Genomic DNA, 144,179 nt, shown 5'->3' with positions numbered 1-144,179 from the left:
CAAATTTTGTCTCTCTTGAAACAAATTTTGTCTCCCTTGAGACATTTTCTTTTAGAATTAAGTTTCGTCTCTCTTGAGACAGTTTCTCTTGAAACATAAACATTGAAACATTTTCCCTTGAAATGAATTTTGTCTCTCTTAAGATAGTTTCTCTTGAAACAAAATCTTTGAATATGTTTCCCTTGAAACAAATTTCGTATCCCTTGAGACATTCTCTTTTGGAACTAAGTTTTGTCTCTCTTGAGATAGTTTCTCTTGAAACATAAACATTAAAACATTTCCCTGAAATGAATTTGTCTCTCTTGCATAGGTTCCATTGAAACAAATTTGTCTCCCTTGAGACAGTTCTCTTGAAACATAAACATTTCCCTTGAAATGAATTTTGTCACTCATGAGATAGTTTCCCTTGAAAAACTTTGTCTCCCTTGAGACAGTTTCTCTTGAAGCATAAACTTTGAAAACAGTTTCCTTTGAAACAAAATCTTTGAATATGTTTTACGTTAAACAAATCTCGTCTCCCTTGAGACAGTTTCTTTTGGAAGTTTTTGTCTCTCTTGAAACAAATTTTGTCTCTCTTGAGACAGTTTCCCTTGAAACTTCAATCTTTGAATGCAGTTTCTCTTGAAACACAAAAAACCTTTGAAATTGTTTCTCTTGAAACACAAAAAAAAACCTTTGAAAATGTTTCTCTTGAAACACCAAACCCTCGAGTTCGATTACACTCAGCTTTAAGGGCACATCATTTACAGCCTAACTCAAGGCTAGAAGGGTTATCTATCACCAAAAGACCTTCGAGTTCGACTATGCTCAGCTCTAAGGCACATTATTTATAGCATAGCTCAAGGCAATAAGGGTTATCTATCAATAAAATTATCGAGTTCGATTCCATTCAGCTCGATGACACCTCAATCACACTATTGTCCGGCTGCAATCGAGGTTTTTCAAGCCGAGAAGAAGGTCTGGGTTAGCCGTGCCTCAGTAGCAAGAAGCCTTTTTTCCGTTAGCATAGCTTAAGTCGAAAAAAGCTATCTGTCAGCGAAGACTTTTCGAGTTCGGTTTCATTCAGCTCGAGGGCATATCAACCACATTATAGAGTCAACAGATTACTTTCCAGTCGAATTTTTAGCCAAGGTCTTTAAACCGAGAAAAAGACCAAAGTGGACTACAATGAAAAGCCACATTCTGATTCAAATCATTTCAAGATGGACTCGACTTCGCGACGGAGGAGCCATCCGTAATTCAATTCGACAGGGAGTTATTTTTCAACTCCACTGAATGAAAATTTGTGTCTTTTTATCTTTGTCCTATTTTTCGTTCCACAAAAAAGGACAAAAAGGGGCAGCTGTAGACACCCATTTTCTTAAAAGATATAACTAGTAAGAGTTCCTCTCCTAGTAGAACTCTTCCACCACCATATCTTGTAAAGCAAGAACCACACCAACAAACGTGCAATAACCGAGCAAGGAGTCTAGTTGCATTAGGATTCTATTGTTAATAGGATTCTAAAAATAGTTAGTTTTTTTCACTATAAATACATGTAATCCTCCCCATTTGTAACACAGGATTTACATACAAAATACAGAGGAAAAAACTGAAAATACAAAGGCAAAGCTATTGTAAACGATTCGAAAAGGAAATAAAAGTAGCATTTTTTTACTTTTGATTCGTTCCCTTACATTTACGTTTTAATTATTATTATTTTTATTTAATTTTATTTATACGCACATTTCCCTTGTTACTCATTTTATTTAATTGTTTTGTTATTTTTCTTTTTTTCATGTAATATTTTTTTTACATTTTATGCATTTTCTTTTTTTCTTTAGTATGTATATATTTTTTTAGATTACACATATATATATGTTAATTTTCATTATTTGTTTTATTAATTTATATATATATTTACTATTTTTTTATATTTTTATTTATTATATATATATATATTATCATTTCGTTTATCTTATATCTATTTTATTTATTTAATTTAATTTTATATTTTTTCCCTCTTACATTTATTTATTTATTTACTATGTATATATTATTTACACTATTATTTTCTAGTATTTTATTTATTTCGTTTGCTTTTATGGATTTTTTATATTTTTTTATGTCTTTTCTTTTATTTATTTATTTATTTATTTTTCTTTTCTTTTTGTTTCTTTATTTTTATTTAATTTACTATTATTCTTTTCTTTGTCTTTCTTTTATTTTATCTTATCCACTTCATCATTTTTTTATTTTGTTAGTTTTTATTACCTTTTTTTCTAACATGTTGACTTTTCTAAGAGTACGCTTTCAAATCAATCAATTGTAAGTAATTTGAATCGGGTCTGTTAAATTTTAATTTTAATTTCGAATTTTCGCAACTAAGACAACCGGAAATTTAATTGGTACCAAAAGAGCGGTTCAAGGATGCTAATATTTCCTTAATCGTAACCGACTCCCGAACCCGACACATTTCTGGTAAAAACGCAGATCATGTAAGATGGTGTCCGATCCACCTAAATTCGTTTTAAAGTGGTCGGTGACGACTCCCAACCCAATTATTTCAAGTCGAAGCCCAATTCTGGTGTCCAACCGAAAAACAGTTAACAAATATTGATATTGAACGATTGCATGATAATTGATGGACTAATCCTTGACATGTGTCTATAGTAGACCACGTGAAAACATCAAAATGAAGTTGGGAGTACGTACTTTAATCAAAGAATGCCTTGGGAAGAGTGACCTCTCTATCTTGGGGAGGGTGGCAACAACCAGCATAGTTTTCCTTTATCTACTTTGAAGAGTGGGATAGGCTCAACCGACTCGATCGATCCTTCCCAACTCTTTATAGCCAGAAACATCTAGATTTTCTAATTCCATTTAAAACCGATCTAATGTCTATATGGGATCAAGAGTTAAAGTTTGACAAACTATAGAGGCATGTTCGGAGATCTGTATGGGTCATGGATAGGACTCTCTCACTATATGCTGCACCACCTTATATCCTTCTTTGACGAGAGTGCAAAACTTTACCGTCAAACCAAAGACATTCCTTATGAAAAGCCTTCAGGAAATGGCATTCAAAGATTAAATAAAATTATTATTTATTAATTTAAAATTATGGCATTAAAAGATCAAATATTATATTATTTATTTATTTAATATTAGGTAATTCTCTTTTAAGAGAAAGAGATTATCTAGGATAATGATTATGTTATAGTCAAATAAAAAATTACTACCATGCGTGTAGTTTATCCACATGTAGCATTATCAATCTCTTTAATTTGTCCTTTTTTTACCAAATGGCTAATTGAATGGAAATGCTGCTCATGGACTTTTGTTGCTTAACCGCCAAAGGACAGAAAGTTAAAAAAAAATTGTAGTCAAGTGGTGCCAATTCTATCCTCGTGAAAAAAAGGGAAAAAAACACATTTCTAAGTGAGAAGAAAACTCAAGTGGGACCTTCACCACTGCATTTAGCCTTTCACTTGCTTACTTCTTTCGATGGCTGCTTTACAATAAGGACGGGGCAGTTGGCATGGTGTGCACAATAGTCACTCACGCTGCCTAAGAAAGCTCTGCAACCAAACTCACCATTACCACATCATCAAATCACATGATTCCATTGATAAACATTAAAATGGCTCGTTTAAATACGAGACCCGTCGATACAATGATACACTAGCATGAAATATCATGATCCAATCATATATGATATATTTATGTTACTAAAATTTATCGGTAGGTGATTGATAATTTACGATTCACCTCTTCTGATTTAGTAGAAAAAAATCACAAATCACAATTGATGAAACTCGAATGTGAATCAGGGTTAATTTGTGTAAAGAAAGGGATGGAATAAACAGTGTAAGTGAGAGAGTGGAAGAAAAAAGAGCATCTTTCTATCATGTGTTTTGATGAATTTTTAAAGGTTGGCGTCAGATCTAGAGTCAGCATGTCTGTTAGTAAACTAGCATACTATTGAAATATAGATGTCAATTATCAAATTTAACTTTATCAAAAATAGCGTCCAATACTGAAGATATAGAGATATAATTTTTAAAATAATGTAATGTCTCTAAGAAAATTATGAAAAATCTACCCAAAGAGTGGAGTCTTTGGAAATCTCTATTGACGTTGATAAAAGTATTCTCTGAAAATATAATATCATTTAAAAAAGTTTGTCGACAATTAAAGATACCAATGGTTATGCCAAAAGAAAATGGAAAAATGAATCACCTCTTAATCTTTCCGAGGTTCCGGTTGCCTACCACAAGATGATCCACATGCATTTCTTGGGTTGCTCGGCATATCTTTTCCTTGGGGTCCCCTTCAAATATCAAAGTCTCCACTGCAGCATTCTGCACCCAAAATTATATGCATCTAATGCATGTAATTTTACTTTTATTAATGAAAACCGTATATGCGAGCAGTTCAATACCGGTCTATCTTTGCACAGATAGGATGCACGGGAGAGTAATGCTTTGGAAATCTGTTCTTGACCTTTCTTTATTGATTCCTCAACGGAAGCTGGTATGTAATACGCTGTTGAAACTTGAAAAACACAATAATTATATATATATGTGTGTGTGTGTGTGTGTGTGTGTTAAGGAGAGGAGGGGTGTTAGATACCTGTACCTCCTGGTCCAGCAGGAACATAGAGTCGGTGGAAACCCTGGTGAACATGAACTAGGCTGAGAGTTATGAGCCGCAAACCATCCTGGTTAGCTGCAGCAGTGCCAGTGATCCGACCACAAAGGTGGTCGAGGGTCCATTGGAGCGCATGGAAACTCTCATCACTTTCGTCAATACCCACCATTACTCTCATCTCTTTAACCCCTTCTTCTCCCAACTGCGCCGGCGACTTTCCTTTCGTTGTTTCCATCATCACCGAAATTGCCCTTTTCTAATTCCTTCATATTGATTAATATAATACCCATGGCAGGGTGGATCTTGCGATGCTGCTATCCCATGAAAATCGGGTATGATTAATCGAAATTAGACGTGGAAGTTCTGCAACCGCGTCGACGGTGAAAGGAGGAAACGTGGCAGCCATGCAATACATGGAGGACAATTATCCAAATTGCTCTCGTAAGCAAAACAAATGGACATTTGTCGGTATTGAGAATCTGAGCTTTGTTACTCGGTGGTGTTTTGGCCATACATGGCTTTTGTTTTTCTATTAAATATTAAAATTTATTTACTTTTAAATCCTAATCTAATTAACAATATTATTACCATAGCGTATATAAAAATATCAATTCAAATATTGTATATTAAAATCTTATCTTATAAATAAAATAGACATCCACATAAATAATTATTTATAATACTTGTGATATCCGTACATTAGCGAGGACCTTCACTTTCTATGTTGAAAAAGTTGTGATAAATTGAGAACTTTGAGGCATATTTTATAACGGTAAAAATAGAGATTCGAGTAATGAATTTATTGATTCATACTATACTTCATAATATCTTTATAACGATATCTTATATGTTCAAAATGATTAAGTGATGAATAATAAATTGATGCTTAAAGTAAAGTACATATGAATTATCTTGTGTAGGGAAAATAGAAAATTTTAGATCCCATATTGATGGGATAATAAGCATGAGAATTGTTTATATAGACCAACCCATTTATTAATCTTTGAATGGCATGGGTTGATATTGTACCTTTTGAATAGGTGTAGTGATGTACAAATTTAAGCTCATAGTAGAATCCATTGAGGTTGAGGGTGCGCTTGCTTTTAACGTGGGCAACATAAATAACTAGATCAGGCCGACTTTGGGGGGGGGGGGGTTACGGATGTTTTACTCTCATTATAAATTAAATATTTTTTCTTAAATGTGAGAATATCTTTCTAAATGTTCTGAATTAAAAAGGATAATATATGATTTTCTTAAATCTGAATATTAATATGTATATTTGTAGTTCACGAAAATATTTTATTAAATGCGATATTAATTGGTTACTTCCAAATTCATTCGGATACTCATTAATGACTTTGTTTTTCATAATATATATATTTTTAATTCTTCTCCTATAAGAAACTCTATAATTATCGTGTAAACCTACAAGGTTAAACATAACTCAAAAATTCTTTTCAATTTCTCTAGTTTTCGGTGATGGCCTCATGCAAGTTATAGTTCGTGATCTCTACAGTTGTGCTATTGTACGCTGATCATCTCATTGTTGTATCCTGGGAGACAGACGACCAAAGTTCTCAAGCACAAAAGAGTGGTCGAACATCTATCTTAAGGAAACTGTTTAGCTACAGACTTCAACTAGTTTCCAGATCTCTTTTTTGTCAACATTCGGGTTTTTATTATAAATTGTACTCTTTATTTATTAATACAAAAAATCTATTTTTTCGTCTCGAATTGTTATACTTGTAACAATCTTAAGACATATTCTATCTTCTACCTTTTTGAAATCATCCAAGGTGATTCGAAAATCTTGAGAAAATTGTGAAAAACAAATTAGTTTGTTTTCATGATTTATATTGTCATTTTAACGGGTTTGCTTAAAATGGACAAATATGTGTTAACAAAAATTATCGTTGAAGTAACATTGGTTACTAATTTTGTTGATTCTGTTCGTTAACAAAATTACAAATAAATGAGAATTAAATTTTTGTTTATTGGAATTATTACTAATTCTGGCTCCATTTGTTTTACATAAAAATGGATACAACAAACTTCAACAGGTTACCTAGCATGGATACCAAAAATAATGATTCTAGTTCAGAATTCAAATATGAATATAAATCAATCGACAATGACAGTTAACCACAACGAGAGATCGATAAAATTTTGGGTGGAATTTTAAGACATGGCTGCAAAAGATGTGTTCTATATGACCATAGTGAACTATGCTTAGTTATTGAAGGAAGATCGTCATGTGTTTAAAGAGGGAAAATGAGAAGGAGAGGTTGAAAAGATTACCGCCTTCAATATGATTAAAGCTTGGAAATATTCAGACTTCATATGTCGAAACTATATCCTAAATAGTTTATTACAGGACTCATTGTATCTAGTGTACTTTGGTTATCAAACTACAAAGAAATTGTGGGAGACATTGAACCACAAATATCAATCTGAAGATGCAAGAGTTAAAAAGTTTTTAGTTGTCAAATTCTTAATGTATACTACGGTTGATTCCAAACTAGTAGTAAATCAAGTGGAGTAACTCCAAGTAATTGTTAATGGAAATCTTGCTAAAAAATGGTCATAAGTGAATCATTCCAGGTGACAAATATTATTGAAAAACTACCTCTCGGATGTAATGACTTCAAGAATTACCTGAAGTATAAAATGAAGGAAATGGTTGTGGAGGAACTGATTGAAACATCCCAAATTCTGGGTTAGGAGTTTTGGGTACATTCGATTTAGACCTCAGGATGATCTCCTTTAACCCATGAAGCTTTAGACCCAAATAGATTTGAGTTGGGCTTCAGATGAGCCCAACAAGCTTTAGAAAGGGTGTTTTAATTTTGACCCAAATGTTGAGAGAGTATGTGAGCAATTATCCCAATTTTTGAACCAAATGTTGAATTCCATTAATTTGGGATGATCCCACGTCTGTTTATGATATCTCCTTTTACCACATCTGAACAACTTCCCAGTGGGTCACCCATCCTTGGATTTCCATGGTCCAAGCTCGCTTAACTACAGAGTTCTGAAGCGAATGATCACCATTCCTTCTTAAAACCAATTGGTGATACGTAGGTGGGCCATTTTAACCTCATATCTTTGTAGTGGGTGATCACTAGGTTCCCCCAAGCCAAGGTGGATTCTTGTGGGGCACCCCCCACAGTTCACCACGGCATTGCAGAGCCCTGCATCTATAGCGTGTTGCGGGTGGGCCTAGGGGCTTTGCAAGACACACGTTGGGCCTCGGCAGGTTGGACAGTCAAGTACCGATATCGCGCCCATACACGATAAAATCCCTAAGAGTGATCGTTGGATCCCATAACCCAACAATCACCCCCAGTGACACCTAGGGGATTCGAACCTGTAACTTGCTCTGATACCAATTGTAGGATCGAGTCATTCATTTTTAAACGACTTCCCAGTGGGTCACCCATCCCTAGATTTCTCTGGTCCAAGCATGCTTAAATACAGAGTTCTGAAGAGAATGATCACCATTCCTTCTTAAAACAAATTAGTGATAAGTAGGTAAACCATTTTAACCTCATATCTTTGTAGTGGGTGATCACTGGGTTTCCCCAAGCCAAGGTGGATTCTTGTGGGGCACCCCCCACAGTTCACCACGGCATTGCAAAGCCCCGCATCTATAGCGTGCTGTGGGCGGGCCTAGGGGCTTCGCAAGGCACACGTGGGCCTCGGTAGGTTGGACAGTCACGTACTGATATCACGCTCATATACGATAAAATTCCTAAGGGTGATCGTTGGACCCCATAACCCAACAGCTTATCTTCTTCTTTTCTACTCTCTATCTTATTTCCTATTCAAGAGCCAAGCAAAAGTTGGAAACTTCAAGAGTTTTAAGCTTCAATTAGAAATTTCAAGGTAAGATTTACAATCTTCATCTTCCAAGCTTTATTCAAGTCCCCATTTGTAATATTTGGCTTAGTTTTTCCAAGATGTGTTTTAGTGGGGTTTATGAACTGTAAGTTTCTAATCCGTTTATAAGAGAGCTTTGAGTTGTAAGATTGTTTTTAACACCTTTCTAAGTTCCAAAATGAGTTAATAACTCGTTTCTATGGTTTTGATTAGTGCAAGAGAATGGTGAGAGCTCTAAGGCAAGGGGAGAGCAGAAGCTAACTCTTGGGTGATTCAATGACGTTTTTCAGTCACCTAGCTTCAAGGTAACACGATTCTAACTTTACCATACCACATGCAGGTCATGATATGTGCATTTATGGTTTGTTTAGTTCATGAAGCATACTAGAGTAAATTTCATGGAAAGATTCGTATTTATTGTTTGTAAGCATAAAAAATGGTACTTTTGACCTCTAAGACATCAAATAAGACTTTAAAAACTTTAGAAAATCTTAGAGGAGCGAATAGGTGAGTTTTGGGTGTGATTTTGTGCTCAAAACAAAACACTTGGGTCTATCAGTATTGGTATTGAAAGAACAGTACCGATACTGTACTTCGTGAAAGGTAAAAATAAGACAATTTATAAAGGTAATATCGATACTCAGGGTCTAGTATCAATACTCAGAGGGTAGTATCGATATGGGTGGTAAGTTTAGGATTCTAAAATACAATTTTGGTATCGATACTCATGAGAGTATCGATACCAATGTTAGAGTATCGATACTCCCCACATGAGTATCGATACTGAGGTATTTTTGAAAACATCAAAGATAATTTTGGTATCGAAACTACCCTGAGTATAAATAACCATAGGTTAGTATCGATACTATTGGTACAATATCGATACCCTTGGTGATTTTCATGTAATTCTAGTTTAATCTATTTGGGTATTCAGGCTTGGGTGTTTCGGGTTCCTAGAAGCTTCAAGTATTTTATTCAAGTGAAAACAATCAATTTAACTAAATTATCACATAAAAATTAAGCAAGTTAGGATGACATAAGATTTTTCTTTGTATGATGCTCGGGAAATAGTCAAGACACCTGAGTTACTCTAGCATTATGTTCTTACCCTAAAGCTATCACATTTAGATAGGTTGGTATGTTGTTCGAGATGCACGTAAATACCTCCGACCATATTATCGGGCCTATCTCATGTTTGTCTGTTTATCATGCATGTTACGACTATACGCACCGATATGTTCATATAATATATGCATGTAATATTGCAGAGTTTTTTTGTGGCATTGAGCTTGTGATATCAGCTTATTGAATGTGTTTCTATGCATAGGTTAGTAGGGATCGTTGAGGAGCCTATCGCATCAGTACATTCTAGACCAAACGCTTTGCAGAGTATGTCTTGAATACACTTAGAGGGTATGTATTTTATATGTACCTTGTGTTATTTAAGTTAAAACTCTATTTTGTTTTAAACTCATAATTCCTATTTGTATATATTTGGAAGACTCCTATATTTTTCTAAACTATGAATATGATTCCACTTATGCTACGATGAATTTTTTGAAGTACAATCATTTTGAAAAGAAATTTTTGGGTTGACCATTTCGGTTGTCCCATGTGGCATTGTAATCCATGGATTTGGGTTGGACTAGATTAGGGTATTACCTTTAGTGGAATCAACATCCAAGTTTAGTCGTTCCTAGGACCCACTAGTTCGATTAAGTAAGTGTCTATGTGAGTATATGCCCCTAGAGTGTCAAGAATACATAAGATTCTGGAATGGTGATAGTGACCTCTCTTTACTTTTTAATTTTAGGATTCGATCATGGTTGACGATATGATTCCTAGTCACGAAGGTAGGAGGAGAGTCGTGCCTCCTTGAAAAATGATTTTGGTGATGAGTACGCCCTAGAATTTGAGCACGAGATACCCTGAAGGCACAGGTGTCAACGAGGTAATCTTTTTCGATGTCGACTATATCGAATCTGTCTTCTTGCCACCTCCCCACTTGTACCCCAATTTCAGCCTGTTGTGGAATTTCACGAGTCCTCTATCGAAAGGCTCTGTAAGTAGAAGATAACTGACTTTTATGGATCCAAGGATGACAACCCCATCTCTATAGACCACGAATTTGAGAGACTCTTTGTACCATTCGTCAGTTACACCTCACTTTCGAGGGTAAGTTAGAGTGTGTCACTGCCTTTCTAAAGGGTGATGCGATGGATTGGTGGAAGACCGTTGAGTTAGCAATGGAGCCAGAGAGACCCACATGAGATCTCTACCTGATAAATTTCAAGGAGAAATATATCTAAGAGGCCCACATTGATGATTTGTGCGACCAGTTTCTATATCCGACTCAGGGTAACAGGATCGTACTTAAGTATGAGAAGAAGTTTCTCAAGCTAAACAAGTATACGCAAAAGCTCATTTCGATTGAGGCTCACTGTTGCAGGAGGTTCAGGGAGGGCCTTCACTTGGATATTTAGACTCATTTGGTAGTCGATCCCCATCATATTTTTATGGAACTGATCCATCAGGTAAAAACGATCGACCAAACTTTATACAAAAGGCTCGGGTTACAAACGACTTAGTGAGATAGAGCCAGATGGCTCTATAGACTGCTAAGTCATCTCAGTCATCGAAGAAGTGTGGAAAGGGCCCTCATAGTTCAAGTAGACCATCATCAGGGTCATCTAAGAGTACAACACATAGTTTAAATCGTTGAAGAAGGTTTGGCTCCCGTAGAATACCTTTTTCTTCAAATGGTGTTTCGAGTGTTAGTATGTCCGAGTAGGCACCGATCCACCCAGTGTTCCCAACTTGAGGGTGTAGACACCCTAAAAAGTGTTATCGAGTGATAAGAAAGTGCTTCAACTGTGGGTCTTTAGACCATTTTTTTCTTGGACTATCTCATAGCTCAGAGTTCGGCCCTCGCATTATCACAAAGACCTTCTCTATCTGTTCAGCCAGGTTGAGGGTCTTTGAGGGGTAGCAGAGCGACTTCAGGGGAGTACTACAGGGGTACCACTAGATATGAAACCATCTAGGAACCCATAATAGCCTCACACCAGTATGTCCTACGAGCCCAAAAGGAGTGTGATACTATTGATATGATATCATTAAAATCATGTCAATTCCTATTATTGTATTAGTAGATCTGGATTCCATCCACTCCTATGTATGCTATGACATTTTCTGAGAGAAGAATATCCCAGTCAAGGATTTATAGATAGGGATTAGAGTGACTAGTCCCTTAGGATTAGACATTTTGGTTGACAAGGTTCACCTTTGTTGCCCGTAGAACTTCAGAGTGAGGGATTCTTAGCCGACTTGACGGAGCTACTGTTTCGAGAGTTTGATGTGATCTTAGGCTTGGATTGGCTTTCCCAGCATCATGCACGTTTAAGGTGCAAGGGGAAATGGATTAAATTTTGCAATGATGATCATACTAAGGTAGTAATGACCGATGAGAGATCAGGTTGTACTAACAAGGTAATATCTGCAATAAGGGCTCAAAGATTGTTGAGTTACGGTGCAAAGCCTTTTTGGCTCATATTGTGGATACAAGAGTTTCTCCACTAATGCTTCAAGACATTCATACCTAGTGAAAGTTCTCTTATGTTTTTCAGGAAGATTTACCAGGTTACTACTTGATCGTGAGGCTAAGTTCAGCATAGAGGTTTTGCTAGGCTCAGCTCTAGTGTCCATCACACCCTATCACATGGCACAAACAGAATTAAAAGAGCTAAAAGACCATATTCAAGAGTTGTTTGAAAGGGGATTCATCCAACCGTGTGTTTTACCCTAGGGAGAACTGGTCGTTTTTTGTTAGGATGAATGATGGGTAGATGAGGTTGTGCATCAATTATCGATAGCTAAATAAGTTGACCATCAAGAACTGTTACCCTCTCCATAGGATAGATGATATGTTTTACTAAATCAAGGGAGTATGTGTGTTTTTCAAGATAGAATTGAGGTCAGTGTATTACCAATTGAAAGTTAAAGATGTCAACATTTCAAGATAGTTTTTAGGATGAGATATGGCGATTACGAGTTTCTCGTGATGCTATTCAGACTCATCAATGCCCCGATAACATTCATAGATTTGATGAACTGTGTCTTCTATCCCTATCTGGATCAGTTCGTGGTGGTCTTCATCGATGACATTTTTGCGTACTCTCATTCTGAAGAAGAACATGATAAGCACCTGTGCATTGTTTTATAGATGTTTTAAGAACGCCAGTTATATACCAAGTTTGGGAAGTGCCAATTTTGGTTGACCGAAGTTGTATTTTTAGATCATGTTGTAGTAGCCGATGGCATTCGAGTAGACCACCAGAATATTAAGGCAGTGTTAAAGTGTGAACCACCTAATAATTTTACCTAGGTGTGCAATTTCTTAGGCCTATCAGTGTATTACTGCTATTTCATCAAGTGTTTCTCCATAATTGTGGCACAATTGACCAAGTTACTTCATTAAGGAATTTCTTTTGTATGGAACGAGAAACGCCAATAGAGCTTTGATCCGTTGAAAGAAATCTTCATGTAAGTCCCTATTCTAACACAACCAGAATAGGCTAAAGACTTCACCATGTTTAGTGATACGTCACTAAAAGGCTTGGGATGCGTCTTGATGCAATAAGGAAAAGTTGTGACCTATGCCTCCCATCAGTTAAAACCTTACGAGTGAAACTATCCTACCCATGATTTGGAACTTATCGCAGTGGTTTTTGCATTAAAGATTTGGAGACACTATTTACTTGGGGAGACATGTCACATCTTTTGAAAGACTTAAGTATCTGATCACTCTAAAAGAGCTGAACTTGAGGTAACGAAGATGGGTAGAACTTTTGAAGGACTACGATTGTGTGATCGACTATCATTCAGGTAAGTAAAATGTTGTCGTAGATGCCTTAAGTAAGAAGCCTGTGTTAGAGTTACAAGCTTCACTAGTGCGTCTGAGTTTGATAGACTTGAGTGGTTTGTTAACCAAGCTGAGGGTTGAACCTGAGTTGTGAACAAAGTTAAGAGGCTGTAGAGTTCGGATACTCAATTAAAAGCTTGAGTAGAATAAGTTCACCGAGGAGATACCCCAGGTTATGAGATATATGATAGGAGTGTATCCTTCATTAAGTGCATTTTATCCCCCTTTCTGTTAACCAGTAGCAACAAGATGTACCAAGAGCTTCAACCATTGTATTGGTGACCAGGCATGAAAATGAAAGTGTCCGAGTTTGTTGTTAAGTGCTTGGCATGCCAACAAGTCAAGGCAGAATATCAAGTTTCCTTGGGATTACTAAAGTCGATCTAGATTCCACAGTTGAAATGGGAGAGAGTGACGATGGACTTCGTGAATAGTCTTATGATGACAAGATTATGACATGATGCAGTATGTGTTATAATGGATCGATTGACCAAACCCAATCATTTTCTTTCAGTTCGTATGGATTTCACGCTATAAAGATTAGAAAATTTGTATATATGTGAGATTGTAAGGTTGTAAAGAGTCCCTATCTCAATCATATCCAATAGAGATCTGCGTTTCACCTCTCAATTATGGAAAGCACTATATAGAACTTTGTAAACCAATCTTTATTTTTGTACCGCCTTCCATCCTCAGACAAACAGGCAGTTCGAGCGAGTTATTCAAATCTTAGAGGATATACTTCGATGCATTGTTTTGGATTTTAAGGGTAGTTGGGAAGATCACTTTCCCTTAGTGGAGTTCATATACAATAATAGTTAGTAGAAAAGTATTTAGATGGCTCTTTATGAAGCATTGTATGGGTCCGAGTGTAGAACTTTATTGTGTTGGACATAACTCAGTGAGGGTAAGTTAATGGGTCCTGACTTGATCTGAAAACAAAAGAAAAAGTTCAGTTGATTTAGAGTCGACTAAAAGATGCTTATAATAAATAGAGGTCGTATGCCGACCTGAAGCGCGAGGATATAAAGTTCGTACTAAAAGATAATTTTTTTCTCAAAGTCTCACTTTGGAAAAAAGATACTTCAATTTGGACGTAAAGGTAAGTTAAACCCACGATTTATCGGACAATACGAGATTTTAGAGAGAGTTGGATTAGTGGCATATCGTTTAGTGTTACCACTAAATCTTGAGCGCATTAACAATGCGTTTCACATATCCATTTTTCGAAGATATCGATCCAATCTATCCCACGTCATACCCCTTGGGAAAGTTTAAGTGAGGCAAGACTTGAATTATGAGGAAGAACCGATCAAAATCTTTGCCAAAAAGTCAAGGAATTGAAGAATAAGAGGATATTGTTAGTGAAGGTTTTGTGGAGGAGCCATGGCGTAGATAAGGTGATATGGGAACTCGAAGAAGATATTCAGGTAAAATTTGAGGATAAAATTTATTCTTAGGAGGAAAGAGTTGTAACGCTCCAAATTTTGATTTTGGAGTTTCAGGTACATTCAATTTAGACCTCAGGATAATTTCCTTTGACCAATAAAGATTTGGACCCAAATAGATTTGATTTTGGCTTGAGATGGACCAAACAAGATTTAAAAATAGTGAGTTTTGTGTGTGCTCAAAACAGAGCACTCATGTCCTTTGGTATGGGTACTTGGAATAGTATTGATATTATTCTTTGTGAAAGGAAAAAACAAGACAATTTATAAAGGTTGTATCGATTCTCTATCAAAGGGCATCAATACTTGGGGTCTAGTATCGATACTTAGAGGGTAGTCTTGATACCGTTGATAAGTTTAGGATTCCATAATAAAATTTTTGTAACCAAGGGTAGAGTATCGATATTTCCCATAAGAGTATGAGTATCGATACTGAGGCATCTTTGAAAACATCGAAGTTATTTTTTGTATCAATACTCCCCTGAGTATCGATACCTAAGGGTATTGATATTGTTGGCATAGTGTCGATACCCTTGGTGATTTTCGGGTAATTATAGTTTGATCAGTTTGGGTATTTGGGCTTGGACGTTTCGGGCTCGTAGAAGCCTCAAATATTCGATACAAGTGAATTCAATCAAGTTAACTAAATTCTCACCTAGAAATCAAGCAAGTTAAGATGACATAAGATTTACCTTTGTATAATACTCGAGAAACGATTAGGACACCCGAGTTACTCTAGTATTATAACGATCGTCATTTGTTGTGAAATATCCTGATATTGTCTAGTTGGTACGCATATGATCCACGTAAAATTCTAGATCGTATCGGTATGAAACCCGATGCACCTAAAATTTCGGGATCGCACCCTATGCTTGAATAGATTAGGGATATGAGTTTTCGATGCACGAAAATTTTGGACCTCACTTCGATCTCTTGAATATCTGAGATAGACTAAAGGCTATAAGTTTCAATGCAAGTAAATTTCGGCTCTTAACCCCGAAGCTATCACATTTAGATAGGTCAGTATGATGTCTGAGATGAACGTAAATTCCTCCGACCACATTATCGGGCCTATCTCATGTTTTTCTATTTACCATGCATGTTATGACTATACGCACTGGCATATTCATATAATGGATGCATATAGTATTGCATAGTTATTTTTGTAGCATTGAGCTTGTGAGCTCAGCGTATGGAATGTGTTTTCGTATGTAGGTTAATAGAGGATCGTTGAGGACCCTATCGTATCAGTACATTCCATACCAGACGAATTGCAGAGTATGTCTTGAGTATATTTAGAGGGCATGTATTTTATATGGACCTTGTATTATTCGAGTCATAACTCTATTTTTTAAAACATATTGGACGTGTCTGTACATATTTGGGAGACTCCAATATTTTTTTAAACTCTGAATATGATTCCATTTATGCTACGATGAATATTTTGAAGTATAATCATTTTGAAAAAGAAATTTTCAGGTTGACCATTTCGGTGGTCCCGTGTGGCATTGTAATCGATAGATATTTGGGTCGGACTGGATTAGGGTGTTACACTGATTGTCAGACTTTGAATATAAGAGAACAATAAAATGAATACCAAAAAGATCAACAAAGAAACCTTCAAGGAGGGTAAGCCTAACGTAGTAGAAGTTAAGGACTTCAAGAAGGGAAAATAACTCAATAATAGGTCAAATATGAGACCTAAATGTCGAATTTTCAAGAAGGAAAAGTTTTAGGGAAAATTCTACAAAGATGAAAAGATGAGGCACAAGTCTATTGAATATAGACATCCAAAAAAAGTTAAAACTCACAATGAAAATGTTTTGGAAAGAATTGTCAATAACATGGAGGACTTGGATCTAAGTGTTATGATCTTTAAAGTCAACCTAGTTTAATCTAACCAGGAGAATTGTGACTTGATACTTGAGCCACATGTTATATTTGTTGCAACAAGTGTTCCTTTTATGAGTTGATACGTTGCGAAAATAGGGAAAACTCTACATGGGTAATTATGCGACTTCGAAGATTAAGGGAATGGTATTGAGTTCTTAAAGATGACTTCTAGAAAAGAACTTAAGTTGCAGAATGTGTTGTATGTTCCTGACGTACAAAAAAATCTTGTTTCTAGTACACTCTTAAGTGTTCATGACTTTAGGATGGTGTTTGAATCTCAAAGTTGATTTTGTCCAAGGGGGAATATTTATGGTTAAAGGATATGTACTGAATGATATGTGGAAACTCAATGCTATCTTTTCAAAATCCAAAAGCATGAATAAGAATATCATTTCTTCTTCTATTTATATGTTTGAGTCATTTAATTTATGGCATGGTAGACTTGGACATGTTAATTATGATACTTTGCGCTTGTTAAATAAATTATAGCACATTCCTTGGAGAATTAAGCCACTAAGTTCAAAATCGATTTTCAAAATGAAAAATGAAAGAGGATGGAACAATTGATAAGTATAAGTCTAAATTGGTTATAAATCGTTATCGATAAAAGAAAGACCTTGATTATCTTGATACATACTTACTTGTATCAAGAATAGCATCCATAAGAATGATACTTGAAATTGATATGTTACAAAATCCAGAAGTACATCAAATAGATGTTAAAATAACTTTCCTAAATGGAGAACTTGATTTAAGAAATATACATGGAACAACTTGATATTCATGTAGTTTCAAGTCTTTGTATAGAATTAAATAAGCACCAAAATAATGGCATGAGAAGTTTAATAGTGTCATGATAACAAACATCTTCAAGATAAATGAGTGTGACAATATGTATATGTCAAAACCTCAAACATTAGATATGTGATTTTATGTTTGTATGTCGATGACATACTCATAGTTGGAAGTGACAATGAAATGGTAAAACATACAAAAGGCATGTTAAATTCAAGATTTGACAAGAAAGATATTGGATTGGCTGATATAATTTTGGGCATCCAAATTAGAAGATCATCTGAATGCCTCATACTTACTCAGTCACATTATATGGACAAGATTCTTGAGAAATTTAACAAGAATGATTCTAGTATAGCCATAACTTCAATAGATTCATGCTCACATTTATCTAAAAACCATTGTGAAAATGTTCACCAATTGGAATATGAAAGGGTCATATGTAGCCTAATATATCTCATGAGTTTTACTAGATCGATCATTTATTTTACTGTGAGTAATCTAAGTAGAATTACAAGCAATCCATGGAAAACAACTGGAAAGTAATAACAAGGATAATGATATATCTCATATATACTCGAGATTATGGATTGCATTATTCTAGAGATCTTGCTATCCTAGAAAGATACTCCGATGTCAGTTGAATATTTCATATTCTTGATACCAAAGGTACAAGTGAATATGTATTCACTTTGGGTGGATGATTTATGTCATGAAAATTCTCAAGACAAACGATTATAACTTGATCCACAATGGAATTTGATTTTTTAGCTTTAAAAAATCTGGAGAAGAAGTAGAGTGGCTTCGATATTTTCTTGATGCTATACTTGAATGGCCAAAACATGTGCCCACAGTATGTGACAAACAAGTAACAACTGCTAGAGCACAGAATTTCATGTATAACAGTAAATCAAGACATATGATTCTTTGACATAATTTTGTTATATAATTAATCTCAAATGTGTTATTTCTATTGATTTTGTAAGATTAAAGGATAAAATTGTAGACTTGCTAACCAAAGTGTTAAATCGAGATCAAGTTGAAAAATATATATAAAGGAATGAGACTAAAGCCCATGAAAATTAAAAGTGTTATATGAAGGAAATCCTACCTTATTGACAGGAGATCTCTAAATATAGGTTCAAAGGGATAACCTAATTACATAAATCATGTACAATCATTGTGGGGGTTCTAATCCCAAGTCTGTTCATTGATGTAAACAGTGATTAAAGTGGTATAGGTTAAGCAAGGTTTTTAAGGACCATTATGTGTTTTGGTAACCGAATAACATAAGTCACCTATGTGAGAGTGAAGTGGGGTCGCTTCAAGAAGAGTATAGGACATAGTTCTTTCAACCTCTTATAGAACCAGACGATATTCATGGCTATATGGACATACCCATGAGAACTAATATGCTTGTTAAAAAGATAGTTGTATGAAGTATATCATCGTTTACAAAAATGGAAGAATAGTTCAAGGACATCACATCTACTGTTAGCTTGTAAAGTAAATATAGTAGGGAAAGTTTAAAGAATGACGCCTACCTATCCTATGAAACCATCGTCTGTAGGGTCTTTCACTACATCGAGTTAAAATGTTTTGATAAAATCATCAATTTCATTTATGGGGAGGATTGTTTGAAAAGTTGTGTAAATTAGGAACTTTGAGGCATGTTTTCTAATATTAAGGTGGAGATTCGAATAAAGAATGTACTAATTCATTTTCTACTTCATGAGATCTTTATAATGATATCTTATATGCTCAAAATGGTTGAGTGGTGAATGAGAGCTTGATGATCAAAGTAGGGTACATGTGAATTGTGTTGTGTAAAGAAAATGAGAAAACTCATATCCCACATTGGTGGGATAACAAGCATAGGAATGATTTATATATATCAAATCACTTGGTAGTCATTGAATAACTTAGTTTCAGTCTCTACTCGTGCGTAGGCGAGGGGTGCTAATCCAAGCTCGTTGAACCCATCGGGGTTGAAGGTACACCCGTATGATTTAGGCAACGAGAATGTTAGAAATGGTCAGGCCATCTAGGGGCCTGTAATTATTTTAGCCACCACAAATTAAATATCTTTCTCATTGTTGTATCCTAGGAGATAGATAACAAAAAATCTCGAGCACCAATAAGTGGCTGAAAATTTATCTTAAGGAAACTGTACAGCTACAATCCTCAACTAGTTTCTATATCGTTATTCTGTCAGATTCGAGTTTATTATTCTAAACTATACCATTTATTTATTAATAAAATTTTATATTTTTATCTCGTACTTTTATACTTGTAACACTCTTATTTCGGTTTTTAGCCATAATTTGTAATAGAGCGACACATGTAAAGGAGACAAATTAATTTAATCACTTTACTGATTGTTTTCAATTTTCTCCTATGAGAAACACTATAAGTACCGTGTAAAACTACTAGGTTTCAGAACTCAAAAACTCTTTTCTTTTTCTCTAGTTTTTGGTGATAGCCTCAGGCAAGATATAGTTTGTGATCTCTGTAGTTGTGCTTTTGTACGCTAATCATCTCATTGTTGTATCCTAGGACACAGACAAACAAAGATCTCCAGCACCAAGGAGTGACGGAAAATTTGTCTTTAAGAAATTATGCAACTACAAACCTCAACTAGTTTTTAGATCATTATTCTGTTAAATTCGAGTTTATTACTCTAAACTATACTCTTTATTTATTAATAAAAAAGTTATTTTTCATCTCAGATTGTTATACTTGTAACATTCTGTTCCTTTTGATTCTGTGTCAGGATTTGTAATATAGAGGCACATGTAAAGGCGAGGAAATGATTTAATCACTTAACTGATTGTTTTTTAGTTGAAGAAGCTCTGATCATCGTTTGATTTATAACTGTAAATGATAGATGATTTATCGATCCACCATAGTCTTTTTGGATCATCTTGATTGAGGATTCACTTCTTCATTGCTACTATGCATGTCCTTATCTTTTCTTCTATCATGATCCTTCATTGATTACTCTTTCCTACAAGCTAGTTAGTTGTGTTATTTGCGTGTGTATTCCCCTTTTGATTTTTTATTGTATTGTTACTGTAATTTTATTTACAAAAAATTGTATGTTGTTTTATTTCTTTGTCTAATAAAATACAATCGACTTTTAATAAAAAAAATATTCATAACATTCTCCATTGAATGTCTATGAAAATAATATGCCTCGTTAAAGTCTTAGTAAGATAAAAATGATGTAAGAAAAAAATTTAGTAAAGGAAAGAGTACATATATATTTAATAAGTATAATATGATGCCTCATTAAAAATCTTATCGATAAAACTCAATAAGAAAAAAATCTTGATAAAGAGAAAAAAGTACAACGCGTATTTACTCTCCTTATATATGTATCGCTGAAGATCATTGAAATGACACAATCCAATGTTGGTAACTAATCTTGCAAGTATAGTAGTAGGAAGTGTCTTAGTAAACAAGTCGGTCAAATTTTCACTTGATCTAATTTTTTTAACATCAATATAGATTATGAGTGAAGAAAAATTTCGATAAGATAAATTTTGTTGTGTTATCTTGTATGTATCTTACAACTACAAAATCAACTAATTATATTTTGGATAAATTAAAAAAAATAATTGCATGTCTTTCTTACCTTGAAAGTAACGAAATATGTGCTTCATCCAATATATACGATAATCATAGGAGTTCCAATGATATTTAAATTACAATATATACAATAATTGTAATGGATTTCCATCTTGATGACTTTATTAAGATACATGATCAACTTGGATCATCTTTAGAACCTTCAACAAATAATTATTGAGTTGGGTATACCACATACACTCATAGTTCATTCCATCTAAAATTTTAATTAAATATATTTATACAAATTTCCAAGAAAATTCTAAATATTTTAAATTTTTTAGGGATATTTTTCACTATATAAGGATCCACCACAAGTCATCATACAAATTATAAAATTTTTAATAACTATTAGAGTACTATAGCAATTGCATTCACCACAAAGTAATTTAAAAATATTCATAATTCAAGTCATATTTAAAAATATTCAAAAACTTTACATTTTGGAAGTTATTTTTAACTTCACTTGAATATTGTGTTTCCATTTTTGTCAATCATTCTATATTTATATTTCTTGACAAATTTAAATTCAAATTACTCATTTTATATATTTGCATCTATAGATATATTGTTTACAAAATTGTTGTTAATAATTTTTTGGTAAACTACACTAATGACCACTAAACTATGATAAAAATCACTTTGACCACCGAAGTTACAATTTGATCAAACAGACCACTCAACTATTGAAATGGTTCATTCAAGCACACCTGTTGTTAAAATTTAACGGAGATAATGACGTGTCAGTTAAATATTTTGGTATAATTACATATTTAATCCTTATTACTTACACAAAAAGACCATTTAATCCTAATTTTAATTAAATTCAATAAATTTAATCATGTAATTACATTGTGACATGTATTAGTCTATAATTGAATGATTATATTTATTTATAATTTATTTAATTTATTTTACTCCAATATGAGGGTGACACGTGTCATCCTCTATTAGCAAAAAAAATGAAAAACGTTGGCACTGATAGGATTTAAACCATGCCCTCATTTAACATTAAAACAAGCAACACTGAGGCAAAGTTAGGATTAAATGGTCATTTTGCGTAAGTAATTACATTGTGACATGTGTTAGTCTATGATTGGATGATTATTATTTATAATTCATTTTCTTCCAACAATAGGGTGACAAGTGTCACCCTCGGTTTGAAAAAAAAACAAATGAAAAAAGTTGGCAATATGGGATTTGAACCAAGGGCACCTCATTTAACTTTTAAACAAGCAACACTGAGGTAAAGGCATTAGATAATTTATGTTTTACAACACTTGATACATATCTTGTATACTTAATGTTTAGAATTTAATTCAAATTCATATTATTTTATAGATCTACTTAAATTTATGTCATAACTTTAAAAAATATTTATTTATTTTTTATTCAACTTATTAAATACATTTTAATTTTATTTTAACTCAAAATATATTTTATTCTAATTCAAAATATATTTTATTCTTATTTTAACTTTTTTTTAATACAGTGGGAAAGAAAATAGCTTGTCGCATAAGAGTAGCCATATCTTCATTCAAAGGAACAGCAGTAGGAGGATGGGGTAACCAAACTGATGCATCCTGTAAGGGAAAGTCCAAGAGAGCTTGGCCATGGAGTATGCGACTTTATTTCCTTCACGGAGAACATACAACGGCCGAACCTGGCAACATCGAGTGAGGATCTCAATTAAATGAGGAACCATATGAGAGCCACCATTCATTGCATCACCTTGTTGAAGGAGATCAAAAGCTTCTTTACAATCTATTTAAACCACTACTCTACGTAATCCAATTTCCCATGTCAGCTTCAAACTTTCATAAATACCCCATAACTCAGCATCCAATATCGAGCAGCAACCTACTGACTTTGCAAAACCCATAATCCAATCGCCATTTGAATTCCGAATATAGCCACCACAAGCCGATAATCCAGTCAAAGGGTTACGAGCTCTATCTGCGTTGAGCTTCACCCATCCCGCCGGTGGCAACTTCTAGCAAACAGTTTCTCGCTGAAGATTGTTTGAATGAGTCTGAAACAATTCCTTATGTTCTAAAGCATGAACGGCCTCCCTCATAAGGCGCATACCTATAGTGACTATGCTTCCTCCTTCTAAATAATCTCGCTCAAAAATAGTCTCATTCCTTCTCGTATAAAGACCCCAAATGATAGAACCAAAAATCATCAAATAGCATAGGTTTGATAAGAGTCAACCAGGCTGAAATTGATGCAACACTGTTATAGTTTTATTATAGTGATCGATAATCACTGGAAAGAACAAACTGAAGAAGCAAGAAAGAAGTAAGAAGCAAGATTACTGAACTTCATTGCATTTCATTGATTGTGTCTTTCTCAATCATAGAGAGATGCATTTATACAATTGATAAGAACAACTCTAAAAGCTTTAACAGTTTTAACAGTTTACTGTCTTAACCAACTCTAACAAACTAACCATGAGAAGCCAGCTAAGCAAGTAACTTATTCCAGGTCATATTCACCAATATTCCCCCTACTGCAAACACCACTTTGTTTAAACACCAACTTCTGTTCAACACACGTGAAAGCGGGGTGCATGCAAAGCCATGCACCAACATTCTCTCTACTGCAAACTCCGCCTTGTTTAAAAAAAAAACTTATTTGACTCATTCCTCAAACCTCGAAATCAAAGACTTGTCTAGAATTTGAATTACAAGCAACTGTTGTCTATTTTTAAGAAACATAGGAGCAGATAATGGCTTAGTTAGGCCATCAGTAACTGCTCAGGTAGGAACCTCCTGAACAGAGAGTTTTCCAGCAGCCACCGTCTCCCTAACAAATAACATATCAAGCTCAACATGCTTGAACTTGGAATGAAGAATTGGATTCGCACAGACTGCGACAACACTGGAATTATCACACCACAAGAAAGATTTTCCATGAACAGTCACAAGCAATTCATTTTGAAGTGATTCAAGCCATGCCAACTCAGCAGCAGCACACGCAACACTCCAATATTCAACCTCTGTTGTAGAGCGAGCAACTACCTACAGTTTACGAGAGCCCCAGGAAACCAGATTCCCAGCAAAATAGATACAATAACCCGAGGTCGAACGTCTGTCATCTGCATCCGATCCCTAGTTTGCATCAGCAAACCCTTTTAAGGATCAGTAAGAAGATGCTGAAAATCGAAGACCAAAATCGATAGTGGCCTGCAAGTATCTCAATATTCGCTTTACTGCCTGAAGATGGACATCACATGGAGATTGCATAAACTGACACACCCTATTCACTACAAAGGCAATGTCTGGACGTGTTATAACAATAAACTGCAAAGCACCAACAATGCTTCTATACTAAGCAGCATCCTCAATCGGTGTCCCAGTGTCTACCGTCAACTTGCAACTAGTGGCCATAGGTGTGGGAAGTCCTTTAGCATCTTCCAGACCACTATTGCACAAGAGATCACGTATGTACTTTTGCTGACTCGAGATAATCTCATCACCTGATCGACACACCTCAATTCCCAAAAAAATTAAACACCCAAGATCCTTTAGGGCAAACTGACTATTAAGTTTGTTAATCATACTCTAAACTTCTTTTTCACTGCTTCCAGTCATAATGATATCATCAACATACACGAGTAAATATATGATATTGTCAACAATTTCCCTAACAAAGAGCGAGGCATCTTATCTTGATAACACAAACCTCTAAACCATAAAATACTCCTTAAGTTTCTCAAACCGCACTCGAGGGGTCTGCTTCAACTCATAAATGGCTTTGTTAAGTTTACAGACCAAGCCTCCATCACTCCGAACTCTTAATGGGTTCTCGAATTGTCCTTGGTTCTTTATCTGAGCAAGCCACTTGAAATACTTTTGGTTTCCAAATCCCATTCTTGCTTCGAGTCACCATAGGATGAACGTTGCATTGTTCTACAATACATTGTTCTTCAGCAGGCCGTGATTCTACACATAACCCTAACTTATTTTTCATAACATTACCACCTAAAATAGTTGGTACATGTGGATCATGCTCACTTGGAGAAGCTTTCTCAGCATATGTCATAGCAAGTGTTATTAAATCATTACCTGCATATGCATTTTCCTCCATAGGGACTATTGTTTGCGATGAACCAGGCAGACATGTGCTAGGATTCTGACCACAATCATAGACTAGACTTGGTTCTTCTCTGACAGGTCTATCAGGCTGACCTAACACTCTAGTTGATTGTATTATAGGTAAGACATTGACCGAGGAATCAGTGCCACTATGACTTCGATCATCTATTTTTTCTAGAATAATGAAAAACTTCTTCATTGAACACAACATGTCACGAAATAAAATTCCTCCCATTCTCATCTAAACGCTTGTACCCAAGAAATATGCACTGTTTTGACTTGAAATCTAGCTTGTGCTGATTAAATGGTCTCAAAAGAGGAAAACAAGCACACCAAAGACTTTGAGCATAGAATAATCAGGAATTTGCTGGTAAAGAACCTTAAATGGTGATTTGCTACTTAACACTTCAACTGGCAATCGATTTATCAAGTATACTGCTGATACAAAAACATGAGTCCAGAATTTCAATGGTAGTGTGGCCTTAGCTAGTAAAGCTAAACCCATTTCAACAATGTGTTTGTGTTTCCTTTCTACTTTTCCATTCTGTTCAGATATACTTGGGCACGAGATTCTTTGTTGAACACCATTTGCAAGAAACCAACCTTTAAGAGCTTGATACTCTCCACCTCCATCAGTCTGAAGAATTTTAATTTTAAAACCAAATTAAACTTCAACCATCTTGTAGAAGTTAAGAAAACACTGCATAACCTCAGACTTTCTTTTAAGCAGATAGATCCAAGTATGCCTACTGTAAACATCTATGAAAGAGACATAGTATGAAAAACCATCAGCAGAAATAATTGGTGTTGGACCACATACATTTGAGACAACCAACTGAAACGGTTCCTTATATTCAGTTAAGGATTTACAAAACAATAGTGCATGAGCTTTGCTTTGAAAGCGTGCTATATAAACATGAGACAACACATTTTCACTAGAAACAATTTTACATGCCTTCATTACAGCTCGAACAGTAGCCATCGAAGAATGAAAAAGACGTTTATGCCACAAGTCTAGTGAACTCAATACTTTGTAGTGTGTGGCAGTAACTGATATAATCCATCATGTGTGAGCCTCCCTTTCAACAAAATCTCCTGAGTCTTTGTGTCCTTCACAAAGCATTCAAACGGGTGAAATTCTATAAACACCTTTTTGTCACGAGTGAACTGTGACACAAACAACAGATTCTTCTTTATATTTGGCACATGAAGCATATTTTGTAATAACAAGGGCTTCGAGTTACTCAATAGACAAGACTGTCCTATATGGAAGATCTTAATACCCTCTCCATTTCCCATAAGTAGTGTATTATTACCTATGTAAACAGCACCAGAGTTAAACACAGACAGATCATTGGTGACATGATGTGTTGCTCTTGTATCTGGATACCAGACAATGTCAACAGCTTTGGTTGAGGCATTGACAGAAGGCATTGTGGAAACAAAGGTTGTTGGTGAGGAAGACATTGAATGACCAAAAGGATTCTTCCCAACACTAGAACTAAACAACGAATCACCAGAAGCTTTATTAATAGGAAACATTACATTGGATACGGGACCTGAGGAGTGAACAAGCGACCACCCTGATAATAAGGTACTAAATCAAACGAATGCATACCCGAAAAAGCTGAGTTAGCAATAGGATGATAGAAGAACACAAGATATTTACCAAAACCATGACTCATTGAGTGACCATATGCCTGCATGCTAGCAGCAGTCTGCTGCTTATCACCCGAGATACTGCGAGACTGCTTCAACCAGTCATTAACTGACAGAAAAGAGTCATCCACCCCAGAATACTCACGATCAAACCTGTGATAGCACTTCTGAACAACATGGCCAAATTTTCCACACAGCTGACACTGAGGTCGATTAGAAATATTAAAGCGACTAGGACTTCTACCACAAAAGTTATCACCTTGTTGATTCCTTGCTGAGTTTGACTGAGGCTGGGATGAAGCATTGCTAGCAGTGGATCTCAATTCTTGACAATCTTTGTCACCAGAATGAGCTATCATATTAACATAAGCACTTTCACACAATAAAAGTTTTTGTCGAGCTTCACAATCAATAAGCATTTCAGTTAAAACATCTAACGACAAGGAATCACGAGAAGCTATAGCAATTATGGACTCAAATTCCATGGATAACCCAGCCAAAAGAACACTAACATGTTCTTGTTCAATTACTAAACTTCCTGCAGCATTCAACATATCATAAATAGACTTCACCTTTTCCAGATATTCACTTACTGTCAAACCAGCCTTCCTTTGTGAATGAAGACTATGTCTAAGAGCAGATACTTTTGCACTAGACCTCGCACCAAAAAGTCTTGAAATAGAACTCCAAATGGTGAGTGTGGATGTCATACCAGTGAGGTGAGGAACAACTTCTGTACTCACAGTGGTTAGGAGCCTAGATGCCAACAGTTTATCTTGATGCCTATAAACCACAAACGCAGGATTCTCTTCCTCTTGCCCTGATTCATTCATAACAGACTCACTAGGAGTAGAAGTATCATTAGAAACATATTTCAACAATCCATATCCATCAATGATTAACATTACTTGATGGTTCCACAAAAGATAAGTGCTCTCAGACAATTTCACAATGTCATGCTTAGGAATATGTTGAAGTGTCAAACTAACTGAAGAGGAAGTCATATATGAAGTAACGAACAAATAAACCAACAAGAAGCTGAGTAGAAACCTCCTTACCACCTACTTACAAAACTTCAAGAACTGCAACTACCTTCATCAAACTACGCAACCAACAATTGAAGCTATTGAGAAAGAACGAGCTTCCATGCATTGTGTAAAAGAAACCTTAAGAAAGAACGAGCAGCGGATAGCAAGATACTCCAGGTCTTGGCGAATGATACTATGTTATAGTTTTACTATAATGATCGATAATCACTGGAAAGAACAAACTGAAAAAGCAAGAAATAAGTAAGAAGCAAGATTACTTAACTTCATTGCATTTCATTGATTGTGTCTCTCTCAATCATAGAGAGGTGCATTTATACAACTGATAAGAACAACTCTAGAAGCTTTAACCGTTTTAACAGCTTACAACAAACTTAACCAACTCTAACAAACTAATCGTGAGAAGCCAGCTAAGCAAGTAACTTATTCCAGGTCATACACACCAACAAACACATCCTCGAAAAAGGTGTAAAAGATTTTCTACGGTTGCCCTACATATCACGCACGAGGAGTTATCTGAGAGATGACGATGAACTCGCTCCTCATTCGTTAACAATATGTTATTGCATATCAACCATAAAATCATTCTAACATGCGAAAGGCCCCTGTAAAGTGCCAGGAAACTCCATACATCAGGATTTACAACATTCAGTTTCTTATGTCGGCAGTCATACGCTGGTGAACCGCCGATTCTTATCCCAGTTCCACCCCGGATTGTCCTCACCCCTAAAGAGCAAAGGTGGCTTAATTGAAGCAATGGATAAAAGAATAGTATCTAGTAGGAATTGTTTAATTTTGGTCCAATTCCCATTACCATCCGCCATTGAGCTAATAGGCACAAACCAATCCGTGCATGGGCGATTAGCTACACAATACTCGATCAACGGTCCTGTCTCACTAATCCAATCATCCTTCCAGAACTTGACCATCATTTCATTATCCATATTCCACACGATACCATTCTGAACTTTAGGCCAGACAGCTATAATTCCATGCCAAATATGTGAACAACCAGGCCAATGAAGATCAATAGGTATTGCATCACTCATCTTATACTTTGAGCGAAAGACCTTGACCCAAAGTTGTCCTTTGTTTGAGATAAGGCAAAAAGCGAGCTTCATGAGGAAAATTTCGTTATGCGCCACCATTTTCCTTACCCCTAGTCCCTCATGAGTAGTGGGATGGCATAGTTCCCAATTAACCAAGTTAACTCGTTTCTTAGTATCAGAATGACCCAAATAATTTTACATGTTAACTTTTCAATCTCAGCACAAACACTTTTAAGAAGATAAATGGTTTGCATCACATAAGACGGAATGATATTCAGAACAGATTTGGCAAGAGTTACACGTCCAGCAAACGCAGTGTTTTAGCTTTCCATCCGGCAAGTTGATCGCGAACTCTCTAAACAACATAATTATAAGTATCCTTCGTTACCCGCCTATGGAGGAGGGGAACCCCAAGATATTTGCCCAAATCTTCAACTTGCGTGAACTGAAATCCTCTACTAATCTCTTGAAAAAGATTACCATCCATATTTTTAGAGAAGAACATAGTGGTTTCACCTTATTAATCCTGTGGACAGAACTAAAACAAAAATCCTGAAATACTCTTTGAATAACTTCCAATTGAGACAGAAAAGCTTTGGCAAAGAGAACGAAATAGTCTGCAAAGAATAAATGGGCCCATTCCGAGTTAGTTTAATCGGAATCCAAGTGCCATTATCAACCTCTTTCTGAATCGCCTGAGCTAGTCACTCCGTACACAACACAAATAGACAGGCAATAAAGGATCGCCCTGACGAATCCCCGAGTTGGAGTGAACGCCTCCGTTAAAGATCAATTCCATTGTACTTGCGTGGTCACCGTCGAGTCGCAACTCATAATGAGTTGTCTATGATCATTGGGGCAAGCCATCTCCCAAAGAGTGTTTTCAATAAACGACCACTCAAGGCGGTCATAGGCCTTTTCCAAATCCACCTTGATGGCCATCCACCCCTTACGCCCTTTGTCCGCCACATAGAATGAATAACCTCTTGTGCGTTAATGATATTGTCTGTTATGTTTCGTCCTGGGACAAAACTAGTTTGGCTCTCCGAGATTAGTCGTGGGAGTATAGGCTTTAACCGGTTGACGATAACTTTAGTAACCACTTTATAATGCAATATACAGAGACTTATCGGTCGAAATTGTGAAATAGTTTCCGAAACTTCTGTTTTGGGAATGAGGGCAAGGATGGTTCGATTCATATCTGTTGTGACGACCTTATTCTGGAAATAATCACGAACAAGTCGGTACACCCCAGTCCCAAGAACGTCCCAATTCTGTTGGAAGAAGAAAGCTTGAAAACCATCAATTCTATGGGCTTTCGACGGCTCCATACTAAAAACAACATGTCGAATCTCCTCATCTAAAACCGAATAAGCTAGACTTGATAAAGCGTGGCTCGACAGCATGGGAAAACAATGTCGAGAATTGTAATTATAGCCATGCACCCCTACACTAGTAAGGAGAGCAGAAAAGAACTCAGTTGCAAGACTACAGATTTCAGCCTGGTCCGTACACCACGAACCCGTCAGACCTCTGAAGCGTGAGAATGGTATTCTGTTTTCGTCTATACTTGGCATAAGAATGGTAAAATTTTGTATTCCGATCACCATGAATCATCCAATTGCAAGGAGATTTTTAAGCCTAGATACTCTCTTCCTGTTCAATCAACTGATCGAGTTCCGACTTTAGATCAGATTCTATATTCAAGAGATACTTAGAATGTTGATTTTGAAGCGCATGGTCAATACCCCACAAACGAGCCAAAAGCCTCATTTTACGCACACCAATATATTCGAATACTCAAACATTCTAATCTACAAGCATCGATTGCACAGGAGTAAGATTAGTGGCCAAACTTCTATTGTTCGACCAAGGTTCACGAAGCTTATTCTTGAAATCAGGATGGTTTTTCCAAGAAAAATGAATTTAAAGGACTTAAAAGTAGGCGCCAACTGCATATGCTTCAAACGCAGCAACAAAAGCCGGTGATCTGATCTAAGATGATCCAAGTGAAAAATAGTGGATTTCCGATAAGAAGAGAGCTAGCAAGATTCATTAAACACCGATCAAGTCTCAGGTGAAGAGTACCCCTCTTCCACGTGAACGATAATCCCTAAAACCCACCATCTAGAAGAGCAGTCATTCACAAAGTTGACAAAACCACGACTAACGCTCACCCTTACAACGACACCACCTTTCCTATTATCACGTCGAAGAATTACATTAAAATCCCCACCCAAAAGCCAACGACAATCTTCACTCGGGTTAAGGAGCTCAAAATGTCCCATAAATACCTTCTATCGGAGATATGAGGACTACCATACACCTCTATGAGATACACGACTGAAAGAGACTCTGGACGTGAAACCGGCAATGAACAAATAGATTAGAAATCTTCAAAACCTCCACCTGTAAATCTCATTGCCATAAAACCCAAATACCACCAGTGAACCCTCTAGCATCAACACGAAAAGAATTCAGAAAGCTGAATTTTGCAAGTGTATTGTCTGCGTTAGAACCACTGATTCTCATTTCCATCAAAGCAACAAAATTAGTCTTGTGCTCACATATCAACTGTTTGAAAAACCTACGAAAAGAGGGACTTGCGGCCCCTTGACAATTCCAAAACAAACAATTTAACATAGAAAATCATTGAGTGTGTTTGGTTTGGGGAATATGAGATTTCCAGGTAATGAAATCTATATTTTCCGTTTGGTTGGTCTCGAATATCATTCTCGGTAATCTTACATTACCAATAGTTGATTTTTCAAGTATATTACCGGGAATATCATTACCTCCATTTCTTTAGGTATTGTGAGATTCTCGGTATTTTAGACTAAAATGCCCTTAAATTTTTTTTTCTTTCAAAAATATACTTATTCTGTCATTGAATAATAAAAATTATACGAATGTTAAATTAAATTACAAATTTATCCTTAAACTACTTTAGATTTACAAAAAAAATCTATAATTAAAATTTTATATGAAGTTTAAGAGTTAAAATAAAATTTTACCCTTTCATTAAACCTTTTTATATTTTCAATTTTGTAAAAAAATTATATAAATTTTATGAATTTAAATTTTTTAAAGAAAATATATAAATATTTTCTAACTTGTTAAAAAAACAAATATATAATAAGGAAAATTTGATCAAATATACATTCCAATAATCATTTATTTCTTTAACCAAACACGGTAATCTTACATTTTTGCTAAACCAACCAAACACAAAATACAACGTTCCTAGTATTCATATTCACTGGTAATCTTTTATTCCCACTGATAATCTTATATTCCGTGAACCAAATACACATTGAGGATTTGAGGATATATCACCCACGTAGCCGAACCACCTGCCATGTCCTCAATATTCAAGTGATTTTGATTTTCCTTGCCTGAAGCTCTAATTTCGCCAGCTCCTGTGACAGCTTTCTTAGCCGCAGCATCAATTTGGGAAACAGCAGCTTGGACCCACTCAAAAAGAACGGTCGTAGAAGGTGACTTGTGGTGAAGATTTTTCTTCAGTCGTAAGCTTTTAGAAGCTGTGCCACCCGCAAAGCCAAGACTAGTTGTAGGTAGCTTGTCCTTGGTGCGTTCCAAAATAGTTACAGCAGATTGAGAACCCGTGCTAATTTTGTGGTCTCGAAAAACTACCTGAGGCTCCGGACCAGATTGGATCGGTTGTACCTGTGGCTTCTCCACCCCATTAAATGGCTTCTCAATGCGATCCTGCGTCACTTCAACAACTCCAAGAGCTCCCATTGAGCTACCAAGAACAGGCACATTATACTTTGATCCAACTAGCTTTCTCAGATGTCATTTTATTAGCATTCCTTATCGCCTGTTTGCCCTTATTTTTTTGGGTAGTCTCCCTTACACAAGGAATGGAAGTGCTGGGGTCCGATACAATATTGACCTGAGCGGATTCGCAAACATTTTCTGGCATGGTATCGAGGATAACAAAGCCGGAACTAGTCATAGAAGGCTTTGTTGTTTTATCACGTGGTATACGTTTACGACTTGAAGCTAGCATCCAAGGGCCATAAAGATCACTACACATAGAGGTCCCGCATGCAACAGTAACTTCTTGATTTCCCACAATATTCTCCTCAGTTCTCGACTCATCCGTCACCTTATGATCACATGTGTCCTGAACGTGCCCATAAACACCATATCGGAAGCAAACGTTTTGCAGCCCTCTCATACTCCAACCTTTACAACAAAACCATCAATTCCAATACACGGAAGCAAAGTTTTATTGAGGTTCACAACCACTATCAGTCGAGCAAATTTGCCTCGTTCACCCATCATCATATTATAATCGATTTTAATAATTTTTCCAATCTCTGCTGCAAGGAGGCGAAACATAGATTTGGTGTAATACCGGTATGGGTGACCGGGTAGCCGAACCCAGAAAACAACCTGAGAGGGACGCCCATCTGCAGGGGAGAAAGAGCGGCTCCAAGGCTGAACTGTGAGATAACAGCCAAACACCATCTAGGGACCCTCTGAAAGAACCTTGTTATAATCCTCAATCCTGCCAAAACGCATCAAAAAATAATCGTTATCCAAATCCACCAGTTGAAGTTTACCCAGTGGCTGCCATAGTTGTTTAATTTTGTTGCATAACGCTCGATTAATTTGCAAAAAGTAGCCGGACGATAATTGTCCTTATATTTCGATCAACAGAGTCATGGACCCGATCCGAAAAATGGATCATATCTTAACTTTAAAAATATTTCTTTATTTATTAACTTAAGATAATAATAAAATTGATCTTTTAAGTTAATAAAAGAATAAAATATATATTTGAAGTTAATATAATAACAAAATATAATTTTAAATTAATAAAAAAATAAAATATATTATTTGAACATAAATTAATAACAAAATATATTTTTTAAATATATTTTATTATTATTCTTTTATTAACTTAAAAATATATATTTTGTTACTATCTTAACTTCAAATTATATTATTCTTTTATTAACTTAAAAGATGTATTTTATTATTACCTTAAGTTAATAATATGAAATTAAATTATATTTTAAACATTAAGTATACAAGATATATATTATATATTGAAAAACGTACAAAATCTAATACCCTTGGTTCAATGGTTATTCGGTCGTGTGTTAAATCAGGTGCCATTAGTTCAAATCCTCCAACACTGATATCTTTAATTTATTTTCTTGCAAACAGAGGGTGGCACTCATATTGGAGAGAATAAATTTAATGAATTAAATAAATATAATCATCCAAATATAGATTAACACATGTCACAATCTAATTAGATCAATAAATTTATTGAATTTATTTAAAGTTAGGATTAAATTGTCATTTTATGTAAGTAATAGCGATCAAATGTTTAATTATATAGAAATGTTTAACTGGCACTTCATTATCTCCGTTAAATTTTAATAGCATGTGACTTGATTGAATCATTTAAATAGTTAGGTAGTTTGTTTGATCAAATTGAAACGTTAGTGGTCAAAGTGGTTTTTTGACCATATTTTAGTGACACCTGGTAGTTTACTCATTATTTCTTTTATTTTTGATTATATTATTTTCTCGTAATGACATAACTTATCGATATTTTTATTTTTCAGGGATCTAAAACTCTTATTGAGTTGTATTATTAATTATGTATTATGTCTATTTAAAGAACTCATCTCCGCTATATGATCATTTTATACTATTTTTATTTATGAGAATTGTGACTACTAGAACCAATTTAGTAATCATGCTTAAGTTATGATTTACATTTATTTTCTCTAACATGTTATTTTTATGAGATTTCAATAAATTTAGAACATTTCTAACTGGTATATGAGACTTGATTACTCTCACTATGTTAGTAAATATTTTTGACAGTTGACTTGTGATGAATTATCTTATAAACTTTTGGTTCATATCATTATATCATCAATTAAATACATGTGAAAATAACAAATCAATAATATGTGTTGATCGTTAGTCAATTAACGTTGTTAGGTTAAAATGCTCCCAAAAAATAGATATGGGATAAAGTGATCATTTGAGCAAATGTTGTGTGCTTATTTTGTCATTATGACAACTTATAAATTAATATTTTTAATCATTTAACTTTCAAAAGTTATAAATTAAGCATTAAATTTTATATTTCTTAAAAATATAATATTTGATCATTAGGTGACGTCAGATTCTCAATTAATAAAAAGTATTTTATTTGATTCTTCAATTGTGATTAAAGTTTTATTTTAATATTTTTCCAATAATTTTAAGTAATAATTTTAAAAGAAAAAATGAAAAACATTTTTAAAAAATATATTTGTCGGAACCGTCTTTCGGGTGGACTTCGAATTGGGCTTCGACTTGGATTAAAATAGATTGGAGTCACCACCGATCATTTATTTTATTAAAAATGGGTTGATCGGATACGTTACCTTTATCTGATCTCTTACTAGTGATATGTCGGATCGGGAGTCGGTTACAGTCAAGGAAGGGTTAGCACCCTTGAGCTCCTTTCGGTACTACGTAATTTCCAGTTTTCTTCAATTAAGAAAATCGTAATTTAAATTAAAAGGTAAAAAATGACGATCCAAACTACTTACCTTTGATAGTTTGTGGAAATACCCTTAGGGTGCGTTTGGTTCACGGAATATAAGATTACCAGTGGGAATGTAAGATTACCAAGGAATAACATTACTGGGAATGTTGTATTTTGTGTTTGGTTGGCTTAGCAGGAATGTAAGATTACGTGTTTGGTTAAAGGAATAAAAGATTATTAGAATGTATATTTGACCAAATTATCCTAATTATATATTGTGTAATATTACAAGTTGGAAAATATTATATATTTTCTTAAAAAAATTAAATTCATAATATTTTATATTTTTTACAAAATTAAAATAAAAAAAAGTTTAATGAAAGGGTTAAATTTTATTTAAACCTTGAACTTTATATAAAATTTTAATTTAGATTTTTTTTGTAATCTAAATAATTTAAGGATAAATTTGTAATTTAACATTCGTAAAATTTTTATTATTCGATGACAGAATAAATATATTTTTGAAAAAAAATAAAAATTTAAGGGCATTTTAGTCCAAAACGCCGGTAATCCAACAATACCTAAGGAAAGGGAGGTAATGACATTCCCGGTAATATACCCCAAAAAATCCACTATTGGTAATCTTACATTACCGGGAATAGGATTCCCGGGCTAACCAAACGGGGGAATGTGGATTCCATTCCCATGGGAATCCCACATTCCCCAATCCAAACACCCCCTTAAAAAGTCGTGAAAAGAACATTAGGGGAAATGGTGAGGAAAACAAATAAAAATAAAGAAAATAAAATAAAATAAAGAAGGAAAACGAAACGAATAATCAAGAGAAAGATTAAAGATAAAAAAATAAATGGCATAATTAAAATGAATACAACAAAAAATGAAAGAAATAAAAAAAGGCAAATATATAATAAAATAAAATAATATAAATAAAGAGAGAGGAAAAATATAAAAAGTAAAAGGATAAATAAATAAAATTCAATGGAATAAATAATGAATGAATGAAACGAGAATATATATATTAAAGTATTACAAAGGAAAAATATTAATAATAGGTAAAATGAATATATATATATATATACATACATAAATACATAAAAAAAATATAATAAAATATAATTATAGATAAAATAAATAAGAGTGGTAAATAATAAGAAAAAAATACATATATAATATATAAAATTATAAGATGTAGTTAGATAAAGAAATAACAAAAAAGTTAATTAAAAATAATATATATGTATTAATAATAGGTATATAGATAAAATATATAAAAAATACGTATATATATATAAAATTACATAATATGAAATAAATAAAAGGATCAATATAAGTATTAAATTGAATTAAAAATAAGTTGGGTGGCTAAATTAAAAGAAAATCAGAATTAGAGATCGATTTACAATGAAATTAGGGCCAAAATAGAAGTTTCCAAAAAGATGGGGACCAAAACAGAATTTCCCCATTTTCACGTAAAAAACTCGGATCTATTAAGCAATGGGTCGGGTCGGTTGGCTTCACGAGTCGCATATTTAAGCTAATGTTTTGGCTTTATTTTCATTTCCTTCCTTCTCCACACCGAACCCCTCTCTTCTCTCTTCTTCTCTCCCCTTTCTCTAGTTTGTTCTTGAGATTCAAAAACGGCGCCGGCCGCCGTCAACGGCGACGAAAATGAAAAAATTTTTATTTTTTTTTGAAAGATATTCTTGCGTAGATTAAAAAAATCCAACTAGTTTTTTAAAACGAGCCTCGGGGGCTAGATCTAACGCCAATGATCTCGACTAGCCCCCATGTTCATCGGCATAAATGCTCCTTTTGGATTTTTACAACTCGAAATCAAAGAACAAGGAAGAAACTACATGCAACCCGCGGAAAAAACGAATCCAAAAGGTAAAAAACAATACCTTTATTTTACTTTGAAACTGTTACAAGATGATACGAACACTTTTGCGATTTGCTTTGTGATCTCGTGATTCCCAGTATGTAATCGTGCCTATTTCCTATGGAATCCGTGTGTGATTGAGTGTGATTACATTGGATATTTATAGCTTATGATTTTGGTGTTTGATTCATATTAGAACTCTAACTTCGTGGTGTTTGTTGGTGATGGGTGCCTTAATCCTCGGTGAATGGTTGCCTTGGAGCTATGCTCGCCGGAAAAAACGGTGATGCGAGAGAGGCGTACGAGATGAGGACTCTTCGGTCAAGGGATCTTGCGGCGCTGGGGAGTGAAGGCTTGCTAGGGTTTCTCGAGTCCCTACGTGTTTGGGCTCACATGCAGCTGGGCCTCGTGTAACAGGCCTGCAAATGTAACAGATATATATATATGTGTAAATATGTATGCACCATATGTAAAAAAAAAGTGAATAATATATTATATAATAAATTATAATGTAAATATATTATATAATATTAAAGGATAAAATTTGGTGTCTTCAATATTGAATTTCATAATTTTTTTGAAATTATAAATATATCTTTACAATTATATTTAAACTTATTAAATAAGAATTAAATAATTGAATCACAATATTTAATAAAAAAATTAACTTCATTTTCTGATAATTGAAATTATTAAATCTCAAAAATTATAATTTTACATATTTAATCATAACTAAATAAAAAATATTTATAAAATAATTTGATTAATTAACAATTAATTAATTTATAATTTTAAAAAATATTTTATAATTTTAAAAAGGAATTGTGAATTCAATATTTTTTTTAAAAAAATAGTTTTTAAAATTATTACCTAGAAATATAGAATAATTGGAAAAAATAAAATTTTAGTTATAATTGATGTGTCAAGTAATTTTTTATTAATTTAATATATCATTTCACTATTTAATAGCAGTTAAAGATGCAATAACTATTTTTATAAAAAAAATTAAAATTTAATATCCAATATAATTTTTAAAATCCGAAAAGATTATTTTAACATAATTTAACGATCTTTTAAAAGTTTTACCCTATAAAACCAATGGTGTATGTTTAACCTCCATTTTTTATTAATCTAAACGTGAATACAAAGTAGTATTTATAAAAGATTCCTAACTCATTTGATAATAAACGTTTAAACATCCTTAACCTACGCTATTTCTTTAATCAATGAGATAACTTAGTATAGTTTGATCTCCATTATAGAATTTCCTTGTTGCACACAAAAAAAATCATTTTGGAAATTATAAAAAAGTATTTTTACTATTAAAAAATATTTTTAGCTTCAAAAATAAAAAAAAAGCGACTAAAATGAATGAAGTAAAAATTAATTTTTGAGTAAATTATGCGTTTAGTTTCCTTATTGCAAACCAAAAAAAATTCATTTTGGAAATTATAAAAAAGTATTTTTACTATTAAAAATATTTTTAGCTTCCAAATTAAAAAAAAGTGACTAAAAAGAATTAACTAAAAAATAATTTTTGAGTAAATTATACGTTTAGTATTTAAATAATTATTTTTTTGTTTTAGTACCTAAACTTTTACTTTTTTCAAAATTATACCTAAGTTTAGTTTTTATTTTATTTTAGTATCTCGTCGTTAAAAATTTAACGCACTTCATTTTTATGGATAAATTACATCATTCATCACTCAATTATCTTCATAATCTTATTTTGGTACTAAAGTTTAAGAATTTTCAATTTAGCTACTTAACTTTCAAATTACTCATATTTTAATCACCATAATTTATTTATTAATAATTTTTGTTACAAGATATTTTGTATTATTATTTTATTAATACATAATTAAAAATTAAAAATAAATTTGAAAGTAGAGTGATTAAATTATGAGTGATTTGAAAGTTAGGTAATTAAATTCAAAAAATTAAACTTTAGTAACCATAATTGGAGTGAGAAAATAGTTGAATGACGAATAATATAATTTACCCATAAAAATGTGTCATGTGCAAATCACCGTTTTAACGGTGATGTACTAAAATAAAACAGAAAATAAATATTAGGTATGATGTTGAAAAAATTAAAAGTATTGGTAGTAAAATAGACAAACTTATATACGTAATTTACCCATAATTTTTTATAGTTAGATGGACAAAAAAACAGTGAAAATGTTGTGACTAAATATGCAATTTACTCATTTAAAAAAACTGCAGTGAACTGCGATATCTCAAAGCAAAACTGCAAAACCCTAATGATGTGGCCAACAAAAGCCAATGTAAGTCCTGAGAAGTATAACAGAATTCCTAAACAATGCTAAGTTATAGCAAAAGTTGTCTGTCTCAAACAATCAAAAGAAAAACTAAGAACAAAACCAAAACCAAACTGAAAACCTACAGAAATGTTTCTAGAAAACAAGATTTCATCGCTAAAAACCCACATCATGAACATAATGAAGAAGAAGGATTCAACCTTAAATCCTTAGCCCCTTCACATTCTCATGGGGTTCAGCCTTTGGGAAACCTTTACTTCAACCCAGGCTCTATAAACTCGTGAAACTCCGGCTTAGTTAATCTCCAAATCCTATTTGATGAGCTTGTTCTTGAAATTTTAGGATTTTTTTGAAGGAACCCATTTAGGTATGTTAGCTACTATTAGCAATTCTTTTATGTTTTCACTGTTGGTTTTTTGGTAAATTTTGAATCTCACGTTGGTTTTGTATAAGGAGGGGAGAAATTCTTTTGTTATAAATAGAGTCCTCATCCTCCTTAGTTTAGCATCCCACAAATATAAGTCTTTTTCTATATTAAAGGTTATTTGTACTCTTTCTCTCTCTTTGTAATATTTTCTTTATTAGTGAAATATTATTTTAGTAGTGTTCGAGGACTTAGGCATAATTTTGGTCTAACCTCGCTAAATTTTGGTGTTCTCTTTTATGTCTATTTAATAGTTATTGTCGGGTATAGTTGTTATTAATTATTGTCCTATTAAAATTACTTGTCTTGGTAGTTCTGTTTAAGGAGAGTGTGTTTTAAGAATGACCATTGTGACCCCTCCAATCTTTCTTGAGAATCTATCTTGGGGTGATTTTTAGTACAATCATTTTTACACTAGTCACCTAGATAATAGTTTTCAAAGTGAATTTATTATTGTTGGTAAAAATTAACCCGAATTCCACAACATTCACTAGCCATGAGCCGCTTTGGAGGAGTAAATGGACGATTTTTGTATGATCGATCATGGAAAGTTACTTACGTATCTACATTTTATCCTTAATTTGATGTTTCAGGGAGCACCCGTTTTTTTGGGTATGAGAGTAAGGGACTTCTATTCCGATTATTTGTTTCAGAGTTGGTTATGTGCTAATCTTGAAATAAAACCTGAACGGCTTGAAAGAGATAATATAATTTGAAAAAGAGGGATTAGTGTAGATGATTTCGTGACGAACTTCGAATAACCCAATAAGCCGGTTTTGTTGAAGGGTGTATGGATAATTGGGACGCATTGGGAAAGTGGGATAGAGATTTGGTTAATTTATGGGGATGTTCAGTTTGCAGTTGGACGGTGAAGATGAGGATAGAGGATTAGTTTAGTTATTCAGATCAGGTGAAAGAAGAGAGGCCACTGTACTTGTTTGATCCTAAATTTGCGGAAAAAGTTCCGACCTTTGGTTCAGAGTACGAAGTTTCAGTGTACTTCAGAGAGGATTTGTTTAGTGTTTTGGGTAATGAAAGGCCGGATTATAGGTGGATTATTATGGACCAGCTGGGTCTGGTTCATCCTTCCATGTTGATCCCAATTCAACACCTGCCTGATATGCGGTGATTAGAGGATTTAAGAAGTGGGTTTTATTCCGTCCTGATGTGGTTCCACCAGGGGTGCACCCGAGCCCAGATGGAGCAGAAGTGGCATGTCCTGTTTCGATAATTGAGTGGTTCATGAACTTTTATGGTGCAACAAAGGATTTGAAAAAGAAACCTATTGAGTGTATTTGTAAGGCTGGACAAGTGATCTTTGTTCCAAATGGATGATGGCATCTCCTGATTAACCTTGAAGAATCTGTTGCCATTACGCAGAACTATGTTAGCAGGTAGTGCACCCTCCCCCCTTTCTGTTTGCTTTTATTTCACAGTTTATGAAGACTCTCCAATTAGTCTCTGAGTTTAGGGTTGATATTAATAGAAAAAAAATCAGATCTGTTTAGACCTTTTTGAAGGCCATTTGGATAGACTTTAGGATTTAATGGCCTAACTGAAGAAATACTTGTAGAATCTAGAAACAGTCGTAATCATAATTTGGCATTTCCTCAACATTTAAAATAGCATGTTGAATAGGTTCTAAACTCTCTTACGAGTATTTGCACTTTAGTATGTCAAACCTGTGTTGGCACGACAGGCTGTTAACACAAAATATGTTTTTGACTTGCCACTGCAGATATCAATGATTCTTCACACTAATAAAAACATCCTAGGAAGGGAGGATCACATGGAGGAAGATTGCTAGGGAAATCTTGTAGCACATTGTTGTTGATGCAGAGTTAGGCTTCTTAGCTTTTGCAGCATGATAGCTTTATACGAAAATATGTCTTCAGAGAGAGAGAGAGAGAGGAATGCCTGTGGCTAAAATGAAGAAGAGGTGGGTCTATAATATATATATATATATTCTCTTATTTTAATCAGTTACAAAATTTTCAGGCGTACAATCCATGCGTTAAGTGCTTAACCAAACAATTAAATCTTAATCTAACCGGAAAGATAAGAGTGTATTTGGACCTTTCTATATCTTTGGCTCTTGCTTGATGTATAAAGTCCAATTCAGTTATAGGGTTTAAGGGTAATAAAGCAAAAATATTTTAACTAATTAAAACTCGAAAGATATTTAACGAAAAAAATTATTGCTTTTTTGGGTCAAGGATAGTAGAAATTAATTTTTTTACTCATGGAAGTTGTTAATATATTTTTCTTGATTTTTAATTAACATATCCATTAAAATTTGAGCAAATAACGAGTCTGATCTTTGATATTCGTACTCGAGTCCATGTAACATTAGTTATAGACTGAGTTAAATTTTAAAGTTAGGCTTTTGAATGTTGTTATAGTGATTGATATTTTGTGATAAAGAGAAGGTAATTTTAACCTGTTCTAGGTAAGTACATATTACAGTAGAGTTATTGAGTTATTATTGAAGAAACTGAATTTTATCTTAATTGCTGTATTAGCACATTTTGATAGAATCAAAGAGCTTAGACGAAAATACTAGTTTCATTTATGTAGTTCTTGATACTTACAACACCCATAGCTCACTATTACTTGTTATGGCTTCTTAGCTATAAATAACACACATTTTGCTCCCACGGCTGTTCGTCTTAGCAAGGGTATCTGCATGAGTTGCCTTACTACCTGGACCTACAGATTCATGAGGCATCTGCATTCATCATACAAAAATAATGAGTTTTAAAGTACAAGAATTCAACAGATGCAGTATTATTGTAAAAAATGGAGTGAATCACTCATATTTCATAGGAAGGTTATACGTTTATATATACAACAGTAGGCTTATCTTCGGAAACTCTTGTGCTAGGAAGTAGCTTATTCTAGGGAAGAATTAAATCCCTTAAAGTTAGGATTGAAGACTATTTACAAGATCCTAGTTAATCACATACTCTTCCTAAATTAGGAATCTATTTCTGACACTCTCCCTCAAGCTGAGAATGGATATTTTCCATTTTCAGCTTGCTGTCAGTTTATGAAAATACTTTCGATGTAACCCTTTGGTAAGCATATCTCTATTTGATCTTCAGTAGACATAGGGTGTACAAATTAGGCCACTGTCTAGTTTTTCCTTTATGAATGTTTGTCCACTTCAATGTGCTTCGTCCTATCATGTTGAACTGGGTTATGCGCTATGTTGATGGCTGATTTATTATCAAAAATATAGTTTCATTGGACCTTCCCACTTGACCTTCAAGTATTCAAAGATAATTTTCAGCCATAATAACTCACAAATCCCAAGTGCCATTACCCTAAACTCAACTTCTGTACTTGATCTAGCCACAACATTTTGTTTTTTGCTCAATACAGTTTCATTGGACCTTCCCACTTGACCTTCAAGTCTTCAAAGATAATTTTCAGCCATAATAACTCACAATCCCAAGTGCCATTACCCTAAACTCAACTTTTGTACTTGATCTAGCCACAACGTTCTATTTTTTGCTCCTCCAAATCACAAGATTTCCTCCCAAAAGGTGTAATACCCTGAGGTTGATCTTCTGTCCACTATGGACCCTGCATAGTCAAAATCAGTATAGCTTCTAGAATTAAAGTTCCCTCTTTCTTTAAAAAGAATTCCTTTGCCTGGTGTGCCTTTTAAGTACTGTAGGATTTGAATAACATCCTTCAAGTTGAGTCTTTAGGATTGTGCATGAATTGGCTCACAATTCCCAACTTCATAGGCAATATATGGTTTGTGTGTGACAATATATAATTTTCCTACCACCTTTGATAGGAGCCTCTGTCAACTGCTATACCCTCTGTATCACCAAGTTTATGGTTAGCTTTTATTGGTGTCTCTGCTGGTTTGCATCCCAATTTGCCGTTTCTTCCAACAATCTAGGGTATAATTTTACTGAGATATGAAGATTCCTTGCTAGAAGTGCCACTTCATACCAAGGAGGTATTTTAATCTGTCGAGCTCATTGACCTCGAATTCCTTCACCAAACACTTCTTTAAGTCATCCATTCCTTTCAAGTCATCCCCTATGACTATGATATCATCTACATAGATTAATGGACAATTACTCCCTTGAATTTGAATGTTTCACAAATAAGGTATGATCACCTTGACTTTGCTTATAGCCCAGCTTTAGCATTACTTTGGTAAACCTACCAAACCAATCTCTTGGGGACTGTTTTAGCCCATACAATGCCTTTTTTTAACTTTCACACTACTTGCTTAGTGCTTGGACTGAATCCTGGTGGAACAACCATTTATACTTCCTCTTTAAGATCTCCATGTAAAAGGTGTTTTTATTGTCAAATTGTTGTAGCTTCCACACTTGGTTAGCAGCTAAAGAAAATAGAATTCTCATAGTGTTCATCTTGGCAACTAGAGCAAACGTCTCGATAGTCTATACCATACATTTGAGAGTACCTCTTGGCTTCCAACCTTACTTTGTACCTCTCTGTAGAACCATCTGATTTGTACTTCACTGTAAATACCTATACACCCCACTGTCTTTTTCCCTTCTGGCAATGTTATCAAGTCCCATGTCATGTTCTTCTCAAAAGCTTCCATCTCAACATGCATGACATTATTCCAATTCTCATCTTATAATGTCTCGGATACATCTTTAAGAATGTAATGTTGTTTAGGATAGTAAAGAAGGTCTTGTGGTTATGAGATAAGTTATTGTAACATGAATAGGTACCTAGGGTTTTTTATGCAAGCTTTTTTCCCTTTTCTAATTGCAATAGGAAAGTCAAAATCCCTTTAATCAATAGGTTCATCAGAACTTTCAGTGACAGTACTTTGATCAATATAGATTTAGTAGTTTACCTCAGTTTGTATAGGAGAAGAGGATGATTGAACCTACATTAGTGCATTCCTCCTTGAGTATCATTAAAGGAAGTGTATATCCTGAGCCCTTTGATGAGGTTTTTAGGATTAGTTTCTGTAGATTTTGTGGAGTTTTTGTGGGATTATGTTGGGATAAATCAGATCTGGCTGGTAAGCAAGCAACTAGCTATTAGGAGTGGCTGAAGGAAAATCAAGAAGTGGTTGGACAAGAAACAGATCTTTGTTCTTATCTTCTTTGAATGAAATCTCCCCATGAAGATAAGGACGATGAAGTAATTTTCCTGTTCTACAAAGGTAACATTTACAGAAACAAAATGTTTTCTTATAGGTGGATGAGAGTGTTTGTACCCCTTTTGGGTGGAAGAATAGCCTACAAAAACACATTTTAATGCTCTTGGATGAAGTTTTCCCCTATTTGAGAGTGAATGAACAAAGGAAACACAATCGAATATCTTGGGCTTAAGATTAATTGAGGCATTAAAGTTTGGAAAGAACTTTGGTTAAGATTTGAATGGGTCTTTTGAAATCAAGGACTTTTGTAAGTAATCTATTTATCATATAGGTAGCAGTTAACAAAGCTTCCTCCCAATACTGTTTAGGAACATTTTTTTTAACAAGGGCTTTAGTGATGGCAAGGATATGGCCATTTTTTCTCTTAACTACTCCGTTCTATTGGGGTGTATTAACACAGGAAGACTCATATATAATATTTTTTCTTGAAAATAAGGTGATAGGATTTGGTTGAAGTAATCACTAGCATTGTCTGATCGGAATATTTTAGCCCTAAATTGGGTTTTGATCATGATATAAAAAGTCTTAAAGACGAACTTACCTCTAACTTATGTTTTAGGAGAAAGATCCAAGAAACTCGGGTACAATCATCATGAAGGATACAAACCAACGAGCTACATATATATTTGAAACTGTAGATGCCCCCCAAACATCACTATGGATGAGAGTAAAAAGGTTGGGGTTTTTTTTGTTACTTACTAGAAAGGAAAAGCGTTTATTTTCGCTAGTTCACAGATATCACAATGGAATTCTTTAACATTTAATTTTTTGAAATAAGCTTTATAACTTAAAAGACGGATGACTAAGGTGAAGATGATGAAGCTATATTTAGTATTTATTGGTTGGGATTCTGACAGAAGGGACAATGGTGAAGAACTCAAGGCACTAACTGGTTCACCGGGTTCTTCAAGATAGTATGGGCCATTGGCTTTTTTGGTACATTCAATCATCCTCCGTGTTTTTTGTTCATGGAAAATACATTGGTGGGGATGGAAGAACATAATAATTTGTGTCTTTGGTGATTTTCTGGATCGAAATAAGGTTAGTGAATAACTTAGGAACGTGATGAACATTTTTTAGTGTAGGGTTTTACTTATAACAATATCCCCTTTACCAACCACTATTATAGTGTGTCATTTGCCATTGTTATTTTCTTATTGTTAGGACATGGTGTATAAGTGACAAATCTAAGTGATGAATTAGTCATATGGTATATAGCCCTTGAGTCAATTACACATGAGCTTTGGGTAAGTGTACCAGAGAATTTAGAGTTTTGAGAAGAGGATATACCTGAGAAACCATACTACAAGTACTTGTTTGAGGAGGGTTTTTCCAGAGACCCTAGCAGGTTCTTAAGTTTTTCAATCTCTTCTCTATAGAACTCAGTGGCAATTTTATATAATCTTCAGCAAGTTGTTTTGTTGCATATACATGTCCTTGCCCCTTTTCTAAAATATTTCTATTTGTTGTTTGAGTTTCCAATAAAGTTTCCAACGCTTCTCTCTTGTGCAACAAGGTTTCTTACAATAGGTGCACCATAGAGAGTCCTAATTTGCTGCTTTTGTCAACTATGTTCGCCTATTATCCATTAATTAATTGTGTTATATATTTCCTTTCAGTTACCGTCCTTATGACCAGGGATGAACTCTCCACTTTTTTTTTCGATCACTTCTCTTTTTCCTTCCTCAGCACGTATGATTGCAATCACTTCATTTAATGAGGGCAGATTTTCATTTCCAAGAATTTGGACTCTTACTCATCAAAATCAATATTCAGTCCAGCAAGAAAATCATACATTCGATCTTTTTCTACAAACCTTTTTAGGATGGGCATCTTCGCTGCACCTCATTTGGATACATTATAATGATCCATCTGTTGCCACAAGTTCTATAGTAGGTTGGAGTATTTTGTGATTGATCTACTGTCTTGTTTGGTAGATGAAATTTTAGTCTTGATTTCATAGATCTGAGCTGCATCTCGAACCTTTGAATAAGTTTGTTTCACTGCCTCCCATATTTCTTGGGTTGTGTTTAGGAATATGCACGTATCGTTGATTTCTTGAGCTATGGAATCCCATAATCAGGACATTACCAGTGAGTCCTATTCATCCTAAGCGTCGAACCTAGGGTCTTATTTTTTAGGTTCATACCCAAGTAAATGGCTTAACTTTCCTCACCCCTTTAGGAACATACGAACTAGTTGAGACCACTTAAGGTAATTCTTTCCATTCAACCTATAGATGTTTGTATGTTCTGCAGTCCCCCGTTGAAGTAGAATAATTACCTTCATTCACTGTGACTCTTGAGCAGTTTCAGAACTGTTAGTGTCGACTACTTCAACCATGTTTCTCTTGAGTCAATATTATGCACTTAAAGAATAATTTTGGGAAAAACAAGGAACTGTTATAAAAGGAATAACAAAGTCTAGAAATGAGCTACACATGCTCTGATACCATTGTTAAAATGTTAATTCACTTGTATTTTTATAGAAATGTTACACGTTATATATACAAATAGTATGTTTATATTAGAAAACTCATATGCTAAGAAAGTAGCTTATTCTAGGGAATAATTAATCTCTTAAAGTTAGGGATTGTAAGACTATTTACAAGATCATAGTTAATTACATAATCTTCCTAAATTAGAAATCTATTTTCTAATATTTATGCCTAATCCTTTGGAAAATCCAACCAATCTTCCCCTGTGATCATATGCGAGGCTATACCATGTTTAATTGATTCATCTATGTTTAGTACGAGTTAGTCAATGTTAGAAACATTATTATATTGTAATTTCGAGTTCTCTATTTTTTTCCACTTTGTTGTCTTAGTTAAAAGTTAACATGCATACTATCGGCTAAAAAAATAGGTGACTGATATATATATATATATATATATATATATATATATACATATATATTCCCTTCATATTGCAGAAGAAATTTGTTAAATGTTCTCAATTTTCTTAAGAAGTGGAATGCGAGTGAGGTTATTTCAGGGCTGAAACAGAATAAACTTGCATGAAAAGTTTAAGAATTCTATAGAGGCTTCTTTCCCTGGAATAATTGATGCACTGAGTCTGAAAGCAGAGCAGGAAAAGGCTCAGTAGAAAAAGCTTATTTTTGGGATTCAGTAATTGATTCCAAGGTGAGTTCTTTCAAGTTCTCTTTCAATTGACATGATCGTATGAGATGGCGATCCAACCCCTCTTTCTATTGGCATTTGTGTCATTATACTGTGGAAAGTCATTCTTGAAAGAGTATTATGATCCCAGGAACATATGATGTACACGCCACTTCTTCAGCTCCTCAATCGATGCGTGAGTCATCACCGACAATCCCGAGCCACCGATGTCATCAACAGAAGCCCTACAGTGACAGATCAGTCAACAACAACACCCAAATCAGAGCAAATCAGAGAAAAAAAAAAAATACAAATCTAAACCCGAAAATCAGGATTTTCCATCAACTCAAATGAAATCACATTCCCCTATTGCTAGATATCATCATGCCATCAACCAAGGGAGGATTATAAGCAAAACACAGAAAAAGAAAGAGGGGATTCGGGGAAACCATTCAAAGAAAGAGAAAGAAAAAAACATATTCGAAGGAAAAAACAAAAACAAATATCAAAACAAAATAAACCATTCGACAGAGAAATAGAGCTTACCCTTTTTCGACCACTGTCGCTACTTCATTGGACCAGAAACTGTTCGTTTTCGAAGGTAAATGTTTGTTTCTTTATGTGATGGTGGGTGGGTAACTCGTTTCTTAGGTTTATTTTAGAGGGAAAAAGAGGAAGAGAGGAGAAAAGGGGTCTTAGGGGTTTCAGTTACCCCGCTGTCGCCTTCGATATACGGCGATCGGGTTGTGTTGTCCTTCCTCACGGCGGGAAGCGAAGAGGCAGAAGAAGAATGGAGAGAGTTATTTTATCTCTCTCAGGCTGAAACATAACAAAAGATGGAAATGGAGTTGAATGGTCGGTTGGAGTGAAATTTTGGGTATTTATCTGACCTGCAATTCGACGTCGTTTAACATGGGAATGGTTCAACGTGTTTTGGGTTAGGGGATAATGGCAATTTTGGTCCTCGTATCTTTGTAATCTCAGCCTGCGTATTCTGATCTTTTGGGGAAAATTGTGTTTAAGCCCCTCTACGTTTGTAAATAATCATTTTTAGTCATTAATGAATCTTTGTGTTATCTTGTTTTAAGCCTCTATTTTTCCAGCATTTACATTTAAGTTACCATCATATTTATTATGCAATGTTTGTTGATATTCAAATCTGGCCATGTGTTTTCTGATTCTTTTGTTTTAGTCACTATTTAATGTAAATATATTTAGGTATAATTATTATCTACTCCCTTATGTTTTTGGTTTGTTTCATTCCAATCCTTAATGTTACTTATGGGTTATTTTAGTTTCCTGCGCCTGTATTATTTAATTTATATGATATTGGTTTTGTTTTTTATAATTACTGTGTAGCCTTTCAAGTTTTTGCTAATGCTATTTTGGTCCCTTATTTATGTGCATTGTTTTTGAAAATATGAAAAATCAGAAAATTTCATGGTGAGGGTAATCTACAAAGATATTTCCCAACTACAAGGGAAAATATCTTTTCTAGGATTATTCGCACAAAGGTTTTATTTGATAATTTTCTCTGCTTAAAGTTTACTTGTTTTAATTATTTTTTACCTCTTTTCATTTTTATTTTATTTTATTTATTTTTGAAAAATATGAAATAACATCATTTTGTGAGGGGAATCTATGAAAAATTCTCCTAACTATAAAGGAAGTGCATTTTCAAGGATTGTTCGTACAAAAATGACGCATTTTCTCTTATAAAATAATTATAATATTTTTATTCTACACAAATATTTTGGGCTATTTAATCTTTTTAATCTATTGCAGTCCTTATTTTTTTTTTTTTAAATTAACACTTATTTAAGTAAACTTTAATAAATAGAAGGATCATAATGTAAATATATTTTCGAAGTTTGTAATTCTCAATATTAAAACAACATATAATCGTTTAGGTACCAAAATTTTGGGCATCGTGGGGGTGCTCATTCTTTCACACACGTAATCGACTCTCGAACTCTTAAATATGAATCTTTGGTAAAACGCATATCATTTTTTTTATTTAAGGTTCCCAACCTACCTAACTTAGAGGTTGGTGGCGACTCCAAAATCAAATTATTTTCAAAATTATATTTCATCGCCTTTCCTCAAAAACCCATTTTTTTTAAGTCTAACGGGTCCCTCGGAGAGATGTTATGACAAAAAAACATTATGATTTTTAGATTATTTTTAACTTTTTACATTTTTTACGAATTTTTTTGAAGTTTTCAAACTTTACAAATATTATGTATCATGTAAAATGTTCTTAGAATATCTTTTCTTTTCTTTTTTGTAACGAAGAAATTGGTTGAAATTTCTTTGTCATGCACTACAAAAAGTTTCTCTATATTAAACCTTTAATAACAGAATTAATATTTTTTAAATATTAAAGTGATAATAAATATAATTCTGACGTCAAAATGACCTATAATAATGAATATTGCCTCACAAATTCTCCTTCTAGTGACAGAATATTAACCCATTAATGAAGGCAATAAATGAAAAAGTAGTCGATGCTATTTACTGACAAAAGATTTTGGATAAACTACACCCGTAGCCACTTAATTACGAGGGGATTTTAATTTGTTTTATGAATGTTTTGGCTGGTATACATTTTGCATGAATAGAAAATCCTAATCCAAAATAAATAAATCGGTTTCTATTGTCAATCAATTCAGTGATTAATGTGCCGCTCCAAATTCTAGTTGTATCGTCTCTATCAGGTTTGAGGGATCACATATTTCCTTGTTTCAATTGAGTATGAGATGATCAGCGAGAGTGAATGACATTGGTTTATATCAAAATTCATATTACCTAGAAATTTTCTCATTTTCTTAATTACATTGCAGTTATATTGTATCATACCTGATATTTGGTATTATTACGTACTGCTGATCCTTTGAACGGCACAAAGTGGAACTCTTTTCTCAACTTCATTCTCGTGGTCTCCCAAGAAATAGGATGAAAACTCCATAGACAATTGGATAAAAAATGGAAATGCATGACTTGGAGAGCAAGAAACCTTGATACATGGTATGTAAAATAATAATGATAACATGTTTAAGTTGAAGAAAGAAGAGTATAGTTATGGCTTCATATGTTGATGTTCCGAATCAGTGTCGGGTGCCCGCCGGAGTTCCCCCAAACACTTCAGTAGGCGACCAGATTACCCCGGTGAAGTGATCGAGGGAACTCCAGAGGACAGCCGGCTCTCTCTGTCTTCCTTGTGGTTAGATGCTTAGGAATAGAAGGGCAACCTCCCTATTTATAAGTGCAGGTGGCCCTTGAGGAAATAGGACTGGGATTAGATATGAAATCCACGTATGGCAAGTTTCTAGAATCTAGTCATAAATATGGCGTTTGGGGGATTAGAGATGATGAGATAGAGCAAATTGTTGAGCTTTCCCCACACCTCTTCGTCACTCGTATCGTTTTCATAGTTCAAAAGGTTCTACATGCATTGGCCTTAGTAACTTAGGAGTGTATGTATGCTTTTGACAAGACATTAAATAAAAGGTAAAGGATACAAATGGTCCATCGACTGCGTTGCTTTGTTGGCTCATCCGATTATTAAAAGTTATAAAATAGTCCTTTCGACTACTGAGACACTATTTTGTTGAGTCCTCCGACTATTTAAAGTTATAAAATGATCAATCGACTATTTATATGTTCCAAACTCATCCTTTTTCGTTAAAAATATATTGACATTGACCTTGATGTTAACCTGCTTACTAGGATATGATAAAATTATATTTTAATGATGTCTACTGGAATCGTTGTTGCTTTCAAGTACTAACTCGACGACATAATGTTTAAAGCATTGACTCAATGGAACAATGTAAACAGAGACTCGATCTACAAAATACAACTCAAACGGTTATGGGGTTAGATTTTATCATATCCTAGTGAGCAGGTTAACGTTCAATTCAGTCGGCCACTAATATTTTAACAAAAATGGATGAGTTTAAAACATATAAACAGTCGGGTGACTATTTTTGTAATTTTTAATAGTCAGTGGACTCAACAAAGTATCGTTTTATAGTATGAGAATCATTTTATAACTTTTAATAGTTTGAGTATTCAACAAAAGAATAACATATAGTCGGGGACCATTTGTATACTTTACCCTTAAATAAAAAGGTTCCATTAAAATACTAGATTTCAATCAACGGCTTCTATGATTCTATGAAAATGCTAGTTAGAGAATTGATGTATATGGCCAAATTTCATGCAACTTTAAACCACAAAATCTTTCATACTATTAACAACAAATGAGATAAGCAAACATCAATAATTATCCATGTATTTCAAGATTCATTAATAAACTGCTTTACCTCTATGAAAACATGGTATGACAATTCTCGGGCAAGTGAAGATAGACGCAACTATGGGACAATTGAGAGGTAAAGAATCCAAGTGGTGTCTATACAATCTTCTTTTGTCAAATATCGATTTTGCCGGCTCGAATCCTAACAAGAATCTGAAGTATTGCAGATGCTAAAGAGATTTCACTTGAAAAAGGTTGCCAAGTATACAAAACTGTGTTATTATTCCCTTTATACTTGTGAAAGGTGAAAAGAAAAAGGTTATAAAGACAGACCCTTTATTTCATACCCTTTCTTCTCCCTCAAATATGGGCCGGTTCATTTCGAATAACATGAAAGCTATGAAATTCAAAACATGTCAATACCTAAACTTAGTGTACCCTTGCCTATTTATACAGCGAACCCTGTGCATAAATACACCGGGAAACCATAGCATGGGCAAGAGATGTTAGTTAGGGATCGACTGAAGGTAGGTGGAAGCAAATTCTCCTATATTTTAGATTTTTTTAAATATTTTATATTGATAATCTACTTTTATCCCCTAAAACTTTATAAGTTCGCCCCCTCTAACATAAAGTTTTATGTCTATCCCTAATGTCAGTCGTTCCCTCGAGTTTCCCTGGCCACTTCATTGGGTCTAATTTAAGACCCTTAACTAAGGAAATTTTGTGTCACCGAAGTGTTTTGGGAAACTCTAGGAAGGAGTTGACGCTGGATAACATCAGTGGTGGATTCAAAAATTTATAAATGAGGGTCCAAAATTTTTAATTTTCTTTTCTTAAAAATAATAGGATGTAAAAATTTGTATTTTTTTCATTTTTCTTTAACATATTAAACTAAATTTTACTTTTTTCTTAAATAATGGGGATGCACTTGACCCCTAGGGGATTAGTGCATCCGCCCCTAGATAACACCACATTGTTTACATGTCTAGGCAAGCATTCATGATACCATGTAAAGTTATTTAACCATTATTTTACGCATTCCGATGTTGTTTGATGAAATCATGTCTTCCACACATGTTCAACAATCATAGATTTACAAATATTCTAATGAACGGAAAAGAGAACATAAAATTTCACTTCCCCCTCTAATTTGACATCTCATTACTCAGAAGTAGCGGAGGAGAAGCAAAAGCAGTACATGTGATTTTTACGATCATGTGAGGCCTTAGTGGTGAAATCTCTACAGATATTTAAGATCACTTGCATATATTTATACTCGATTCGATGCTAGATGAGACTGGGATGATATATATATATATATATATATATTATTGCTTTGCAGGCTAATAATAATGGTAGTTCATACCTATACTCTTAGTTGCGAATTAAGAAAAACACGAGACTTATATTAATGATGATAGGTATGACATACCTTTAATTTTGAACAAGCATATACCTGTTGCTCATCGTATATTCTACTTGTTGGGACCGTCGGCGCACCCCATGGCGCAGCGGAAACAAAACTCGACGGTCTCACCAGCGATCCAAGTACGAAAAACTGAAATCGGGAGGAAGAGATGCAAATACTTACAGTGGGTTCCTTGAAAAACAGCAAGGACAACAGTGAACTGGGGTGTAGATCGTTTCGAATCTTAAGCCTCCACGAAATCACGTCTCGGCCTCTACTCAGTTCACCCGATTGAGAGCAATCTTTGTTTTCCCCAAAACTCTTTTGAGAGAAAACGGCTGAAAGTTTTTAAGTGTGTTGTTCAATGGCGGCTAGACCTAACACACTCTTTATAGCCAAGTTACCCTAATCATATTAGGGTTTTATTATTTCAAATTAATTAAATCTATTTAATTAATTGGAATTTAATAATCCTCTTATATCTAAGTTACCCTAATCATATTAGGGATTTTATTATTTCAAATTAATTAAATCTATATTTAATTAATTGAAATTAAATATTTGGGATTATTAAAACTTATATTTAATTAACTATAGATATATATTTTAGTAACGTACAACAATTGTACATCTTTGCTCGTTTCAATCCTAGGGTGTGACCTTGTAGGTTCTTGTAACGTTAGCAGGTAATTATTAGAACAATTCTAATATTACATACAATGAGTGACATCTAGCAATATATCATTGTCACCTAAGTTACAAGAAAATATGATTCGACATATCATCTTGGTGATTACTCTTTTATGTATTACATCCTTATGTCCTTTATATCTAGAATAGGCACAAGTCTTGGAATAGTCACACTTGTATAGCTCATCTATTGTTTCTTGATATCTAGAGTAGACTTTAATTAACGAATAGTTTATGATATCTCATATCAACTTATTCGAGCATGGCCATGCGTTTCTAGTCTTACTCAATCAAGTGGCCTGTGATATATTTCCTATTATGTAGGAAGGACAAATCCTATCTTAATCATACACACCCACTACATATATTGAGATATATTCAATAACAGTCTTTATAGAGCAACCAGTTACGGAGCTTGTTTAGGTGCATCAAAACATACAACAATATATGTTGGGATAGTATTAATCTCAAGTCTGAGGATCATACATATAGTCATCATCATGAGCAATGTTATGACTGTCACATAATAATCCAAGGCATATGCTCATGGTCGGTCAATCCAATACATTGTTATCTAACAATATAATCATGTATCAATTCTGACATCTCTATGTCAATGACAACTCATTGTCATCAATCAAAAAATTGTTAGTCTTAAGTGTATTATTATTGTCCATGCCCATAATAATACTTGACTATGGATCTTTTAATAATAACAATTATGTCATTATATGGACTTTATTATCTTTCAGTTTATGTTAAACACATATATATAAATGAAAATAATAGCGACAATGCCTTTATTCAATAAAATCGGTAAATAAAAGTATTATTACAATCATCATATGATTGGTCTTTGGGCATACTCTAATACTACTAGTATGTTTATATGTATAATATTCATGATTCATACATACTACTAGTATGTTTATATGTATAATATTCATGATTCATAGTATATTAACGATATATTATTGAGCTTGTGAAGCTCATCATTCATATATTTTCGATCATAGGTTAATGGATATGATTTATTTGTGGAGCACTATCGTCACAGTATTCTTTTAAATCATACTTTTATACTTTTTATATACCAAAAATTAATATTTTTAAATAAATTTTAAGATTTTTTATTCGATTTTTAAGATTATATTTGATTCAATCGTTCAAATATATAAATTATTTTAAGGTCAAAACTCCATTTTTACTCCTTACTTTATTGAAATTCAAGTCATATACTGGAAATAATTTTCAAACATTTTTACAAAGGGTTTCGGATTTTAATTCGAGTCAAAAATTAATTTTAACCTTGTACTACCAATACTTCAAGAACAATATTGATATTGTTCATATGGTATTGATACCAGTATCGCTACAATGACCTAAAATGTGAAGTAGTAATGATACTTCTAAGAGAAATACTGATACTCCCCATATAAGTGTCAATACTTGAAATGAAAGTATCGATACTCTCTTTACATTTTTTACAAATGCAAATTCCAGTATACCATTTTAGTGTCGATACTCTTATTAGTATAGATACTCTCTTGGTGAGTATTGATACTCACCTTCATGAGTACCATACTCCCTCTCCCCAATGGCTATAATTTTTGTATTTAATGCAGACAGTATAAATACTCTTAGTACGAGTATCGATACTCTCCATAACAAAAATCCAAGTCGTGTGTGAAGACAATAAATCAAAGAGAGAGCCAAAACAATCATATTGAGCCAAAATCAAAATCAAGTCAACATTCTTCAATATTCCTTTTGCTTTCAAAGAACACTTTTGTACTCATTTATTTTATTTGAAAAGTGTTCTTATTTGTTCTTGAATTGTGTATACAATTTCCTTGTGATGTTTTTCCTAGTTTACAAATTTGTAATTTTCTCTTTGTGAGTGTCTCAAGAATTTGAGGTATAATTCTTACGGGAGTTGTAGGGTTACAACTTCTCCTCAAAGGTTGATACAAATTAGTGAATTTGTGAAAAATCCTTAGTGTGGATAGCTAAGGTAGTGGATGTATACTTTGGTTTAGAAAGTCGAACAAATCTAAATTTTTTTGTTCATTTTTCAATTTCCGTTAAGCTTCCACCAAAATTGTTATTTCTCAATTCACTCCCTCTTGGTTATTTCATCTTCTTTATTAACTCAACATATTCTATCATTTGTATATCTAAGTACATTAGTAGACATATGTATCCATAGATCACTTGTATTGATTTGTAACTTTATTTATGATTAGCGTTATTTTGTAAACTTATTTTAAATGCTCTTAAATTTGATGGTTGGATTTTTCATGATTTAGCTTTTATGTGAAAAATAACTTTTTGAGGTGAAATTACATTTCTTATCCTCAATTATTCAACTTTAATTGGTTGTGAAACTAATGCATATACATGCAACTTATCTATTGGATGTGTTCTTATTCATTAATGTTCATATTGATTGTTAGATATAAATTAACATAATTTAAAGATTTATATATATAATTATCTAAATATTTTTATTGAATATAAAGTAATATAATTTTATAATAATTATGTTGAGTATATAATTATTTATTTTAAATTTGTTTCAAATTTATTATGAACATATAATTGCTATAATATTTAAAATATAAAAATAAAAGTTTACAAATAATTCATTCTTAATGAAAAAAGAACTACAGGTATAAATAAGTATTGATAAATTGTTGGGACCACATATGATGCTAGTATAGTTTATAGTCCAAAACATATTAATTACTTAGAAATATTTAGACTTATTCACTGATATAAAAAATGTATGTACTTTAGAGATTAATTTTCATTTAAACTAATAATGTATATTTAAAATTTATATTTTATATATCAAAATATAAATAATGAGTTGCCATTATTTTTATATTCTTATTATAATTTAAATTGATTTACATCGTATACTATAATGTTAGAGAATTTGTACATTACTTAACTTATTTTAAATTTATAATACTGTTTCTAAAAGGATGATTCTTTTACGCTCAACGAGCAGCGATGAGCACCACTAATGAAGAGTACCATTAATTTAATTCATAAAAATTTAAATTCTAAAAGACTTAACGTATAATTATAAATTAGTTAAAAATTTAAAGATAAATTATTTAAAATAAAGGATAAACTATATCGGTGGTCACCTAACTGTTTTCCCTTTTATTTTGACCAAAATTTTGAAATTTTGTCAATCAGGTCACTCAACTATTTAAATACATTCAATTAAGTCACTTGTCGTTAATATTTAACAGAGAAGTTGATGTGGTAGTTAAAATATTTGGTCTAATTAAACATTTGGTCATTGTTACTTCTATATTCTATCAATTTCATCCTAATTTTAATAAATTAAAATAAATTTAACCCTCAAATCAAATGGTATCATGTATAATGACCTAAAATTCAACTTTAAACTATAGTCTCAATCCCTAGATAAACCCTAAAGCTCATGGTTTGGCCTCAGCTCAAGCTCAACATTATCTTATATGTGTAATTAAAAACAATTACGTGAAATAATCTAATTATTAAATAAAGTTTCAAATATTTTTAAAAATAAACTACATAAAAAGTTATTCAAGTATGAGTAAATATTCTTTAAGGGGGAGAGTTATTATGAACCTGGGCATGGTCGAGACTGTTCCCACGGTCCTAGAGGTGGAAATCGAGGTAATACAATAAGCAATGTGTCTAGCCCTCAATCGAAGATCATGGGCACTTGTCCAAATAATGCCAAGTAAAATAAACTTAACCCTCAAATTTTAATTTATTAAAAGTGGGACAAAATTAATAGAATATATAATTAACAATAATAAAATGTGTAGTTATATCAAATATTTTAACTGCCACATCAGCTTCTTCATTAAATATTAACGGTAAGTAGCTTAATTGAATGCATTTAAATAGTTAAGTGACTTGATTGACAAAAATTCAAAAATATTAGTCAAAATGAAATGGGACAATAGTTAGATGGTCACTCTTATAGTTTATCCTTTATTTTAAATAGTTTATCCTTAAATTTTTCACTAATTTGTAATTATACGTTGAGTCTATAAATTAAATAAATGGTGTTCATCGCTGCTCATCGAGATCCGTAAATTTTCCTATCTAAAATAAACATTTTACCTTTTCAAAAATATTATTTATAAAAATACCAACTATTAAAATCTTAATTCAACTTTTAAAAATCACTCATAGCATCATCTAAAAGAAGTTTTTAAAGTCAATGTCAAATTGAATGCTTGCTTTAATAATTTGGACATTCATATTTTATCTATTTGATTTAATTTTTATTTTTAATCAAACTCCCCCATAATTAGCTTAATTGCTTTTTACAAAAAAAATATCTATTATTTTATAATTTATTCTAATATAATATTCTTTTTGTCTAGCTAAATTTCTTCTTTTCGAATTTTAAATTGTCTCATTTAAAATGTCTTATTAGAAAATTAAAAAAATTGTCTCATTTAAAATGTCCTATTAAAAAAATTCAATAAATAACAACACTTATATTTCCTCTTTTACCCTTATTCTTTTACCCATCAAAATGAATCTACAAAATTTATCAATCACTTTTAGGAAGATAATTTTATCATTTCTCTTATTTTATACATGATCAAATTTATCTCCTAAAACTACATGTTTGGCCAATATTAGACACAATTAATTGGAAGCATGGAGTATATTTTAATTTGAAGGTTTAAATTTTATAAATAATTATTATAAGTTATTAGTATTATTATATTATTTATTTATTTATAATATATTCTATGATAGCATGTACTTTTTCTATCTTAACAAAATTATTTTTTATTGACTGTTTGATAATCAACTTTTTAAACTATAACTATAATTATTTTAAATAAATTAAATTTTATAAAATATATATTTAAAAACAACTTAATTGAATATTTATAAAATATAATTTCACATTTTTATTACTAATAAATTTTAAATAATAAGAAATTAAAATTTAAAATGACCGAATAAGAAACAACTTTAATAAAACAAAAGGATACTACAATATGCTCAAGAGACAAGGCACGTGAGTTAAATTCGATTCCTCTAAAATACAAAATGAAACTATATGATTTGGTTATGGCATTAAACAAACATATGAACATATGTCCGAGTTGGGGTGATTATCGAGTAAATGGATCGTGAGTTGTACAGTTTTTAATTTGTGTTCGTTAAAAAAATTTATTGTTCGACTCGAGTCATTACTCGTTAACCTCATTAAAATTTTGCTCAACTCATACTCGTTAAAATAATTTATTGCTTGACTCGTTGCTCATTAAGCACAATGCTCGTCTCGTTGCTTGTTAAGTTCATCGAAATTTTTATTTTTAATTATAAGTAAAACCGTCTAATACCATATAAAACTTCATATAAACATAAATTAATAAATTTAACCAAAAAATTATCAAAAGAGTATATGAAACAAATTCAAAATTTAAATCAAAATAACAATCCATAAATATATTAAAAAAATAATCAAGGTTTGATTTTTAGGTGTAGTAAAATAATAATTATTAACTAATAATTTAACATTTTTAATTATTTATTATAAAATTAATTATTTAATAATTTATCGTCTTTTTTATTATTTGTTAATAAATTAGTAATTTTTTGAATGAAATAATTTTTTAAGATTACTAAAAAATTATAAATAAATAAAAAGTCACGAGTTACTCGCGAACTTATTGAGCTGGACTTTACTCGACTAAGCTTGTTAAGGTCTCGAGTCGAGTCAATCCGAATCGAGCTTTTACAGAGTTTTAATCAAGTCGAGTTCGAGTTGCTCAACTCGTTATGCACTCCTATACCCGAGCCCTTCAAGCTGGGACAAGTAGCCCCTCCCTTAACAGTAATGACATGGCAAACAAATTCATAAATTATGTCGATCAAAATCAGAATATACAAAGTGCAAGCTACAATCAAGGAACTCAAGCATCAGTAACAAAATGTAGCTCTCTCTACATATCATCCTGCGTATTTAAGCCTCATTACAGGTTAGATAGAGCAGGTCGCAGTATATGAACAGTACCTGTTCCGGTAGTTCAGGCCCTTCGGTAAACCCAAAAGCAAAGTTCCCAGAGTCCAGGCTATTTCTTCTTAACTCCAATAACTGTTACTTCACCATTGTAATCAGCAAAACCAGACCAGGCAATACCGAAGCATCAATAACAAAATATAGTTTACTCGAGATTACGAGTGATGAAATGTCATACAGGTGAGAGGGACGCTGTATAAGATCCGTTGCAATAGTTCAAGCCCTTCAGTAGACCTGAATGTAAATAAGGAGAAATAATCGTTTCAGGAATACCAAATTCATCGGCTACTTCTTGCGAGTCCTCGCTGACTGTGGCATCACTATCAGCTATCTGGGAAACCACCCCGAGAGCAACATTTAAGCCAACTGAAGTATGCTCCGTTGTAAAGCTGAAAACCAACCACATAAAATCAGACAAATAGGCAGGTAATCAGACCAGTTTTTGTTTTCCATCTTTCCCTATATATAGAGGTATGATCCACTTACACTAAAAAACTCGTTAGTTTTACAATGATTTAGGATCATTGGACGAATGTACATCAATGGTTATAAAAAACTGTGTATTTACATTATCCACCTCCTGATTTTTACCTGTGTATCTCGGTCATTGATTTACATTCATCAATGATCCTAAATCAGTGTAAAATTAATGAGTTTTATATAGATTTACATTCATCAATGATCCTAAATCAGTGTAAAACTAAAGAGTTTTATATAATGTAACTAGATCTTACCTCGTTTGTATGTGTATATATTACGTTTATGCTTTTTACATTCAAATTTAGGAATTCAGCAGTCATCACGACTGATGATTCTAAAAAGGAGAGATTTGGCAATATATTACAGTATCATTTGTGTCTTTAAATATCTTGACCATTCTGATAACGGCATTGCATTAGGAACTTGAATTTAAGGACAAAAAATTTTAAATTGTTCAACGAGGTTTAATTATTGATTAACTTCACAGATGAGGATCCATTAATGATACACCTAAATGACCCTATAATACAGGATAAGAAATCTGATAGAAAAAATCCAAGGAAAAGAAGGTATAATATATACCTCGCTTCAAAGCTTTGTCCTTTAGATGCCATTAGAGAACATATGTTGCTGATGATCCAAGGGGGAATATGTGAATCTTTGATTTCAACACTGAAACAAAGGCCAGCAGATGAAATTGGCATTGGATGACCTTCATTCAAGGTGAATCCTTGGGGAAGAGTAGTACCATGATCAGCTCTTTTAATCTCCATGCATATAACCTGAAAATTCAATTGACATAGAAAGTTAGAAACATGTAAACCAGGTATTGCAACTAGTGGAAATATACTGTGATCAAGTCTAATCTGCCAATCCTTGTAACAAAATATTGATGTTACATCAAACAAAACCTAGCAGCAATTAGAATGTACGGTGAAGGAAGCTAGATAGAAACAGATCTTGTTTCTGGCAACGTCACTCACCTCTGGAGCAGAAAGAGCAGCATGTTGAAATGGTGCAGGAGAATATAATACGGGAACATCAACAGCATTCAAAAAGGTCAAGAAAGATCTAATGACATAAGGAAAATAAGTCAGGCAAGAGACATTGCATATAATAGGTAAGTACCATCTATTACAACCATCTCAAATGAAACACTGAAACCATATAACTAAATTTAGTGAACGAATTGTCTTTTAAATTTATAAACAAAAGGAACTCACCTATAATTTAACAAAATCTCATACAAACCATGTACATTCTGATTTCCGCTGAAAGCCAACAGAGACTGTGGAGTGTTATCAACATCAGAGAAGGAATTCATGTGTCGAGTCTGCAGAATTTGTACAATGAAGAATTTAGCACAAGAATGTGAAAATACCATAAACGGTGAAAAGGGGACATTGTAGTGGTTACACCAAAGTATTCTTTCTGTTTACAATCCTCATTACGTATTCAATCACTAAGCAAAGCATGGGACCTCTACCTTTAGGTTTTGGACCTCTAAAATTGTTCAGTGGCCCCTGGAAATATTTCTAAATTTATGTTTTAATTTTATCACAAGTTCGAATAATACTGATTTAAACTTGAAACTAGGGATAACAACTCAGCGGCATGAGGGCCTCAAAAGGGGAACTAAAACAAAATTTGAAGAAGACACGAGAAAAACAGCACACTCAGATCAAAACATTCAAAAGGTATCTCATGGTCCAACCAGAGGCATAAATTCTGCCAAAACCCAAATCAAGAAAACTATCATAAAAAACATACAAACCTGGCCCAAATTATGCTTCTCCATTTCTGAAAGCTCTACAAGATCTTCAATAGTCACTTGTTCTACTTGAGAACGGCAAAGAGGCATAGAAAAAGAAACATCCTACGAAACACAAGATATCAATAAAGCATGAAAATAAGTCATAAATGTATTTAATCTGCTGATTGTTGCAACATTGATAAATTCCTGAAAAAGAACTAAATAGATGACAAAGGCAGTATCTGATTTCTCATTTGTCAGTCACGAGATTGGTTGGCAACAGCCTATATCAGTTTCGGTCTTTAGAAATACTAAAACCAGATACTTGTTGTGTCTGTGTGTTTTACTAAAGCATGCAATAAACTGGACTAGCAACCACATAACCAGAGCTGCAAACATGTTTGTAAAGTAAGAAATCAGCAATAGGTTCTTTACAGTGCTGACATTAGCAAAACTTGCTTTAATGTAATGTTATAGCTTTCAATCAGTCTGCCAATTTATCTATAAAGCTGAATGAAACCAGTAAGCCAAGCAAAATAAAGGTTCTCTACCTCGGCACCAAAACGCACTTGGCTAGTGAATTGGTTTAGAGTATCATTAGGATGAAGCATTTATAGACTAGAATAATCACTTTCATAAAGGAAATGCTAACAAGTTATATATAAGAAAACCCTCGCCAACCTTTTAGTTATTATCATATGGCAGTAAGTATCACATGAACATGGTAACTTCACAGAAAAAATGTCTAAGAAACCATTTTCGAAACAGTTTTCATTGAATATGGTTTTCCGCATGATTTTATTGTAATTGTTAAGTACCCAACATAAAGCCAATTAATAGCATGTCAAGAGATCCAACATGAATATAAGACCAAAAGAAATCCAAGAATTACTAAATGTGGGATAACACCATGTTAAGCATCCAACCTATAACTAAGTGGTAATAGGTGGAGGGGCCTAACAAAAAATAAAACCACAAGAACCCTATATGTAATAAATGCGGGATAACACCACTTAACAGTGATCATGATAACAAAATCTATGCAATTTCTTAACTAGTTAAGAATGAAATCTTACGTGTTCTTTTAGTGACGACCTCAAACCTCTGGTTGACTGGGAGATATAAGCTTGGTATGATCTTCTACTTTCCGGACCATCAAAAGAAGTGAACATTACCACAAAATGTGAAGTGCACACTACAAAGTTTCCAGCAAATCATTATCAGGATAGTGGTGCTTTTAAACAAATTGATGCAAATGAGCACAGCACTCTAAAATAAAACCTGAAGCAGAATTCAGTCATCAAAAGAAGAAACAACTTGAAATAAAGGATGAAACCAAGGAAAATTTATGGTCTTGGCATATTGAGAGGATGTGTATGTATTCTCTTTGAAAAGTAAATAAATAAAATTCAGCAACCCATAGAAAATATCATCCCCCAAGTACGCACATGCATGAGATTCGCATGGTATTTACCAAAAATGTTACACAAGCAAAATACAACTGAACAAGATAAATACAAGCACTATTGGGCATGCAGTTATGGAGATGTGTATGTGCATGAAATAAAATTCGATGTTCACATGCCAAGAAGATTGGCGGGTGGTTGCAAAGGTGTCAATGAAAAAATCATAACCATGAAAAAACATGTACCATAAAAGACGCTACAAACATTTTTCCGAAACATATAGTAAAGACTCCGAAATGACTCCTCCCACACTCCGATTCGCTTTCTTAGGAAATCCATTTCCACTGGAGAACAAGGGAAAACATCAATTAGATAACTTCCGATAGGAAGAGAAAGTTGGGGAAGGAACACTCGGGACATGTGTGTTTGTTGGTGCACAAATGAGGTAATTGAAATCAAAAGTTCCATAAACAAACCTCCATCTACTGCCGCTGACGTCAATATTGACATGAGAGATGGTGGTAAAGTAGATTGAGGATAAATCCATGAATGTAATGCTTTAGAATTCAAAACTTGAGAACTCAGTCTGGTCTGTGAAGCACTGATAATATTCTGATCATCTGAAGCACCAGCATTGGTTGTAAATTGAGGCATACCATTGTAGGTAGCACACCTCATTGACCTATTTAACCTGGAATTACAAAAGCAGGACGAAGTTACATAAACAAACTAAATAAGCAGGCACTTAAAAGTGAATAAGGAAGTCATTTTAACTTGGTTAACACACACAAAATATATAGGAACATATCACAGGAGCGCCCTTGTCTCCAAGTAGAGAAAATAGAACAAAATAAATGAGGAAAAACAACAGGTTTACTCACCAATTCACAGAGGATGAGGACACCAATCGCATGTAAGTTTTCATAGTAAAATCCAGAGGAATCTTCTGGCCAGTCACATGGAATTCAGTGCAGAAGTTTCCAGTTGAAACATCACCTTCAGAAGACTCGGGAGGTCTAGTCAGGATTGATTCACAAGCAGCTAGTCCTTTCAATGCTTTATCCTACAAAATATTGATGGCATATTTAGGAGAGAAAACATAATTTATGCAATAAAAGCTTGAGGCTTCTAAAAGCACATACCATGTCAACACTTGCCAAACCTGATAACTTTTGACCCCCAGATGAAAGCTCAGTAACACTAAGAAATGTACCCTGACTACATTTTTCAAGTGTACTATGGCCATTGGGCAAATCATCTTTTGGAACATCAGCAGAAGAAACAGAATTCTTTGAACTGAAAGAAACAACATATAACAATAAAATCAAAGGAAAGGAAAAAATATAGTTATCATGTGCCAAGTATGGAATACTAGGACTAACATACATACCATGAAAATTGTTGCCTTCTCACAGAAGCCGAATTTGAAAGAGCAGAGATTTTCTTTAGGCTGATAGGTAGCTCAATTGAACTATTTTCCTGATAAATGATAACAGAAATGAACAAAGCAATGAACCAGTGATCAACTTATGAATATAAAAATTTTAGCTGCATCAAAATGATTCCATTAAAGTATTTTATGGAAATGTAATAACCTTGGCATTCTCTTTTCCTGAAACCAGTTTGAACCTTGATTTCTTGGCAGGAAATACTTCATCCATACGGGTGTCAGTATATCTAGGATTCCTTGGAGGATCTGGCTTTTTGAATGAATTATCCATCTCACTAACCGAGCAAATAGAGAAGAACAAAGTTCTCAGAAACTTGAAACTTAGTTTAAAATGTTGCAAACAAAAGAGAATTAACAGCACCTACCTTGTGGCCAAATATTTATTAAGAAGCTCAGACACATTGGTCTGCTTAAGCTGTTCCCCCTGTTATGTGAACATTTCTTATTAAGCATAAGACTAAACAACAATTCCTAGTAAAGATTAACTAAGCTAATCCAATTAGAATCCTCCAAGTAATAAAATAAATAACATAAACATGTTAAGCATTAGACCAAAATATTTAATAACTAAGGTACAGTCTAGCTAAAGAAAGGTTCAGAGAAGGATGAAAAGATTAAATATCACACTTTGAGCTTCGACTTGGCAAAATTAAGAGAGACTAAAAAAGGACCCTAAATGCTAGGAGAAGAGACTAATAATAATTCTATCGCTTATAATAATAGCAACATGGCATTATCAAAGCATCCTTTCCCCTAAACATTTACAATGTCCTCAATCGTCTTCCTAACAAACAATTAAAACCAAAGTAGTCAATCCACAACAGTGGTAAACTGGTAGTATAAGTTAGAGGTGTAGAAAAGAAAACTAGTACTCTGAGTTCCGAAGGGGTCTTCCTTTTAACTGTTGGACCAACTTTGAGGGTGTCGCCACCGATTTGTAGCGAAGCAGTAGTTGATGCACCACGCGCGGCTACTTTCGCCATAATGTGAAATCCTCTCGAAAAACAACCTCGACTTCTTTTCCTGAAATAACACCAACAAAACCAGCTCATCGAACAGAATATGCGCAATTTCCTATTCATGATCAAAATACAGTGGTGACAAGTTCAACTAGATTTCATATAAAAATCAGATTCAAATCAACGCCTCACCCCCAGTGAAGAAAACAATATGGATGTGCCCTAACCGGACATTAACGTTGGGTTTTGAGAAAAGATTTAGGTTTTGCAACAGATTGAACCGTCAGGACAAATCGCGAAAAGGAGGAGGAAGTAGAGCAAGAAGAAGAAGCTGGGAAGTTGCGTTGAAGTGGAGAGCTGAAAATTTTTAGTGGTTTTTGAACAATTAATTTCCCTCCTGTAAATGAGGGCGTTATTTGACGGCTTGTCAATGTGGCACGTGCAGTTAATTAGCTTTGGAGTTGTATTTTAACTTTATCGGCATAATTATGGGTAAACTATATGTTTAGTATTTTAACTATCATTTTTTTGTTTTTGGTCATGTAACATTTTTTGTTTTAAAATCATACCTAATGTTACATTTTGACTTTATTTTGGCCGCTCGGCGTTAAAAAATTAACGGTAATATTGATGCGTTACCATAAGTAATGTCATGTTATCATTAAAAAATTTAAAAATGTCATGTCAACAATTATGTTACTTTTTAACGACTAACCAACATGAAACCAAAATGTAATGTTAAGTATGATTAGGGATAGATCTAGAGGCCCTCAAAAATTTTAAATTTTCATATACTTATATATTTTCTTTGTATTTTCTATTGAAAATATGTTTTCACCCACTAAAATTGTATAAGTCCTCCCCAACTTAAAATTTTATAAGTTTGCATCCTTAACATGAAAATTTTCACTCGTCCCTGAGTATGATTTTGAAAAAAAAAATAGTTGAGTGATCAAAACGAAACAAAAATTATAGTTAGAGTACTAAACATATAATTAACCCTATAATCATTTTACCGATAATTTTGTTTTGTGGCTGAAAAAACTAAGGTTAATTTGTAATGAACTTTAATATAAAATGTTATCACGTCTACTTTAAAAAAATTACACAATTGACAATAATTTTGATTACAACCGACAACGCTATATTATGATGAGTTTTAAACTAAAATGTTATTGTGTCTACTCTATAAAAATACATAATTGATAATAATGTTAGTTACAACTAAGAGTTTCTTGACTATAACTTCTTAGGTTACAATCAGAATGATTATACAATTTAATTATCTCAAGAAATATAATATACATATTTGTGTCACATGTTACAAGTGGCCAATGTATCAATAATGAGTATCTTGATTTATTATTTGTATGGTGTATGAGTGTGCATCATCCCTAAATAAAATCTCTAAAGTGAATTAAGTGAATTGTTAGGGAATATGAGTAGTGATGGGCATGGGTCGGGTTTTTGGTCTTCCCGACCCGAGAAGAAAGGGTCCTCCACTCGTGACCTGACCCGACCCGATGAAATTAGAATTTCATCCGACCCGACCCGACCCCTACCCGATAGACAATTAAAAAATCGACCCGATTTAATTTTTATTTATTAAAAATTGACCCGACCCGACCTATGCCCATCCCTCAAAGTCAAGGTTTTTTTTCGAAAGCAATTGATTATAGAACTAGTCAAAATTGTAGGAAAACAAACCTCAGATACCAGATTTCACAACAAATTTAGATTTTTCTTTATGGTTTGATTCATTTCATCCTTTCCTTTTTGTACATATGATTTTCCTAGTTTTTCTTTTTTTTATATATATACAACATCCTTAATTTTATAAATTTATATTTTCTAACCTTTTAGTTGATTGAATTGGGAACCAAAGGTCCAACCATTTCAATCTCTGGTTCGTATTTTTCTTCTTTTCAACCATGCCCACAATAGTCGATTTCAATTGTGTATCCTCCCAACTTCAATACATACATAAATACATTAAGAACAAAATGACAACAAATGCTGCAAACAAGAAATGAGTCCATAACAAAAATCAAGAAATCATATCTCAAAAACAGAATTTAATAAAGAGAATTTAACAGAGATACATGAATGGTTATCTGTTTTGTTACTTAGAGAATTTAACAGAGAGAGAGAGCGATACAGAGATATCAAATACTTGAAGTAGAGAAATCAAAAAGCGAGTCGCTGAGTCGGTGGCTCAGTGGCTCGAACCCTCGGTAGATAATTTACAAAGGGAATTAGCTAGGGCTCTGACCTCTGCGTTTAAATGTTTGAACTTTGAAGCCTTGAAGGAGATGCTGCAGATGCATCCTGACTCGGGTAGGGTAGGATTAGGGAAAGTAAAAAAAAAGTAAAATAATAATAATAATAATAATGCATTAACTATTCGGGTCGGGTCGGGTAGGATTATTTTAACCCTAAACCTGACTCAAACCCAACTTTGAATATTTTAATATAAAATCCGACCCGACACAACCTGACCCTGAAATTTTTTAAAAAATTCCGACCCGATCTGATCGGAACCTGTCGGGTTTGTGTTTCATGCCCATCCCTATATATGAGACATGAGTTGACACTGTGAAATATGATAATATAATGAATTTAGTACTCGATAATCTTGAATATGTTAGGAGCATTAAAACGTGGTAGTAAATCACGGTTTGCTTTTGTTTAACCTTGATTCTTGTGTTTATATCATAGTGCTTAATCCATTTAATGAGTTTAGTGAAGCTTACACTCATTGAATCTAATTGAAATTGTTTGTTTTTTGGATGAAAATACCCTTTATTGAAATTGTTTATTTGGGAGTTAAAAAAACACATTGTCGTTATTAATCGCCCAGTTAGCAATACTTTCTATAAACACTTTTAGTTAAAAACTTTGTTTTAATTGGGGAACCAATGTCAAACGGATAAAACTGAAAAAAAAAATCAATGAAAACGGTGTGTCGCAATAGTTCTTCGGGTGGTCCCGGGTTCGTGTCTTAACTTGTAATCGTGATATAGTTGCCACTGACTTATTTCGAATTAGGTGGATCAGACACCTCGAACTTATCATTTACCCGATCTACGTTTTACTAGAGATTTGTTAGATTCGGGAGTCGTTTACGATCAAAGAAGGATGAACACCATCGAGTAGCTCTTTCGATACCAATCGATTACCTAATTGTCTTAATTGCAAAAATTTAAATTTAAATAAAAATTAAAATTGATCTGAATTATTTACCTTTGACGATCATGAAAGATTCAATTGAATTCCCTTAAAAAAATAAAATTAATGTTAGGGGAAAAATAAATAAGAGAAAATTATAAATAATAATAATAATAAAGTAATTAAAACACTGAAAATCCCAAAAAATGTACCAATTTAGATAAAAAAAATAAGTAAATAAAATAAATAAATAAATAAAAAAGGACCAAATTGCATTAAATATAAATTAAGCGGCCAAATTACAACAAGTGATCAAATTGAATTACGCTTCAAAAGTATATGGACTACAAAAATAATTTAAGAATTTGATATTTTCACATTATGCCTCACTATAAATAGGTATTTTCCCACTTTTTATTTTATTTTTAGCTCTCCTCCCAAAAAAATACACTCAAAGCTCTCAAGTTCTCTCCCCCTCCCAGGCATCCGATCTTCTTCCCTAACGAGCTCGCCACCGCCCATCACTGCTCCGACGTCTCCCTGGCCACCACCCATGGTGGTCAAAATACCCAAAACCCCCCAAATTCTCCCCTATTCACGTTAAACACAAATCCAACCACTAAAACTCTGAAACACCTAACCCCAAGCGTAGATCTAAACCCAAAGCTCTTGACGTTTTATCTTTTCATCGACTACTATTTGATTTCTTGATAACCTTTGGCTCTCCGATAGCCATTCATTTCTTCCTTCATTCGATCTTTTATTTTTTTAGGGTTTTTTGGATTTCAAAAAATTGATCCCTCTTTTCTTTATAAGGTTCACTTTATAATGGCTCGAACGAGGACAAATTCTTTTTTCTGGACCATTAAATGGGATTTTTGCCCCTTGCTCAATGATTTGATGTGATTCTTCTTAAAAAGGGTTTTTTTAATTTGGTTGACTCAATTTGTTTCCATGCATGTCAATTTGGTTTAATTTTTACTCTCATTCATCCTTATCCTTGGTTTGATTCCGTCAATTATGTTGCCTTTTGGATTCAATTTGTTTCTTCGTTTGGAACTATTTCCAAAAAAATCAACTAAGATGGCCCATGAATTACTTTTGTTCAATGTGTGGTTCGCGTTTGGGATTACTTCACCAGTGCGTGGGCTTCACGCATCGTTAATTGACCGATAGGTGACCCTTCGATCCTCTTGATAAAATATCGACAGTTGGATCATCAAGCCAAATCCAAGGGTGACAAGGAGACTATATAGGTTAGTTTAGGGTTTTCTCTTAACCCTAAATATGATCTCTAATTTGTACCATTGATTTGTGCTTCGATCCGACGGCTCACGGAAAGGCGACGCTTGGCTTGATCTTCAAAACCCTAATGCTTCAAGTTTCTTCTCTTGGTTTGGCAAATTGGTCTGCTGGATCAGGAAGGCTCGCCTACTGGTCTACCCGATGAGTGCTTCTCTTTTGGATCCTGACCAGGCATGCTTAATGGGTCAGACTTATAGGCTTACAGGCTCGGTTGAACTTGAACCCTTGCTATGATTTGGATCACTGCTTGTTTGGACTGCTTCTGAACCCTTACCTTGGACTTGATTTTCACTTAACCCTCTTAATTGGATCTAAAATTAAAAAAAATTAATAAAAAGTATTAATAATAAATAATATAATATAAATAATATATTATATATTATAATATATATTTTCCAAAAAAAACTATTAAATATATTATATATTTTTAAAAATTATAATATATATAATATATATAATACTATATATAATATAAATACTATAATATATAATATATAAACCCTTGAAGTAACCCCGGGCGAGAATGAGTGTCTATAGTTGCCCCTCTTTGTCTATTGTGTAACGATAATAAGACAAAGATAAAAAGACATGAATTTTCGTTCGGTTTTCATAGTAAAAGGATTCCAAAAGCAAGCTTGCTCCTTTGTTGTTGAGATATTTAACTTTTCTTCAAGAATCAGGTCAAACTTCAGGTAACTCATCTCTACAGATTAAGCTCGATGAAATATTCTTTGGATGACTCCCCTTCACGGGTTTAAGTGAGGTGAAATGATTATTCAAACGACTCCTCTTCACGGGTTTAAGCAAGGTGACATGATTCTTTGGATGACTCCCCTTCGCGGGTTTAAACAAGTTGAAATGATTCTTCGGATGACTCCCCTTCGCGGTTTCAAGCCATGTGAAGGAATTCTTTGGATGACTCCCCTTCGCAGGTTTAAGTCAGGTGAAATGATTCATCAGACGACTCTCCTTCGCGGGTTTAAGCCATGTGAAGAATACTTTCGATGACTCCCCTTCGCGGGTTTAAGTTAAGTTAGATAACTCCCCTTTATGGGTTTAAACCATTCTTGAATGACATTCATCTTGATATCCTTCATCATGAAGTTGAAATCTTGCTCGAAAACCGGGCTGGGAAGTAGCTCCTTGTTGTTAAGTTAAGTTAAATCATAGTCAATTTTGGGTCTTCTTTTAGACTTGAAGACATTGGTTGGAAAATAGCCCCTCATCGTTGAGTTGAGCTATACTATGGATGACTCCTCCATCGCGAGTTAATTTAATCATGGGTGCTTCAAGTGTAATAGCCTTCGTCGTGAAGTTGAAATTGACTTGAAAAATCTGCAAAAATTGTATATGTATATATGATGTCATGAATGTAATGTTCTAAAGAATGTTAAAATGCAAACGTATCATTTTTAGGTATTCTTATTTTTCAAAGAGAAGTCATGATCGTCTTTTGTTAATCTTGATCTTCTCTTATGTTCCTTGGAGCTTATATTGCTCCAACACTGATGTAGTCATTATAAATAAGACGACATTGCTTCTTAGAAAATAAGTTGATCATTGTTCTAAAAAATCTTCTAATCTTATTTGAATGAGTTAACTTTTATCGTCGCATCCTGAGACACTCACTCAGCCTTAGCTTTAATGATGGGACCAAGATCTTTGGTACCTTGATAAGTTATGATTCCACTGTGGATCCACGTTAGGCTAAGGACACTACTGGGAGATTTTGAATGGAAACTTCTATTGAGATGCTTTAGGTTTTTGTAGCAAAGTTTCTCTCTATTTGATTTATCTTATGCTCATCATAGACATCAAAGTTTGCCTTCAGATGTAACATCTTCAAGTTTCACTCGATTGAAGCAAAATATTAGTTCACTGAATATCAAATAAATAAATCCCACATTTTGATTTAAAAAATTATAGACCTTTGACAAGATTTAAATTTCGATTGGTTGATTTGGGAAGGCAATGTAGTTTGGTTTGGCTTTGTCCTATTTTTTGGTTTTCACCATCAAGAATTCATGTTTTTTGTTAATGTTTTCGAAATGCCCTGCAATTCTGGCATGGCCTTCAAATAGAATTCAGACAAATGACGTAACTTCTACATTTTATTGCTAGACTTTTTAGAGAGCATTTCTATTTCAGTTCTTAGGAATCTTCCATTTGTCTAAGTTCTGTAGACTCCTTAAGCAGAGATAGTGCAGAAATATCGATCTAAAAACAAAATTCCTAAGTGCTTTTGTGTAGTCGATTATGAAAGATGTTTCCTAATTCCCTTAGTCCTCCTTTCATCGAAACTCATTCTCAATTCATATTTATTTTAGGCTTTACCACATTTCTTCAAATTATACTTCGTTAAGTTTGATATCCTTGCTTTTAATTGTTTTGGCAGATTCATCTACTTAGCAAAATACCCCAAATTAGAGGATTCAAGTGCCAGAAAATCTTTGACTTGATAACTCGAACACAACTTACTTCATATAGCTTGGACATTACCTTCTTAGCTGCTTCAGACATTAGTTCCGAAGATTATTAGCTTACTACTTTCAGCGGAGTGCCCCTAACAATATTACTTTGCATTAATAACACGTTATTTTCCTAAGATTTTTTATTTCAAGATTTCTTAAGCTCATCAAGAAGAATATGTTATAATACGAGTGTCGTTGAAAGTCTGGAAATTTCATCTTTAGAGCTTAATTTCCAAGCAACTATCTAAGCTAAATTCATCCATCATTTTATTTGTGAATATTGTGTATCGTCACCAAACGTCCTTAACAAATATGCACACTAATCGGTCTTACATTGTTATGCATCAAAGATGGCCCATTTTTTCTGCTTTCATACTTACCTGAGCATTTAATGGCTTCGTTGGGTGGGGAATTGTTACATTCGTTTCTTTGTGTAAAAGGTATGATGATAAGTCAGTGGTAAATTGATCTTATTTTTTAGGGAATTTGATCTCGTCATATGTCAAAATGCTATAACCTCAATTCTCAAATATGCATTTCATTATATTTTATATTCATTGAATTTTAAAAAAATGCTTCATTTAAAAAGTTAAAGAAATGTCATTGATAAAAACGTTAAGGCATATAAAAGACAAATTTAAACAAGACATATTAGGTTTTAAACAGCACAACTCTGTGATCTTTTCTTGTTCCATCCCGGGATGCCTCATTCAATTTGCACCCTATTCCTCGATTAATTCCTGAGTTATCACTCTGCTAGTAATGAGACTTTCTATTTCCTCTATGAGTTATATACGTTTTCCAGTAGGGTGACTAGGTGCCCTCGTGTGGAAGTCACATGTTCTATTAAGATCAAAGTCGTAGGCAAACGAGTTAGTCAATACTCTTGAAGGTTTAGGAGTGAGGTATCGACCTTTCATCAAATGTTGAAGCAATTCTTAAATAGGTACTTAGAATATCTTTAGGGTTATGTTCGCCCAAGAGCTTTTCTGCAGTGGATGTTGGCAAATAATCATATTTCTTCCACTTTTTTCTTTTCCATGATTTTTGTTATGTAACCCTCTGCGTGATTGATCTTCAACAAATCATGTGCCAAGCATGCACCATGGTCAAACCTATGCTCATCTTAGCAAGGCATGGAAATCATGTGATATCAAGGAGGGTATCATTTGCAAAGAACACCATTTTCCTTCCATGTGACTTTATTAGGTGCCTAAAACACCCAATGATTATCTCTATTCGACCAAGCATTGTAACTTCTCACCTTTGACACCAAGATGAACCAATACCTCACTATTTGATCAAGCATCATGCTCATCCATTCAAATGCATCAAAGCCGAACCAACTTGTAACACCCCGACCCGGATACGACTCTGAGGTGTCACATTGACTTTTCAACTCTTTGACTCTTTGAAAATTTGACTAAAATTTGATTTTTATTGGAAAAAATGAAAACACATTTACAAAACATATCAGAGCATCTATAATTTAAACATTTATAGTACATGCCAACCAAATTTACCATAACAAAAACACATACAATTCAAATCTCTCTGATCTAATAATCTTCACCAGTATGCTGCCATTTCCTTGCTTACTCAACTTACACCTCGAATCTCTTTGGACCTACGTGTGAAAAGAATCACACGATAAGTCTATGACTTAGTGAGCCATAATGAGTATAATAAAGCACTAAAACATTTATGTAAAATTTTCAAAATAAAATTAAGTACAAAAACACTATATTGTTCAAAACTCATAACATATATAACTCAACATTGATTACTTTATAACTATTTGATACTTTATTTTACATTTACTTAAAAACATTTCATATCAAATCCAATAGACATTTTATGAACATTTTATAATGTTACTCATTGTCCAAATTATATTAATTTGTTTCATTAGCCCAACGTATATTGCTGAGAACTCAAGGTATGTGAGTACATTGAGGTTGTGCACTAATGCAGTCACAACTGCTCACATAATTTGCACCGAAGTGTCACATAGAATTTGTCCCGAAGGACCACATAGGTTTGCCCTGAAAGATCCCATAGATTTGTCCCAAAGGACCACATAGATTTGTCCCGAATGACCACATAGAACCCTCGACTCTTTGCATGCCAACTATACCCCTAATTCTCATAAAATATACTTTGGGCTTATTCCATATAATTATTTAACATATCATTATTAAAAATGTCTTTTATTCACATATATCACATTCACGTAGAATATTTCCACATAAGCTAAGGTTTCTTATCACATATTAACATAGAGCTTATTCTCATAGTATTTCATTTTACATAGAATTTATTCACATAACATATATTAACGTAGAATCTTTTCGAGTAAAACATATACTCATTTCATTTCACATGATCTTTCTCAACTTTTCATTTATTCACATAGATCATATACTCATAACATTTCATATGCCATTATTCAAAGTATTATTTCTTCCATAGAACATGTTTACATAATTCATATATTTATAGTATTTCACATAGAATGTATATATATATATATACTCATATCAATAAAATTTAAACATTTCTCTTAAAATATGATTTAACTAAAACCATAAATAATACCAATCATTTTGTTTAAAAACATCTGAGGTTGGCTTCTCACAAGCCGTCCTCCAATCATAAATATAGAATAAGTAAATAGCACCCACCTTTGCCTCACTTAAGCCCTAAGCAAGTCCGTTTCACTTTCACCTTATCCTTATACGTCAATTCATTCGGCACTTGCTTTCAATCGAATCTACACATTAACATGATCAATATGAATATCAGATCTCAATTAACATCTAACCAATTAACCTTTACTTAAGAGAAAAGAAACACCAAATTTAACATTTTAGACTGAATAGTATCGATACTCTTCATCTAGTACCGATACTTCTCTTCTATGGTACCAATACCTACTTTAGTATCGATACCATTTCAACATTCTGGAATTTCATCTTTACTTACAATATCGATACCTTATCCTTGGTATCAATACCTTCACATCAGTATCGATACTTCTTCAACCAGTATCGATATTGTTCATCTAGTTCATACTATTTCCTTCAATTTAACCTTATATTATCGGTATTGTTCTTCCAATACTGATACCCTTACCCAGAAATCACTTATTTCATTTCAAAATTTACCCAAAACTCACTTAAATCTCTTACCATTAACTCTATGTATGCTTTTAAACTCCTTATCCCTTACCCCAACTAACTTATATCCAATAATCTCCTTTTAACATCCAAATTTATCCATATAACTCTTGAGATTAAAAATCATATTAAATTTTCAAACGTTTTCTCAATCATTTCTGAGACTTCAATTACCTTAATTAACCAATAATTCCATCATTTCACTCAAAAGTAACTACCCAAATTTCATCATTTCACTAAAAAACCCACTTTACTAATTCACCAATAATTCCTCAATCATTTATCTTCTAATCATCTTTAAGATTCCTTAAGTTTCTATACCACCCAAGGATTAAAAACCAACTCAAAAACGAAAGAAAACCCAACTTGAAAATTAACTCACATTAACAATGGAGCTTCACGTAAAGAGAAAGAAGAAAAGCAAAGAAGAAGAGTATACAGAAATTTCATTTTCCCACAAGCCATGTATCTTTAGGAAATAAATTTTAAATTCCTTTCTTGCTAAAAGACCATAATGCCCCTCCATTTTTCACTCTTTGATAATAAGTCCTAAACACAAATTTCCAAATTAATCCTTGAACTTTTCAATTTATCAAAATTAAACCATTAACTTTTAAATCCTTACACTTTAGTTACTGACCCGAGGTTTGGGGTATTACACAACTCCTCTCTTTTCGGCCAAAGACATCACCAAAGGACCTAAGTATTCAAAGCAAGGCCCAAACCATTTCCTCAACAATCGACAATGAATGGATTTCATCATTCATTAAAACAACATGTACTTACAACGGAATGCACCTAACCGAATCATTGTATACCTTTTCGACCATTCCTTTTTATTTCCTATAAATTATGAATTCCTTGGCATTTGTAAGGCATCTCTCATTGCATCAATTTTATCCTTAATGAGAATTTTCTCTCTATTTTGTTCTTTAAAAACTATATCGACTTATCAAGTGCATTTGTGCTTTTGGCATCAATCCCTTTTCTTTTCCATTGATACTTGTGTTTCAGATTTCATTATAACTAGAGGGGTCAAGTCCTTATCTACCACCCCTTAAACGAACATATAAGATCTGGGGTTAGGTTCTTTCATGGCCTAATTTCTTCCTTGTTTGTTTAAGATACTAATTTTACCATACCACCACTTTCTTTCCACCTTAGCCGTGCCATCACCCTTAATAACCATTCCTTTTATTTATTTCCATATCATCATCTTCATCTATTACTTCCGCAACCTATACTATTACCTATCATCTACTACCCTAACCCTTCAATTTGAGCCTATCTTATCCCAATATTGCTTGCTTATTTTCTAGATCCACAATCCATATCATCATCTTCATCTATTACTTCAGCAACCTATACTATAACCTATCATCTACTACCTATCATCTACTACCCTAACCCTTCAATTTGAGCCTATCTTATCCCAGTATTGCTTGCTTATTTTCTAGATCCACAATCAGTTGCCTATCATCTTCAACATATTCAAGGCGTGCACTCAACCACCATATATCATTGTTAGTCACTGACTGTTGGTATTCCTTGTTTTTCTTTACTTTCTTATCACACATCTTTATTTTTCTTTGTTTTTTTAGTTTCTAATGCATCTACCTTTATTACACGTTTTCATTTGTCTTTTAGCACATTTTAGATCTTTTTTATTGGTCGTTTAATCGTTTTTTGTTTATTTTTCTTAGGGTTGAATTTAGTGTCACCCATGCTCGTATTTGAGCATGGGCAAGAGGGGCACTTACCCAGGGCCCCCTCTTGCCTGGGTAACATAGTTGATTTGAAAAGAATAGATATAATCTTTAGGGGTAAGGTTATAAAAACTAAAAAAATAGATTTCCTATGAACCAATCTCATTACATTGAAAAAATATTAAAGAAATTTAATAGCTATGAGATAATCCCTTCTAAAACTTTTTACAACTCTAACATCTAATTGGTAAAAAACAAAGGAAGTAGTATTTCCCGAACTGCATCTACTAAGATTATTGAAAACCAAATGTTCTTAATGAATTATACTCACCTTGATATTTATTGTCTATGTGATGAGTAGACCAAGTAGATATACTCATAATCTAGTATTGAGAATTGAAAATCAAAATTTTTTCCCTATAGTGTAAGATCTTATATGAAAAAAACAAACAATAATATTTAAAGAAACAACCCAAGAACAAAAGAGTTAAATATTTTACGTACAAGTAGCTGAGTTTCTTCTGGTTTTGGAGAAAACGCTTCTCTTACCTTCACCACTCCATGTGCGAGTGATGAAGTTGCATAATTAATCATATGCTAATGGTCTCAACCAAATATTTGTTGATAGATTTTTAGTTGTTAGTATTTGAATAATATAATGGTGGATTTATTAGTTGAAGAGGATTCCATGTTTTAATGTTAACATTGAGTTGATGTGGGGTTTCTTAACATTTGAAATATATTAAATTAATTGATAGCCTAATCCAAGTATCAACACATTATTGGACGGGCACCAATAGGGGCAGAAGAATTATGTTTAGTTTTAGAAACTACGACGAGTTTTGGATCAGAAACCCTGAAAACTTATGATAGAGGAAGAACTTCAAATAAAAGCTTTTTTTGGAAAGAAAAAAGCAAAAGTGGAGATCAACGATTCCATGTTAATAGTGGTGGATCTAGAAATATTTTTTAGGGTGTGCACATATATATTAATAATAAAATAATTTCGTATGGGATAAAATTTCAGGATGGACACCTTAAGTAAAATGAACAACTAATATAAAGAAATTCAAATTCCAGGGTGGACACCTTCAGTAAAATGAGGAACTAGTATAAAGAAATTCGAATTCCAGGGTGGGCACGTGCCCGCCCTAGGATATACATGCATCCGCCAGTGCATGTTAAGTACTGGGAGAAGAGGAGAAATGCTGACACCTTGTGTTTCTATGAAGGAGAATGTCAACTGTGTATGCATGTCCATCAATGTAGTTGGAAAACCAGTAAAAACACAAGGGATCGAAACTCAAGAAACCAGAACTTAAAGGGGGAAAAAAGAACTTGTTCATCAACTCATAAACCCCTATCGACAAACACTCTTTAAATGAGAACATTTATAGGTGGTAGCAAAGAGTTACCATCCTTCCAGTAATGGAGGATTATTGTGTCTGAAGATGGAACTTGGAAGCAAAATGTACATCGATTCTACTTGAAGTCTTAAACTTGTCATTTTCTTTAAGCTGATTCTTATACTTATTTTTCATACTCAAATTTTTTAAGTCGAATTGAATGAAAATTTAGATTTGGGTTTGGTGAAAACAAAGAAGTAAAATAGCAAAACAATCTTTCTCATTTTTTTTTAATGATGTTTTTTTTATTAAATGAGTCAAAGGTCGGTTAATTGTGCCAAATAAGTCAGTTTAATATGTCGCATCAGCCTTTCGTTAATGGGGTGACGGCTATTAATGGTTGAACGACCGATTTGTTACAAATTAATAACGTTAGTAATTAATTTGTTACTTTTAAAACTTTAGCGGATAAAACAAACACTTAAATCAAACATTAGTCACTATTTGTGTAGTTTACCCTAAAAAATAGATGTCTAATTATTAAAGCGGCATATGATGACATGTGAAACTATCCTAATTCCTAAGAACTAATCCATGCATTGCATGCAATACGAGTTAGTTACCACTGTAACCCAATCCATGGAAAGTGGAAAACACCTTTTAAATTTAAAATCCAATAATTAGAAATTGTAATAATATGTTCTTTTTAAAATGTAATTATGAAATTTCAGCCATCGTTTTATTTTTCTGTTTCTTCATCAAATAACCTGGATGTGGAGGTCTCCCGCATATTGTTTGAAAAGAGACGAAACTCAAAGCACATTGATCTCTTTGTGAACTCATCTCTTCCTCGTTATCTATTTAAATTTCGTTTTTAGGATTTTTCATTACAAATTTTGAACAAATTCAAAAGCTTTTCTTTCCCATTGGATTGATGAAGGAAATCAGCATCTGGGATCTATTATTTTGGATTTGTGGGGTGCATGCATTTTGTTGGTTTTCCTAGAAGATGTTGTTTGGTCCAGAAGAAACGATGGACTTTGGGGTTTGTTCTAGGCCTTTGATCTTATTCGATTTTTGTTTGTTCTTTAATGGAATTATCAGGGACCCATTTTGATTTTGGGATTCAAAAGTGAGGGTTGATAATTACTAGGATCTGATCAGGATTTGGGAAATTTTGATGGGGAACGCTTGTGTAGGAGTAGGACCAAGTAATGTTTGTGGTGCGACTAGGTTTTTTCAATCTGTCACACAGGCGGTCTGGCGGCCGACTATCGAGGACCCGTTGCTGGCGGCTAATGATGATAACAGCAACAAAACCGGTGAAGGAAATGCGATTGAGATCCCGGTTGAGGAATCCAAGAAGGATGAACCAAGTAAGCCAAAACCCCAAAGGCCAAAACACATGAAAAAGCTGTCAACCATGCAACTCGAGTCAGTGCTGGGAAGGAAAACTGGGAATATGAAAGAGTTTTATAGCTTGGGGCGTAAGTTAGGGCAAGGACAATTTGGAACGACGTATTTATGTGTCGAGAAAGGCACCGGGAAAGAGTTTGCCGGCAAATCCATTGCCAAGAGGAAGCTGACCTCAGCCACCGAGCTGGATGACGTTAGAAGGGAAATTCATATTATGCACCGTCTAGCAGGTCACCCAAATGTGATACAAATCATAGGTGCTTATGAAGATGCTGTGGCTGTTTACGTTGTTATGGAGCTTTGTGCTGGCGGGGAGCTTTTCGATAGAATTATTCAAAGAGGGCATTATACCGAGAGAAAGGCGGTTGCACTCATAGTATAAAATAGCGGTTGTGACATATGTCGCGGTTGCGGATGCTACGGCCGTTATGTAACGTGTTGCGGGTGTCGCAGGCGTGATTTCTTCCTCAAAAATCACAATACTTCTAAAATATTTTATTGCGTTGCGTTAATATTGCGTCGTGGTGTCGGAACCGTCTTTCGGTTGGACCCGAAATTGGGCTTCGACTTAGGAAAATGGATTGGAGTCGCCACCGATCATTTATTTTAAAGCAAATAGGTCAACCGGATACCTTATTTCTTACTTGATCTGCGTCTTACCAGCGATGTGTCGGATTCGGGAGTCGGTTACAGTCAAGGAAGGGTTAGCACCCTTGAACTGCCCTTTCGGTACTGTGTAATTTCCAATTGTCTTAAATTAAGAAAGTTGTAAGTTTAACTTAAAAGGTAAAACAACGAGCCAAATTACTTACTTTTGACGAATTTGAAATTGTACCCTTAAAAAATCGAGAAACGTATTAACAGAAAAATGTAAAAATTAAAAATACAAATAAAGAGAGAAAAATAAATAAATAAATAAAATAGATAAAATAAATAAAACGAAGGAAAGTAATAATAATGATAATATATACATAGCAAACAACTAAATAAAAATAAGAAGCTAATGCAAATAAATAAATGAATAAATGAAAGAAATAAAAGGGAGATGAAAGATAGAAATAAAAGAAAAATAAAAAAGAAAGTAAAAATGAGTAAATAAAATAGAAAATTAAAATAGAAAAGAAAATAATAATAACAATAGAAATAATAAAAGAGTAAAAGAGTATAAAAAGAAATAAGTAAAATATATATATACATATATGAATAAAAAATTAATAATATTAAAAATAATACTAATAATAGTTATAATAAAAATAAATAGAAATAAAAATATAAAACAAATAGTAAAAATGACCATGACGGGATTAAATTAGAATGAAATCAACTTGGAGGGTCAAATCCAGAAGAATATCAGTGTTGAAATTGCGAATTTGGGACTAAAATGAAAGTTTCAAAAACAGTGGGGACCAAATCAGGAGTTAACCCGATTTCTTTCAAAAACTCGCGGATCCCCTATGGGCTCCGCTCGGGTCGGGTCGGTCTTAACGGGTTGCATATAACCCAAAACCCAGCAACACCTTTCTCCAAACTTCATTTGCCTCCAACAGATCAAACCCAAAAAAATAAAACACTATGTAATGTTCATGTGTGTTCATCGAATGGATGAACACGCCGTCGTGTTTCCCAAAACACGGCAAAATCAAAAGATTTTTTTTCCATTCGAAAGCCCCTCATATCCTCGTTTTGAAAATCAAAGTCGTTTCACAAAAACAATTAGCCTCGGGGGTAGATCTAAGATCTAAGGCTTCGAAAAGTACCCCCGGTCATCGACCTTTTTGAGTTTTTTCACAAATCTAGAGCAAACGAATGTAACATGCAAGCCAAGGAAACTGAAATCAAGGTAAAAATCTACCTATTATTTCATTTCGATTCGGTACAAAGCACTTCGAAATCTTGTTTGTATTTTTCGTGATTCGTATCAACTCTCTGTAAATCATGGTATATTATGTGTAGTGTGGTAAAACTCTCATGATTCTCTTTGATATGTTCCCCCCATTTGTGTGTGATTTACATAATATTTATAGCCCAAAATGGCTATTTTTAGAGTTTAAATTGGAGTAAAACACTGATGGATTGCTCTCGTTTGTTTTTTTACGTGTCCGAGAGTCCTAGTTGTTGGAGGCGAGACGTGCGGCGATGGGAGTCTTGCCGTGAAACTCGGTGTTGACTGCATGAGGGAACCCTGATTGCGGCACTGGGGTAAAGGCTTGCTAGGTTTTTTTGGAAACCCTAGGTGATCGTGTGTTGCTGTTGGATTTGGGTCTTGACTGGGCCACACGTGACTTTACTTTGGGTTGCATGTAATGGATCTGTACGAAATAAGAAATAAAATAAGATGTAAAGGAACATATATATATATATATATATATATATATATATATATATATATTATAACATTATATAATAATATTATAATTTAAGTGGATAAAATTCAGTGTCTTCAGCTGCCCCTCTTTGCTCATTATCGTGTAACGAAAATAGAGAAAAGATTAAAAGACACAAATTTCGTCTATATCGAATGTCCTCTGTCATAGAGTTGAAACTCGATATATGATTTTTTGAAATAACTCCCTCGTCGTAAGGTGAGACTTGTCTTGCAGACTTTGGTGTGGTTGTGTTGCGGATGATTCATTCGTCATGAAGTTGGGTCAATTTGTTGGGGTACGATGCCCTTAATTGTGAAGTTGGAATCATACATGCTTTGCTGCAAACGATGTTCCCTCGAAGCTGAGTGTAATCGAACTCGAGGGTCTTTGGCAGATAGCCGTTCTCGACTTAAGCTATGCTGCAAATGATGTGCCATTGATTTGAATGACATGATTTAGATGATTCTTCAAGAGAAGTTATCTCAAAAGAGACGGAATTCGTTTCTAGGGAAAACATCTCAAAGATATTTGTTGTTTTATGAGAAACGGTCTCAAGGTAAACAAAATTTTGTTTTAAGGGAAATAAGTTAAAAGATTTTGTGCTTCAAGAGAGACTGTCTCAAGAGAGACAAAAAAATTAAGAGAAAATGTCTCAAGAGAGACAAAATTTGTTTTAAAAGAAACTGTCTCAAGGGAGACAAAATTTGTTTCAAGAAAAACAGATTCAAAGATTTTGTTTCAAGGGAAACTGTCTCAAGAGAGACAAAACATTTTAAGAGAAAATGTCTCAAGAGAGACAAAATTTGTTTTAAAAGAAACTGTCTCAAGGGAGACGAAATTTATTTAAAGGAAAACAGATTCAAAGATTTTGTTTCAAGGGAAACTGTCTCAAGAGAGACAAAATTTGTTTTAAAAGAAACTGTCTCAAGGAAAATAGATTCAAAGATTTTGTTTCAAGGGAAACTTTCTCAAGAGAGACAAAATTTGTTTTAAGAGAAAATGTCTCAAGAGAGATAAAATTTGTTTTAAAGAAACTGTCTCAAGGGAGACAAAATTTGTTTCAAAGAAAACAGATTCAAAGATTTTGTTTCAAGGGAAATTGTGACAAATTTGTTTTAAGTAAATTAGTTTTGAGCGAGGTGACCCCTTGTTTCGAGAGAAACAATCTCAAAGGTGATCGATAATCTGCTTGTTCATCCATGTTAAAGAAAACCTTTCAGAAGCTTTAATCGTTGACTTAAGGAAGTCAAATCTGCGGATGACATGTTTGTTGTGACACTAGATCACCTCATCGGGCACAATATCCCTCTTCGTGAAGTTGAAATCGCGGATGACTCATTTGCTGTGAATTTGAGCTTTTAATCGGATGTCATTCTTTGTGAAGTTAAGATCCACATTTGTAAACTGCACTTCTTTTGAGTTCAATATCTTTCTCTGTGAAGTTGAAATTGACTTTAGGATGAATCCGCAAAATTATGCACATATGTGATGCTATGGATGCAATTCTCTTATGTGTGCCTAAAATGTATATGTGAAATATGTTATTTTAGGGTTCAGAGAGAAATCTCAATTTCTGGTTATTCGTCTCGATGACTCTTGATGCTGGAATCTTGAATTTCCGATTCTTGATCTTGGATTCTTCAATATGCTTAAATCCGATGTACATAATTTTGATATGTGAAGGGAATAATTGCGTGAGCAGTTTTAATTCTCTCAGTTTGTCTTCATTTCCACCAGGGTGTACTCTCGCAAACCTCAACCTAAGATAATTATCAAATTTTGCCCCAAAAATGGCTTCCTTTTCCCCAGCTTCAATCTTGAGCTTCGAAGGGATATCTATTGAATTCCAAGACATGTTTCCAGAGAACTTATCTTGTTTGAAAATGCTTTTCTTCCTTTGAAAAAGGAGTTTTAAAAAATATTACCTCATTCTAGGTTTCACAATTGAAGCAAATCATAAAACCGGAGTTCTTTGGATATCAAAAGAATCAAATGCTTTTTTAATCTTTGATGGCTGCAAACCTTTGACAAATATCAAGATTGAAAAGTTTGTTTAGAGATGGGTTATTAAGGTTTGTTTCATCGATTCGGTCATCATGAAGATCATGACATACCCTTTTTCTTGATTTGACATTTTGATCGGAGGCGAACAAAATGACACAATTAGCATAATTAATGGCTAGACCTTTCAGAATACTTCTGTTTCAGTTCTCTGAAATCTTCCATTTGTTCAAGTTTTGTAAGCTCCTATAACAAAGGTAGTGTAGAAATATCAGTCTAAAAATGAGATTATTGAGTGCTCGTGTGTATTTGACTATAACAGGTGTTCCTTAACTCCCTTAGTCCATTTTTACCGAAATTCCTTATTTAAATTTGCCATTGTCTGGCTAGCTGAATCCATAAAGCCGGGGCGTTTAACCAATTACTATAGAGGGACAGCTCAATATGTAAATACCTTTATCAGGTTAGCTGAATGTTATCCATAAAGCCGGGGCATTTAACCAATTACCTTATAGGGACAGCTCAAGATTTATTGTATAGTATAATAGCCTTTATCAGGCTAGCTGAATATCATCCATAAAGTCGGGGCATTTAACCAATTGCTTTAGAGGGACAACTCAAACTTTATTGTATATAAATAATATTATAATGTGGGTATACGGGTCCAATTTCTTAAGTTTGTTAAGAAGAACCTGTTATAGTCTAGGTATTTTTGAAGGTCAGAAAAGCTCCTCGTTAGAGTTCAATTCCCAAGCAACTGACCTAAACTAGATTCACCTACTTGACCATTCCATCTGAGAAGATCATGATCATCATTGAACGTCTTAAACAAAAGTATAAACAATTAGTTTCGCAATCTCATGTGCTAGTTGCCCCATTCTGTTCGCTCCTAACACATACCTGAATACTAAACCTTTGATGAACTCTTCATGTGAAGATAAAACTAGCTCGGTCCCTGTAAGAGAAGAGCGTGTAGTCTAAGTTTAAATTAAGACCAAGGGGTCTTTGTTTTGCAGGGTTTAATCTTGTCATTTGTCAAATATTTGCAACCTCAATTATTAAACAACTTTTAATTAAGGTGATATTCAAGGAATTCAAGATTAAAATTTGTTCATTTCCTCAGAAGAAAGCATTTTATTTAAAATGTTTAAAACGTCAAGTGACCACAAAAGAAAAACAATTTCAAAAAAGATGAGAAAACAACAAAACTCCTGATGGATGCCCCAATCAACTCGATCAGAATGCCTCATTACTCATTGAAAGTCAATGCCCCTGAATCGATCAGATCTTGGACCTTACGCTTCAATGCCCCACAGTTCTCAGTGGTGTGCCCTGAGCTCCCGATATGATAACTACATATGGCGTTAATATCATAGCCTTCAGGATATGGGGCCTCTCTAGGTTTGGACTGAACCAGAGTCACAAGATTCTTCTCAACTAGCGTTGGGAGAAACTCCTCATATGTCATTGGGATTAGACTTATGTTAGTCTTTTTATGGAAGACATTATGAGGTCTAATCCAAAATTAGTCAGGTAAGATTCCCTTTCGTTCCTTGGTTCTCTTTGAGTTTGTTTAGAAGTACTGGATGGTACAACTGCAGTGGTTGAGATCGTAACACCTTTGTTAGAGTTGTAGATGTTGATATTGTTGATCTCTCGCTCTTTGTTCTTCATGAGAGACTTCTCACTAGAGTCATTTCCCTCATTCTTTCCTTGTTTTATAGCTAGCTTGATCATCTCACCAGCCATAACTATATCTGAGAAACTTCCCGATGTGATTGCCACCAGGTGCCCAAAGTAAGGTGTCTTCATGGTTTATACAAACAGCTTCTTGGTTTTCTTTTCATCCAAAGGTGGATGAACTTGCACAGCCAAATCCCTCCATCGTTGTGTGTATTGTCGGAAACTTTCATTGTGCTTTTTCTTCAGGCTTTGTAGCATAACCCGGTCTGGTCTCATATCGTTAATATGCTTGTATTGCTCCAAGAAAGACTTGGCTAAGTCTTTCCATGTCTTAATATGAGTTCGGCTGAGCTGGTTGTACCACCAAATAGCTGAACCGGAGAGGATTTCCTGGAAACAGTGGATCAAGAGTTGGTCATTTCCCCCCATATCCCATCATTTTTCGATAGAACATAGTGATGTGGGTTGAGGGACAGTTGTTCCCATCGAACTTCTCGAACTACGGGACCTTAAACTTTGGTGGAAGCACCAAATCTGGAACTAGGCTCAGCTCCATTGCGTCCACTTCAGAATAATTATGGTCTCCTTGGACCATCTTCATCTGATCTTCCAGCATTCTGATATTCTCTGGCATCTTTTTTGCTTTGTCCTCTTCATCGAAATCCGGGATATTGTAATCATCCGGATGGTTGCCAGGACAGGTTGTGGAAGTTTGCCCCTTCGCAGCAGATGATGCTTTTACTTTGGTAGCAGAAGAGTTTTCTTGCGGTCCGGGTATGATCCCGGGTGAAATAACTACCTGCGGAGTCGGTGATATGGTTACCCCCTCAGACGCACCTACTACGGGTGCACTTTCTTGTTGTTATAAACTAGACAACTTAGCCACGATTTGGTCAACTAAGGACTCCTGGCTTCTCGTGATGGAATCCAGGGTACTCTTATTGTTCTGAGCCATTTTATCTTCTAGCTCTCTCTACAATTTTGTCATATTCTCTTCGATTTGAATGACTCTGGCCTCCATTCGCCTCTTTTTCAAGCGAGTGTTATGCGGATGAGGTGTGTCTAACGCTTGAGGTGGTGTATCCAGTATTTATTCCCTTTTATTGAAGCATTCTTCCGTTAGTTAATGTGAATGCAAAGAGAATAACAAAATGCAAAGTATGTCTAAACGCATGATGCGTGAAATATCCAAGGCATTGATCCAAAAAATGTGCTTGTTATTATGAATAACCCTTATTGGGGACAAAAATGTTTTATCTTTTAAGAGACAAAAATATCCTGACAGCTTCTGACAGTTTGACTAGTCTTCTGCCTTCGTCCGTCACCGATTGAATAATATGTCGTACCGCTCCGGCTTCTCTGGATGAACCATGCAAATGTTGAGTTACTTTTTGTATTGGCCCAAGAAGTCTCGAATGACTGCATCTCGGGTATTTATCTTTTGTTGAGTATGTTCCCAACGAATACGTCATTGGAGCCCTCAATTGATAAGAACTATGTGAAGTTTATTTGCATGTTTCTTGAATTCGTTAGTAATGGTTTCCAATTTTCAACTATCCATTGTTGTCTTTGAAGGGACTCCCAAGACAGTGACCTTTATCTTGCCCCTGCAACGTCTGTCAGTCAGTTCTTCCAAGATAGACCTTCAATGTGCTTAAGGTAGACCAGATTCATTCTGAGTCCTTTATAAAGTAGTATAGTGATATATTCTTCAATTGTGGGTGCCACACCTTATGAATGTGACACATAGTTGCCTTGTAGACTGTCCTCTGTATTTTCATCTCTTGTATTACAACCCCTTTGTCCATTAGTTCAGGTTATTTTGTGTATAACAAACACCTTTTTAGGGATTAATGACCTCTTGTTATGATGCAAATACTAATAAAATAAACATAAAGGCAAAAAGTTAGTGAATAAATAAACCCAAAAAGATGACAAAAGAAAGAAAGAAGAGTAGGAGGGGAAAAAACATCATGGTTAGGGTAAAAATGTCCTAGGTTTGAAATGGGGTTTTGGGGTAGGCTCTATTTCCCCATAGCCTCCCGGTTTAGGTTCTAAAAATGGTACCCGAGTTCTCCTTGACGGCGCCCCCTTGGGATTACCAGACCCTTAGTTCTAAGCCTATTATATGCTTGTGTGGACTAAGTTAAACTCGAGAGGACAAATTCCCTTATGCCCATACCGAGAATAAATTCACACGAAGGCATAAGGTATATGAATCCCTGAAGGTTACTTGCTAGGCCCATACGGTGAATAAATTCACACGAAGGTGTCGCTTTTACCCCCACTTAATATGGGTTTGGAGCTCGAGTTTAGAGCCTTAGATGAAAACTCTTTAAGGGCTGAAATCATGAGAAAACGGTTAGTACAACTATTTACTTGAAAAATATAATCAAAAGTAAGCAATAAGGATCAAAATGTTGCCTTAAAATTTAAACTTACCCTTTTCGTTAAAAAGACAACTGGAAATTACCTTAGCCTGACTCACTTACTTTGTCCCCAGCAGAGTCGCCAAGCTGTCAGAACCGTCTTTCGGTTGGGCCTGAAATTGAGCTTCGACTTAGGAAAATGGATTGGAGTCGCCACCGATCATTTATTTTAAAGCAAATAGGTCGACCGGATACCTTATTTCTTACCTGATCTGCGTCTTACCAGCGATGTGTCGGATTCGGGAGTCGATTACAATCAAAGAAGGGTTAGTACCCTTGAACTGCCCTTTCGGTACTGTGTAATTTCCAGTTTGTCTTAAATTAAGAAAGTTGTAAGTTTAACTTAAAAGGTAAAATAACGAGCCAAATTACTTACCTTTGACGAATTTGAAATTGTACCCTTAAAAAACCGAGAAATGTATTAACAGAAAAATGTAAAAAATAAAAATACAAATAAAGAGAGAAAAGTAAATAAATAAAATAGATAAAAAATAAAAAAAAAAAGGAAAGTAATAATAATGATAATATATACATAGAAAACAACTAAATAAAAATAAGAAGCTAATGCAAATAAATAAATGAATAAATAAAAGAAATAAAAGGGAGATGAAAGATACAAATAAAAGAAAAATAAAAAAGAACGTAAAAATGAGTAAATAAAATATAAAAGTAAAATAGAAAAGAAATAACAATAACAATAGAAATAATAAAATAGTAAAAGAGTATAAAAAGAAATAAGTAAAATATATATATACATAGATGAATAAAAAATAATAATATTAAAAATAATACTAATAATAGTTATAATAAAAATAAATAAAAATATAAATATAAAACAAATAGTAAATATGACCATGGCGGGATTAAATTGGAATGAAATCAACTTGGAGGGTCAAATCCATAAGAATATCAGCGTTGAAATTGCGAATTTGAAACTAAAATGAAAGTTTAAAAAATAGTGGGGACCAAATCAGGGGTTAACCCGATTTCTTTCAAAAACACAGGCTCGGGTCGGTCTTAACAAGTTACATATAACCCAAAACCCAGCAACACCTTTCTCCAAACTTTATATGCCTCCAATAGATCAAATCCAAAAATATAAAACACTCTGTAATGTTCATGTGTGTTCATCGAATGGATGAACACGCCGCCGTGTTTCCCAGAACACGACCTTTTGTTGCCTCATCGACCGCCATTGACCGGCGCCGACCGCAAAATCAAAAGATTTTTTTGCCATTCGAAATCCCCTCATCTCCTCATTTTGAAAATCAAAGTCGTTTCATAAAAACAATTAGCCTCGGGGGTAAATCTAAGATCTAAGGCTTCGAAAAGTACCTTGGTCATCAGCCTTTTTGAGTTTTTTCACAAATCTAGAGCAAACGGATGTAACATGCAAGCCAAGGAAACTGAAATCAAGGTAAAAATCTACCTATTATTTCACTTCGATTCGGTACAAAGCACTTCAAAATCTTGCTTGTATTTTTCGTGATTCGTATCAACTCTCTGTAAATCGTAGTATATTGTGTGTAGTGTGGTAAAACTCTCGTGATTCTCTCTGATATGTTCCCCCCATTTGTGTGTGATTTAAATAATATTTATATCCCAAAATGGCTATTTTTAGAGTTTAAATTGGAGTAAAACACTGATGGATTGCTCTCGTTTGTTTCTGTTGAAAACATTTTGATATTTCGATATAACAAATTAAGTTAAATGAATTTTAAGATTTTCCAAATGATTTTCTAAGTATATTCGATATAACTATTCAAATATCAAAACATTACTCCAAATCTTTTAAAGATCATTTTTAATCCTTACTGAAGTGTAAAATTAAGTTTTAATCTTAAAACAATTTCAAAATAATTTTACAAAGTATTTCGAATCATTTCAAAGCCAAAAATTCCAGATTGCTCAGAGGGAACAGATTCCCCCCCAAGGGGGTACCGATTCCCCCCTTAATGGTTTGGCTCCGAGAATTCCATTATGCTCGGAGGGAACCGATTCCCCCCCAGGGGTACCGATTCCCCCTTGTATAACGGTCGAAATATTTGAATTTTACACTTAGGGAACCTATTCCCCATAGGGGGTACCGATTCCCCCTATGCTCCAAGCTATTTTATTAATTGTTTTCATACTAAAACGGCTATATGATCTTCACTAATCATCCCCAACGTTCAGAAGTGATTCAAGGTGTATTTAAACAAGTTCTGAAGCCTTTGATCAACAAGAAATAATAGAGAAACAAGGGAGAAAGCATCAAACACCAAGTTTGTGCAAATCAAGCCAATTTTCCTTTCAATATTCATTTTGCTTTCAAAGAACACCATTTGTGCTCATTTGTAATTATTTGTGAGTGTTCTTTTCTTGTTCTAGAATTGTGCAAACATCTTACCTTGTGAGGTTTTCCTTTTAAGTTTGCAAATTTGTGTATTTCTCTTTGAAAAAGAGTGTGCTCAAGAATTTGGGGTATAATTCTTGAGGGAGCTATAAGGTTACTCTTTGTCCTCAAAAGAAAGAACAAATTAGTGAATTTGTTGGAAAATCCTTAGTGTGGATAGCTAAGGTAGTGGACGGAGACTTTGGTTGATAAAGTCGAACCACTCTAAATCGTTGTGCAATTACTTTCAATTTTCTGCAAAAGCTTCCACCAAAATTTTAATTGCCAATTCACCCCCTCTTGGCCGATTCCGTCAATCGATTAACTCAACAATTGGCATCAGAGCCTCACTCATTTGAAGGTTTAATCGCCTCTTGAGTCGATACGGGAAGAGTTAAATCGATAAAGATGGCGTCTACTTCCGGTTCATTATCCATGGAAGAATCCAGACCTATTGACGTGCCTCTACACTTCAATGGAACAAATTGTTGAGTTAATCGATCTATGGAATCGGCCAAGAGGGGGGTGAATTGGCAATTAAAAATTTCGTGGAAGCTTTTGCAGAAAATTTAAAGTAATTGCACAGCGATTTACAGTGGTTCGACTTTCTCAAACAAAGTCTACGTCCACTACCTTAGCTATCCACACTAAGGATTTTCCAATAAATTCACTAATTTGTTCTTTCTTTTGAGGCCAAAGAGATAACCTTACAAAATCCCTCAAGAGTATACCCCAACTCTTGAGAACACTCTTTTTCCCAAAGAGAAGATTACAAATTTGCAAACTTACAAGAAAACCTCACAAGGTAAGATGTTTGCACAATTCTAGAACAAAGAAAAGAACACTCAAGGATAAATACAATTGAGTACAAAAGTGTTCTTGAAAGCAAATGAATATTGGATGAAAAATAGGCTTGAAATACTCAAACTTGAGGTTTGATGCTTTCTCTTTGATTCTCTCTTGATTCTAGTTGATTGATGTTTCTTGTTGTTGATCAATGGCTCCAGAACTTGTTTAAATACCCCTTGAATCAATTATGAACGTTGGTGATAATTAGTGGGGATAATAGAGCCGTTTAAGTGTGAAAACAATTAATTTTTCTAGGTGGAGCGTCTCATGCATCGATGCATGATCAAGTATGCATCGGTGCATTCGTGTAAAATTCAAATATTTTGACCGTTGGAACACTTGATGCATCGGTGCACCAAGTGTGCATCGATGCATGAAATGCATTCGATGTTTGAGAAATAGCCTGATGCATCGATGCATGGCTTGTGCATCTATGCATCAAATGCATTCGATGTTTTGAAAAAATTCAGAGTGCATCGATGCATGGAGAGTGCATCGGTGCATGGAATGCATTTGATGTTCAATTAATTCATCGATGCATCGATGCATGGACTGATGCATCGGTGCATGCCTTTGAATAATTGATTTAAGGCTTGTTTTTGGTTCAAAATACTTTGTGAAAATTGTTTCAAAAATAGTTTAAGTACAAATCACAATTTTACACATTTAGTAAGGATTAGAATTGATCTTGAAAAACTTGGAGTAATAATTTGATATTCGGTTAATTGAATCGAATTTGTAAAATCATTTGTGAAATCTTAAAATTCATTTAACTTAATTTGTTATATCGAAATATCAAAAATGTTTTCAACAATCTCCCACTTTTTGATATAACAAAACATTTGAATAATTTTAAGATTTGTTTAAGAAATTATTTTTGAAATCGATTTTGAAAATCTTACTCCCCCTTACTATAGCACATCTTAAATTTTCTCCCCCTTTTTGTTAAATCAAAAAGACTCTATATAAACGTTTTAAACAAGAATTTTGAAAAACATTAGCCAATTGATTTATTAATAATAAGCTGCTAAGATCACAATCAAAAGAGAGATTAGCCATTAGTTTTCATAAACAATATTCATAATAAAATGTGAAATGGCATAATTGGTCATATATCTAATGATGCAAAATGAATAAAATTCAAACCAAATATATTAAAATTAAGTTCAAACATTCAAGCATCCAAACATCCAAACAAACATAAACATTCAAATCAAAAAGTTTAACAATCCAAGTTCTTAAAGTTTAAAACCAAATATCATCAAATAACGTTTAATCATCCATAGCAGAATCGGGAGGAGGAGGAGGATAATGAGCTCTAACTTCAAGAGTAAGAGCATCCATACGATCACACATCTCCCTCTGAAACTCATTAATCGTAGACTCCATGGAAGCAAAACGCAGATCAAACGACTCTAGAAAAGATTGGAAATAAGGTGGCGTTTGATCATCTTGCCGAGCTGGTACTTCCTCGTCAATATCTCTCATAAGCCTTTGAAGCTCTGGATCATTATCAGTGTCAGGAGCTGGAGGAGGAGGAGGAGCACGAGAAGAACTAGGAGCAGCTCGTGAAGAACTAGCTCCCGGGGTTTGCTTACCGGGTCGAAAAGACCATAGTCCGGTGTTCTCATCCAATTTCCAATCCGATTTCTTTAAGGATGTGATATTGATTGGGTTTTGGAGAGGAATAGGATTGTCAAGGGAGACATCTAGGTCGAGTTTGATAAACAAATTGCTTAGTAGACAACCATAAGGTAGGGTTTCTACATGCTTTGAGGGAATGATGTTTATGATATCGACAAGCGCGCTAAAGACAATATGTGGAAAATTGATTTTCTTTTTGTTCTTTATACAATGCATCCACCATAAGTCTGTAGTACGTAGTGTGGAGTACCAACCTGCGGATGGTCTAAACCACCAAGAGATCATTAAGTGAAGAAATCGATCGTGGTGAGACCTAAAGGTACTGACACTAGCATTAGGAAGATATGGATATTGCACATCTTCCTTCTCATTAAATAAACCCTCGTCATCTAAACCAAAATGAGATGCGATGGATTCAGAAGTAATAGTGATATATTGTCCTAAAAGATAGGATCTAATCGCTATAGTACCGCACTGAGTTGTGTTCTGAATACAAACCGCATTGGAATAAAAGATGCGGACAAGTTGGTGAAAGACGATGGGTTAAAGAGAAAATAGTTTATCAAACTTCCATCGACGAAGAATTGAGAGGTATTCAAATTCAAGTTTTATCATAGCTTGTAGAGAAGGAATACGCTCTTCCCTAATACGATAGGATTGGAAGTAGTTCATGTACCTAGAGTATAATTCATCCCTACGGTTTTCAGGCATGTTAAAACAAGTACTAATGAGGGATGAAGGAATATTGGATGGATTTTGAGGTCTAGGAGCGGGAGGACGGTTTTGGTGAGACCGACTCGAGGATGATCTAGGGCGTTTGGGATTAGACATGGTTAGGGAAATCGGAAAAGAAATATCACCTGCAATTTAAAAACACATGTATGCACAAAATTCAATCCCAAAACTCAAATGAGTCCTCAATAATTCAAGGTTATCTAACATAATCCTAATGGGCAAAGTTTTGAAAACTATTTAAAATAAATATCATAATGCGCATAGTTTTCATGAAAACAACACAATTGAATCAATAATTTTCGAATTTTTTTTTAAATTCGAAATTTCCAAATAATTTTGAAAAATTATGCATTTTTGATGATATTCGTTGTAGAAACAAGTTTAGAATCATCATATAGCCAATGCCCGATAATTATTTCAAACTAGAACTAATCTAAACTAGTCCTAAGTTCAAAAATTTAATGAAATAGAGTTTTTGTGAAAATACCTTGAAAAATTCGGATTGAGGGGAATGAGGAGATGTTTTGCGCGATTTAATGAGTGTAGCAGGTTTGTAGGATGAAAAACTTGAAGAATCCGATGTTTTCCCGAAGATTTTGAGCAAAAATAGAGATTTGAGGTAAGAGTGGGACGAACGGCCGTGAGTTTATGTTTTAGGTTTTGAGAAAAATGAAGAATATGAAGATTTTAAACCTAAAACCCGACGGATGCATCGGTGCATGGTCTTATGCATCGATGCATATTCAAGGATGCATCGATGCATTGTTAAATGCATCGGTGCATGAAGAACAAAAATGTCAAAAATCCGTTTTAAACACTTAAAATGCTAAATAATTTGGCTCTAATGGTAATGGCAACTCATATATCAAAAATTAATTATGTTCAATCAATCAAATTAATCTTCAAACTTTATTTGAACATAAAATTAATTTTTATTAAGAATCATAAACTCCCCCTAACTAATAGCAAGAATACAATTTATTATTATAAGCATTTTTTCAGTATTTATTAAAAGTGCTAAATTATTTTAAACACTAAGTGAAGATAGGTCAGTTAAACCTAATTCTCTTCTAAGTGTCCAAAATCTTTCTTTATCTAAGGGTTTTGTAAAAATATTCGCTAATTGGTGCAAAGTATCAACAAATTCTAGAACTACATCTTCCTTAGTGACATGGTCCCTAATGAAGTGATGTCTTATTTCAATATGCTTAGTTCTAGAGTGTTGGATGGGATTTTTAGTGAGACAAATAGCACTAATATTGTCTTACTTGATAGGAATGATACCTACTTCAATTCCATAATCAAAAAGTTGTTGTTTCATCCATAAAACTTGTGCACAACAACTACCGGCTGAAATGTATTACGCTTCAGTGGTAGATAATGCAACACAATTTTGTTTCTTTGAAAACCAAAAAATCAACATATTTCCAAGGAATTGACAAGTACCGGAGGTGCTTTTCCTATCTAATTTGCATCCTCCATAATCCGCATCAGAAAAGGCATGCAAGCTAAAGCTAGAGTCTCTAGGATACCAAAGTCCTAAACTAGGAGTGTCCTTAAGGTATCTAAAGATTCTCTTAACAGCTAGTAAATGTGATTCCTTAGGACATGATTGAAATCTAGCACATAAGCAAACACTAAACATAATGTCCGGTCTACTTGCAGTTAGATAAAGCAAAGAGCCAATCATTGACCTATATAATTTAACATCTACACATTTACCTCCTTCATCTAAGTCAAGCTTTGTTGAAGAGCTCATTGGAGTGTTATGAGGTTTCCCATTTTCCAGTCCAAACTTCTTGAGCATATCTTTGACGTACTTAGCTTGATTAATGAAGATGCCATCTTTTCTTTGCTTGATTTGGAGTCCCAAGAAAAATGAGAGCTCCCCCATCATGCTCATCTCAAACTCACTTTGCATTAGCTTAGAAAATTCTTGGCAAAGAACATCATTAGTAGAACCAAATATTATATCATCAACATAAATTTGAACTACTAATAAATCTTTACCTTTTCTCTTTAAAAACAATGTAGTGTCAACCTTTCCTTTTAAAAAACCTTTTTCAATTAAAAAATTTGACAACCTTTCATACCAAGCTCTAGGAGCTTGTTTTAAACCATAAAGAGCTTTTGTCAATTTTAAAACATGATCCAGAAAATTTGAATCTTCAAAACCTGGAGGTTGTTCCACGTACACTTCTTCTTTTATAAAACCATTTAAAAATGCACTTTTAACATCCATTTGATATAATTTAAATTCATTGAAACATGCAAATGCCAATAACATTCTAATTGCTTCCATCCTAGCTATGGGAGCGTATGTTTCATCATAGTCTATGCATTCTTCTTGAGTATAGCCTTGAGCAACAAGTCTAGCCTTGTTCCTCACTATATTACCACTTTCATCAAGTTTATTTCTAAAAACCCATCTAGTACCTACAGTAGATTTATTACTAGGCCTTTCAACTAATGTCCATACTTTACTTCTCTCAAATTGATTTAATTCTTCTTGCATAGCCATAATCCAATGTTCATCTTTTAATGCTTCTTTGATGTTCTTAGGCTCTATGCATGAAATAAATGCAACATAATTACAGATATTTCTAAGAGAAGATCGAGTAGTTACCCCTTTTGATGGATCACCTATAATTTCACCATCCTTGACATAGTTGTACTCTCTTGGAAAAGATACTTCCCTTTCTTCAATGGTTGGATTCTCGAGGGGATCATGAGTTTCCTCATCTTTTGTTTCTTCCTTTGATGATGATTCTCCAACGTCATGTCTAACGTCATTTGCTTGTACAATACCTACATCATCATTAACAGAAGAATCCTTCCTTGGAAGGGGATTATCATCGAAAACAACATGTATAGACTCTTCTACAACTAAATTTCTTTTATTAAATACACGATAAGCTTTAGAATTTAAGGAATAACCCAGAAAAATTCCTTCATCACTTTTAGCATCAAATTTGCCAAGATTTTCTTTACCGTTGTTTAAAACAAAACATTTACATCCAAAAGGATGAAAATAACTAATGTTAGGCTTTTTATTTTTGAGAATTTCATATGGAGTTTTCTTTAAAATTGGCCTAATCATTACTCGATTTACAACATAACAAGCGGTATTTGTGGCTTCCGCCCAAAAATATTTTGGCAAATTATTTTCACAAAGCATGGTTCTAGCCATTTCTTCTAAAGTTCAATTTTTCCTCTCAACAACTCCATTTTGTTGAGGGGTTCTAGGTGCTGAAAAATTATGGCTAATACCATTAGAATTACAAAACTCAATAAATCCAAGATTTTCAAATTCAGTTCCATGATCACTTCTAACACTAGTGATAGAGTAAACTTTTTCATTTTGGATTATTTTTGAAAATGTGATGAAATTTTCTAATGCTTCATCTTTAGTACTTAAGAATAGAACCCAAGTGTATCTAGAATAGTCATCTACCAAGACAAATGCATATTGTTTTCCTCCCAAGCTAGTAGTTCTAGTTGGCCCAAAAAGATCTAAATGGATCAATTGTAATACTCTACTAGTTGATACATCATTAATAGATTTAAAAGAAACTCGTTTTTGTTTTCCTTTAGCACAAGCATCACAGATTTTATCATTATCAGATTTAAGCTTAGGCAACCCTCTTACTAAGTCTCCTTGAATTAACCGTTGCAAAACACTCATACTAGCATGACCTAGTCTCCTATGCCATAACCAACTATCATGCTCATCCTTAGCAACTAGGCATAAATTAGTCATATCAATAGAATCTAAATGCACCATGTAAATGTTTCCTATTCTATGACCAACAAGCATAATCCGATTAGATGCAATGTCAATGACTTTACAACCATTAATTTCAAATAAGACATTGAATACTTTATCGCATAATTGACTAATACTCAATAGATTATGCTTTAATCCATTCACATATAAAACATTCTTAATTTGTATGGAAGAGGTATTACCTATTGTACCAATACCTTCAATGTGACCTTTTGAATTGTCTCCAAAAGTCACTTCTCCTCCATTTTTGGCGTTAAGCTCAATGAACCGGCTTTTGTCCCCGGTCATATGTCTTGAGCATCCACTATCAAGGTACCATGAGTTTGAATTTGTTTCCCATGCCTTGTAGCAATGCTCCTTTCCCTACAAACATAGATTAATTTTTTATTTTTGGTACCCAAATTCTTTTGGGTCCATATTCATTAGTTTCCAAAATCCTAGTCCCCTTAGGTATCCATTTGTGTAGGATATTTTTATCTTTAGTAGTAATGAGTTCTTTAGGAACCCACATACTTCTAATGATTTTTCCATTAGAGGTTCTTTGGGGACCTCTATGATTGTAGTTTCTAAAACTTTTTCTAACAAAGTTGGATTTTGAATTTCCACCTTTTTCAAAATGTTTTGTTCCAACTTTATCAAAAGATGTTTTAAGATCATCAATTTTCTTTTGATGATCATCATTGATCTTTGAAAGTAAATTTTGCAAATCTAAATTTTTCTTTTCAAACTCTTCTAGTTTGATTTGCAAGTCTTTGATTTTACTTTCAACATCGTTGTTGGTTTTGGATATGAGTTTGTTTTCATTTTTCAATTTTGAAACATCATTTTTATATTTTAAAAACAATTTCTCATAATCCGAAGCCAACCCATTGTACTCCTCAAATAACTCATCATAAGATAAATCATCAAAATCGGATGAGTTAGAGGTTACCTTAGAATCTTCCCCGAATGCCATCAAGCACAAGTTTGCTACTTCTTGTTCCTCTTCATCGGAACCTTCTTCATCGCTCCATGTAGCCACATGAGCCTTGTGCTTATTCTTTGATTGACCTTTTTTCTTCAATTATGGGCAATCATATTTGACATGCCCCGGCTTTTTACATTCATAGCAAATGATTGGGTCCTTCTCTTTTGGTTCATTTTTGAGGCCTTCGTTTCGTTTGAATTTTCTTCCTTGGTAAGGTCTCATCATTTTTCTAAACCGTTTAGCAAACAATGTCATTTCCTCGTCATCATCATCATTATTAGAATCACTCTCATCTTTTGTGGATTTGAGAGCAACTCCAATATTTTTCTTCTTCTCCTTTTCCTTTGGTGTCTCTTCAACTTTATCAAGGTCCACCTCATCTTCGAGCATCATCTCATGAGTGAGGAGTGAACCGATAAGTTCTTCAAGAGTTAAGGACGTTAGGTCCTTAGACTCGATGATTGCCGTCTTCTTTGATTGCCATGATTTTGGGAGGGAGTAGACTAACTTCCTCACAAGCTTTTCATTTGAGATGATCTCTCCATATGATTTGAGACCATTGACAATCGTTGAAAATCTATCCATCATAGCTTTGATGTCTTCATTTGGTTTCATCCTGAAATTTTCATAGCTATGCGTTAGAATACTAATTTTTGATTTCTTTACCTCATATGTACCTTCATGTGTGACTTGAAGCTTGTCCCATATTTCTTTGGCGGTTGTACACGATGAAACTCTTCCGTATTCATTTGGTCCAAGAGCACAAAAAATAATATGGATGGCTTTGGAGTTGAGCTGGAACATTCTTGTCTCTCCTTCACTCCACAACCTTGGATGAGTGATAGGCTTGATGTATCCTTCTTCTACGGCATTCCATGCTCCCATGTCACTTGCTTGAATGAAGTACATCATTCTATTCTTCCAATAGGCGTAATTAGCTCCATTGAAGAAAGGAGGCTTGTTGACGGGCATCGAATCAAGACCGGAGTCATAATTTGAAGTGGATGCCAATGATGACTTGGTAATCGATGTAACTCTTCCCGAATCGACTCAAGAGGTGATTAAACCTTCAAATGAGTGAGGCTCTGATACCAATTGTTGAGTTAATCGATCTACGGAATCGGCCAAGAGGGGGGTGAATTGGCAATTAAAAATTTCGTGGAAGCTTTTGCAGAAAATTTAAAGTAATTGCACAGCGATTTACAGTGGTTCGACTTTCTCAAACAAAGTCTACGTCCACTACCTTAGCTATCCACACTAAGGATTTTCCAACAAATTCACTAATTTGTTCTTTCTTTTGAGTCCAAAGAGATAACCTTACAAAATCCCTCAAGAGTATACCCCAACTCTTGAGAACACTCTTTTTCCCAAAGAGAAGATTACAAATTTGCAAACTTACAAGAAAACCTCACAAGGTAAGATGTTTGCACAATTCTAGAACAAAGAAAAGAACACTCAAGGATAAATACAATTGAGTACAAAAGTGTTCTTGAAAGCAAATGAATATTGGATGAAAAATAGGCTTGAAATACTCAAACTTGAGGTTTGATGCTTTCTCTTTGATTCTCTCTTGATTCTAGTTGATTGATGTTTCTTGTTGTTGATCAATGGCTCCAGAACTTGTTTAAATACCCCTTTAATCAATTATGAACGTTGGTGATAATTAGTGGGGATAATAGAGCCGTTTAAGTGTGAAAACAATTAATTTTTCTAGGTGGAGCGTCTCATGCATCGATGCATGATCAAGTATGCATCGGTGCATTCGTGTAAAATTCAAATATTTTGACCGTTGGAACACTTGATGCATCGGTGCACCAAGTGTGCATCGATGCATGAAATGCATTCGATGTTTGAGAAATAGCCTGATGCATCGATGCATGGCTTGTGCATCGATGCATCAAATGCATTCGATGTTTTGAAAAAATTCAGAGTGCATCGATATATGGAGAGTGCATCGGTGCATGGAATGCATTTGATGTTCAATTAATTCATCGATGCATCGATGCATGGACTGATGCATCGGTGCATGCCTTTGAATAATTGATTTAAGGCTTGTTTTTGGTTCAAAATACTTTGTGAAAATTGTTTCAAAAATAGTTTAAGTACAAATCATAATTTTACACATTTAGTAAGGATTAGAATTGATCTTGAAAAACTTGGAGTAATAATTTGATATTCGGTTAATTGAATCGAATTTGTAAAAGCATTTGTGAAATCTTAAAATTCATTTAACTTAATTTGTTATATCGAAATATCAAAAATGTTTTCAACACAAATTATCGTCATTGGAAGAGGTGTATGATGATATTCATCAAAGCATTTGATATGGAAGCTTGGATGATAATCAAGAAAGGATATTCCTCTCCTACTAATAAGGCAAAGAAGTGGAGTGTTCAAGAACAGAAGGAAGCTCAACAAAATTCAAAGGCTATGCACATGTTGTGTTGTGCAATTGATCCTAATGTATATAAAGGAGTTTCTTCTTGTTCAAGCGCCAAGGAAATGTGGGATAAGCTTGAGGAGATCTATAGAGACAATGAAGAAGAAGAACAAATAAAAGTGATGTCTCTATTATCTCTCACAGAGCCAAAGGTATCTTCTAACGCAAATATATCAAATTCAAAATCTTTTAATGACTTACAAGATGCTTATGATAAATTATTTTCGGAGTTTGAGACCATGAACTCCAAATACAATAAATTGATTTCTAAATTTATTGCTAAAAATGATATTCTTTTGAAAGCTAAAACAGACTTGGAAAATCAAAATGAAATGTTGAGAAAGGAGTTAGAGCTTTCAAAAATAAAATCTGAAAACTTTGAAAAAGAAATTTTCAAATTAAACAAACTTCTTCTAGAAATGAAAATGGATTTTGAATATCAAAATGAAATCTTGAAGAAGGATTTAGAACTCTCAAAAATGAAATTTGAAAGTATTGAAAAAGAAAATTTCAATTTGAAAGATAAGCTTGAATGTTTAACAAGAGAAAAAAAGATCATTCTAAATAATTCATCTAGTTCAATAATGACAATATGTTCACATTGTCATTATCATGGTCATAAGGAACATACTTGTCCTTTAAAGAAAGGAAAACGATTTAAAATTAGACAAGTATGGGTTCCAAAAGGAACAAGAGGCATTGAAACTAATGTTCAAGGATCCAAAGCAATTTGGATACCAAAATCTACTTAAATGTCTCTTGTAGGTGTGTGAGAGAAATGGTGATAAATATGATGGTATTCAAGATGCTCTAGCCACACATAAAAAGGGAATGAGTAATCTCTAAACTTAATATTTTTATTATTTGGTTGCTCATTTAGTTTATGCATGCATGAGGTTTTAAAATGTTAAATTATGTTTTATCTCATGTATGTTAAAAAAAATATTGTATGATGAACATGGTAATTTTTCGTAATGTTTTATAAACTCTAGTTCATCATATTTTTTTGGTCAAAATTGTTTTTAAAATGTAATTGATATCTCTTTAATAATTGATATCGATTTTTCAAGAACTTTGGTTTTGCAAAATTTTGACTTGAAATATTTCTTAATGTTTATGCATAGATTTTTGTTTAATTATTATAAAGTTTTAATGCATAACATTTTCAAAAACTTTATGCATGTGCTCTTAATCTCTATAATCAACATTGCATAATGTTTTATATGTGAATGGGTTAAAAGCATAATCCTTTGAAAAATAAATTTTGATAAAAGATACAAAGTTTTATTTTAAATGATTGCAAAATTGATTAACATTGCATCTATTTTCGATTATGCTTGTTGGTCATAAAATAGGGATATATATAAATGATGCATTTAGATTTTATTGATATGACTATTTTGTGTCTAGTTGCTAGGGATGAGCATGATAATTTGTTATGGCATAGGAGACTAGGACATGCTAGTATGAGTGTTTTGCAACGGTTAGTTCAAGGAGAATTGGTTCGAGGGCAGCCTAAACTAAAATTTGATAATGATAAAATCTGTGATGCTTGTGCTAAAGGAAAACAAAAGCGAGTTTCTTTTAAATCCATTAATGATGTGTCAACTAGTAGAGTATTACAATTTATCCATATAGATCTTTTTGGACCAACTAGGACTACTAGCTTGGGTGGAAAACAATATGCATTTGTCTTGGTAGATGACTATTCTAGATATACTTGGGTTCTATTTTTAAGTACTAAATATGAAGCATTAGAACAATTCATCACGTTTTCAAAAGTAATCCAAAATGAAAAAGGTTACTCTATAACTAGTGTTAGGAGTGATCATGGAACTGAATTTGAAAATCTTGGATTTACTGAATTTTGTAACTCTAACGGTATTAGCCATAATTTTTCAGCACCTAGAACCCCTCAACAAAATGGAGTTGTTGAGAGGAAAAATCGAACTTTAGAAGAAATGGCTAGAACCATGCTTTGTGAAAATAATTTGCCAAAATATTTTTGGGCGGAAGCCACAAATACCGCTTGTTATGTTGTAAATCGAGTAATGATTAGGCCAATTTTAAAGAAAACTCCATATGAAATTTTCAAAAATAAAAAGCCTAACATTAGTTATTTTCATCCTTTTGGATGTAAATGTTTTGTTTTAAACAACGGTAAAGAAAACCTTGGCAAATTTGATGCTAAAAGTGATGAAGGAATCTTTCTGGGTTATTCCTTAAATTAAATTCTAAAGCTTATCGTGTATTTAAAAAAAGAACTTTAGTTGTAGAAGAGTCTATACATGTTGTTTTCGATGATAATCCCCTTCCGAGGAAGGATTCTTGTGTGAATGATGATGTAGGTGTTATAAATACAAATGACGTTAGACATGACGTTGGAGAACCATCATCAAAGGATGAAACGAAAAATGAGGAAACTCATGATCCTCTTGAGAATCCAACCATTGAAGAAAGGGAAGTATCTTATCCAAGAGAGTACAACTATGTCAAGGATGATGAAATTATAGGTGATCCATCCAAAGGGGTAACAACTCGATCTTCTCTTAGAAATATTTGTAATTATGTTGCATTTATCTCATGCATAGAGCCTAAGAATATTAAAGAAGCATTAAATGATGAACATTGGATTATTGCTATGCAATAAGAGTTAAATCAATTTGAGAGAAGTAAAGTATAAACATTAGTTGAAAGGCCTAGTAATAAATCTACTGTAGGTACTAGATGGGTATTTAGGAATAAGCTTGATGAGAGTGGTAATATAGTGAGAAACAAGGCTAGACTTGTTGCTCAAGGGTATACTCAAGAAGAGGGCATAGACTATAATGAAATATATGCTCCCGTAGCTAGGATGGAAGCAATTAGAATGTTATTAGCATTTGCATGTTTTCATGAATTTAAATTATATCAAATGGATGTTAAAAGTGCATTTTTAAATGGTTTTATAAAGGAAGAAGTGTATGTGGAACAACCTCTAGGTTTTGAAGATTCAAAATTTCCGGACCATGTTCTTAAATTGATAAAAGCTCTTTATGGTTTAAAAAAAGCTCCTAGAGCTTGGTATGAAAGATTGTCAAATTTTTTAATTGAAAAAGGTTTTTCAAAAGGGAAGGTTAACACTACATTGTTTTTAAAGCATAAAGGTAAAGATTTATTAGTAGTTCAAATTTATGTTGATGATATAATATTTGGTTCTACTAATGATGTTCTTTACCAAGAATTTTCTAAGCTAATGCAAAGTGAGTTTGAGATGAGCATGATGGGGGAGCTCTCATTTTTCTTGGGACTCCAAATCAAGCAAAGAAAAGATGGCATCTTCATAAATTAAGCTAAGTACGTCAAAGATATGCTCAAGAAGTTTGGACTGGAAAATGGGAAACCTTATGACACTCCAATGAGCTCTTCAACAAAGCTTGACTTAGATGAAGGAGGTAAATGTGTAGATGTCAAATTATATAGGTCAATGATTGGCTCTTTGCTTTATCTAACTGCAAGTAGACCGGACATTATGTTTAGTGTTTGCTTATGTGCTAGATTTCAATCATGTCCTAAGGAATCACATTTACTAGCTGTTAAGAGAATCTTCAGATACCTTAAGGCTAGTTTAGGACTTTGGTATCCTAAAGACTCTAGCTTTAGCTTGCATGCTTTTTCTGATGCAGATTATGGAGGATGCAAATTAGATAGGAAAATCACCTCCGGTACTTGCCAATTCCTTGGAAATATGCTAATTTCTTGGTTTTCAAAGAAACAAAATTGTGTTGCATTATCTACTACTGAAGCCGAATACATTTCAGCTGGTAGTTGCTGTGCACAAGTTTTATGGATGAAACAACAACTTTTTGATTATGGAATTGAAGTAGGTACCATTCCTATCAAGTGTGACAATACTAGTGCTATTTGTCTCACTAAAAATCCCATCCAACACTCTAGAACTAAGCACATTGAAATAAGACATCACTTCATTAGAGACCATGTCACTAAAGAAGATGTAGTTCTAGAATTTGTTGATACTTTGCACCAATTAGCGGATATCTTTACAAAACCCTTAGACAAGGAAAGATTTTGGACACTTAGGAGAGAATTAGGTTTGACCAACCTATCTTCACTTAGTGTTTAAAATAATTTTGGCACTTATAAGAATAAATAAAATGCTTATAATAGTAATTTTTTATTGCATTCATTGATATTAGTTAGGGGGAGTTTATGATTCTTGATGAAAAATTAATTTTATGTTCAAATATCGTTTAAAGATTAATTTAATTGTTTGAACATGATTAATTTTCAATATATGAGTTGCCAATACCACTAGAGGAAATTAATTTAGCATTTTGGGTGTTTAAAATCGGATTTTAGCATTTTGGTGCAGAGGGAATTGATCCCCCCATGAGGGAACCGATTCCCCCTTTGAAGGGGAACCGATTCCCCCCACAGGGGAATCGATACCCCCCTGGGGTTCTGGATATACACGGGCAGAACCCTTCAAAACTTCAAACTCTCTTCTTTTCTCTTCCTTGCCGCCTATCACTCCTCTACTCTCTCAAATCTCCATTTTTGCCTCAAATCAACGTTCTTAATCGGAATTCACTTCAAATATCATCTTCTACACCTGTTGGAATCATCAAAAACGTGCAAACTTCATCTAATCTCACTCAAATCCGAAATCCTTCAAGGTTACCCATTCTATTCTGATTTCCTAAACCATGTCCAATCCTAAACGTGTTAGGTCATCATCTAGTCGCTCACACCGTCAACCAAATCCACCTCTAAATCCTCAAAATCCAATTCCTAATCCTAATCCCATTGATCCTAATTTAATTATCCAAAATTCGTGCTTCAATCATCTTGGTCCTAGAAATCATCGTTTTTGGTATTATCAATATTTCGACTCTTACAAAATCCGGGAAGAACGTATTCCTTCTCGTCAAGCTATGTTAGCTATTAATTTTAAATATCTTCCTCTTTTACAAGAGTGGAAATTTGATAAACTCTTTGACCTTGAACCCATCGTTTACCATCAACTTGTTCGTATTTTCTATTCTAATGCCGTTTGTGTTAAAAACCAAACTGAAACCGAAACCATAGGAATTCGTTCCTACCTCCTAGGACAATTCTTATATATTGACTCGGCTTACACAGCCAATACATTCAGATTAGATAATGATGGTATTTCAAATGAAAAATAGGTTTTAGGATCTCGTTATAAAAGAAGAGATAGTGCAAGTGTCTTAGACCTTCATGAACGTTTTCTTCATCTAATGATTTCTTGGTGGTTTCGACCATCCAGAGGTCGTTATTCTACTCTTAGAGCCTTAGATCTTTGGTGGTTACATTGTTTCGAAAACAATATTAAAATTAACCTACCTCAGATTATTTTTTCTGAAATTGTTGAAACCGTAAATCTTGTTCCTAACAAGAAACTCTGTTCATCTCTTATTTACGGTTGTATTTTGAGTAATCTATTTTCCAAAGCTGGGCTTAGAGTCGGTCTAGATGCCGCTTTTCCCCATAAGAAACAAATTAATCTTCTTTCCTTAATGAGAGCGAGATGGATTAAGGATAAGGAAACCGGTGAATGGGTTCGATCTTCTGCAAATACTCCGAGAGCTAGTTCTTCACAAGCTCCACCCGAAGCTGACGAAGATCTCGAGCTTGAGCAATTAATGCGAGACATCGATGAAGCCGAAGATGAGCCTGAGCAGCCCGATGAGCAAGCACAACAAACGCATTGAATGCCTCCATATTTTCAATCCTTTATGGAGACATTCAATTTCCGATATGCTACCATGGGTTCGCGCTTTACTTCTATAGAGTCCCATTTATCCACAATGAGAGCTCAACAATTAAAATTCTTCGGGATATGCGTGCAAACAATGAAGCAACCAATGCGCGTATTAATGACCTTACTCACGAAATGGCCGCTATGCGGGCTCGTTTTCCTCCTCCTGATCCGGATATGTGATTCTGTGCTTAAATTTAAAACTTTGAACTAAACGATTATTGCTTCAACTTTTTGGATTGTTTGATTTTTGTGACTTTGGATTTGTTTGTTTGAATTTAAATATTTTCTTTTGATGGTTTAGTTAAATTTATTGCATCATTTACATCATTATAGCAATATGACCAATTTTGCCATTTCACATTAACTATGAATATTGATTATGAAACTAATGGCTAACGTTTCTCTTGCTTGTGATCTTAGCAGCTTAAAATATAATCAATTGGCTAAATGATTTCAAAACCTTGTTTAATTCTTTAAAATGTCTTTTTGATTTAACAAAAAGGGGGAGAAGTGTGTTAAATGTTTTTTTTAAATGATAAATGGGAGAAGTGTTAAAGTAAGGGGAGTAATTTCAAAACTTGATTTCAAAATCTTAAAATTACTAAAATGTTTTGTTATATCAAAAAGGGGGAGATTGTTGAAAACATTTTGATATAACAAATTAAGTTAAATGAATTTTAAGATTTTCCAAATGATTTTCTAAGTATATTCGATATAACTATTCGAATATCAAAACATTACTCCAAATCTTTTAAAGATCATTTTTAATCCTTACTCAAGTGTAAAATTAAGTTTTAATCTTAAAACAATTTCAAAATAATTTTACAAAGTATTTCGAATCATTTCAAAGCCAAAAATTCCAGATTGCTCAGAGGAAACCGATTCCCCCCCAAGGGGGTACCGATTCCCCCCTGAATGGTTTGGCTCCGAGAATTCTAGTATGCTCGGAGGGAACCGATTCCACCCCAGGGGGTACCGATTCCCCCCTTGTATAACGGTCGAAATATTTGAATTTTACACTTAGGGAACTGATTCCTCATAGGGGGTACTGATTCCCCCCATGCTCCAAGCTGTTTTATTAATTGTTTTCACACTAAAACGGCTATATGATCTTCACTAATCATCCCCAACGTTCAGAAGTGATTCAAGGTGTATTTAAACAAGTTCTGAAGCCTTTGATCAACAAGAAATAATAGAGAAACAAGAGAGAAAGCATCAAACACCAAGTTTGTGCAAATCAAGCCAATTTTCCTTTCAATATTCATTTTGCTTTCAAAGAACACCATTTGTTCTCATTTGTAATTATTTGTGAGTGTTCTTTTCTTGTTCTAGAATTGTGCAAACATCTTACCTTGTGAGGTTTTCCTTGTATGTTTGCAAATTTGTGTATTTCTCTTTGAAAAAGAGTGTGCTCAAGAATTTGGGGTATAATTCTTGAGGGAGCTGTAAGGTTACTCTTTGTCCTCAAAAGAATGAACAAATTAGTGAATTTGTTGGAAAATCCTTAGTGTGGATAGCTAAGGTAGTGGACGCAGACTTTGGTTGATAAAGTCGAACCACTCTAAATCGCTGTGCAATTACTTTCAATTTTCTGCAAAAGCTTCCACCAAAATTTTAATTGCCAATTCACCCCCCTCTTGGTCGATTCCGTCAATCGATTAACTCAACAGTTTCTTTGCGTGGCCGAGAGTCCTAGTTGTTGGAGGCGAGACGTGCAGCGATGGGAGTCTTGCCGTGAAACTCGGTGTTGACTGCGTGAGGGAACCCCGATTACAGCACTGGGGTAAAGGCTTGCTAGGTTTTTCTAGAAACCCTAGGTGATCGTGTGTTGCTGTTGGATTTGGGTCTTGACTGGGCCACACGTGACTTTACTTTGGACTGCATGCAATGGATCTGTACGAAATAAGAAATAAAATAAGATGTAAAGGAACATATATATATATATATATATATATATTATAAATTATAACATTATATAATAATATTATAATTTAAGTGGACAAAATTCAGTGTCTTCACGCGATGACCTTCAAAACCGTTACGATGCGGCCGCAATTTAATACCATGGCTGCACTTGCCAGAATAATGATTGGCGTTGTGCAAGCTTGCCATTCTCTTGGTGTTATGCATCGTGAGCTCAAGCCTGAAAATTTCCTATTCGTTAACAAGGAAGAGGAGGCACCACTTAAAACAATCGACTTCAGGCTTTCAATGTTTTTCAAGCCAGGTATTACGCTAGTGGACACGTTTAGCCAGTTCACGGACTCATCATTTGCTTCATTTACATGGAGCCAGTCATCTTTATAATAGATTTCGATAAAATTTATTATGTCAATCTACTCTATTGTCTGGCACCTAATCCCTTTTCCTCTAGGTCATATATTCAATGAGGTGGTTGGAAGTCCCTATTATGTGGCTCCAGAAATGTTGCTGAAGCATTATGGTCCAGAATGTGATGTTTGGAGTGCTGGAGTGATCATTTATATTTTACTTTGCGGAGTTCCCCCATTCTGGGATGGTGAGTGTTTTGCTGCTTGGTGGTTCGTGCATCGGTAAATGCTTCCAGACACGGTTGAATTACGTCTCATTTATCGGCCCGGTTGTTTTATATCTTAGATACTGGTGACTAATATTGCAGTATTCTATTCTATTAACTACAAGAACATAATTTGTCCGGTTTATCTTAGAAATTCAATTTGAGACTACTTTATTGGCAGTTGTAGATTATAACCTAATATTGCTGGAGAATGACAAAAAGAGTAATATTGTATGGTTTACATTGTTCTGTTATATTAACTACAAGCTGGGAGGACATAACTTGTATGTCCCGGATATGCATCATCACAGGCGAAGTACACAGGTACTTCAAGAATATTAAAAGGTAAGAGAACATCAACCAAGGGATTTGGATGATAGTAGAAAATTTCATTTCAGTTACTTGAGAAGAATTGACATTCATATTTTGATTGGTGTTTCCTTTCTGCAACATCTGCCAAGGACTTTAAACACTTGGATTTATTACATGCTTTTTATTGTAAACCCCCCCCCCCCAAACCAAATTTTTTTTTAACATACTAGTAATTCTTGGAGTCCAATTATTTTGTCTACGTGAAAGCATTTTATCATTCTTCAAAAGAATTCAAGACAGACGTACTGCACAAGTATCACTTTACCGTAAAAGGATTATTTACCTTCATGTTTCTTGGAAGGTCACCCTTGGGTTCAGGAGGATGATCTTGCTCCGGATAAACCTCTCGATTCTGCTGTCCTGTCCCGTTTGAAGCAATTTTCTGCAATGAACAAGCTGAAGAAAATTGTCATCAGAGTTACCCAGATTCATGTTAACTATCCGAAGTGTCGTAACCGGTTTTCGCCCGGGCACGAAATATTTACTTGGCGGGAAAATTGATGTGAATAGATAGTTTTGAAAATAATTTGTGAGTCGCCATCGGCCTTTTGGGTCAGGTAGGTCGAATACCTAAAAATTATCTTTTAACAGAGTTTTTAAGAAAACATTAGCTAAAAGATGAACTGATCTGCGTTTTAACCAAAAATTCGTTCTTTTTAATAATAAAAAGGGATTCGTGGTCGGTTACGTTTAGGGAATGATTAACACCCCTATAACGCCCAAAATTGGTACTTTTTAATTATAAATTGTCTCTATTATTAGAAATTTAAAAATTCAAAATATATTTAATTTATAATTATGTTATTTCAAATTTTATTAATATAATTTTTAAGAAAATATATTAATTTATAAAAATATTTATTTATTTAGAAATATCAGAAAAGGACTTCTAGGTGCCTTAAGACAGTTCTTTTCTTAATATTAATAAATAAATGTTAATAAAACATTTATCTTAAAATAATTAAAATATATTAATATATGATTTATAAAAATAGGACATTTATTTATTTAAGAATATCAGAAAAGGACTTCTAGGTATTTTAAAACAGCTCTTTTCTTAGATATTAAAAAATAAATACATATCAAAATATGTTTATTTTAAAAGTAATTTATAAAATTAAATTTATAAATAGGATTTTTATTTAATAAACGAATAGAATAAATAAATAAATAAATAAATAAATATTATATAAATATGTTTATATAACTTAATAATAATAATAAAATAATCATGAAGATAATAATTTAAACATATATCAAACGTAATAATAAAATAAAATAATAATAATTAAAATGAAAGAAATTAAAAGTAATAATATTAAAAACTAATGGATCATATTCATAAATATATGAACTTAAAAATGTAAAAATAATAAAACTTATGGTTAAAATTAAGATTATATAAAATTTAATGATCAAATTATAAAATATAAATATTTAAGAGACATGGTTAGAATTATCATAAAATATAAATACTAGTAGTGTAATTAACCATTATTTATTTAATCAGTGATTAAAATAGAAATATTAAAATTAATAGGGACTAAATGTGATATTTGTCCTAAATATATTATTTAATACTGGTAAGGATTAAAACATAATAAAATAAAATTCGAAGACTGAATTAGAACATTCATAAGTTAGTTTTAGTGACTAAAATGAATAATTACAAAACTCGGATGGCTACGGAAGGGGTTTAGGCATACATGTAAATTACGCATATACCCCTTCCCAAAACGACGTCGTTCGGGAAGGGGTATAAATCCCCCAAACGGCTGGCCCGAAGGGCCAGCTCTCTCATTCTCATTTCTTCCTTCTCTCTCAACACTGAGAGAGAGCCAGAATCCTCTCGCCTCTCTCTTCAATCCTCCAAACGGAGGTTGGCCGGCCACCGGCTGATAGCCATACTCCGGCACCGACACCACCGCCGGAATATGCAAAAAATACCCTAATCTTAAAGATCTACTTGCTACGAACCCGAATCTAGCCTCATTTTATCCTAAAAACCCTTAGATTTTCTTAAATCTAAGAAAATACCTTCGGTATTTTCGGTTCTCCGGCAAGATGAGAAGGCTCCGATGATCGCGTCTCTATTGGTAAGCTTTTCTCCTTTTTCTTTCTTTCTGTTTTATGGATTTTGATGGTTATTGTGTTATTTTCCTCTGACTTCTTGGTTGATGTTCGTATCTCTCTTTTTTTTCTTGCTCTCTGTGGTTGTGTGTGGTTACTGCTTTGCTTGCCCTTTCTTCGTTTCTGTCCCTTCTCTCTCTTTGCAGGTTCAGTGGTGCCTTTTATAGCCACCACAGTGTACTCCTCGGACCGGTCCCATGGGTAGCATCTTTGGTGAGTCACCAAGCTATGGCGGTGACTCACCATAGAGCACTGATTTGGTGAGGCAGCTGGCTTCTGGAAAGCTCGACGAGGCCGGCGTCGTGGAAGCAGCAGCGTCGGCAGCAACTGGTTGGACCATCTGGCATCAGAGAGTCGGTCGTCAGGTTGGCTTAGGGGTGGCACCGCATGGTCCTAGGGTTATGATAACCCTAGGGTTTCTTGCTGGAGCATCTGGGGACCGTTGGATCAAGGCCAGATCCAACGGCTGTGAGCTGAGACGGCTGACTGCTGGAAAAGGATGAAACCCTAATTGGGTTTAGGGTTCTACTTTGGGCCATCCGGATTGGGTCTCCACTTGGGCCTGAATAGGGTTCCCGAGTCTTGGGCCTTCCGGTACTGATTGTAATATATTTGGGCTTGTAATTATTTTTATTTAATATATATATATATATATATAATAATAATAATAAAAAGTATACTGAAAAATTAATGTCTACAGCTGCCCCTCTTTGCTCATTCTTGTGTTAACAAGAATAGAGCAAAGATGAAAAAGACAATAATTTTTCATTCGGCTTATTTTAAGTAATATAGAAATGTGGAAAACATTATTCCCAGAGGTCTTATGAATGACCCTGAGGGTTTAAAAACATCAAAAAGCTCCCAAAGGCTTTTTGAAAACATCATGCACTGCAGGACTTACAGATGACCCTGAGGGTTTAAAAACATCAAAAAGCTCCCGAAGGCTTTTTGGAAACATCATGCACTGCAGGACTTACAGATGACCCTGAGGGTTTGAAAACATCAAAAAGCTCCCGAAGGCTTTTTGGAAACATCATGCACTGCAGGACTTACAGATGACCCTAAGGCTTTAAAACATCAAAAAGATCCCGAAGGCTTTTTGGAAACATCATGCATTGAAGGTCTTACAGATGACCCTAAGTCTTTAAAACATCAAAAAGATCCCGAAGGCTTTTTTGGAAACATCATGCACTGAAGGACTTACAGATGACCCTAAGGTTTTGAAAACATCAAAAAGATCCCGAAGGCTTTTTGGAAACATCATGCACTGAAGGACTTACAGATGACCCTAAGGCTTTGAAAACATCAAAAGATCCCGAAGGCTTTTTGGAAACATCATGCACTGAAGGACTTACAGATGACCCTAAGGTTTTGAAAACATCAAAAAGATCCCGAAGGCTTTTTGGAAACATCATGCACTGAAGGACTTACAGATGACCCTAAGGTTTTGAAAACATCAAAAAGATCCCGAAGGCTTTTTGGAAACATCATGCACTGAAGGACTTACAGATGACCCTAAGGCTTTGGAAACATCAAAAAGATCCCGAAGGCTTTTTGGAAACATCATGCACTGAAGGACTTACAGATGTGGGAAATAGTTTATTAAGTAAAAAAACTAAGGAAATCGTTTTCTTACTTTTCAACAATTTCATTTTTAGAAAAGATTGAATGAGAAACTATGTAAATTGTTTTCTCATTATGTTTCAAAATAACATATTGATTGGGTAACATGCCCCAATCTCAAGATAATTTTCATTCTTGTGGATTGCATCTATCACTTCTTCAAATGTTTGCATGATTCCTGTATTTGCGGTTTTGAATACCTTCTTCTTGTAAGGTATTTCTTACCATGAATCTTCTTGTTCTTCCGAAGATCTGTAAAACTTCATGTTTGAATGCACTCAGATGTATCAATGTAATGCATTGTCTATTGTATAAATGATATTCTTATGCATAAATGTTGATGCAATCTTCATTTGACTTTAAAGTGGTGAACTTGGTCTTCCTCTAGTTCATCATTTATTGCCAGGGTTACCTCTGGATATCAATGTAGCAACTTATGCTATCAAGCTTGCATTTCTGCAGAATCATCTGATCAACTTGTATCTTTGCTGTCTTCTTTGCTTCATGAAGGTCTCAGAAGAAATGTTTCATTTGTGGAACTCTTGCCGTAGTCAGAACTATGACCTTGATGTCCCATTTTGTCTTGGATAAAACCAATTTTCTTTGCTTGGACTTGTGTAAAAATCCAATAAAGCTTTCATCTTTGAAAAGAGAATCTATCATCTTTAAAAAAAGAATCTATCATCTTTGAAGAGTGTAGATGTAGATATGCCTGACTCAGCAGGGATTAATTAGGAGAGTAGAGTCTGTTCTAATTTAACTCTTGAAACATCACAGGGAAGATTTATTCCAATTCCTTTCATGTCTCCACATATAATCAGATCTCGAATAAGGCAACTTGGACCAATATCATGTCGAGATGCTTAACAACAACCTGTATTTCAACCTTAGTTGACCCCATTAGTTTCTTGTTTAAAATTTCAGCTCTCCTTGGAAAGAAATCTTCATTATATCTCAGTTCTAATCTTGGGGTTGAAGAAGAAAAACTTCATCTTGGATCAATAAATGGAAACCGTATGATTGCAACATTGGTTCAGCACCATAATCACTGGTTCGTAAAACATTTGACAATACATTCATCTTTTCCTGTGGTTTCTGCTCGGATTATTGGTCAAGGAAGCATTTGACAACACATTCATCCTTTTCTGTGGCTTCTGCCTATATTTCTCAATCATTGAAGCTCTTTGCCTATTGTTCAAAGCTTTTGTATGATGTCACAAGACCATTTGAGAACAAAACTCAATGGGGATACAAGTGATATGTTGGTATGACCAAAAAGTTGGTCAAATTCACAAAATGTGCTGGTGTTGAATTGAATAGGAAATACCAACTGATCTTGATATCATCTCTGGCAAAGGCAAATGTAATACTGATTATGTTTTCTTCTATAACTGAGTGTTATAGAAAGTAGAAACACTTCAGCTATAGGATCCATGTACAGAACTATATATGTAGAATTCTTGCTGCTGGTGATGAAACACACATGATAAAACCCCAAAATAAATAAAAATTCAGTTCAGCCTGGCTTGGAAATGATAACCCTAGTAACAGCGGGAATGGGTAATATGTGTAAGTCGAGCTTCTCTCTTCAATGTCATCAAGTAAACAAAAACTGATGTGAAAAACAACTTCGTAATCTCAACAGTATGGTTGAAACTAACTGCTAGGATTCTGAAAGAAATATTTTCAATCATCACTGATACAGAGAATGCAAAATTCAAAGCTGAGATCTTGAGGAACTGAACCCTGGATTGAGTAGTCCCCTGGGGATCATTTTTATTCATGCAACTGTGATGTAGCTTAACAAAGATCGCGCTATCATATGACACATGGTTTTAAGAAGATTGGTATTTGAAACCATACTTGCTGAATAAATATTTGTTCAACAACAGGACCCTAATGCAACTGCCTGATGAACGAAGCAATTATGTGTAGTCAGCTCAACTGTCACTGTTTCATCATTTTCATTCTTCATATCTTTATGTCTCATTAGAAATATTTGTTCAAGTCAATGATCTCGACACAGGATGATATGGGCCTTCAGCATGCTCCAACATTGGCTAATACAAGTGTCCAAAATGCATCAACAGTCCTGATTCTGATTGAAAGGGGTTTTCAGCATGCCACAACATTCGCTTCTTGTTAATTTGAGCCTTTAAAATGCCCCACATGGATCTGTCTGAAAGAACCTTTAAAATGCCTCAACATTTGCTGATACAGATGTTAAAAGTGTGCTCAACATTACTTCTTGTTGAGATGAGCCTCCAAGAATGCCCAAATATTCATATTGTTGTGAGCCTTCAAAATGCCCCAATATTCTATTTCTGTTTGAAATGGGCTTTCAAGCTGCCTCAATATTCTGCTTCTGATTCACTCTCAATGTCTGTTTAACTGAAATGTCATGATCCCCACGATGTCCAATTTTAACAATGAACTATTGTAGGTACTTGTGGCTTTATTCATGCCCCAAATCTGTTTATGTTGAATACTCTCATTCTGGTGTCACTAAACAGTAATATTATCAAGTAACTGGAGAAATTCTCTTCATATTGTCACAAACTTAAGAATTACTCAATCATTCTGACAGAAACGTCTGAAATATGTGTCTTCTGAATGAGGTGACCATTTTCTGTATCTGGAGGGATTTAGTCGGACAGATCAGTAAAAATAGCTTGGTAATCCGTTACAGGCTGACACAGTGGCTTATCATCTTTCAGTGAAAGCCATCTCTGAAATATAATTTTCTGTGGGAGAGAAACCAATTTACGCGAACAGTAATCTGATGCAATAGCAAGACTACATATACAGTGGTACAGGCTCATAAAAAATCCACACCCATGCAACATGTTGATTCTGATAACAACTCATCTGATTATGAAGCGATCTTTCAGGATGATTTCACAGATATTGATAGTTCTTCTGATATCGAGGAAATCCTGAATTCTTATTCTGATGAGGAGAATAAACTGTTATACTTGACAAAAATAGGATATTCAGAGGTTGAGGCTTCAATAGCCATGGAGAGATGTGGTTCAAATTCATCAATTGCAGAATTGACAGATTTTATATGTGCTGATCAAATGGCTAAAGTTACTGAAGCATTTCTTCCAGTAGAAGGTAGGAATTCATTATGCAATGACCCCAATTACAAGAAAAGACGACATTCAAGCTATGATTTTTGGAAAGGGAAGAAGCAGAGGAAGCTTGAAAAGAAGCTTCTTAATGAAGACAATTATGCAGTTCATCTTTCAATTCCAATGATTGGTTTTGGGGTTCCTATCGAACCAGATCAGATAACTCAAAGAACACTTCCAGAAGATGTTATTGGGTCTCCTTATTTCTACTATGAGCAAATTCATATTTCAAATCTAATGATTGGTTTTGAGGTTCATACCAAACCAGATCAGATAACTCAAAGAACACTTCCAGAAGATGCTATTGGGTCTTCTTATTTCTACTATGAGAACGTGGAACTTGCTCTAGTTAATGTTTGGACTGTAATATCACATTACTTATTCGATATAGAGCCAGAATTTGTAGATTCGAAGCATTTTCATGCTACTACACTGAAAAGGGTTATATTCATAATTCTGCCAATTAAGAACAGATTTTCTCCTATTTTGTTTTCTCCACGCACTATACATGATGCTTTTCCATTGACAACAAACTGGTGACCTTCCTGGGATAAAGTTGAACTGTTTACAAACATGTATAGGAAGTGCCAAATTGACATAAAAGATCTGTAAGGCTCTTGAAGCTTATGACGATGAGTCACCTTCGAATGTCCAGAAGTATGTTCTTGATGAGTATTGAAAATGGAAATCTGGTATGGGTTGGAAGATATAAAATTGTTCCACTTGAACCTGATGAGGTGGAAATGCTTCTAGGTTTCCCTAAAAACCATACACGAGGATCTGTATAGAGACATGTTCCATGGTGGTATCAATGTCATGTCTCTTTTCTCTGGGATCAATGATGCAGAAGTTATCTTTTACTGTCTTGGCATACTTTTGAAAACAGATGTACAAGAACTGAATGATGATCGGTTGGAGCAATTTATGAGTAGTTTTGTCGAATTCGACCTTGTTGTCAGTGGCATCCAGCGTAACAACCTTATTGGAAGAAATAAACATCATCAGGATGAACTAGAAGATTTTTGTTGCTGCATTTTCTTGCAATGACTGCTACAACGATTGTCTCTTTTGCTACTCCAAGATATATCATACTCTTACTGAACCATGGAAAAGTTTAATTGACGGTAAAACTGATTATCTTCAACTTTTGGAATTATGTAACCAATGTTACCCTATATAAAAGGCCTATAAGGATAGATTCTGTTCCAATGTCTTGTTCTGTGCCATAAATCCTCAAATTCAAATTCAACAATCTTCTGAAGGACATAATGGATATAATCTTGTCAAGAAAATGATTGGCATAGAAGAAATATCAATGATGTATCAAGACTTGAGCTAGCATCACGGTATAACCAGAGTGCAGGTAGTGACTTGTTCATGGCTCTATGATGTAATCTTCTAGAGAACATGAATTGATGGTTGGGGAAAATAATCTGTCTGGTGATGCTTATCGCCCTCAGCATGAGATAAACGATAATCTTTCTTGATGAGCTGATAATAATGTCATAGGGGAGTGTCACAAGTTCAATTCTCTAGACTTTCTGGCTTCTTGGACCACTTGCCTTCAAAAATGTGAAGTGCTTCATTATTCTGGCCTCGTTCATTCTTTTTCTACAACAGAGGTAGAATAAGCAACAATTACTTCAAGGACCTTCCTCATTTGAGACTGTCATGTTTGAAAATGTTTTTCTCCTTTCTTTATTGAAGAATGAAAGAATTTTGCAAAGTAATGCCCTTCTCAGGTTCACAATAGAATCAAATCATAAACAATGAGTTTAATGAATATCAAATAAATCAACTACATTTTTAAATCATTCAAAAATCATAGTCCTATGGCAAGTGTCAAAATTATTGACTGATTTGAGGTGTAGGTTGATTTTGGTAAAGTAGGGTCTCTCAGGTTAATCAAGCATGTTGCTTTGGGCTTCCACTAACTTGAAGAAATGGTTGTTATGCTCATCTTGTAGAGATACTTCTTGATTTCCCGATTCTTAGGAACGTCTTCGGGATTTGTGGTGCCTCATTAAGAGTTTAAGATCGTCTCTTATGTCATTTTTGCACCATTCATTATTCGAGCCGCCTTTTAGGTTTTCAACTCAAATCCTCCTTTGGTTCTAAGATGTTTATTTAAAAATTTACATCTTGAACCCCCCCTTTATCATTTTTCATATCATGCATTAAAGATTTTAAAAACCAATTTTTGCAAATAAAAATCAATCTTGAGAGGCGGAATGAATTCTGAAGATACTCTCTTTATATGCTTTCAATCTTGCTTTGCTTGACTTGGATCTACCTTGCTGGGGATTTTTCCATCATCTGGATCCCTCTAGACTGCCAAATTTTGGGTTCATTTCAATATTCTCATATCTTCATCATTTCTTGCTCTTCTTGTTGAATATGAATCATCGAATTAATTGTACTTGATCCATCTTGTAACTTGAGGTTCCATGAGTCACCTATCTTGATTTTTTTTTCTTTTTTTGATCTTTCTTTGATGTCTTTGCTGGAGGAGTATAAGACTTCAATTGCTTTGAACACCTCCTTTTCCTTTTGTCCTTTTTCTTCTTCAAGCATAATATCTCTTGACAAATCCGAGTTTATTTGATTTCTCAGAACTTTCCCATCCATTTTTGCCAAGATCAACACTTCTCCGTAAAAGGTCTTTTGTTGTTGTTGTTTTTTTTTTACTGGATAGGTCCCTTCCCAATTAGACATTAATTTCCCATGGAAATCTTTATGTACAAGCTGTCGTAACCGGTTTTCGCCCGGGCACGAAATATTTACTTGGCGGGAAAATTGATGTGAATAGATAGTTTTGAAAATAATTTGGGAGTCGCCATCGGCCTTTTGGGTCAGGTAGGTCGAATACCTAAAAATTATCTTTTAACAGAGTTTTTAAGAAAACATTAGCTAAAAGATGAACTGATCTGCGTTTTAACCAAAAATTCGTTCTTTTTAATAATAAAAAGGGATTCGTGGTCGGTTACGTTTAGGGAATGATTAACACCCCTACAACGCCCAAAATTGGTACTTTTTAATTATAAATTGTCTCTATTATTAGAAATTTAAAAATTCAAAATATATTTAATTTATAATTATGTTATTTCAAATTTTATTAATATAATTTTTAAGAAAATATATTAATTTATAAAAATATTTATTTATTTAGAAATATCAGAAAAGGACTTCTAGGTGCCTTAAGACAGTTCTTTTCTTAATATTAATAAATAAATGTTAATAAAACATTTATCATAAAATAATTAAAATATATTAATATATGATTTATAAAAATAGGACATTTATTTATTTAAGAATATCAGAAAAGGACTTCTAGGTATTTTAAGACAGCTCTTTTCTTAGATATTAAAAAATAAATACATATCAAAATATGTTTATTTTTAAAAGTAATTTATAAAATTAAATTTATAAATAGGATTTTTATTTAATAAACGAATAGAATAAATAAATAAATATTATATAAATATGTTTATATAACTTAATAATAATAATAAAATAATCATGAAGATAATAATTTAAACATATATCAAACGTAATAATAAAATAAAATAATAATAATTAAAATGAAAGAAATTAAAAGTAATAATATTAAAAACTAATGGATCATATTCATAAATATATGAACTTAAAAATGTAAAAATAATAAAACTTATGGTTAAAATTAAGATGCACAAATATCTCCTTCTTCTTGAACAGTCTCTATCATCATCTTTTTCTTCTCCGAATGGAAATTGGGCTTATATCCAGAACAACTTTCTTTGGTGATGACAATTTTGTCTTGATTCTGAATGCATTTTGCAGCTATGATTGGAGTAGTATTCAGTAGACTCCTTAATTTGTCTCCTGCCTCACTTGTCTTCAGAAGATTTGATACAGTTGTTTCAGTTTCTTCAGAGTTACATCTTTCCCATTCATTCTTAAACCTGTGGGCCAGTCTCGAATTACCTCTTCTTTCAGTTCTTTCTCATTTTCAAGCATCAGAGAAGTATCAAGAGTTGAATATGTCATACATACTTCGTATTCCTCAGTTTTGCCTTTTTTCTTTTCAATATCTTCTGCTGTATGATCTTCATTTGCCTTGACCCTGTTATCTTCATCTTGGGTTTGAATCTCAACTGTTTGATCAAAATGGATTGACTGTTAACATCCACTTTTATAATTTTATAAACCAAAAGGTCTTGAACTTGTCGTTTGAAGTTACCGCAATTCTCAATGGAGTGCCCTCGGGCTCCAGCATGATAGTCACAAAAGACTTTCTCATTATACCATCTTGGATAAGGAGACAAAGGTTTATCCTGACATGGGCCAATAAGATGGGCTTTGAGTAACTCAGAATATAACTTGCTGCATGAAACTGAAGGAAACTTGGGTAGAATTTCTCTTGACATCACTGTCTCATTATAACTGTTTACTTTGCTTTCTTTAGCTTTCTTCAATGGCACTGAAACTTCTTCCATGCTCCTCTTCAACTTGATCTTTGTCGCATTTTCTGGGGTTATACCCGACTTTTGGTGGCTTATTGGATTTCCACATTCCCTGACAAAATTCTGGTCATTTATTTTCATTGTATCAGCTACATCCTTCATAATTCCATTCAAATCTTTCACAACAGGATCCTCTAAGGGTTTCTCTCCATGAATCACAATATTCATCAGGTCTATCAGTTTGGTCATTTGTTCCTTTGAATCATCCTGAAACTTTTTTGCCTGATCAGTCATTTCTTGTTGAGTCTTGATAAGTTGCTCTTGCAGTTTCTCAATTCTACCAACCCTTGCTAAAATCTCATTCATGGTTCTTTCTCTCTTTAGGAAGATCAAGTTAGATCCACTTTGATTTCAAAAGTTCTGTCATGGAATCCTCCACGAATTATTCCCAGGTTTTCATGATTAAATGCATGTAAAACAACTTGAAACAAAATGCAATTATGTAAAGATGCAAATGCAAAAAATGAAAATATGAATATGAACGTAAAATGCAAATATGAAAAAATGCAAATATAAAAGTGTGAATGTAACCATAAAAATGTAAATTGTGCAATACAAAAGCAAACATAAAAGTATAAATGCAAAATGAAAAATGCAAGGATACAAAATGCAAATGTATGTATGAAAAGGTGTTACTCAAGAGTGATCATCTTAGAACAGATTTCATTGAACACAAAATTTTCGTTTTATCAAACAAAACTTTACATATAGGGATATCTTTCACTTCTAACTTCTCCAAAGTCTAGTTAGTTTCCATTCATGCTCAAAAGTTGAATCTTCAGCCTGCTTCATCTCCTTGTAAAGTCAGCTAAATCTATCATTTAAGAACCATATTGCTTGTCTGGACTGCAACTTCTTCCATGACATTCTCTTTCATCTTCTGTGTCACTTCTCGGAGTTGCTCATTTTCCTTTGTAAGAGAACCTTTCTGTTCAAGAAGTTCTTGAACAAGATCTTCATATAAATTACAGTTCTTTTTCAGCTTAGTGACCCCTATTATCCACTCTTTGGGGTACTTCCTAGGCCAGCATTTTGAAAGGCTTGACTGATCTTCTGAAAATCTTCATGCATGGTTTTCATTTATGTGCTCAATTTCTTGCTTTGGTCGTTCAAGTCCTTCAAATAACATGCTTGAGCTTCATAAAAATCTCCACTACTCTGAATGCCCTGACTGATGCTCTTACCATAGATTGCTTTTGGTATCAATCTGGTACGATCTTTGTGTAATACTTTTGGTATTAATATAACTGGTTCTCTGTATACAGAACTTCCCTCGATCCTCGTAGTTTCCTCAGGATGTCTTTCCTTGGCCGCATCATATTTTGTTTGATCATAAAACTTTTTGTCCATTTACAATTTCTTTCCAATTTGATGAACAGTCTTTCAAGTCAACACCTTTTAGTCATGCCATGATCATACAATGTAAACAAAAGAAAACAAATAAAAGCAAAACAAAATGTATGAAAAAATGAGAAAGGAAAAATAAATTAGTTAGTACCAAGAAAAGATTTTATCTATCCAGGTATAAATCCTAACCTCATGCTTTCTAGTTCCATGCATTGTTTGGAAAATTAACCTAACCGCATGATTACTAGTTCGCAGGCATTTATTCAGAAAAAATAATAAATAAATAAATTAAAAGCTAAAGCTTATTTCTCCTTTGTGTACACCTAAGGACAGAGGTTCATACTGTCTTAGATCAGGATAAGTTCTAAGGTTTATTATATGCAGGGTTTTAGTTCTAGGAGTAAAGGTACTCGAACTGTCCTTGTTGATGCCCCCTTGGGCTATCAAACCCTCAATCCTAATCCATTACAGACTTAAGCGGATCGAGTTCAATTCGAGGGGATACATTTCTCTATGACTAACACGGAGAATAAATTCTCACGAAGACATAGAGCATATAAACCCCGAAAGTTACTTGCTAGGTCTGACACGGAGAATAAATTCTCACGAAGACGTCGCTTTCACTCCCACTTAAAAGGGACAAACTCAATTATAGAGCTTTATGTTATGCAATGCAAGTGTTGTGTGTGAGGAGAAATGTTCAAACCTCTAACAAATAAATAATAAAATTTAATATTTGAAAATAAAGCATTAAATAACATATAAATATTATGAAAATAATAAGTATATATATAAAAATTTTGAAAAGAAAGAATTAAAAATTAAATATATGAATTTTTAATTTTCTAATTGATAGAGACAATTAATAATTGGTTTTAAAGTTTGACCAGTGTCCCCAGCGGAGTCGCCAAGCTGTCGTAACCGGTTTTCGCCCGGGCACGAAATATTTACTTGGCGGGAAAATTGATGTGAATAGATAGTTTTGAAAATAATTTGGGAGTCGCCATCGGCCTTTTGGGTCAGGTAGGTCGAATACCTAAAAATTATCTTTTAACAGAGTTTTTAAGAAAACATTAGCTAAAAGATGAACTGATCTGCGTTTTAACCAAAAATTTGTTCTTTTTAATAATAAAAAGGGATTTGTGGTCGGTTACGTTTAGGGAAGGATTAACACCCCTACAACGCCCAAAATTGGTACTTTTTAATTATAAATTGTCTCTATTATTAGAAATTTAAAAATTCAAAATATATTTAATTTATAATTATGTTATTTCAAATTTTATTAATATAATTTTTAAGAAAATATATTAATTTATAAAAATATTTATTTATTTAGAAATATCAGAAAAGGACTTCTAGGTGCCTTAAGATAGTTCTTTTCTTAATATTAATAAATAAATGTTAATAAAACATTTATCTTAAAATAATTAAAATATATTAAAATATGATTTATAAAAATAGGACATTTATTTATTTAAGAATATCAGAAAAGGACTTCTAGGTATTTTAAGACAGCTCTTTTCTTAGATATTAAAAAATAAATACATATCAAAATATGTTTATTTTTAAAAGTAATTTATAAAATTAAATTTATAAATAGGATTTTTATTTAATAAACGAATAGAATAAATAAATAAATAAATATTATATAAATATGTTTATATAACTTAATAATAATAATAATAAAATAATCATGAAGATAATAATTTAAACATATATCAAACGTAATAATAAAATAAAATAATAATAATTAAAATGAAAGAATTAAAAGTAATAATATTAAAAACTAATGGATCATATTCATAAATATATGAACTTAAAAATGTAAAAATAATAAAACTTATGGTTAAAATTAAGATTATATAAAATTTAAATATTTAAGAGACATGGTTAGAATTATCATAAAATATAAATACTAGTAGTGTAATTAACCATTATTTATTTAATCAGTGATTAAAATAGAAATATTAAAATTAATAGGGACTAAATGTGATATTTGTCCTAAATATATTATTTAATACTGGTAAGGATTAAAACATAATAAAATAAAATTCGAAGACTGAATTAGAACATTCAGAAGTTAGTTTTAGTGACTAAAATGAATAATTACAAAACTCGGATGGCTACGGAAGGGGTTTAGCCATACATGTAAATTACGCATATACCCCTTCCCAAAACAACGTCGTTCGGGAAGGGGTATAAATCCCCCAAACGGCTGGCCCGAAGGGCCAGCTCTCTCATTCTCCTTTCTTCCTTCTCTCTCAACACTGAGAGAGAGCCAGAATCCTCTCGCCTCTCTCTTCAATCCTCCAAACGGAGGTTGGCCGGCCACCGGCTGATAGCCATACTCCGGCACCGACACCACCGCCGGCCACCACCCACGGTGGCTGGAATATGCAAAAAATAACCTAATATTAAAGATCTACTTGCTACGAACCCGAATCTAGCCTCATTTTATCCTAAAAACCCTTAGATTTTCTTAAATCTAAGAAAATACCTTCGGTATTTTCGGTTCTCCGGCAAGATGAGAATGCTCCGATGATCGCGTCTCTATTGATAAGCTTTTCTCCTTTTTCTTTCTTTCTGTTTTATGGATTTTGATGGTTATTGTGTTATTTTCCTCTGACTTCTTGGTAGATGTTCGTATCTCTCTTTTTTTTCTTGCTCTCTGTGGCTGTGTGTGGTTACTGCTTTGCTTGCCCTTTCTTCGTTTCTTTCCCTTCTCTCTCTTTGCAGGTTCAGTGGTGGCTTTTATAGCCACCACAGTGTACTCCTCGGACCGGTCCCATGGGTAGCATCTTTGGTGAGTCACCAAGCTATGGCGGTGACTCACCATAGAGCACTGATTTGGTGAGGCAGCTGGCTTCTGGAAAGCTCGACGAGGCCGGCGTCGTGGAAGCAGCAGCGTCGGCAGCAACTGGTTGGACCATCTGGCATCAGAGAGTCGGTCATCGGGTTGGCTTCAGGGGTGGCGCTGCGTGGTCCTAGGGTTATCATAACCCTAGGGTTTCTTGCTGGAGCATCTGGGGACCGTTGGATCAAGGCCAGATCCAACGGCTGTGAGCTGAGGCGGCTGACTGCTGGAAAAGGATGAAACCCTAATTGGGTTTAGGGTTCTGCTTTGGGCCATCCGGATTGGGTCTCCACTTGGGCCTGAACTGGGTTCCCGGGTCTTGGGCCTTCTGGGACTGATTGTAATATATTTGGGCTTGTAATTATTTTTATTTAATATATATATATATATATATATATATAATAATAATAAAAAAAAGTATACTGAAAAATTAATGTCTACACGAAGTTCATAGTAATTGTGGAAGATTTTTCAAATTGAGTTGTGTTTATCCCTAATATCATAATGATACATGTTGAATGGACTAAGCATCTTCTTAATGATAAAGAGTAAGAATCTTTATCAGATTAGATGCTTAATGCCTTCATTCATGTTGTTTCTGCAACAAATTGTAATTTAGTTTTAGAGGGGCCATGACAACTTTCTATATAAATATATAAAAGTAAATATATTTCTTATCAAAATTCGTATTTGCTTATATAGGTCATTGCTGATAGTCTATCAGAAGAGGAAATTGCAGGCCTGAAAGAAATGTTTAAGATTATAGATGCAGATAATAGTGGACAGATCACTCTTGAGGAACTGAGATTTGGTTTGGGAAAAGTTGGTTCTAATCTCAAGGATTCCGAGATTAACGGGTTAATGCAAGCGGTAAGCATCTTTAGTAAACTATTAGTCGACGTTTGAGGGAAGAATTATGAAATAGGAGAATAGACGAAGCTGTTCGAACAAGAAGTTTTTTGCTGCATTTGAAACTTCATTCTCCATTCATCATCTCAAATTTAAGATCAACTGGCATATGCATGGCGTACTAGGCTATAACATTGTTGCTGATATGGTATAATTATGTTTTAAAAACCACAGGCAGATATCGATAACAGCGGTACTATAGAATATAGCGAGTTCATAGCGGCCATGCTTCATCTGAACAAGATCCAAAAAGAGGATCATCTGTTTGCAGCTTTTAACTACTTTGACAAAGACGGGAGTGGCTACATCACTCCAGATGAGCTCCAACAGGCCTGTGAGCAGTTTGGCTTGCATGATGTTCACTTGGAAGATGATATACGCGATGTCGACCAAGATAATGTAAATACCTAACAAGCTGACTTTTTTAACTTTGATTTTACGTACTTATATTGATTTATCTTGATATCTTCTCTTCAGGACGGGCGTATCAATTACAGCGAGTTTTTGGCTATGATGCAAGACACAGGTTTAGCCATAAATCACAAAACCTTCAAGTACTGATACACCATCTTGCTATGGTGAGACTCCTTAATCCATATTTCTTTACATCTGACTAAAATTTTGATCTTTAACCTTGGATCTTAGAGGCAATCCCTGCTGTATATCAGAAAGTTGGCTAGTAATTTCGATATCTGAAACTTGTTAGCAGTTATCATTTGAATGTATTGAGCTATGTTACTTCTACTCTTCATTTTTTTTTTCACGAAGCACCCATGTCTGATACCTATGTCCAACTCATATCCTAACAAGAGTATGGGAAACCCTTCCATACATGTAAAAACTTAAGCTAACTCATATCCAATAGTTACACCCAATCCGAGATTTCTCGATCGTTTTGGCCCCGGATTTCTCGAAAGCTAACTCATTCATTTGCCCTCATCTGGAAAGAAATATGACCTTAAGGTATGTTGATGGCATCGAATGGCATCCAATGCATGTTTTAACCATTTATGTAAATGACTTGCATGATTTCATCTGAAGTGAAAGGTAGTTGGTACCCGTGCTCAACACAAATTCTTTTAACAGCTCTGAAAGAAATTGTATTATGTACAATGCTCTGTCCAGTAGCGATGGTGGTGGCCGGTAAGGTGAACTCGATCATCGTGCAACCACAACTTAACGAATATGAAAGGGAAGGTTATGCAGAAAAAGAAATGGCGTAAAATATCATGCAAGTTCTGCTGGCGAAGATCGGATTGTTGACAAGGAGAGCCCTCGGCAGAGGGGTCAAAGCTTATACCAACCTATATTTTTGCACCTAGACGATGGCGTGTTTCGCAAGACAAGACAAAATTCTATTGATTGACAGACGTGTTTATTCTTATTGTTGAGTCTTTAAATAGTAATAATAATTCTGACACCAACACATATACGTATAAATCTTTATTTTAGATAAAAGAAAAAATTGATCTTCTTCCAAGACTTCTTCACTCATTACCTCTAAAAATATCTCTCTACGTTGCCAAAATTATGGTTCGTTTTCTGCTCAAATCAAAAGAGATAATTCATAAAAAATGGACATAATTCATTTATTCCCATCAACGGTTCAATCTATTATTATTTTATCAATTTTTCTAATATATTTTATACATAGGTAAAAATTATATATATTATAATAATAAAGTGGTTAAAAAAAATATGATAATATAAATATTCATATTCAATGTTATTTGATAGGTGTTAGTAATGGAATATTAGGTTTGGATAAAACATTGGATCCACAGCTACGAGCACACAACCAGCCAGAAACATTGCAGCGGACAAAAGAGATGGGATATGCTAATGAGTTTGGTTCCGAAATCCTTTTTATTTTTATTTTAAATTTTGAGGTATAAGGGAATTTGATGAATTTCGTGGTGATGACACGTATCCCACAACCCATGATAGTGGGCTCTCATGATCCGGTAGAAAGGCTCATCGATAGAAGAGGCGCCAACGAATTCGAGTCATCATCTCATCCTCAGATCTCACCATCGCCTCTAATATTCCAAGGCCTCCGAATCTTAATCTTCTTCTTTTTTTCTTTCCAGGTAGGTAAGCTCGCTCTGTTTAGTTTCCTCTTCATTCTAATTTTCCCCCCACTATATGTGTTTTATTTGATTCATAATTTTGAAATTTTCACAAGCTTCTATTTGTTCGATTAAGGTTACTTTTCAGTTTTTTGTTTGTTTGTTCAATTTTCCACTTATTCTGAGTGCTTTTAAATTGTTTGGATTGATTTGTTATAGAAGCTTGCGCAGTTAATCTTTTTTTTTTTCCTTTTAAGAAAAAAAAATTAGTTTGTTTTCTTTCAATGTAATTACAAGAATATGTTCAACTTAGATTGTTTTAATTTTGATTGATTTAGACTTTTTTTAGTGTTAGTATTATCTTTATTAAATTGACGGAAAATTATATCACCCATTATTTTTTTTGGGAATTTTGGCAATAATTTTACAAAGTAATTTCTGCAATACGATCCTAACTCAGTTCAATGGAATTTGATTTTAGTTTCATATATTGAGTAATTGCCTTTCACGCTATAGGATTTTGATTGGTACAATACTCATGGATCGGATTACTAAGGCAGCACGTCTCATGATTGTATCTGATCTTGATCATACAATGGTATGCATTTATCTTTGAATATTTGCTTTAATTTTCGGATTTGCTTAATTCGATACGATGAGAAATTTCCCCCTTTTTCAGGTTGATCATCATGATCATGAGAACATGTCTTTACTTAGGTTTAATGCTCTGTGGGAGTCGAATTATCGTCATGACTCTCTGCTGGTTTTTTCCACTGGGAGGTCACCTATTCTGTACAAACAGCTAAGAAAAGAGAAACCCATGCTGACTCCTGATATAACTATCTTGTCGGTGGGAACTGAGATAACATTTGGCAACTCGATGCTTCCGGATGATGGCTGGGTTGAAATTTTGAATCAGAAATGGGATAGGAACATAGTCACTGAAGAAACCAGCAAGTTTCCTGAGCTCACTCTTCAGGTTTACTTAATATATGGTTTTAACTGCAACATCATATCTAAACATTGAGATTATTCTGTTGAGTTTCTTCAATGCAACCGGATATATTGGTCAGGCCTTGATATCTTTGATGAATTCAAGCATGTTGGAACATGCAGGCAGAAACAGAGCAGCGACCACACAAGGTTAGCTTTTATGTTGACAAGACTAAGGCCCAAGTAGTGATGAAGGATCTTTCAGACTGTTTGAAAAAGCGAGGGGTAAGATTCAGCTTACTATCAAGGATGCTATGCATCCTACGATATGCAGTTTTCCCAAGTAAATATGCTTTGAAAGATGTTCACATTGGCATTCATTTCTTCTTCATATTGCTTGCTTAGTTGTTTCATGTTCATTGAAAGTTTTATTGCTATCATTAACTTGTGTCTTATTTTGTTTCAGTTGGATGTTAAAATAATTTATAGTGGAGGAATGGATTTGGATATATTACCACAAGGTGCTGGCAAAGGACAAGCCCTCGCATATTTACTAAAGAAGTTTAAAACTGAGGGAATACTACCAGTTAATACTCTTGTCTGTGGTGATTCTGGAAATGATGCTGAACTCTTCAGCATTCCAGATGTGTATGGAGTCATGGTTGGTAGTCTTAACCATTTTAAATAATTCAGAGTTGCTCTTTGAGGCCTCTTAATCTTTTGCTCGCTCCAGGTCAGCAATGCCCAAGAAGAATTGTTGCTATGGCATGCTGAAAATGCAAAAGGTAACCCTAATATAATCCATGCAAAAGAAAGGTGTGCAGCTGGAATCATAGAGGCCATTGGACATTTTAACCTTGGTTCAAACTCTTCTCCAAGAGATGTTGCTGATTTTGTGGAATGTAAGGTAGACCATGTCAATCCAGGTTATGAAGTAGTGAAATTTTACTTGTTCTATGAGCGATGGAGGCGAGGGGAGGCTGACAACTGTGAGACTTCCATAGCAAGTCTAAAAGCTTCTTGTGTACGTTACTGTTCTACCTTCTCTTTAATTAATATGTTTTGTCTGTGGTATGTTATTGCTCTAGTTGGTTGTTTATTTTGAGGTGGTGCATCATTAGCTTTTATATTTTGTTTAATCCAAACTCTTTACACATTGGAAATTTGATTCATAATACTTGCCATGATTTATAACCATCTCTGAACAGGATGAATTAGCTTTCCTGTATATAAGTGTGTTAGTGAATCAGGTTTTTTAATACGTTCCCTCATTGCATTTTTCCATATGATTTTAGACACGGTTTCTTTATTGTATTTGTTTCTTCCATCATTGTTCTATGTAAAATGTGACCAACCTATAGCACCCCATTGCTGATAAAACCAGGGCACTGCAGGGAAGAAAAGTTGTGGGACTTTTGGGTAAGCATGGTCGGTAACTAGGAAGGGAAATAGGTAAAAGTGTATCAGCTTGTTCTTAAGTGATATTATGCATCTTAAACTTGATTTTATCATACGATGATAAATTGGGAACTCTTCACTCAGCCAAAGATTAGAATTTGTCATGGGTGTGTGTATCTACAAATTGGGGCGCTGCGGATCAGTTTTTGGATGAGCTTGTGGTTAGTCACAGATTTACCTAACTCCCGTGAATTGGTTTCCTTGACCTATCATTTCTTCTAAGAAAATATGGTTTCCCTTTTTCATTTACTAAACAAAATCTATTTTGAGTTTTTGAATCTTACTAATTAGTACCACGCATAAACTGTTATTTTTCTCAGGATCCATCTGCTACTATTGTCTTTCCGTCTGGTGCCGAGAAAACTCTTCATGAATGCATACACACAATGAAAGAGCGCTACGGAGACCAAAAGGGTAAACAGTTCCGGGTCTGGGTGGATAGTGTATTGTCCACACCGATCAGCTCAAGCAAATGGCTAGTGAAGTTCGATAAGTGGGAGTTATCTGGTGAGAGTTATTTCTTTATAAAATTGCCTTGCAGTCTCATTTTCTTACAATCAAAGCTCATATTGTATTTCCAATGGAAAATACCAGTTTTATGAACATGTGCACTATGCTTCTGCCTTATGCACTAGGCGAGCTTCTAGTAGCCACTGATTTCTCACTTTTCATTGATTTGCTATTTCTTGTAGGAAATGAGCGCTGTTGTTGTGTGACCACTGCTAAAATAAATGCTAAGGTAAGAATTGTTAATTCTTGGATTATGTTTGATTGATACTTTTGCTATTGCCTTTTGTTTTCTATTCATTTTTCTAAAATATGAGAGGAAAATTTGAATAGCAAAAGCATCAAACAAATGGAGCTGTAATATGTAAGTTGGGTACTCGAAAAAGATCGTTTTTTTTATTTTCGATTTATTTGATTCAACTCGAATTTTTGGTCAGGATTAATTCGAGTCAAGTTTGAATTTATGAAGTTCGAATAACTGAAAAACTAAAAATTAAAACATTTTTTTGGTCTTTAGCTAAATATTGTTTTGTAATTTAGTCCCTGATTTTCTTGTTTCTTCAATTACTCCTCCATTTTAAGTTCATTTTGACCAAATTCGAACGACATGCTCCTCAACCATTGTAGAATATATTTGTACCTCCAATTTCTCTTTGTGACAACAAATTTCCTTTTTTTGCAATTTAGTTCCTCAACTTTGTATTTTGTTTAATTTGGTCCCTGATTTTCATGTTTCTTCAATTACTCCTCCATTTTAAGTTCATTTTGACCAAATTCGAACGACATGCTCCTCAACCATTGCAGAATATATTTGTACCTCCAATTTCTCTTTGTGACAACAAATTTCCTTTTTTTTTGCAATTTAGTTCCTCAACTTTGTATTTTGTTTAATTTGGTCCTCTGATCGTAACTGAATAAATTCTTTCTTCCCATCAGTTCTTCAACTTCTTTAATACTCTATTCTTTAAAAAATAATATTATAAATATGTTATTTAGTTTTAGATGAAACTTGATTTATTAAATAACATTATAAATCTTACGTACATAGGTGTAAAAGAATATGAAAAAAGTATATACATACACCTCATATGTTAGAGAGTTTAAATTGGGACCATTTAGTAGTATCATGACAATATAAACAATAACATTTAAATTTCAACAAAATCTTGGATAAATATATTCAATTTGACTTGACTCGACTCGGAAATTTTTTAAATAAAATTTGAATAATAAAATGATATTCATAAACTTAACTAACTCGATTTTTCTTTTCATTCTGTTCCATTAAGTACTCAACCTAATGTTAATTTATCACTGAAGATTGTTTAACATTATTTTGTTCTAAGATGATTGCCTTTGTGTTGGAAGGGATCTGATGCTTCAGAGGGGTACACTTGGATGAATGTGCAGCAGAAGTGGTTAGAAGGATATGAAATGAAGGATGATTCAACCTGGACTTTCTAAGGTACACTGCAACAACATTCCGACTCTGGAATCTGTTTGAAAATTCTATATGAATAAATGTATCCAAAATTTTAATATATTTTTACATATATTTGAATAATTAATATGGAGAAGATAGTATGTTTAGATAAACAGAGATAGATAGATACCTTGGCTTATCTCTTGTTTATTCTATTTATTTTCTATGCTCATGCACTTTATACTGCATCAATGAGTTAGAAATTTGCATTATCCTTTCCTTACTGCATCTAAAATTGCTTATTTTATATTTGATCTTCTTTTGTTTATCTTTCATTCAGCGACCAGTTAATAAACATTTAGGATTTGGCTTAATTTACAAATTTTCTACTTATGTTTTTTGAGGCCATTTTCTACTTTTGGTTTAAGGATTTTAAATGACCGGAGCTTTAACAAACATATACACACACGATTATATTCGTTTGTTTAATTTTAATCTATCGTATTCGATTTATATTCACTTATTTAAAATTATGTATTCATTTGTATGTTCACAATCGTTAGTTTAATGTTTATGAAAATAGAATTGAATAAGTTTATGAACAATTTAAAACTTGTTAATGAATAATAAAAAAAACAATATATTTATTATTTATATATATATAAAATATAAAAATTTAACATTAATAATTATATTACAAATAAAATAAATATAATTTTTTATAAAAACATTAATTTTAATAAACTAACTAATAAACGAGCTTATAAACGAATTAATAAATAAATTTGTGAATATAAATGAATCGAATACATTTTTATTCAAATTTGTTATTTTAATTAAATGAATATAAGTTTCGGTTATTACTTATTTATTTGATTTAATAAATATGTAGAATATGAATGATTCACGAGTAATTTATCGAATGATATGTTTATTTATGATCTAATTTTTTAATTGAAAATAGGAAAAAATATTTTTCTTTAAACAATTAAAACTTGAAAGCTTAACATTCATGAATAACATAAATACATTATTTTTCGGGAGTGGAAGTCCAATTTACTCATTGAGAGAAGAATATATGATTACTTTCGTAAAGAGAATTTAAAAAACTTTATTATTATTTTTTTTATTATCTAAAAAATATTATTATTGTATTTGTTTCAATGACTCTAAATCATTTAATAATAAACACTCAATATCATATAGTTGTTGATGCTCGATCTTAAGACTGTAGGGATAATAACTGTCATTTTTTTGTCCCCTTTAGTTCCAAGATTTTGCCGTGACTAATCTAGACTAACCCGAGTCGCATACTGACATTGATGGGTGAATCTCTTCAAAGTATAAAAGAAATCAATATAAATCTAAATTTAATATTAAAAAGTTAATGAAAACTCAAGTAAAAAGTAATAATATTTAATCTAAATAATATTTATGTTTTTTATCCAAATAAAATCATGTGAACAATTATGCTAAGTGTGATTCGTAAATTAGAACATATTTAATTATATTTGAGTTTTATATTTTTGGAACCTAAAAAAATATGGTATAAATAAATATTTTTCAAAAAAAAAAATACACTTCATATCCCAATCCCATTGTTTCCCAAACTCATTTCATGTTCTTATTTTCTCTTTTCTTCTACCTCGGTTAAACTCCAATTCATCGTCGTCCATGTATTCATTCAAGACACCGTCCACATCAAATGAACTAGTTCATTGTTTTACCTCCCTCTGGTATATAGGGATGGACTGTGAGGGTGTTGTTGTGCAATAGCACCCTTAGAAATTTTGAATTTCTCTATAGTTTAAATATTTTAGTCATATTCTCTATTAATAATCTAATCTCGTAACCCTTAGAATTTTATGATTTCACACCCCTAATATTTACAACCTTATCTTTATATCTAAATTAAATATTTAAACTAAAATTGTGAAACTAGAAGTGGATTTGAGATTAGATTGAATAAAACAAGGGTTAACTCTACTAGTGACCACCCAATTATAGCCCCTTTTCATTTTGACCATAATTTTTGAATTTTTATCAATTGGGTCATTCAACTATTTAAATACATTCAATCATGCCAACATTTAACAGAAGTGTTGATGTGACAGTTAATAAAATTAGTCTAACTACACATATAGTCCTTATTACTTATATATTCTATCAAATTGATCACAACTTTAAATTAATTTAATATATTTAATCCACCAATCATGTGACGATAAGTGTCAAAAGTGGCATATGTCATGACACGTATTACAACATGATTGGATGAATTTTTTAAAGGAAAAATAAAACAAAGTTGAACTAGGCGCCTTAGGGAATCTAACTGAGGACCCGGTGGATAACAAGCAACAAACTAGCCACTAGAGCAATCCCAATATTTGCTACTTGTTTTCAAAATATTTCATATATTATGTTTCGTGGCAGAAAAATGAAAATAAAAAGCTATTGATTGGATTCAAACATGAAATTTTATGTTGGGGTGGTCCACCTTAACTAGCAAAGTAAATAAAAAAATATAAAGAACACTTGCACTGTTATTTATATATTGTTAATATCTATTATAAGTACAAGTTTGAATTTTTTATTTTTTAAATTAAATTGTGTTAATTTTATTTTTCATAATTATTTTTCAATTATTATATATGAATATATTTTAAAAATAAAATTATATTAAGATTTTATTTAACGAATCTAAAGTTAAAAACACAACTTAAATATATAAATTATTTTTTATTTTTCATAATTATTTTTAAATTACTATATATGTATTATAATTTAAAAAATAAAATTGTATTAAAATTTTATTTAACAAATCCAACGTTACAAACACAATTTTAATATGTAAACTTATGTTTTAATAGTGTAAGTGTTTTCAAATGTTTGATTTACTTAATTCACTTTATATTAAAAATTTAATGTTCGAATCCAATCAATAACTTTTTATTTTCTTTTTTCTGCCATAATTCGAAACATAATATATAAAATACTTTGAAAACAAGAAACAAGTAGGGTGTGTACTCCAGTGGTTGAGGAACTATTTAAACTTCACCAGGTCTTGGGTTTAATTCTCCTAGGCGCTCAGTTCAACTTTGTTTCTTTTTTCCTTTAATCAGGTGGCAACACGTGTCACCACCTGATTGGTGGAAATATAATTCAATTAAAATATTAAGAAAATTTAAAAAAGTCATCTAATCATGTCATGACATGTGTCGTCACATGATTGAAGGATTAAATATATTGAATTAATTTAAAATTATGATCAATTTGATAGAATATGTAAGTAATAAGGACTAAATGTATAATTATATCAATTTTATTAACTGCCACATCATCATTTCCGTTAATTGTTAACGGCAAGTGGCCTGATTGAATGCATTTAAATAGTTGGATGATCCGTTTGACAAAAATTCAAAAATGATGGTCAAAATGGAAAGGAGCTATAGTTGTATTGTCATTGGTATAGTTCACCCATAAAAAAATATAAGAATTGAATGTACACAAAATAATTTGGATGTTTTCAAAAGCGTATGAAAATAGGGGAGTTATCAAATAATTTCCCCTTCAAATACAAACTGCCCCAGGGGTTTTGTTTTTCACGAACAAAAATTGACATATATTTTCCCCCAACTTTCTCTCAAATTTTTTCAATTTTCTTGATTGTTTCATAAAATTCAAACATCAAAGAACCAAATCCTACTTTTTTTTCGAAAATTAGTCTTAAGAGCATCAGAAAATCACCCCCAAATCCTGATTTTCTTCATTTTTCTCATAAATTAGCTTTCATTGATTTTTTAATTTCGAAGTTCGAAATTGAGGAAAGAAACTTGTTTTTGATGTAATTTTAAGTTATTAAGCTGTGAAATTCCATTTTCATTCATAGTTTAAAATATATACGTTATTTTCAATCTTAAGTTTACTTTAAGGGCTTCTATAGTGAAATAATAATTTTATTAAATTTCTTTAATTTTAGAGCTTCATAAGATATCTTCTAGTGTTCAATAAAAGATTTATGACTCATTCTCAACTTAAAATCATTATATTGATAATCAATTTTGAAAATTCTTGTTTAACAATTCTTGACTTTGACTTTAACTTTAGGTTTGTTTGAACTTTAGGGTTACTAGGTAGATTATTATTTCTAAATTAGAACTTATGATCCAGTGGTAATAGTAGAATGCTTAATTGAGGTTTAGAATATTTAAATTGAGATTTAGTAACCCCTTGGGAATGTAATAAGGTTGCTGATGGAATGGCTCAGGCAGCTTGGGATTTACCGTTTGGCTGTCACTCTTTCTCTCTTCCTCCTATAGTGGTCCGTGATCTGGTGCAGGCGGAGAGTGTAACTTATTCTGCTGAATCTACATAATCTCACCGCAGGCTGATCCTTTTCTATTCTTTTTCTTTTTAGATTTTGTAAAATAAAAGCTTAAATTGAACTAGTTTAGCTAGTTAAGAGAAAACGGAAGAGTGAGGAACCTCTAAAGCTCGATATGGTCGAAAAAATTAGTTCTTTTTTAAAAGAAAAGATTCTTCCGAAAGTTATATTGGTTATTTTCATATTGAAAATTTGGTTGATCATAAGGAACCCAAACTTAATAGTAATTATCCTTGTATTAGTAAGAGCTCTTCAATACCAAGGTCGGCACCCATTAATTCTCCAATAATGGATAATCGTCTGAGATCAAGTATCAAATAGACCCAACACCTCTCGTCCAACATGTATGCACGGTTCTCTTGTACTCACTATAGTACTTGTATGTTTTTGTAAATTGTTAACGCAAAGTTCGTATTTGATTTTTATCAAAGTAGTAAACTAGTTTTCATTGGAATCTAGGTTCTAGCATGGCCGTTGACCGCAATAAACAGATTATTCAGTAGATTTTCTTGTTAGACTTCTCACCTCAACAAATGTATTTTTTTTCTTATAGTGTTATATTTTCATTTTTTATTTATCTATATCACCATGATTGGCAGAGTTCGTGATTGTATCACATATTTTTTATTTATTAAAAATCATGATTTCTGGTTATCGTTATTTCAATGATTTGTATGTATATTTTGGATTACTAAAATGATTCAATATTTTATTTTGAAAATAACCGGGATATTTCATTAATTGAAAGTCGTATCAACGAACGTCTTGCCAAGTAAAGATTAAATAAATACAGTCGTGACTATAAAAAATAAAATATAACAATAATCGCTTAGAGATAACATGCTAAGCAAAAATATTAACAAGTGAAGCAACGACGTACATAAACTGAAACACCAACGGCTTTGAGCAGCAGACATAGAGGAGAGAAACCTGAAGAAGAACCAAAATGACCAATGGAAAAAACAATCTCCCTTTAACAGCAATCCCATCCGACACATATATATATATATATATGCGATAACTAACGAACCGCTTGTACAAACGAATAAAGGAATCAGGCATCGAGAAAGCAATCAACCATGTATGAACGAAAAATAAAAGACCAAGAAGAATACCAATAAAAAACCTGCACCGAGAGTCTAAAAACACCGGTATCCATGATACCTTTTATAAGAGAAATGACCATGAGAAATTATTATGATAAACTAAAACTAAAAATTTTAGGGTCGACTACCACCGTTGCCATAAACGAAGAGATTTTTAAAACGGCTTTGCAATTTTGTAACTTCCCTGGTTTTATATTTTCAAATACTAGTAGACTATAAACTTTTGGACTTGATATCCGAAGAATCAATCGGTTTCTACTTTTGTACTTCTATAGGCCTCTTGTTATTTTGGTGATATATATATATATGTTATGGACTTTACTCTGTAGACTTAATACTATATTATGCATTTGATAAATAAGTTTTTTCAGTATAATTTTATATAAAAACAATGATTAAAACACGAATCACGTGATTTCAATGGTTAAAAAGATGATTGATATTTTTATATATCCAGGTTCAAGCACCAGCAACCGTAGGATATTTGAATGTTCATTGTCAAATAATTGAGAGTCTTTAGAGAAACACTTCAACTTATAATCACCCTAGATTAATTAAAAACAATAATTAAATCTTCGAAGAGTTTCTTGGGTAAAATATGTGACTAACGATATCTTATCATAACATTTGGGTTTGAAGATTACATTTAGTAGTATCAAAAATTTTGGTTTTAAAGACACGAGATGTCTGTGGATGAATCTAAAATATTATATTTATTTTCAATAATATTTTCTCGCCCATCAAAATAGTTTAGAAAAAATAAAATTATTTTATTAAATATCATGTTATTGTATTTTACGAAATTTAAATGGTTTTGATACTTCAACGTCAATTATAATTTTACTTTGATATTCTAGTGTACAACTTCATATTAGTCGAGGTTATAGACTAAAGTATTATATGATGGTGGTCTATTAGCTGAGTTATATGAGTTGTAAATGATTGATCATAAACGGAATGTATAAACACAATTATTTAAATACATGATTTTTAAGAAAAAATAACATTTTTTTACCATTGTAATCAGCTCAAATGTATAGAGATTTGAAAGAGTTGTATTGAGGGTGGTGAATGAAAAAAATGTGTGAGTGAATTACGACTAATAACCAAGTTTCCTCGACATTGCTACCTTATATTGCAATATTTGAGTGGAAATTATGAATGAATTGCCAATTACACCAATGAAACGAGATGTTATCAGTGTTATTGTGTACAAACTGACAAAATCAACTTATTTTGTCCCCGTTCGAATGAATTGTTCGCTTGAAAGGTTAATTGAGAGCTGTATGTTAGAGTTTAAGGATGCAATTAGGATTTAGATTCTTCATTTTTGGTTTGTTTGTTAATTAGAGTAGAAAAAAATCTAATTAAAGTTAATTTAAGAGTTTAAGAATGTCTATATTATTCATGACACTTTAAAAAAAATTAAATGGTATTATTTTTTATGGGTAAAGTAGACAGATGATCCTTGATTATAGGATGTTGCTTTGTTGAGTGAGTCATCTGTTGAAAGTTATAAAATATCATTCGACTATAAAGTGTTGCTTTGTTGAGTCTCTCAACTATTAAAAGTTACAAAATAGTCACTCGACTATTCATATGATCCAAACATGTCCATTTTTGTTAAAAAAAAATAGCGGTCGTCTGAGTTAGACGTTAACCAGCTCATTAGTATGACAAAATTTGATCTTATAACTGTTTGAGTTGTATTTTATGAATTAACTCTCTGTTTACATTATTCCGTCGAGCCAATGCTTAAAACATTATGACGTTGGACCAGTTCTTGAAGGCAACGAAGATGCCAATCGACATCGTTAAAATATAATTTTATCATATCTCATTTAATATGTCAACGTTCAGCTCAGACGATCGTCAGTTATTCAATGGAAAAAGACAAGTTTGAAATATATGAATAATCGAATGACCATTTTATAACTTTTAATAGTCACAAGATTTAACAAAACATCATCTTATAGTCGAATGACTATTTTATAATTTTTATTAATAAAAAAACTCAATAAAGTAACATCGTTCAGTCGAGACCATTTGTGTACTTGACTCCTTGCTTTATTAGATGTGTAAAAGTTGAACATTTTATAACCTTTTTATGGGGATCTCAAAGATGGCAAGAACCCGTCAAAAGAACTAAAGAAAGGAGTGGATTGGATGAATCCCGAAGAGTAAGGCTAACTGGATAAAAAAAAGGAAAAGAAAAAGCCAAGTCCTTGTTATCTGTATCTTACGCAACGCTTTTGGGTGTATGTTTTGCCAGGGTTCCATCACCGCCATCAACGAAAACATCAAAGCTGAAAGCCCTGGTTTCACGTATGAGCGTCCATCTCTTTTCTTCTAAACACCATCCTTGAACGACGTACGAAATCCAAAAAAAGGTTGAAATTCGTATCCCTTGTTTTCGTTGTACAGGATCGTTTAGAAGATGTTCATCAACCAAAACGGAAAGAAATTGTACATATAAGAGGACAGATATCGAGAATCTTAAGGCTGAAACCCAGAAATTTGCTTTCTTTTTTAGGACCTTAAAATCCTAACAGGTTGTTTTTGTTTAGGAGAAGAGAACGGTCACCACGGCAGCCATTAAAGCAAACCGAGATCGAAATAATTCCTTTGACACTGTCTAGCCCGGCGATGGTCCTTAAGAGCAACGCCATCCAACAGAAACAACCGCTGGCGGATCACAGCCGTTCCAGCAGCGTCGACAGCAGCAACCGCCCTCAGGGGAAGACCAATGCCCAGTTCGGGGAGGTTTGCGGTGGTACGACCGCTGACGTTGCGGCGGTTTGTTGCTGTTGCCCATGCGGGTTGGCCAACCTTATAGTTTTAGCAATATGCAAGGTCCCGGCAGGGCTGTTCCGCAAGGCTCAACGGCAGAAACGGCTTAAGAAGCAACAGAAAAAAGGGGTGCATCAACCGAAGAACCACGGCGGCGCAAATTTTCGAGCTGATGATCCGGAGTCACTTAGTGTGGATGATTGTTTTCAAGACGTTGAGTCTTCATGCTCAGAAGAAACAAAGAAAGCTGCGGTGGAACTTGAAAATGAGATGTGGCATAAGTTTTTCGGTACTGGATTTTGGAGAAGCCCCTCTCTAGTTACACCCAGGTCTCAATCTCAATAGTCTAACACCATGGACTTAAATAACGATTACGATTGCGTTTTCAATTACATTTATCATGATTAAATATATAGCGAAGACTATTACGATAATGCAATAACAGTTTTAGACAGCACTACTATAGTTATATAACACATGCTATTACAGTAAAAGACTGTCCCTATCTAACAAACAAAAATTCCATTCATTTTTTTGCCTTCACTCTTACACGCGCAAATATATATATACCATAATTCTCAATCAAACGTATTTCCTTTTTTCTTCGATAAAATGGGGTGGTGGTTTGATCAAAGAGAAAATCGGGTGGTGAGTTTCTCTAATTCCTAGTCATCGATGAAAAAATGGCTATGGAATTAGCTACGGTGTTGTTGAATGTATGGGAATGGAGTGTACAGTTAAGATTTGGATGGTCGCCTTCAAATCTTCATGTTCAAACCCTATTGATCAACCCATTTTGTGACCTTTTTTTTTGCACATATAATTATTTTTATTTTATTATTTGTATATATTTATTTCATATGACAAAAAATATAATATAAAATTTCATATATGGATTTCAATAGTTTGATTTTTATATCAATATATAATTTATAATTATTTTACCCAGAGATCATCTGTAAAAACTATTGATCCCTATCCTCTACATACCTCCATATAGATATTTTCTTTCATTAGAGACCCAACAACTTTTCCAATAACTACAATGTGCGAACAAGACCATTAGACAAGATAATTGTCAGGCCCATACAACCTATTAGTTTGATAGCTTACGAATAATCATCCATACCCTATGCATGACATAATCTGCCAGTCATTATAAATATCCCTCGTTCTCAATTGAGAGGGAAGAGATCCCTCGTTCTCAATTGAGAGGGAAGAAATGTTTCTTTCCTTCTCACTAAGGAGTTTCCATCTACATTTTCCCTTCACAAAAATACTAGTCAACGATTATTTTCTCACTAGTTGCGACTCTCTAGACAAAATAGAAGGTGTGAACCGCTAACAGTTAACGAGTCAAACTTGTTCCCATTAGTTAACGATGAATTTCTAAAATAAAAAAGACCAAAGTCAAAATAATCAAACCATCCTTTTTCTTTGTTCCCTTAGAATCCATCACACCGATAATTCTCTAAACGCATTTATAATGAAGGGCCACG

General features: G+C 33.6%; 5 protein-coding genes and 1 pseudogene across 7 annotated transcripts; 3 read left to right on the top strand and 3 right to left on the bottom strand.

Annotated features, from left to right (window-relative positions):
- Positions 1-3,350: 3,350 nt before the first annotated feature.
- On the bottom strand, positions 3,351-4,902 carry LOC120214479 (universal stress protein PHOS34-like). 3 transcript variants are annotated; one of them, XM_039212370.1, is made up of 4 exons: positions 4,615-4,902; positions 4,424-4,536; positions 4,222-4,343; positions 3,351-3,560 (listed from the first exon to the last, which is right to left on the bottom strand). In XM_039212370.1, the coding sequence occupies exons 1-4, from the start codon at positions 4,868-4,870 to the stop codon at positions 3,467-3,469; spliced, it is 585 nt and encodes a 194-aa protein (XP_039068301.1). In that variant the 5' UTR covers positions 4,871-4,902; the 3' UTR covers positions 3,351-3,466. The 3 variants fall into 3 exon arrangements, with proteins under 3 accessions (XP_039068301.1, XP_039068302.1, XP_039068303.1); XM_039212371.1 differs by having other exon boundaries at positions 4,424-4,527; XM_039212372.1 differs by having other exon boundaries at positions 4,424-4,527; positions 4,621-4,902.
- A 35,806-nt stretch (positions 4,903-40,708) lies between these two features.
- Positions 40,709-48,535, top strand: LOC120214579 (annotated as a pseudogene).
- Positions 48,536-60,762: 12,227 nt separating this feature from the next.
- Positions 60,763-64,334, bottom strand: LOC120214486. Its single transcript, XM_039212374.1, has 6 exons — positions 64,214-64,334; positions 63,159-63,260; positions 62,608-62,717; positions 62,368-62,455; positions 61,967-62,166; positions 60,763-61,293 (listed from the first exon to the last, which is right to left on the bottom strand). The coding sequence occupies exons 1-6, from the start codon at positions 64,307-64,309 to the stop codon at positions 61,077-61,079; spliced, it is 813 nt and encodes a 270-aa protein (XP_039068305.1). The 5' UTR covers positions 64,310-64,334; the 3' UTR covers positions 60,763-61,076.
- Positions 64,335-64,714: 380 nt separating this feature from the next.
- Positions 64,715-66,976, bottom strand: LOC120214577. The gene is made up of 8 exons (XM_039212443.1): positions 66,866-66,976; positions 66,359-66,417; positions 66,139-66,268; positions 65,934-66,022; positions 65,686-65,839; positions 65,425-65,606; positions 65,020-65,234; positions 64,715-64,887 (listed from the first exon to the last, which is right to left on the bottom strand). Exons 1-8 carry the CDS (start codon positions 66,974-66,976, stop codon positions 64,715-64,717), a joined length of 1,113 nt encoding a protein of 370 aa, XP_039068374.1.
- A 14,331-nt stretch (positions 66,977-81,307) lies between these two features.
- LOC120214576 (calcium-dependent protein kinase 20-like) lies at positions 81,308-128,691 on the top strand. Its single transcript, XM_039212442.1, has 9 exons — positions 81,308-81,907; positions 86,848-86,861; positions 110,685-110,830; positions 110,978-111,121; positions 111,321-111,463; positions 111,785-111,928; positions 127,804-127,971; positions 128,185-128,409; positions 128,488-128,691. The coding sequence occupies exons 1-9, from the start codon at positions 81,308-81,310 to the stop codon at positions 128,569-128,571; spliced, it is 1,668 nt and encodes a 555-aa protein (XP_039068373.1). The 3' UTR covers positions 128,572-128,691.
- A 1,507-nt stretch (positions 128,692-130,198) lies between these two features.
- LOC120214535 (probable sucrose-phosphatase 2) lies at positions 130,199-134,509 on the top strand. Its single transcript, XM_039212418.1, has 9 exons — positions 130,199-130,215; positions 130,596-130,677; positions 130,759-131,058; positions 131,196-131,297; positions 131,479-131,673; positions 131,746-132,036; positions 132,791-132,977; positions 133,163-133,209; positions 134,346-134,509. Exons 2-9 carry the CDS (start codon positions 130,618-130,620, stop codon positions 134,439-134,441), a joined length of 1,278 nt encoding a protein of 425 aa, XP_039068349.1. The 5' UTR covers positions 130,199-130,215; positions 130,596-130,617; the 3' UTR covers positions 134,442-134,509.
- The last annotated feature ends 9,670 nt before the right edge of the window (positions 134,510-144,179 follow it).

This window comes from Hibiscus syriacus, unplaced genomic scaffold (assembly GCF_006381635.1).
Source record: "Hibiscus syriacus cultivar Baekdansim isolate YM2019G1 unplaced genomic scaffold, ASM638163v2 tig00110065_pilon, whole genome shotgun sequence".
NCBI lineage: Eukaryota > Viridiplantae > Streptophyta > Magnoliopsida > Malvales > Malvaceae > Hibiscus > Hibiscus syriacus.
This window is presented reverse-complemented; position numbering and strand designations above follow the sequence as displayed.

Coding starts and splice junctions, on each gene's coding strand:
- LOC120214479 (XM_039212370.1), bottom strand. CDS start 4,870: ATGATGGAAACAACGAAAGGAAAGTCGCCGGCGCAGTTGGGAGAAGAA. Junction 4,537..4,614: donor TGCTGGACCAGGAGGTACAG/GTATCTAACACC, acceptor GTGTTTTTCAAG/TTTCAACAGCGTATTACATA. Junction 4,344..4,423: donor ATCTGTGCAAAGATAGACCG/GTATTGAACTGC, acceptor TTTTGGGTGCAG/AATGCTGCAGTGGAGACTTT.
- LOC120214486 (XM_039212374.1), bottom strand. CDS start 64,309: ATGTTCACTTCTTTTGATGGTCCGGAAAGTAGAAGATCATACCAAGCT. Junction 62,167..62,367: donor CTGCTCTTTCTGCTCCAGAG/GTGAGTGACGTT, acceptor TTGAATTTTCAG/GTTATATGCATGGAGATTAA. Junction 61,294..61,966: donor GGACAAAGCTTTGAAGCGAG/GTATATATTATA, acceptor GTTGGTTTTCAG/CTTTACAACGGAGCATACTT.
- LOC120214577 (XM_039212443.1), bottom strand. CDS start 66,976: ATGGCGAAAGTAGCCGCGCGTGGTGCATCAACTACTGCTTCGCTACAA. Junction 66,023..66,138: donor CAGGAAAAGAGAATGCCAAG/GTTATTACATTT, acceptor ATCATTTATCAG/GAAAATAGTTCAATTGAGCT. Junction 64,888..65,019: donor GTCAGCGGCAGTAGATGGAG/GTTTGTTTATGG, acceptor CTTGTTCTCCAG/TGGAAATGGATTTCCTAAGA.
- LOC120214576 (XM_039212442.1), top strand. CDS start 81,308: ATGGGGAACGCTTGTGTAGGAGTAGGACCAAGTAATGTTTGTGGTGCG. Junction 111,929..127,803: donor TGAAGAAAATTGTCATCAGA/GTTACCCAGATT, acceptor TTGCTTATATAG/GTCATTGCTGATAGTCTATC. Junction 128,410..128,487: donor GCGATGTCGACCAAGATAAT/GTAAATACCTAA, acceptor TCTTCTCTTCAG/GACGGGCGTATCAATTACAG.
- LOC120214535 (XM_039212418.1), top strand. CDS start 130,618: ATGGATCGGATTACTAAGGCAGCACGTCTCATGATTGTATCTGATCTT. Junction 131,298..131,478: donor ACTGTTTGAAAAAGCGAGGG/GTAAGATTCAGC, acceptor ATTTTGTTTCAG/TTGGATGTTAAAATAATTTA. Junction 133,210..134,345: donor CTGCTAAAATAAATGCTAAG/GTAAGAATTGTT, acceptor TTGTGTTGGAAG/GGATCTGATGCTTCAGAGGG.